Source organism: Corvus hawaiiensis, chromosome 10 (genome assembly GCF_020740725.1).
Source record: "Corvus hawaiiensis isolate bCorHaw1 chromosome 10, bCorHaw1.pri.cur, whole genome shotgun sequence".
Taxonomy (NCBI): Eukaryota; Metazoa; Chordata; class Aves; order Passeriformes; family Corvidae; genus Corvus; species Corvus hawaiiensis.
Genome location: NC_063222.1, coordinates 25,584,345 through 25,728,523, shown reverse-complemented (window position 1 = coordinate 25,728,523; position 144,179 = coordinate 25,584,345). Strand labels below are relative to the sequence as shown.

The following is a 144,179-nucleotide window of genomic DNA, read 5'->3' as shown; positions in this document are numbered from 1 at the left end:
ATCCTCTTAAGAAGGATGGGCTGATAACAGTGTGAGGAGAGTTTTCTGACAAAAATATCCACATCTTAGAACAGGAAGCCCTAATTTTGAAGATCTCTTGCCCTCATTCAGCATAATTTCTTGTCCAGTGAATTGTCTAAACTATGAGTTATCAAATACACTATTTTCAGTGTATAGCTAAAAACAATCAAGATTTGAATCCCATCCAGCCAGGTTGCCTCATACAACCTCACAACCCCCTTCTTTCTAAACCAATATAATCCCTTTATTAGTGGTGAAACAAAATTAGAGAGGAGCAATTCTGTTGCTAAAGAGCTTAAAAGCTAAATAAAATTATTCCTATGGTTCTTATCCCCCTTCAAATAGTTTTGTACCATTTAAAAATGATGTTATTCAAAAGCTGCAGAAATATTTTAGAGTAGAACACTGCCTTGCAAGATGCTGCAGGGTAGTACAAGGTGTAAAGATGTCAAGGAGAGAGGACTTTGAGATCCTAGAAAAAAAAATGTGGGTAGAAAATTTTGGGGTTTGGATGTTTAAGGCTAAGTAGAGCAGAAAAGAACAGAGAAAGTAGAAAATTAAAATGGAAAATTAAAAATAAAAACCAGAATGGAATAAAAATGAAGGGAGAGAAAAGAGATGAAGAGAAGAGAAGAGAAGAGAAGAGAAGAGAAGAGAAGAGAAGAGAAGAGAAGAGAAGAGAAGAGAAGAGAAGAGAAGAGGAGATACAGAAAGTGTAAAATAGCGACAGATTGGACAGACAATTTTAATTCTTGAAACTGTTGTAGAAACTTTTATGGAATATTTTGGCTTTGTTTTCCTGGTCATAAAAGTTTTAAACCCAACCACCATCCAGGACTGGAGGAGGATGCACCTTTCCATTTCACCAGTTTTATTTTTCTCTAATCATCAGGTTTAGTAGCATCCTTCCACTGCCCCCAAAATCTAAAAATCATAAAAATCACTGAGGTCTAAAACAGAACTCTTTGGCTTCTCTGGAGCTGTGCTGGCTGTTCCAGGCTGTTTATTCTAGGATCCAAACCTCCATCCCAGTGAACAATTCATGAATAATCACATCATCCTGCCTATGGATCCATCCCAAAATCCCCACTGCTGGGATCCCATGGGGGCTCAGGGCTCCTCTCTTCTCTCCCACCACTCAAAAGTCACCAAAGCCACCACACATTTCAGGGTAGGGTTGGTGGGTTGATGGGTTTGGGGTTTTTTGGATGCTGATTTATTTTTAATAGAGGAAAACGCTTCATTAGCTGGTTATGTATAAGAAACTTTGCAACAACAACAATTATTTAAACAAGTCAGATTTCTCAAAATCTATTAATCTCCAGCTAGGAAGCAAGAAAGACACATAAAACTTGGTGGATGCATAAAAACTCTCTGCAATGTCTAGTCCACCATTGGATTTTTGCTCATTTTCTAACCTTGGGGCATGCAGCATTAGCTAATGGATTTTAAACTAGATATAGCTCAGTGGAGAAGGCTTTTCAATTTTATATGCAGCAGAAAAAGTGAGTTTTCACACAGAATTTATATTCCTTGCTGAATTGGAGTCCATTTGCCTTTGATCATCATAAAGAAATATAAATCAGCTGTAGCCTTCCTTTTGATTATTTACCCTCTCCCACAGACCCCTTAGGCAGAAGAGACTTGTGTTTGCTCTTGATTAATTTGCTGTTGTATTTTTTAAAGGCGCGTGCCTGTTGTGGATGGTTGTAGCAGGAACACAGGGGGATTTTTGTATGCTGAAAGCAGTGGACAAATCACATTGTTTCCTCTTATTAGTCCCATTCCAGGAGAGGTGCAGACAAGCCATAAAACCACCAGGCTTTAAACAAATGAGGTGGGAAGTGGTGGAGATGAGGGGGGTTTATAGAGCAGCTATTATTTCACATTTCTACTGGAAAAAACCCCACTGTAATTTCTCAGCATTGCTCATAGGCACTGTTAAACCTGGAATTACTTGAAGTTAACCCACTGCACATTAATTAGAGATTGCTTGGGCTAAGCTAGACTTTTCTGGAATCTTTTTAACATATGGGGGGAAAAAAATCTCCTTAAAAAATTCAGCTTCAGAGAAAATGTACAGAAACTGTTGCCTCCTTCCTCGTAATTTACAGAATCCTGTAAATCCTGGGTTTTAGGGGAAACCTTGCAAAATGAGAAAGGTAATGTTGCATTGTGGGATGAGAAAGTCTCTTTTCTGTCTGATGAAAGAAGGTGGGTGAATGCAGATGGAGACAAGGCGTGGGAATGAGTGACTGGGAATATCCAGTTGGATCTCAAACCCTGAGGCTGAAGGACTCGAGGCCACCTAACACAAGAAAAAAGGCCCCAAAACAGCCAGCCCTGCTTGCCTCAAACCATAAAGTCTGAGCAGCAGAGTGAAAGAAGGAATTCTGCATTTTTTCCACCCCAAAGTCCTGGAGCTGGAGCTGGTGTTTGTGTCCCAGCTTGCTGCACACGGAGCTCCTGCTGTTGGTGCCATTACTCGGGAAAATCCATCACTTTTCCTCATTCCAACCATTGTAGGTGACTAAATATTGAGTGGGTTTGGGTTGGTTGGTTTTGTTACTCAGCGTGGGCAGAGACACCCTGGGTTTGGGCAGGAGCAGGGAGCAGGTGCCATGGATGTCTGGGAGCTTGGGGACAAGATCCAGGGCTGCATTTCACTGCTACTTCCAGCCCCAGGCCCCTGGCAGGAGATTGACCAGCAACCAACATTGGCTTTCATTACTATTTTCCCACATTCATTGTTTTATCCCTCGCAGGTCCACATGAATCACCCAACCTGTGCTTTCAGGATCAGCCCTCAGAGTAAACTCTGAAATATTCCAACCCAAGGTTCACATCAGAGCTTTGTTCCCAGTTCAAGGCTTCTACTTTAACCCTCGCTGAAACAAACAAACAAAAAAATTTCATATATTTTTCCTAATTTCAAGCGTAAATACATTCCAAATTGCCTCGTCTGCTGTCTTTTCAACATGAAAAAAGTCACCAGAAGGTAAATGTGTTTCAGATGTGCTGACCACCCTTCCTGAATTGCTTGGCAACACCTGGGAATTTTTTTTTCCCTTAGCCACTGGTAACTGATGTAGAATAGAGAAGAAAATGAGTTAAAAAATGGATGGAGGGATGAATGGATGGATGGATGGAGGAATGGAGGGATGGATGGATGGATGGATGGGGGATAGATGAATGGATGGATGGATGATGGATGGAGAGATGGATGGATGGATGGATGGATGGATGGATGGATGGATGGATGGATGGAGGGATGATGGAGGGATGGATGGATGGATGGATGGATGGATTGATGGATGGATGGATGGATGGACAGCTACAACTTGTTTGAATATGATTATCACGCTTCAGTTTTATATAAATGTCTTACAATCAATGGTAAATATCCATGTTGTTGAAAGAAAGAATATTTTAGGGTGTGCAATTAATTTTGCAAGGTGTTGCCTTGGAATTAGAAAATCCTCTTCTGCCCTCCCCAGGTCTGTAATTAGGATTTTGCAATTTTGGCTTTGAAAAAAGATCAGGAAAGACACTGGTGTTACATAAACACTCCCAAGCTGCATGCAAGGAATAAAAATGTTATTTTTGGCCACATTGTTATCACTAAAGACAATATTAATGCATCCAGTGTTATTAAAATATAACTGTTAGTCAATATATTGATGTTGCTGACTGTCCAAATTTACTCCTGCAGAGTTTAACCTGAGGCTGCATTACTGATGGCAATAAAGATACTTAAAGTGCAGAGAACTTACACATATCCAGAAGCACTTTATGAGGTTCAGCTAGAATATTTAGGTTAAATTAAGTTAAATTTGGGTGTGAAGGTGAAGGAGTAATTGATAAAGGAATGTCCTAAAACAAGCATGAGGCCTTCATCTGGTTCTTGAGACATTAAAATGAGCATATTTCATTTTACAGTGGTACCTATCAGTGTCCTTTTATTCTCACGCAAAGCTCCCAGGTGTAATTTTAAGCAGGTGTTTTGAAGTTCTTCTTAAACATCAATGACCATCAGGAATGTGGGAAAGGCAGGTTGGGTTTTGGAAGTCAGCAGAAACACATGGAAGAACCAGCCTGGTGCTGCTCTCCTCTGGAAAACCCCTCCTTGGTGTTTATCAAAACATTGTTTGAACTATCAGAAACTCAAATCTGCAAAAATAGCCCTGAAGTCTCTTGAGAAATAAAAGGCCTTGTTGCTGACAAAAACAATGGTTGTGCTCCTTGCTTGTGATTATGACAGGAGAAGCTCCAAACCATCAATTCAAAGTAGTGTTGGATTCTCCTTTGGCACCATGGTCCCCTGGGAGATGCCGTGCTGTCACATTGGGAAGTTTCTCCAGGAGTTAAACCACGGCATTTACACCTGAGATACAGTCCCTTGCCCCAAATATTTATCAATCAAACAAAGCAGAATAAAGAAGCTGTTATTATCTCATTTCTTCTTCTTTTTTTTTTTTAATTTGAGAAATTAATTCAGCTATTTCTGTTGTGCAGGCCAATGACTGCCCAACCTGCTGCTCGTTCATTCTCTATGAAAACATTAAATTGTTCAATCAAGCCAAACATAAAAATTGGGAACTGTTACAGGGATTTTAAGGAGGGATTTCTGAACTGGAGGCTGTTGTTTGCCAGCTGATGTGTGCTCTGTGTGTAAGACACCTGCCTCCACCAGCAGCAAGAACAAAATACTGCAGGGTCAGCGTTAATGGTGGCTGCTCCTGCTTTGCAATTCCTTGGTGACAGTGATGGATTTTCAAACAAATTGGTGCTTAGATTCCAGGGGAAAATTCCTCAGCAGATCACAGCACTGTCAGGAGGGGTCAGAGCCAGAGCCTAATCTGTGACACCATCCTGCCACCGCCTTCCTGGCGCTGTCACCCTGCACAGGGAGAGGCTTCCTCCCGCCCCTGCCCCAATGGCATGGACTAAATACTGGAATATTGCCCCAACCCACCCTTAGAAACATTTTAGTGCATATTCAGTGCTTTTCCTGTTTGTGGGGTAGACAGAAAAAGGGAAAAAAGAGGAATCCCATCACACGGGACCCTGTTTGTCCTGTCCCCACCAGCTATTTGTTGTAGCACAGGCCAAGACCAAAAAAAAGGGAAAAAGATAAATTATCTTATCTAAGCAAGATCCAAATTTTCAGAGGGACCATCCTGAAGAAAAACAAATCTGTTGAGGACACCCAGTCTTGCAACAGATCAGAAAATCTTTAACTGGCATAGGGGTCCTACAGACACCAATGAACAATTTGTGACGTACTGAGGGATACAGACGATTATTGGGAAGCCTGATTTTGTGGCACACACATCTGGGGCACTGAGATCTGCTTCCCCCTGCCCCAGGTAGTTTTTGAAATAGTGCCAAGCTGCACAGGACTTTCTGATAACAATGTAAGCTGTGAATTGGCCATCACCAAAAATCTTCCAGTCTTTAATTCAAGAAGCATCAAAGAAGGAAATTCATGGACTAAGTGAAGGTGTTGGCTGCACCTAACACAGAGGTATTCTGTCTCTGCTGAAGAGATAAATCTGCCATCAATGCAAACACAAATTGTGCTATTGCTAAGTTACAACAGCAAAATGAGACTATTTCCTTGTGTTCCTCTGGAGCAGGGCACAGATAGTTGCTATAATCAGCTGTTATCCACAATATTCAGCATCACTGCAGCAAACAGAAACAAAAAGCCCTAAAATTGAATGCTGTAGGACCTGAGATGATCATGAGATCAGGGCTTCTCTGACACTGTCTCATCACTCAACACAGAGAACCTCTGCTTTGGGTAACCTGTGCCCCCAGGGTCCCAAAAAAGCAGTGCTGTGGGACAAGTTGCCCTCAAGGGCAGGAAAACGCATCACTTCTTGCAGGGTTTTGAGTTTATCATTAAAGGAGACAACCCCAGTTTGTAATTTTTAGGCTGATTGTGATGATTCCCATTGGTTTGGGGTGAGATTCTGTAGGCGCATGGCAGAAATTCCACGCTGGTGGCAGACGGGTTTGGCACCATCAGATGGCCCGTGCTGTAAAGTTGTTACAGACTAAAGCAGCCTCTCCCAGCCCCAGCTGCCAGTCTGTTCAATCAGATCCACTGCTATTTGCTGCCTTTTCCACAAGCCCTAAATTAGAGCCTGGATCCCTTCCCCTTGTCACCCAGGAGCTCTGGAAGTGCAGAGGCTGGGGTAGATTGTGATTATTTTGACAAGGGGATCATAGCAAACCTCTGCACTCTCCCAGAACAAATCATACCTGATCGTGGTAATTGAGAGGTGCATTTCTTTCAACTGGTGACTTCTCTCTTTGGAGAACTGCTTTTCAGACTCCTTTCCTTCCCTCACTAACACCAAATGAGCAGGTGTAGAGTTTCATCCTTTGCCAACCCTGTAATCTGCTGTTATTTCCACAAGGTAGCCCTTTGAGTTAGGTATTTCAATGCCAGTGATTCGATTCCTTGAGCAATGTTTACATAAATAAAATATGCCAGAGCAATCCAATTTGGAGCTTACGTGATTGCCTTCTCTCCCTTTGATCCCCAAACACTTGAAATGTGATTCCTCTCCTCAGCACAGATCTTGTCAAACAGAAGCATCTCTGAGCTGCAGTCAGTCCAGACCCATCAGTTTTAACAACCTTCACTTGCAAAAATAAAATAAAATAAAATAAAACCGAAATTAATAACCTTATTCCTGGAAAAGTGATGAGTGGAAGAATTTTTTTTTTGTGGCTTTAAATTATTGATTGCCCTTAAGCATCTCATTTCAAGCCTTTTCAAAGGGGAAGCAAACAAGAATGTAATTTACAAATAAAAATCAGTTTAATGAAAAAAGTCCACCAGACAAATTGATTATGATTCTGGTATGGTTTTGATGAAGAATATTTTTAAATTATTTTGGAAACTAATTTTCGAGTTACATTCCTGAACTCGTTATTGACTGAACTTCCCAATGTACATATGGATGGAAACCAAAAAGAGAAAGCTGATTAGAGAATGACAGAGATTTTCTAAAAGGGAGATTTACTGAAACGGATCCTTACTTGCTAAGGCTGCAGAATGTATTTATATAAGTGATTCACCATACGGATGTGGGAAAATGTTCAAATATTTGTGTATCAAGTTTCAGACTCCCATAAATGTTTGCTACAGCAAGTAACACCGACTATAAAATCTCTCTTTGCTATAGAAAGCAACGCCGCCTATAAAATATCTCTTGGCTTCAAATCATGCATTTAATTTGGGAAACCCTAAATGACAGCATTAACCCAGTGCAGGAGCAAGACTTTGGTACCTGGGTAGTAAATACCCACCATGAGTCCGAATTCCTGACAAGACCCTTCCTGCCATGCCCGTGTTTCCATACCAATTCCTGCATCCAGTGTTTTCCAAATCTTGGAATAATACATCCTGTTAAGCCTCGGCCCAAAAGTCAGCACCAGCACCAGCAGCTTGTGAGGGGCTGTCTGCCACGAGAAATCCCTCTGGTCTTGCTGACAATTCCCCATCCCAGCCTTCCTGGGTGGGGAAGAGGAATCCTGTGGTGCAGGATCAGTTGCTGGTTAGGACCGCTCAGGTTAGGAAAGGTGGAGGAGCTCCTACTTAAAAGATAGATTTAAAAACCTTTATTTGAAGATTATCTACTAAAAAGTATCTGTGAGGCTACATCCTGCAGCCAAAATCTCTCTGGATAATTGGAATAATGTAGAGCTACCACTCTTCTCCAGGACAAAAAGAGCTGCCCAGGTGAAACAGAGCTTGAATGAAGCCAAGACCGACAGAGCATCACCAGAATTGTACTTCCATCCATGAAATCATGGAATTCCTGAATGGTTTGGGTTGGAAAGGAACCTTAAAGATCACCTTGGGTTGGAAAGGAACCTTAAAGCTCCAGCCCTTTCCATGGGCAGGGAACCTTCCACTATCCCAGGTTGCTCCAAGAGCTTGAACGAAGCTAAGGATGACAGAGCATCACCAAAATTCTGCTCACATCCAGGGAATCATGGAATGGTTTGGGTTGGAAGGGACCATAAAGATCACCTTGCTCCAACCCTTTCCATGGGCAGGGAACCTTCCACTATCCCAGGTTGCTCCAAGAGCTTGAACGAAGCTAAGGATGACAGAGCATCACCAAAATTCTGCTCACATCCAGGGAATCATGGAATGGTTTGGGTTGGAAGGGACCATAAAGATCACCTTGCTCCAACCCTTTCCATGGGCAGGGAACCTTCCACTATCCCAGGCTGCTCCAAGCCCCACCCAGCCAGACACTAATGAACAAATCTTAGCCACAACAAAATCTGCATATTCAAATGAAGTTGCTGTTAGATTTTCTCTTCTGTTTTCACTCTGCAATAGGACAGATTGTTTTTTTCAGCACAATGAAGTTGAATAAAACAGAAGAAATTTAATATCTCTTACTATTTTTTTACAGCTTAGAAAACAAGAACTTGAGGAGAAAATGCAGTGTGACATAGCCATTGCTGCAAATGTTATCTGTTAATTTTGATAACTGAAAATCGCAAGACAACGTAATTTTCTGACGGAGTTCATTAAAAAAAAAGTGCTGCTACTGCGTTGTGAACTTAAAAAGTGCTTAAATTTAGTGATACCTCTTTGCTGAGAGGTCAGGGCAGGGTATTACCTGCTGAAATCATTATTCACAGGGCTGCGGTTCAGCTGGGGTAAAATATGACACACTGTCATTTACCCGGCACCAAAAAATCATAAAGATCCCTTTGAATCCTGTAATCACAGGTACCTCCGGGACAGCCTTTGTCCTAAAGAAGAGCTGAGCATATTTTGGAAAGCACATCCACTTTATGTCTTCATCCAAGGAAACAACCACAAATCAATTGGATTAGAGCCGTGCCTGGGTGATCCAGGAGTTAAGGCTGTGCATGTCAGCATTTCTATTAGGCTGATAAGTAACCTGCTGTGAAAAACCTCACCAGCAGCCTGCATGGGCTCTGCAAATAAGTTGTCTTATTATTTCCTCCAAATTTTACATCATTGGTCATTTAGAACTCATGTCAGCTTCATTTTGCTGCTGTGAACCTGCCAACTTCAAGAACATCCTTGGGCAGATATTTATACCTGAAATACCAGGTGTGGATTGAATTTATCTGCTCAGGCTGTGAAAATGAATGCTCAGCTGGTCCCTGTTGGTGGTGATGGAGGAGTTAAGGCTCCCAGCAATTTTGTGGAATGTAAGCTTTAAAAATTTATTAATAAAAAATGATCCAGCAAGTTTAGTCATCCTGAGTTTCTTTAATGAAAAGATGTTTAAATATATAAACACATAGAGTAAATATTCAACGAAAAATGATTCACAGATGCTTTTTTAAAGCTTTTATGACAGGTTTTAATATAAAGTTTAAACAAAATTACCAGAATAAAGCTTGTGGATATTGAATTCCTGGCTTTGTTATTCTTTTAAGAATATATGATCTGTTCAGCAACAGAGATAAAAAAAGTATTGCAAAATAGACAAGATCTTAAATAGGCCAAATTAACCTTGAAGGGAGAAAAAGGCAAAGCTACACAAACTACAAGTGGAAACAGAAGGCTCAGTAAGTCACAGGCTGCAGTTTCATTGCAAATACTGAGTGCAAAGCCATCAGACATGAGGAAAACAAGGGGCACATTTCACACAAAATATTTTTCCAGTCACTCCTGTGAAAATGAGGTCACTCAGGGGTTTCATTTTCTTTGATGCATCAGAGTCCCAGAGGAGTTGATGTTGGAGGCACCTCTGGAGGTTATCCAGCCCAATCCCTGCTGGAGCAAGAGCTGGGCTTTGAAAATCTCCAAGGATGGAGACTCCATCACCTCACTGGGCAAGCTGATCCTGGGCTTGACCCCCTTCTCTTGGGCTGAAACACAACTTCATATTTCACCTTGTGCTTGGTGGCTCTTGGCCATCACTGGGCACCGCTGAGAAGAGCTGATGGACCCCCCCAGCTCACTCAGCCTCTTGCTCCAATCTCTGAATCATCTGCATGGCCCTTTGCTGGAGCTGCTCCAGTGTGTCCTTGTCTTGTACTGGGGAGACCAGCACTGGGCCTTTGATGGACTTCACGAGGTTCCAGTTGGTTTCTCCAGCATTTCCAGGCCCTGCTGGATAGCAGCCACTCCTCCCAGTGCTGTGTCACCTGCAGACCTGCTGAGGTTGCATTTTGCCCCTCCAAAGTCGCTAACAAGGAGGTTAAGCAATGTCTGTAGCAAGGGAAGAACCTGCTGTACCCTCAGATATAATAAATCAGATTTCTACATGAGATAAGTCTTCATTAAATGAAAATGATGCACAGCCTTTCTTCATTTTCCCCCTCACTGGCACTACAGAAGAGAACACAAGTGCACCTTCACAAACAAAATTAATATATTCAAATAAGGGTTTTGCATCTTGAAAACAAGCTCTGAATATCCTTTAAAATACATTCAATCTCTTTGTAAGCTATCAGGAAGGAACATTCAATTTGTTAGCCAACTAACCGAGCAAAAAAGAATTTATATATAAACTTTTAACAATGTGTTTGGGAATTAAATCTGGGTTGTGTTGACCTCTGTGCCTGTGCTAAGCCCAGGAGCCAGATCTAGTTTTCTCTAGCACCACTCAGAAAAAAGGTGCTTCTGGCAAAGTGTCTTTGGAAATGCTTTTCAAAACTGTGCCTAGAAGTTGAAAAATACAATTTTAATTGTTTGGCTTGCAGTTCACCCCGCAGAATATTGATAATAATGTTTTATCTAAGATAGTTATAATTGGTTTCTTTCAGGAAGCCCCATTATAATCACATTAAGACACTTCAGGGCGTCTGCCCTAACAATGGCAGGTCCTGCTGGGTCTTATTACTTAAATGTGCTCACAGTGGCTCTCCCTACTGCCACCTCATTTATCTCTTCTGGGCAGAGATTGATCCCAACTTTCCCCAAGTTGTACTTATTTCACTAAGCAGAGCCTTGATCGATGCCACGTGAGCTGAGACAACCAAACTCATTTTTCTAATGAGAGATTTTCCAAAGAGCCCAGTGAAATTTATTTCTTTGGACCGTGCCTTACAGTTAATTACTCCATGCACACAGCAAGAAAATAACCAAAGGATCAAACAGGGAGAATTGTTTCCCCCCATTTGCCAAGACTCTGCTGGAAATTCCTGGGAGGTTAATGAGGCTCATGGACTGCTCATCCCACAAAGCCAGACACATCCAGTTGAGCTGATGTGAGACTGTTGTAAGACACATTGATCTACTGGGAAAAAAATATTTGGGAATATAGCACTAAATAACATGGATAGAGATCAGCCACTGCTTTCTGTGGCAGCCCACAGGTGAGGAGATGTGAAAGTGCTGATGTGAAAAGGAGCATTAAACACATCTCACTGAAATACAGACACACTCCACTGTAAAAGTGTATGGAAAAGCAACCAGCAGCCTCCAGAGTGCCCCCACCAGGTTTTGGACACCATTTTAGTACTGAAATTGTATTAATTTAACCAGTTTGCTTAAGCTTGTTTCAAGGCAGAAAGCAGCCAAACACAATAAAGGGTGTAGAACTTTAAAGTCGCTTTAATACTTGAATTTAAAGAAATTCCTCAGTAAACCAGGGTCACTCTGGGTCACATTCTCTGTCCCACCATTCCTGAGGGGGAATTCTCCTGGAGCACAGCCCAAGGCCTGCAGCGGTACCCCAGGGGTGCACTCATCTGGATTCTCTGGTCTCCAATAAAAGGTGAACTTATCTTTATTATCACTGCCAGCACTAAAATCCTCCCTCTCCTCTTCTGGCTTTTACAAAAGTGGCAGGAATTTAAGCTCTCCACTATCTCCATCTTTTTGTTAAATTTCATTATAAATACTTCATGCCCTAAAAACCCATTAGTACAGACACCTGAAGAGGTAAAGAGACACAAGTGTGCAATCATATATATATATATATATATATATATACATATATATATATAGTTTATTTCTGTAACTCACACATATCTAAAAATGAATTTCACCTTGGCCACATTACCAATCTTTCCCTACTTCTCCAGCAACATTAGAAAGTAAAATCCTCACTAGCAGCAAGTGCAATTAAAGCTAATTTTGTCTCAGACTCATTCTCCAAATGACAAAGCACAAAGCCTGCATTTTGTACAGGTGAAGCACCAGCAGCTTGGAAATGACGTGTTCAGGTAATGAGTGAATTCCCTCCTGGTTTGTTCCCTCAGCAGGGCCTAAATTAGTTCTGTACCTCCCTTGTACCCCGAGCCAGGAGCATATGCACCAAACACAGAGCAGTGTGGAGGAACCTTTAGAAAAATATGCAGCAAGGGGTAGAAATTAATTCCTGCTGTTCCACCAGGGTGGTACCACTCTTCTGGGGTTGTAATCCAATCCAAACTGCAGGGCTCTCAAAGCTGAAAAGAGGGAAGAACATCCTAATGTGGGTTAAACAATATTGTGGAACGTCCTAATGTGGGATAAACAGAAGCACTCTGAGGATCTTCTACAGAGAAATTAAAATGGAAGCCACACATTAACGCCATTAATGGCACTTTATCTGAGAGTTTTCTTCATATTGCAGCATCCAAGGGCTCGAGTTCCACATTAATATCTGTTTTATGGTTTCTTCTGCCCCAGAACAAGCCATAATTTCAGTATCAATTCCAGACATCCCCATCTGAGATGTATTTTTGTGTTTACAATGCTTTTCAAAACAGAACTAATGAACTGTGTGTTTTAAAGGATTCTGAGGGGTTTGTGGGCAGGCCTGGTATTAGAGACAGAAAGGAAATGGCAGCAGTAAAGTTCAAATGATGCCTGGTGTACAAATAAAAGTTGTGAGCAGCAAGGGCTGTATCTTTGCATAATCGTGACTCATCTGAGTTCTCTGTGAGCAGGGAGGGGAAATCATGAAATGCTGCTTCATGAGAGAAGGGAAGAAGTTCTCTCTGAGAAAGGAAGAAGTTCTCCATGCTGGGATAACGTCTGTCACCAGCTCCTCAGATATATAACCCAGCAGCAGAGGGAAACAGAGCACCTCACTAAGGAAAGGACATGTTCAACATCTCATCCAGAAATTATACCCTCAAGTTCAAAATGCACATTAAAAAATAAAGAAAAATTACAAATATTCACAATTTTCTAATGGTTTTTTTGTCCTAGAAATCCTACTTGAGTCTGATTTGTTCCATCTCTGGTTGTTTCTTGTGTTTATCCTTCCTCCTTGTTTGGCTGAGCCAGCTCCTGCAGCTTCAGCTCTTTGCCTGCTGCTCCTTTGCCCAGACACGTTGCCCGGATTTGATGACAGCTAAGACCAGAAATCCCACTCACATTTCTACTTCTGCTCACTCTCAGGTCTCTCTCTACCTCAGCTTTTCCCATCTCCACAGTCTGTATATCTGTGGAGATATTTGTGATAACTCCGCATGTCTCTGCTATTTCATGCTTGGAATTATTTTGTTCTCTCCTCTCTAGAACATCCAAATATCTTCTTTAACACAAATATTTCGCTGCTAGTTCTTACACCACTTACATCCTTTTGCAGGTCTCACCATTTTTTAACTGCAGAAATACTCTGTACGTCTTCTTCAAAACCTTTTTTTGCGTTTAACATGCACAACAATATTTGGGCAGATTAGACTTTTATGGGAGCAAAATTATCTGTAGCAACCAGATGCAGGCTGTAAATGCACATCAGCGAGGAAAACGTACATTAAAACCAAGGAAATTAGAGAAATTTACAGATATTCTGGGAAAATCCTGACCTTGAGCTGTCTGTGGCTGGTGAGTGTTGTATCAAGGCTGTAAAGCTCTGGCATGTGCTGTATCACAGCATGTTCTGTTATCAGCACCTTTGGAGATGACAGGAAGAAACATATTTTTGCAGGATCAGTTCAGTCAGCCTAAACCAGACACTTAAAATAGGTCAAGGAATTGTAAGTTGCAGCACTTAGTAGTCATTAATTTCAGTGATCAGCTCAAATGCAGATGTCTGCGCTGTCAGTGGAGGAAGTCTGGCAAGATAGCCTTACTCAGTGGGATTTCCCTCCTAGGAGCTTTTCCCTCCCTTCAGCTCATCTGCTAACAAGCATTTGTCCTTGGCTTTATGGCAGAAATCCTTACCAAGACACACAGAAATTGCTATTTGTGCACCCAAACCAGAAGAGAGATGGCAAGGCCAGGGGGATCCCTCACAGATTTGTAGGAAAACCCTCCGTGCACAACCCGTTTTAGATCTTCCAGGTTTTACCCCAGATCTTACCCCTGGCCAGAAGGTTATGTAAAACCTTGTCCCACCACCCTGTGCTTCAGCCAATTTGGTCATCTTCCAAAGCAGGTTCAATTCTGCCTGCACAATCACATCCTTTCCTGGTGGAGATCTGTGTCACACTCTGTTTTAACGTGTGGCAGGCTGATTTTAACTTCACTAGAAACTGTGAACACACCCAGGATTATGTTTGGAAGCACGGTGGGTCTATTTTGCCAGTAATGGATGAGCTGTTTCCAGAGGGAATCATTGTCCAGGTTCGGGTGTTTTCCCTGCTTGCTTAGCTCCATAACTTCTCCCCGGTGGGCAAAGTCTTCAAAGGTCACTGTCTGTGTGTAGATAACCTAAAACTGCTCCAAGGTCTGCCTGCTGCTTGTCTGACATCTCTGCAGTGGGGCATTCTCCTCCAGGTGAGGCGAGGCCTCATTATCCCTATCATTATTCTAAGTAAGGCAATTTAACGATGCTTTCCCGTCTGGAGCTCTCTTTCCCGGCTAAAATGCAAAATCGAGTCTGAGACAGGATCATTTTATCAGACTGGGGAGAATTCTAGGAGAACCTGTGGGATTCTTCTCCTCAGGAAGGATTTAAAGTGAGGAATGGCTCCTCTTGTGTTGTTGGGGTGGATTCTCCAAGGTGAGGAACCTGCAGTTTAATCAATTAATTTTATTTTGTATATGCAGGGATCCAAATTGGAAGTACAGAAGAAGCCATCGAGTCTCCAAGGCAAAGGAAAAGCTGTGTGGGAAGGGCCAATTACCAACATCCAGGCCTGGAATGCTGTGAGAGAGAGGAAGCTGGGAACCCACACTGGGATCACTCCACTACAGAGCATTGATTTGCAGTATTTTAAAGCTGCTATCTCTGTGTATTCTTTAATCCTCTTGCTTCAAAGGAGATTATAATTAAATGTATCCCAATGTTCCCAACCCAACCAGGTGCATCCCAACCCCAGGAGCAGAGGAAGACGCTGGAGTAAGACTCTCTGAGCCTGCACGGGGCACACAGGGGTGAGAGGAGAAACAAAAGGGGAGAAATCAGGATCTGACTCTGTCCAGGCCCTGAATAAATCTGGCATCCAGACACAAACCAGACTAATTAATTGCCCTCCACAGCTCCATTAGTTTCTGTTGGCTTTAAGCACTTCCCTCTTAAAATTCTTGCCCAAAGCCTATTTTGGCATGTTTTTTAATGCTTTCTTTCTCCTTTGGAAAATCTTGGCATCCAATTTGTGTTGGAAACCCTGCATTGAATAAAGCCCCCAGGAGACAAAAAGAAGGAGTGGGTGGCAAAGCAGCCTTTTGTTTTGACAGAACTTGCCCCGGATTTAGCAGAGTTTCTGCTCCCACTTTTCAGAGGTGGTAGGGGCTGGCCTCAGTTTCATGGGAGCCTGGAGAAAGCATTTTCCTTGCAGTGCCTTTAGCTAGGAGAACCCTCCTTGGATATCACCCTGAGCTCAAAACACAAAATGCTCATAACCACTAATTTATAAACTAGAATAAACAAACAGCTTAAAGAAAGACTTTCAACTTATATGTGTTTATATCTCCATACAGTGTAACCATTTCTATCATCGTTTTTAAACAGTCTGAGTGGCTTCAGAAGGAATTTCTGGACTCAGGATATTTTAAGTTCCTCCTGTTTACATGATATTTGGGTAATTTCTTGTGCCAGACTTTCAGGAATATGATTTTTCTAGAGATATTTCATGTATTAAAATCCTCAAAAGGAGGAGTAAATAACTTGCAGCAAAAAAAATAAAAGCCTGAAAACAAAAATATAAACAAAAGATACAGCTGGAACCATAAATACCTGAAGGAAGGGAGAAGTAACAGAAAAACAAAGATGTCCAGTGTGATAAATATCATTCAGTATTACCCATGGTGTTCTCCATGCACACATCACTTCAAGTGCCTTTTGACTTTGATGTTTTATTCCAGATGTTTGCTTGTGATTATTGCCAGTCTCCTGGAACATTCCAGTGCCTGCACACTTGGGTTTTCTGTGATGATGCTGCATTAGGTCATTTACTGTCCCCAGTTGAGAAACCAGTCCCTCAGAGCACTGAAGGGGAGTGCACAGCCCTGAGACAGAAGTCTGGCACAGCTCAGAGACAGCTTGTTCAGGTTTTGTCCAAAATAGACTTGTCTGACTTATTGCAGATTAAAGCAGCCCTAATGCGGGCTGGTCACCGTGTTTACTTGACGAATACGTTTGATAATGCTGTGATTACAAAAACAGACACTTCAGCTTAGCTGACCTGTCCTGATTTAATTATTTACTGTGCAGAGCCTTTGCTGTGCAGCCAGGTGTCCTCAGCAATCAGTGTCAAGGCAGGACAGGTCCCACATTCCTGACGGCTTCCCCTGGCAACAAATGTGCCTCCGGATCTGAGTGACCTCCGTGCCTCCACCCATGGATGTGCAGAGTCTGGGGTGCTCTGCCTGCACTTCTCAAAGCCATCCCCAGGACACAGGATGAGCCAGGGTTGCCTCGGCTCCTGAAAACTGCCTGGAAGTCTGTATAGATGGCAGGATGAGCTAAAGCTTCATTTCTTTACTGGAGGACTGGTTAAGCTTTGGAGGAGTCTCCCCAGGGCAGAGGTGGAGTCACCATTCCTGCAAGTGTTAAAAGATGTGTTGATGCCTTTTCTTGGTCTTAAAATCAAGAGTCATACATGGTTAGAAGGGGAAAAGGGATTTTACCTTGGTATTTATTTTAAGGATCCTTAGGTGCACCACGTCCAGGTCATATGCATCGAGATGCACCTCGCCAAATATGCCCCCAAAGATCGGGTATCACATTAGAGGTGTTACTAATTAGCAGATCTATCAAAGATTCCCCAATGAGAGGCTCAAGTGAGCCCCCTCCCCAAGGAACCTTCCCCTGGATGGTTCTATCTTGGTTTACAGAATGTGTTCTGGAGAGGACCTTGGGGTATGGGGCACACTGATCCCTGGCTACGAAGCTTCTAAAATGTTAATCTCTCAGTTTGACAAACAAGTCCAAGAATGTAGGCAAAAAGCACTAGGAATACAGAAGTTGTAAAAAGGTGTAACAGGGGTATAAAAGAAAAGGCAAAAAATCTTCATGGCATCAGTGTCAGTCACAGATCACGGAATATTCTGAGTTGCAAGGGACCCGCCAGGATCATCAAATCCATCTCTTAAGTGAGTGGCCCATTGAGTTGAGTATTTTGGTGATACATTTAGTGGGCAGGGGGTGATTCAGGCAAAGGTTGGACTTGATGATCTTGGAGGTCTTTTCTGACCTTAGTGATTCCATGATTCTATGGTTGATGCTTTGTGCAACCTTGGGGCATGCCTGGGCTGCAGCTGTGTGGAGCGGAGCTGGAAATGATGGGAGGGATGGACAGGGCTGGATTTGCTGGGTGCTGCCCTTCACGGAGCTCTGTGTTCTCCTGGCTGCGTGAAAGAGAGCCAGAGCCAGCAGGTCCTGGCTACCCAAAATCCCCCCAACACTGGGGCAAAACAGCAGCCGAATCCTGTCCTGCTCCAGGACTCACACGCAGGACATCAGAGAATAATGGAATCATGGAATGGTTTGGGTTGGAAGGGACCTTAAAACTCATCACCTTCTACCCCCTGCCATGGGCAGGGACACCTTCCACAGACCAGGAACTCAGCTTCTCTCTTACCACCTTCAAATGCTTGTTAATTAGGGAATATCGTTATTGGTGGCAAGAAGTTTTTGGCACAAAATTTCTATTTGCAAGGTACAGGTGGCCTTTAAGGAAATGAGACCCATGAGATCTGCAGATTCCTTTTTTTCTGCTCAATTTGAAGTTTATGTTGTTTTGCATGAGGTCCTGGTGGTACCCCAGCACTCTTAATCTACTGACTGCAGGTCCTTTAAAACAGAGGGGCTTAAGTCTCGACATTTCATTTAGTCCAGGTTTAAAAGTTGTTGCAGGATATCCTTTTAATTCATTTTTAATTCCTTTATACATTTTTAATTACATTATTAGAGTGCTTGTGTTGAAATTCACCTGGAGTGCTGCACAGAGATAATTAGTTAAAGTAGAAGGAAAAAGCCTATTGTGTTTGGGGGCTGCTGAGGATTACTGGAATTCAAAATATTCTGGCTTTTTAACTTCAAGATTGTGCACTAATATGGTCCAAATGCAAATCTGCAAGCACAATATTAACCTGGTAAGTGTGAATGGGAAAGAACAAAAAGCTGAGCAAACACCCACTTTCCCTGGGAATCACAGAATGCTCATTACTAGACCTGAAGCAGTAATGACACTCTATCTGAATCTTGATTAAAAAAATAATTGCTGGCTCACTACAAAAACAAAAATAGAAAGAAAAGGGTAAAGCAAACAAGAAAAGAGGTTTTTACAGAGCTGGAATTAATTGAAACACAATGAATCCCCTGCAGTGTAGAACTTATTCTAACAGCCTTAACTGTCATTTCCCACTCCAGCTCCAGAGCACAGGTCAATAAACCCTGGCAACGGCAACAATTCCAGACACATTCCTATTTCAAGCAGTCAGAGCTAATTTGTTCTTTATTTACATTTGAAATTGAAAACAATAATGTTACATTGATGCTGTGGACCTGTAGATGCTAATTTTGCTGGTTTGTGTCTCTGAATTTTAGGGGGTCTCTTACTGAGCAGTGGAAGACAAGTTTGGTTTCTTGTGGTTCACCCAAGACAAAATTGTTGCTTGGGAAAGCTCAATTTGTTTTCAATTCTTTGCTCCCCTGATGACCATGCCTCTTAATTGGTATTAGCTCAGAGTTCAGAACCTCACTGCTCACCAGAGAGGAGTAAAGTATGAATCACACTCTAGAATGACTTCAGAGGAAAGCTGGGAGATCATCTTGCTCAGAGCTGATACTGGGCCCAGTTAGGAATTCCCAGTTAGGAATTTAATACCACTGTGCTTCCCTGGGAAAGCAATGGATTTCTCTGCAGCCTGGAGCACGTGATGCTCCAAACCTGGCAGGATGAAACGCTGCTCAGTTCCTGATGAGTTGGATATATGATAAATATAAGCAGATGTTTGTTAGAAACTCCCTGGCTCACTGATCTCTTAAGAAGGAAACAAAAAAAAAAAAGAAAAATAATAGAATCGTGTTGGCTGTGTTTTATACAAGTCCTCAAATGCTGCAGGGAGGAAATGGGAGCAAAACAATACCTGGAATGGATGATATGAAAATTTTAAAATCCCAAGTGTCTTGTTATTTATTTGTCTCCTAAGGCACTTCCAAAATATTAAAAGTAGGTGAAATTAGGTGAAATAGATGAAATCTAAAGAGCAGCAGAAAAGATTTTTGGAATAGAGGATTTTGAAACTTGGAATTTTCACAAAAATTCAGAAAATTGAATTTTTCTAATCAGACCTAAACACTGAGATTTAAGGATTAGGCAGAGACATTTCTTCCAAATTACAGTTCAGGCATTCGTTGGTCCCTCCATCTTCAGTGAGGCTTCAGCACAGACCTCGTTTGCAGTGCAATATTAGTGATGAGGCTTGTTTGAGGTAACTCAGCAATAGAAGGTCTCAGAATTGACAACAAAGTCCCAATTTTGCAATGGAAAAACCTTTCTCATGAATGGAAAAAACATTTCTCATGAATGGAAAAAATTTTCTCATGAATTTGAGACTGGCAATTGTCTTCCTTCATATATTTCCCTTGACCCTGAATTTTTTCTCTATGGTTTTACCATCTATCGTGATAAAACTGTTCTGGAGGAGAATTTGGGTGAAAGATAATCCCCCTCTGGTGCCGTGCACTGTCCAAGGATAAAGATCCAACCTGGCAGAAGAGGAAATTCCCTTTTCTCCAGAGGATGTGAGTAGGTGTATCCCACACAAGGATCTCAAAACTGAATCTTCCTTTGGGCACCAAGATATCAAGGAATCCTTGGAGACTGCCCATATTCCAAATTAAGTATTTGTTTTATGTAACAGTCAAAAAAAAGGCCAAAGGTCCACTTAGAGATGAGCACCATTCCAAGCCTCCATGATTAAAACCCACCAGTTCCTAAATCAAACAGTAGGAAATTTTGTGCGTAGCATCAAATCTCTTTGTCTTTTGCCCACACCACCCACAGGACTCTTAATCCCACGTAATTTAAATCAAATTAAGATTTTCCAGCCCATGGCTGCAAGGTGGAGCTCACAGAAGGACAATTAAAAGGTACCTTGAAAGTTCCTCCTGTGTGGGGAACTTGATGGATCCTCACATCCCAGGCTTTCTGCTGGACCATCCAGCTGTGACTGACTGCTCTGATGGACTCACACGAGGAAAAGAAAGTTAAATCCTGCTTTCTATCTTCATTTTTCCTTGAGGTAGCTTGCTTCAGCTGTGCAGCAAAATGTCATTTGCAAGGACATTACAGATTCACAGAACAGAGAAAAACCCCTTTGGGGGGATGAAGGAACACATCGGGGATGGGGCGGAATCTCCAGTTCCTGAAGGCCCCATTAGTTTTTAATGGCCTCGTCTTTCTGAAGGGAAGGGATAGACTGTGCTCCTGTGGCAGCTGAGGAATTTCAGGGACATTTTTCAGTCTGTGCATGACAAATGCTGCAAGCCAGTAAACCCAGGCTGTATTTGTCACCGCTGCAGTAACAAGTACCAGTAAATTTGAATTGCTACCATGGGCCCGATTCAGAGCCTTTTAATGCCTTTACAAGACCTGCCCCTACAGACAGCTGGAAAAGAGGTTGCTTTTCCTGGACTTACGTTCTTTTTGAGCATTCTGGGGTTAGTTTTTATATTTGTGGTGAGCGGAAATGTCAGAATTTCAGATCTCCATCAGACAGGTCAGCAATAAATGATGATGATCTAACGCGCTTGGGGCTGTGCTTGTAAAAATTTCTAACCCAAGCAACTCACACTTGTTGAGTGTCTAAAGTACTTTAATCCTTTGGGAGCGAGTGAAAATCATCTGTGCAAAAGTGTGATTAGAGCTGGAATCTCTCACCATCCTTCCTCAAAAGATCTGTGTAAATAAAGTTTCTCTTGGCATTTCTGCATGATCAGCCCATTCTTTTTAATTTACCCGCCTTTATTTAATTTTTAAAATCACTTCCATCACTTTGGGTGACTAGATTCTGCTTTCTTGGGTCATTTTTCTCCTTTTTTTGGCCCTGACCTGCCTTGAGCACTGTTCTGACCCCATGGAGAGCCATGTACATGTAGATCATCTTTGGAGCACTCCCGAGCCTCCACTCCCAACTTCAAACAACAGCTCAAACTTCTAGCTCAGAAGTTTGTAGCTTTGGGTGCTGGCCAAAAATGATGCTGTCAAGCTGATATAAACCATCTGCTATTGTATTTACCATTTTTTTGGCTCTCTATAACTCTCTGGTTTGGAGGCAAGTCCTTCAGCACAGTCCTTGAATGCTAAGTCTTGGATGGAAGGGACAATACCATCACAAGCCATCAATTTAACTGAGCTCAGAGAAAGTAGAAATAACAAAACACCTCCACAGCCACCTGTGAGATCCTGGGCCTGTTACACACAGAGGAGGCTGCACAGGCTTGGTTCCCCCAGACTTGCAAGGAAAATTGGTTTTGTGATGACAACGAAGACACAAGCACAGATTTAGAGCTTTTTTTCCCTTATCAAAATTTATATCAATGTTTCCTTGGCCAGATAAAAACATTTCCAGTGTTTATCAATTTGGTTGAAAGCTGGATCGCAGCTGGAGGATTTCTTCAGAATGCAAACATTTCCACCAAAGAGAACACAGGAAATGCTTTTATCACAGTGTTTTGGCATGGTTTTTCCTCTTTTCAGGTGGGATCAGAAAGGGAAAACACAAATAAAAGCTGATGATGATGCTACTGAGCAACCTGCTGTAGTTAAAGGTGTTCCTTGCAGTGGGATTGGACTTGAGGGATGTGAAGGTCCCTTCCAACCCAAACTGTTCTATGAAAAAAGCACAGTGTGCTCTTGTAAACAGTCCCTCTTCACTACACGTTCTTGAAAAAGGCCAGAACAGCTTCCATGGCCAAAAATCATGACCCAAACTCCTCAGCTTTTCATAAGCATGAGGCTGGAGTGAAATGATACCCTAAGAAGTGGAAAACTTATTTTATTCAGACAAATCACCTGGCTATCAGTTTTTGCCAGAGTTGACAGAAGGGTGAGAACAGCAGACACAAGATGATGACTCTGGAAAATCCAAATAATAATCAAAATCCATGAGAAGTAATAGTGTATTAAGTAATCTACTCCACCAGACTTTGGAGCATGCCACTCTCTAATCTCCACGAAAATAAAACATCAGTATTTATCTGTCAACACTGCTTAATCCATAGTCAGCACCCTCAGAAATGGGCCCACATGAAATAAAACCTAGCACAAGCACAGAGGCTGCTTTCCATCCCACACTCCTCAAAATGTCATGGAGTGACATATGATTGTATTTTGCAGCAGAAACCACTGCTGTCCGAGCACTGAGAGTTAAACAGACATATTTATGTACTATTCCTCATCTGGCCCATCAGCTAATTAATTTTCTTTTTGTTTTTTTATTTTCTATTTTAGAAGAGTGTTATAAAACTTTGGAGAATATTGATGGGTTTGTCATGGTGTTTTTATCCACTGCCTCCACTATGCTTTAAGGAATCTTTTGGCTAAACAATCCAAGAGAATGGAGGCTTTTGGAACTTTCGATCTTCTCCATGTCAGGAGATTATGCACAAAGCACAGAAATTATTTTGAACCCAAATATTGTCTCTAAGTGTAATAATGGCAAAGCCAGAGCCCTTTGGCATCTCTGGCATTCACCAGCATTGGGCTGGAGACTGCGGGTCCTCCCACACGATTCTGACAAACCTGATTACTAAAAAATGGTCAAATCTTTCCACGTCATGTGCAGCACAGCAATCAAATGTGAGCCTACAACAGCTTATCTGGCAAATCCTATTTCTTATCCTTATTATCAAAGGATAAACTGCTAAAACAAAGCCCACCCACTTTATTTTTTTGCTTGCTCTGGGTTTTTAGGATGTGTGGTTTATCGATATGATCTTAATTATACCGTCATTTAGAGAGACAATTTATGAGAGTGTGGAGTGACAGGACAAGGGGAGATGGCATCAAACTGACAGAGAGCAGGTTTAGATTGGATATTAGGAAGAAATTCTTCCCTGTGAGGGTGGGCAGGCCCTGGCACAGGGTGCCCAGAGCAGCTGGGGCTGCCCCTGGATCCCTGGCAGTGCCCAAGGCCAGGCTGGACATTGGGGCTTGGAGCAGCCTGGGACAGTGGGAGGTGTCCCTGCCCATGGCAGAGGGTGGCACTGGATGGGCTTTAATGTCCCTTCCAACCCAAACCATTCCATGATTATCTGAAATAAGCATGACTGCGGAGAAAAAGGGAAAGGAACAATTTTAAACATGAGATTAAATAAAACTACTCAGCAAAACTTAGAACTACCTAAATTAAAGTTCAGCATCTGCTGTTTCCACCTTAAGGCCCTTCCCCCTTCTACAATTCCAGCCCCATCTGTGCCTCCTCTTGAATCTGTGCATTTGATGAAGGACCCGTGTTTAAAGCAAAGCTTCACCACCATTTGCTATCATTAAATCCCACAGGTGGTAATGATGAGTCAGGGCTGTGCCACGGAACCAAGACCCTTGCCAACGGTGTTAAATGGGTGGCAAACGTTCTGTGAAGTGCTGGAGTCACACAGGCTCACTTTGCCTCAGCACTCATTTTTTTAGGACTGGGGCTGGAGGTGTGTGAGCAATGTTTTATTAAGACAAGTGTGCATGGAAACAATTTTTAAATTATCGGTGTTCAGGAAACCTGCTCGGGGATAAAAAGAGGGATTGTCCAGGGACAAGATGTGTTTGTGTACTCGGGCTAATCAGGAAGAAGGATACAACTTCTAGAAAAAGGTGGAGATAAAGGCAAACAAACCCAAACAGTGTTTTTATTCAGGATCTTCCTTATAAACAGTCCTAGGTACATTTTTAAAGTTATTATGAGAAACACTGCATTATTGGACAGTAAAGACACAACACAGCTGGACTTTTTCTTGTTGCTAACCATCCTTTAGTACCAAAACAGCTGAATCTTTGTCTGTTCTTTGTTTTCTGAAAGAAGGTAAAGGAAATGCTGGAAATTTCACCTCAGGAAAACATTTGCCATTCTCTAACCATGTTAGATTTATCCCCAAACACTTTGCTGTACACACAGATTGGTAAATCATATCCATTGCTTATGCAAGGCACAAAATATCCCCCACACTGCAGTCAATAGATCAACATTGCAGTGATTGTTTTATTAACATTAAAATCAAATTATTAATGAACAATATCAGCAGCTTCTCTATGCTAATAATGATTAATTGCACTTCTATTTTGGAAAACAGCCGACCTCCAGCAATGGATGAGAATAACATTTGGTGCTGGCGTCTCTCCTGCAAAGCTTACAAATAATTTGGTACAGCAGCTAATTATCTGACAAAGCCAATCACTCATTAATCTCTTAGGAGATTCCACGAGACCATCCTTTTAGAGAAGTCAATCATTATTAATTTTTTTTTTGCTGTTTTTCACTGGACAGACTCTCTGAAGCCACCACTCAAAATCTGGGCATGCTAAATCAGGAGCTCTCCTCAGTCTGCCTGATTAACTCTGTTGGAGCTGCACCACTTTTATTAAATTTAAACATTCCTAAAGTTCTGAAATTCTTAAAGGGAAGTGTGTGCAGAAATTCATTGCAAAGATAATATATGTTTTATGGAAGTGCTTTTCACAGGACTTTGATGCTTAGTACATAACCAAGTGGGTTTCAGCCCAAATACCAGAAATTCAGTTTGGATTCTGAGATACACAAAGAGAGTAAAAATGAGAATTATTAAACACTCATCATAGAATTGGTCCATAAAGCAGTGGAGAAAACTTCACAAAAACTGTTCCTATTCTCAGAAGAGCACTTCCATATTAATTTTCCTTCCAAAATAGGTCACTCTTTGTTATTAAATAACTATTGCTTGCTTGATTTCTTTTTTTAGAAGAAAACTACAAGGTTGACATGAAACTTGGGAGGTATTTTTGACTGGAATGTACTTTTAAATGAGACCTACTTCTACTCCTTCTGGTTCTTTTCTATTTCTTGCACCAGTTCCTCTTGTTGAACTTTCAAATTCGGGAGGAGATTATGTCCTCATTTATTTCCTCTTGCTCTGGGTTGGTTGCAGATCCTTCTTTTCCCCACTCATCATTCTCATCACTTTTTCAAAAGGACGTGGGATGAAAGGGGTGTATTTATGGAATCCTTTGTGATTTATTATATATTTTTTAAAATGTGTGGAATACTGGATCAGAACCATAGGTGCACACCTGCAGGCAAACTGAGGAGCAGGAGAACAAAAACAAGGCTGGCAAATGGACAACTGCAAGATTTGACAGCATCTCGAGGCCCAGGGTTACTTTTTACCCAATAAAGATGCAAGAAATGATGAAAACACCGAGTTGAATGCAATGAAACATAAAAATTCACCGATTTTATATGTGAATACATCAAAAGAGGCTTGGATGGAGATTGTCCAGGCTGGGGCTGCTCTCCAAGGGACCTGCAGGAGATGCTCAACCTCCAGGCCATATGCAGATCCCAAATTTCAGCTCCTCCAAAGACCATGGGTCCCGTGACCCACTGGGAACCCTGCTTGGTCCCTTTCCCTCCCACCTGGCAACATCCCTTAGTCCCTTTCCCAACAGATGCACTCCACAGATGATGTCCCTGCCCCATCGCAGGTGTTTGGAGATGGGGAATTAATTGCCAGGGGCAGCCTGTCCCTCTCCTGCATCCCAGAGCCCAAGAACATCCCTGCAAAGATGGTACCCATGGAAACCATGGAGCTGCAGAGTTTTATAGCTCACATTTCTGACAAAGTGGTGGCAAAGTGTTTGCCATATCTCTTTTAAAAGTAGCAATTATGGTATCTCCTGCACTTTAGCTTGCAATAAAACACCTGATTGTAGAAGTTTTTGGGAAATGTCTACAAACAGCCGTTGCCACTCGGTGTTTTTGGCCTCATAAACCCTGTTCCTGTTCACTTTGCTTTGCATAACTGCAGGCCAATTAATTTTCCTTTAAATGAACTTACCTGAGCAGGAACACACGATCCCCAGGGGAGTAATCCATTGCTTTCCCTCCTCATCTGCTTCCCCAAATGAGCTGCAGGCACTTAAGGTACCCAGTACAGCTGTAAATCTCCCAAGCTGTTTAGGAGAGGTGAGCTGCAGGTAGGATGCAAACCAGAATTTCTCCTAAATGCACTGGGATTGAGCCATGAGGGAGAATCCTTGCAAATCTGAAAGGGAAACTCAACCACATTCCCTGCCCATGTCAGGATATTGGAACAAGATGATTTTTAAGGTTCCTTCCAACCCAAAACACTCCAAGATTTTTTGATATGCTCTTCACTAAAATCCTCCAAGATCTGTATTAATTCCAAGTGTTGTCAGGTCACCTTTATTAATAGGGGACATATCAAGGTATGAACAAGGCTCTATTTTCTTGTACCTCAGCCATGCAGAGGTGATTGCAGAGCATCCATATGGTTCCTCTTCTGTGCTTGGTACAACTACACCTGGCCCAAAATATTTATTGGATGTAGTATCCCAGGAATTATATGGCCCCTGAGACAGCAGAGCTGGTGTTTCTGCCAGGGTAAGTTATGTTAGAGCTAAATAATGTTACAACCCAAAGTTCATTGTGCTACAGGAAGTGCAGGAAAAGGTTTAAAGGGATCTTTGCTTTCCCAAAGGATCTATGTTTCTTCACCTTCCATCCTCGCAGTCTAAAAATGTTATCTCTATTACCTCAACAATCTTTTTTTAAGGCTTTGCTGGTTATTGCTGTGTGCTTGTGGGTTTTGGTGGCTTTTTTTGCTCTTTGCTGTCTTTTATGTGTGCATGAAAAATGAATAAAAGCTGGGCAATAAAAGATATTTCATTAATAAAAGCTTTTCAGATCTTTATTAAGCACTAGTGCCATTAGTCAGGGAGAGGAGAAAATTCCTCACAGTCGGAATTCCCAAGCTGATTCTCAGAGACAGCAAAAAAGGGTAAAAAATACAGAAAATTCCAAGCTGCTGCCTTCACTGCCTCATGACTGTGTTACTTACATTTATCTGCTGAAAACAAACACTGGCTGTAAATGTAAAACAACAGGATCTGAAGCAGCAGTGCTGGTGCCTGGCCCACAGTGGAACCATTTCCATCACACAGATCCCAGTTATTGCCAACAAACCCCTCATATTTTGTATTTTTGTGACTAACCATGCACTAAAGATCTTCCCACAATACTTCATTATGGAACTTTTGATTAGTCATGAATGCTCCACAGCCACCAAGAGATTTGCTGAATATTAAAAACTCTTGCTTATCCACCTTGAAAAAGATTGACATATTTAATAGGAACAAACAATCACGTCCTTCCTACAGTCATCGTTTTGGAATCTTATATCCAATATCACACTAAGAAATATTTGTCTAAATTTCCTACTCTTGGATAACATTTTTTCATCCTCATTATTTCCATAAACATGATATTTGCTTCTTAAACACAGGAGGACACAAAGCCATCTCTTCACTTGTAATCACCAAACTCTGTTTTTGGGCAATTCCTGAAGCCCTGTTGAGGCTGTGCAGCAAAACATTCCCATAAACACTTTGCAACTGCCCTGCAAAATAATTTGTCTCTTCACAGCTCTACAAGAGCTCTTTAAGTGTGCAGGGGGAATTCCTAACAATATTGTGTTTTTTTAAAGGAAGAGAGATCCCAAAGGTTGGATGGTCCATGAGCTAAAAGATGTGCTTTGTATGAGCTGGTTAAGATAGCAAAGTTAATTCTAGTTAATCAAACACAGGCATGAATGGCCCTGGTTTCTTGGGGATAATATTTCTGAAGAATATTGAGCCCCAAGTTGTCAAGGATTCGGACTTGGACTTCAACCTCTGGCACAGGATTTGGTTTTAGATGGCCTGAGAGTCTTATGATGATTCTTCTTGTGATAGTTGAAGTCTGAAGGGAAGAACCATAGGAAAAACACTGTGAGGAAAATATTCTGATGCTCCAAAAGTGAGGATTATATTGAGCTTCACCAGGATGAAGTGGTTTTGATAAATTATTCTAAACACTTCAAACAACCCTGCTTTGTAAACAACTATTAAATTACAGTAAGGAAATAAACCAAATATTTTATTTCTCTTGGTAGTTTTTCTTAACAGAGGACTTTAGATAACTCTGGTGGTGCTCTCTGACCCTTTGCACCCAACAGGAAGGACAAAACCGATGCTGTGTTGTGCTTCAATGAAGCTGCTGGAGTTGAAGACACACATTGGAGACACATCATTCCTGCAAAAACAGGAGCTGGTTTCCCACTAACCGGAATAATTTCCTTGGGTTCAGTGGAGACACTCCTTATTCACATATTTGAGACAAAGGAAGGCCCACAGTGCTTGCAATAAACTTTGCTTTTTGCCTGAAGATAAAGCAGCCAGTATTACATTTGCAGTAGGAGCAGCCATGGCCTCTATCCTATTGATTTTCCATGCTGCTGCAGATCGGGAATGTTGTCTGCTTCCACCCAGCTGGAGGTGTTCAGTGAATTTCTGAGATTTAAATATTTATTGCTCTTTCAGTAATTTCTCAAAGTTTCCCTGAGTTTTTCAACTTGTCTGATCTCCACCTATGGGGAGGAAAACTTTTAAAGCTGCCAAAAGCCAAAGTATTTTTAGAGAGGGCATCATGTATTGATTATTGCCAAATCTCCATGGACTAAGACACTATGTTATTGTCAGCATTTTTATTGCTGCCACTGCTTTTTCTTTTTTTCCCTTTAATGGTTACAAGTGACTCTAATATATTTTAGACCAAACTCTTCTACCAGCTAGAAGTCACTGAGAACTTTTCATAAGAACCATATCCAGCTTCAAGAGGCAGAAAAATGAATATATTTGCTGTGTTTCTGTTTCTATCACCCATTGCAGAGAAGAAGAAATGCTATTTCTGTTTGCTTTGACAAGCAAAGAGAATAATCTCATTCTTCTCTTGATCTCGCTATCCCTTCACAGATTACAGTTATCTCATATGTAATGTAAACATTTTATAGAAACTGAAATGTGTGAAGGGGAGACAGGAACAGATCTCAGGATGCCTGGAAACAGGAATTTGTGTGGGGAATTGGGCCCAGAAAACACAGGGATAATTTGTGAACCACGAAGATTCTGCCCATCTGGAAAATGTTACCGAAAGTTCAATTTGATGCACATCTGAAAGGCAAAGCCCTTCTTGTTCTGCTCCCCACTCTCTGCAGCTTGTTCAACATTTACCCTCTCAAAACCAACCCTGCACAGAGCACGAGTCCAAAAGAGTCATCAGGTCTTGGGCCCAGACCATCCATGGTCCTACAGGGAGCACCAGGAGAGGCTGAGGGAGCTGGGAAGGGGCTCAGCCTGGAGCAAAGGAGGCTCAGGGGGGACCTTGTGGCTCTGCACAAGTCCCTGACAGGAGGGGGCAGCCGGGGGGGTCGGGCTCTGCTCGCAGGGAACAGGGACAGGAGGAGAGGGAACGGCCTCAGGCTGGGCCAGGGGAGGCTCAGGGTGGAGAGCAGCAGGAATTTCCCCATGGAAAGGGTGCTCAGGCCTTGGCAGGGGCTGCCCAGGGAGTTCCCATCCCTGGAGGTGTCCAAGGAAGGGCTGGAGGTGGCACTCAGTGCTCTGGGCTGGGGACAAGGTGGGGACCAGGCACAACTTGAACTCCATGACCTTGGAGGGCTTTTCCACCCTTAATGACTCTTTTATTCTGTGATCTTCATGGCCAGCAAAATTTCATTTCTGCATTTATCTTCATGAAACAGCTTTTTATCTCTCCTGCTTTAGTTTATTCAAAAAAAGAAAATCATATCAGAAACGTTCTCCTTTTCTCATGCCGTAATTTGGAATAGAACCTGACATTAAGCAGATCCTGATAGCATATTTCTGTTCCCAAACAGACCCAGATAACCATGGCCACTGCTGATGAGAGGCTTATCTGTGGTGCTTCTGTCAGAGAAAGTACAGTATAACACAGGTCGAGTAAGCCAGGGTTTGTGTGAGAAAAAGGGAAAATTAATTGCAAAGCCCAGCTTACAACATTTCCAATAATGAACTCATTCAGCTCACTGCTCTCTGTGATTCAGGAAGCTGGGGCTGAACCTGCTGTGTTCCAGCTGTGTGCACAGCATTCCTCCCTGGCAGGATAAATGGGATTTTTATTCCTCCCGCTGCTCCCTCTGGGTCAGAGCAGGGTGCTGTTGGTGGGGATGGTGGGACGGATCAAACAGGAGCCTCAGCATGCCCAGATTTCCTGCTGCAGTTCCAGACGTGCCATTCCTGTGTCTCAGTGTCCCTTGTGAAACGCCCTGGGATGGAGGGAGGGCACTGAGGGAATCCCCAGGAGAGGAGCAGGAATGCTGCAGCTGCTTCCCAGTGGCACGTGGAGGGAGCAGGAACCTCTCCAGAAATGAGCTGTGAGGAGAACCGAGCTCCACTTGAAAGGACTTTAAGAAAACTTGCAACTGCTCAAGTTACTGCATCAGTGGTGACGGAGAGGAGAGAGGCTCCTCAGCTCCATGCCAAGGCAAATCCTTGGAAAATGGGATGGGAATTACCCAGGTACACACATTACCAGCACTGGAAAATATTTCTTCTCCTCTTCTCTGGTGTTTCCTATTGCTTAAGTAAGGGAAGCATGGGATGAGAGCTGCAGCTGTACAAACTCCAAGGATTTTAAAGCCCATTTGCTGATCTGCTCGGGGGAGCACTTTTCCAACACCTCTGCAAAGTCCAAACCTGACACTGTCATCGTTTTCAGCCCTGAAAATAACCCAGATTATTTCAACCAACTTCTGAGCAAAATCTAAACTCTTCCATAAGTTTCACACCCCCAGAGAGCACTTACAGATCCAATTCCATGGACCACAGTGTGAGTGTCCCCACTAAACTCTGCCTAATGCACAGCACAGGCCAGCAGGACAATTCTGAACTTACTCAGCAGAGTTCTCCTTTCTGCATCTGTTACGTGCAAACTTGGTATAAATAACATTATTTTCCTTTTATTTTTTTTGCCTTTGCTTGTTATTCCCAGTGGCTTTTTTTAGTGCTATTTTGCCGTTTCTAACAAGTTTCTCTGTGCCGTAATTATGCCAGTCTGCTTTCCAAATATACATTATTTTTTTGGTACTGAAATAGAAAGGTTGGGACTGCACGAAGAGAGGGGGAATAATTTTCACAGAATTATTTTGGCGACTTCAGGGACTGCACGCGATGTTTTTACGGCTTCCCATAGATTTTCCTTCTCCCTCCACTTGCACATGTTTGGAAATCACTCAGGCAACATGACATCCTGGATATCCCAGCCTAGGAAAAGGAACTGCTGTGCCTATAGGAGTGGATATTTTACATGAGACAAGTGGTTATTGTCAACGAGACTGGGAATAACTTGCTTGAATATTTCCAAGCTGGCTCCAGCACTGTATATGCAACATGAGCAGTGATGGAGTAGTTACAATATTTCTCCAGCAGCACAGCTCCCTGCAGACGTCAGCAGGTTTTATCAGGCTCACAGGGAATGTTCCCACTGTTTATTGCACTGAGGAAGTTCTGTCTCAAACAGCTCAGGACAGATTAGGCTTTTCAAAAGCCCTGATTCTTTAATTTTACATTTTAATGCATTTTGACTGGTGGGGCTGAAGGGTTTTTTGGCAAATTTTTATCAGAAGCAAACAAAGAGGTGAAATATTTCCCAGAGGCTGCTTGAAAGTCCATAATTTCATATAATTTTGGGGCTGAAATGTGCAAACAGCATGATTAGGCAACATGAGAAATGCCATATAAGATAAAACCCCCAAGAACTAAGTTTCTAATATTCTGAGCAGACTTTGGGGCTGGTGATATTTAAAGCTATGAACTCCAGCTCTCTTGAGATAACCAAGAGAAATCCACTGCAGCTGTCTGCACCGAGGTGGAGATTCAGAGATATCTCCTTTAAAATCTCTGTTCATCAGTATGGGAGGCCAGCTCTCCTGCCTCAGCTCAGAACTCTCCCTCCAGCAAGGTTAAGAGAGTGGCATTGTAATTTCATAACAAGACGTAGTGAGGCATAGGATGAGCACAGCATTCCTGATATGTGCAGGACTGTTTGCAACTGAAGGCACGAGGAGGGGCCTCAGATTAAACGATGGCAAATTGCACAGCCTGGTTAAAACACTGGCTCAGAACTTCAAGCAGCAAAGGCCTTCAGCTCAAGTCCAGTCTTTCTGTGGGTAGCTCTCAGCACCAGCATAAGTCAGTTGAGTTTAAGAGGGCTTTGCTGCTCAGATGTTTGTTGAAACTAAAACCAGGAAAACAGTTTAGCAAAGGCCACCCCAGTTCTCCTGGCAGAGGCATCAGCTCTCACATTCGCTCCCCTCTCTGCACACCCTGGAGCAGAGTTGATGTTCTGCTCCCTGCCAGCACAGCAACTTTGCCTCTCTCTGAGCCCTCAGCTCATTTGCTGGCCAAGGGACAGGCCTGTCACTGTGCCAGCCTGGGGAGGAGACGTTTCTGCCAGAGCAGCTCCCTGTGGTACGTGACCCAGGCATGGCATTTCTGCCATTCCCTCCCATTTCCCGCTCGCCCCCACCCCAGGATAACTCTCTCATCACTCCTCGGAGCACACTGGGGACAGAAATCTGATATCTGACTCCATTTCCTCCCAGGCACCTGCTTGAAGCAGGATTAGAGGGATAACAAGCTAAACCTTCCCCTGCCAGGTCTGCAAGAGGAACTTGCAGGCCAAATATTCTGTCCCACACACGATCCAGGACTGCAGTAACCCTGCCGATGGCAGTTTACTCATGCTCACAAGATAAAAAATGAATAAATGAATAAATAAAAAATCCATGTTTTGAAGTCACAGCCCAGCAGGTGATCCCATGGCACACTGGGCTTGGCAGTGTCACACGTCCCTGTTTGTGAGATGGGGAGAAGTTCGGATTGTCCCACCACGGGGTTTGTTACCATCCAGCACTCCTGACATGGATCCTCAGGAGGAGGGTGGAACTGCTGAGGCTTCTCTGGTTTGTGAGACCCTTCTGCAGCATCTTATAGTGTATTATTGATATCACAGAATGGTTTGGGTTGGAAGGATTGGGTTGGGTTTAAAGCTCATCTCGTTCCACCCCTACCCAGGTTGTTCCAAGTCCCTTCCAGCCTGGCCATGGACACTTCCAGGGATGGGGCACACAGAACTTGATATGTCTTTAAAAGCAGAGGATTCACCCTTTCTAAAAATAAGAAACCGCTCAAAAGTAAATGAAACCAATTAGTAATAAAAGGCAGATCTCAAGGGTGCTAAATCCAGATTATCCACACCAGATGAGGACTGGAGGCAGCTGATGGCAAAAGATTTTGGTCTCTAACTTCTCAGCTGGAATAGCCTGGCTGAGTTGGTGGCTGTATTATAACACCATTTACAGACACTGTATGGAAGCACAGGCATAACAAATCCAGGGAAAGAGCTCCCGAGATCGAGAGGGAAATTTGCACTTCATTGAATTCGGTGTCAGCTTCCATTAAATTCAGAGGGACAGGAGAGTCTTCGCAGGGTGACCGAGCATCTGTAAACACTTCCAAGCATGCCCCAAGTTACAGGTTTATTTTTCAGTTCAAAAAAATTGGCCAGGCAGAGAAACGTTTATTTCCTATTACAGAAATCGGAGAGCAAAGAACGAGCCAAGAGGTTCCGTAAGTGAGCAAAGACATCCAAAATATTGACCTAAATATTATGATATTTGGGGTGCTACGCAGTTTAAGAACTTTATTGGATGCGGGGAACCCAATCTAATATGGCTTCTGCCTCTTTTTTACTGTTCTTGGCAGCACATTTGCATTCCAGGGTAGCCTCAGAGGCACTTGACATCCTCAGATTTCAGGTTTGATGTGCTTCACATTCTGGGCTAATGGACATGTTCACAGAATCTCAAGATGGTTCAGGTTGGAAGGAAACTCCAGAGATCACTTGGTCCAACCTTTCTGCTCAAGCAGGACCACCCAGAGCCTGTTGCCAAGGTCAGCTTGGATGGGACTTTAGGAAACTGGGTCGAGTGAGTGACACACCTGCCTGTGGCAGTGGGGTTGGCGAGATGATCTTTAAGGTCCCTTCCAACCCAAAATATTCCATAATTCTATGACTATGTCCAAACAGCTTTTGAATAACTTCAAGAACGACGACTCCACAACCTCCCTGGGCAGCTGGTTCCAGGGTTTGGTCACCCTCACAGTAAATGTGTGTTCCCACTCTCACAGTAAATGTGTTTCCTGATGTTCCTGTGTTTCAGGTTTCGCTCTCCTCCTGTCCTGGAGCACTGCTGGAACGAGCCTGGCTCTGTCACCTTTGCACCCTCCCTTCAGTGATTTACAAACATTAATAACATCACACCTCAGCTTTCCCTTCTCCAGGCTGAGCAGCCCCAGATCTGTTTGGAGACTGCTTCCTCCTCATCAAAAGGCAAACTGTCAGCTCCTCTGCAGGCAGGGGCAGCAGGATCACTGGGGTTTGTATTAATTAACCACAACTTTGAAATGAGGGAAAAAACCCTCACTATGATGAGGTTAAAGAGCTCTTGTTCAAATAAAGCTTCTAGCTTATATAGCACAGGGAGAAAAGAAGAGCGGAAAGGTAGGTAAATACTTCAGTGATAAACCAGGCTTAAAGGCTGTGCCTCTCCCAGCAGAAATAGGAGAGGCAACTGCTGCAAATGTGAAGTTGGCACCTCACTCCTTTCTAAATCTTCCTGGGGAAGGTTATGGTCAACAAAGCGTTGCAATCCCTGAGCGTGGGTGACTTACTTATACATTCAGCTTCAGTTATAAATAAATGTTTAATTGTTCTGGAGTCTGTGTGTGCCTCAGTCCAAGAACAACCCGTGGATCCACTGTTGAAAGGTTTGGGGCTGGCTCAGCTGGTAAATTAGGGTTCACTTTAAAGCCCACAAACCCCAGCTGAAAGGCTTTCAGACTTCAATCACCTTTAAATGAGGTTTTTAGTGCAAAATATTGAAGCAACTGGCACCAAAAAACATCTTAGTGAATGAAATCAGAAGATGACTGAAAATAAAACCATAAAGTTTTCTTAAATCTTGGGGTTTAATTGCTATTGAGAGCTTAAAGGGAAAATGCAAGAGCTGGGGAGAGGGAAAGCTCTTCTAGGATGAAGCTTTAATAGTTTTAAACTAGGAGTGGTAGGAAAGGCAGAATGAAGAAAGAATTAAGAAATTAATTGCAGCTGAATCCTGTGTGTGGGAACACTCTGGCTGGCAACCTCTACAGACAATCGCCTTGTCTTTTTTTCATCATAAAGCAAAACAAAGAATTGATTTTTCAAAATTATGTAACACTGAATGAGAGTCCAGGCAACGTGGAGAGGAAAAGCAAGAAACAGAAAGGAAAGGGTAAAAAAACACCTGAGTAGCTGAAGCCTACCTGATGTAATTTGCTGTAGAGATTCAAAAGGAAAATAGAGAGATTACTTAGTTGTTAGTGAGAGATATTAATTAATGGCAAAGGAATATTACGTGGTTTTCTTATGTGAATTTGGATTGAAACTGGAGATTAAAAGGCATTACAATCAGCTGAACTCTGGATTCTAATGCTGAAAAAATTGTATGTGTTCATATTGTGTGGCTTGCTAGATAATAATCTAAATATTGATGAGGATAACTGTTATACACACACACACAAAAGAAAGGCTGCTTGATTTGAGAGAATGGTTCTGCTCTCTGAAGATTTTCTCTATAAATGAGTCTTTTCCTATTGCACATTTCAGATTAGTCACAAATGCAGGTCTGGAGCTCAGGAGGTGTTCAGTGTGGTTGTGGGAGATGGTGCAGCTCAGGTTGGAATATTTGATGGGACCACTGAAGGAAGCAGCAAAAAGTTTTCCTCCATAAAGGAGGTGGAAGAGAAGGAAAACTGCGGTGTCAGCAGCTCTGCACCTCTGTGGTTGTGTCTGGCACGTCTGAGCTCTGCCATCAATCAGGTCTGAGCTTCTCCTGTGGCTTTGAATCACTCCAGGTCCCAGAAGCAGCTGAGATACCTGGCTGGGGGGCTATAAAGTGTAGCCAAGCAGACCAGTCCTGATTCCCAAACAGCACCTGAGAAGTTCCATAACTCAGAGAGAAACACCCTTGGAGCAGTGCACGTATTTACTGCCAACCACAATTCATTTCTTTGTGTTTTATTTTACAAATTCTCCATTACTTGCTTCAGTTACACTGAAATGGCCTCCTGTATTTCAAAGTATTTCAGGCTGATCCTGTACTTCGCTTTTCTGTGTCGAGAAATCTTCAGACAATTGAACAATCAGATTACTGAGAAGCTGTTAAGTGCCTCGTGATGCAAGGAAGTGTGAGCTATTTAAGAACTAATGTGAAAAATGGCAAATTATATGTTACCAGCTAGGTCTGAAAGGGAAAAAAGGAGGAATAAGTCAATATGATTAGACAGGACTATATTCAATAAGCACAATTTTGGTTTGAAATTGAGCAAGAAGAATTTTATTCCTTAGCAGATTTTCCTTTGGATTATAGAAGATACCTCTGCTCTGCAAGACACATTTTGCTTTTGCAATCCTCATATTTATAAGAGTAATCTGATTGAAAAGAATTGGATGCACAGAAATGAGAATTTCTTCGTTTTTACAATGTAGATATTAAAATGGATTCTCTATATTAAAAACTGCAAAGATTATTTATGCAAGAAGTGCCCAATCAATCATTTTCCAAGCAGAAAAGCTGTCAAAAAGAAAAATGTTGCATTAATGATCCTTCTTTGGCAGCCTTGCACAGGTTTCTTTGGAATGAGAAGTTGTTGAGTTCATTTGAGTGGACACAGCACAAAGCCATTACTTTAAGCATCTGGTAACTTTGGCCAAGGACTAAGGGAGCATTTGCACAGAAAAACTAAAAAAAATTAACTGCAATGCCTGTGTTTTGCTGGGTTTTATTGATGGGGAATTACCAAGCCCTCAGTTCTGAACTAAATCTGAGGTTAAAAAGGTAAATATTAACAGAAGAATTCCCACAGCACCAGCTGAGGCACAGGAGGTTTAAATGAGAGTGTCCTTCTTTTGCACGAACTCTGCAGAAACCTGACAGTGTCAGAGACTTCCTGGTGGAACAAGAGACTGTTTGGAATTCATATGGGATATCCTGGCCACAATAAATTCATCAAATCCAGCTTTCAAACACCGAGGTTCTGTTCCAGCTGCCAAACTTTCGCTCCCCAGACCCAAAAGTGCCCCTCTTCCACAGCACCATCATTTCTGGATTGTACAACTAAAGAGCTTGAGTTTATCTTCCTAAAATTCTTCCTCTCTAGAACATATTTAGTTCTGAAAGTCTGAGTCTGGCTCAGAAGGGAGTGGAAAACTGGCAATGCAGAGTATTCAGTAATTCATGGGTCACGTGCTCATAAAGTGAGAAAAGCTTTATATAAGAAAATATTTTTATAATACTTACAGAAATTATAGCAGAAACTGTGTTTTTCATAGAGTGTCCAGGATGGAAGTACAATCAATGTTTATTAATACTGGGAAAAAATCTAAGTGTTTATGGTGTTAAAGATGGAGTCAAAAGAATTTACCAGACTGCCCATTTCCATCGAAGTTTAAGTCAATGACAAACTATTAAGACATTATTCATTAAGCCCAAAGGATTGCAAGGAAAATGTAAAAATACTTTTAATTACAGCATTTTGTACCATTATCTATATATTTACAGAAGTAGCTGTACTCTAGAGAAAGATGGCAAGTGTTTGTATGAAGGAAGGTGAAGAAGGTCACAAAAATTGCACATTTTGTGGAAAATGGGGAATATGGGCACTGTAATTAACAGATCAAATTGCCAGGGAGTTGTAGAGAGGATCAGAGGGTAAAAAGATAATTAGCAGATCAAAGGGTAAGAAGGCAAGTGTTGAAATAAAGTGGTGGTAATAGAGACAGCTAAAGAGGAATTATTGACCAATAATTGTATTGCTTTGGGCAATGTCTGCTTTGATGGAGCCCTTATTGAAGAGGCTTTTAATGCACTAATCTGTTTTTATAAAAGTGGAGTTATGAGTGTCAAATGCCATGAATTCACTGGAGAGCTCTGACTGCCACCTGGCTTTTAGGGGTTTGTAACCAGTGCCAATGGGAAAGAAAAGGAATTCAGGCTGCAGGGGTTGGACCCGTGGTAAAAGAGATCTTCTCTTAAGTGGAAAAATAACACTGAGTGGGATTTTCGGGGATTTGGGCATTTTGTTCTTGAATCAACAGAAATTGCAGAGGTTATTCTGCAGTGGGGGAAATCCTGGGCTAAAGCCTCCACTGCTCTGAATTTTATTCCCTTTCCTGCAGGCTGAGTTTTGTCTGAGATCCCTCTTTGCACTCTGGACTAACAAGTCCCAGGCTTGGGACCTCCTGGAGAGGTTTGTTGTCAAGACCCCTCTTTAGAAAGGAATTTTTGGATATGCTGGTCTATAATATTTGAAATAATACCTACTCTGAGTGTGGATAAGGATGGGAAATGCCACAGTGGATCAGATTTATGGGACAGTGACACAAATCTGCTGAGAGCCTTGGTGAGGGAGCAGCTGCTCCTCAGGTGGGCTGAAGACACTGCCAGTTTTACCAGGGATTGGCAGAGGATAATTTTAGTTTCTGCTTCTATTTTTTCAGAGTCCATTTACTCACAAATAACAGAAATGTGGAATATGTAAAGGAAATGCCATTTGTAGCTAGCACCTAATGGATTTTCTTCTGCAAAGAGGAGCAGATAAATACAATTTGTTCACATCTTTGTTCTCCCATTTAGCTCATCATTAAGAGAAATCTGTGGAAAAAAAGTAGGTTCTGAGGTGTGGAATTTTTATTCTTAAATAGTAAATACCTCCCTGATTCTTAAGTGATAGGGAAGATTGAAAATGTCACTCAGAGGAGCTCTTGTGCTTCTGCTGAAGGCAATGACAAAATTTTAATTAACTGAAAGTCACCCAATGATCCAAAAGTGGGAGTGCCGTGTCATTCCCAGAGATAGACAGACATAGAAGTTTTATGGAATGGAGGCAATGGTGAGTGTTTGTATATAAAACTGTGATTTTGGTTTGTAGTAATCGTTTTTGCAACCAGAATTCTACCTGCAGTGAGAGCTCCGGCATCAAACTCTTTCTGAGAGTAGAGAGGGGAAAATTCTAACTGTGCTCATCTCTGTAGCACTGAAAATGAGACATGAAGTGGGATGAAAGTCGAGATAAAAAATATGCTGAAAGATAAAAAAGAAGCATTTTTTCCCCGCAGTTATTATTCTTAATTTAAAAAAATAAAATAATTTAAATATATTTGCTTTAGGTCATGAAAAATGAGGCATGGTTAAGGTTATTTAATGACTGATGTAACTTCTGCTAGCAGTACCTATAAAATTTATATCTCTGCAATTAGTGAGTGAGAAAAGTTTAATATTTCAGAAGTGTCACTTTGGATGTGTAATTTGAGCTGGTTCTCACAGTCCTGAATAAGATCCTTTGAATTACTTTCTAAACAATTCTTGATAAATGATCAGTCACATCTTTTGTTGCATTTTCTGGGTTAAAACCTTAATTTTCTCACATGTGAGATGATAAAATCAGATCAGTGTTAAAATGCAGTTGAAATGTAACTATTTTGTAAGAAATGGTGCTGCACAGGCTGTGCTGGAGAGAGGTTGATGAGGTGATTAAACATCCTGCAAGGAGGAATTTCATTTGGGAGATTGAGAGGTGCGTTGAGAACTCCTCTCTGCCTACACACTTTTGCCACTTCTCACTCTAACTGAGGACTTATAAATACTTTATAAATTAAAGAAATTAACCCCAGCACTCCCAGGCTGTGGACCACTTACACCTTTAATAAATGATTCTATTAATAGGGGATAAAACATTAACTCCTGCAACCAGGACAGATGTTAAAATGGAACCGAGTTGGAAAGATCAGGAGCTGGTGCTCTTTTCTAGGCAAACATATGGATTTGGAAGGAATAGATGGATAATTTGCAATACAACAATGACTTAGGACAATAATAATTTTCTGGCTAGCTCCAGATGCCTGAAAGGAATGCCAGGGTTTTTAAAAAAGTGATACATGTGGTGACAAAATTCAGTAAATCCCAAAAGCGAGCCCACAGCCTTTGGAAGTGTCCTCAAGCTGTCAGAGAGGGAATATTTTCATTGTTCAGTTTTGTGTAGCAGACCCTGTACAGGAATTAAACTTCATTTTTGCTCCTGCTTCTCCCCGAACCCCCCAAGCCCATCACGTGGCTAAACCCTCCCTAGCCCAGCACTGCTTAGAGTGTGCCTGGAAGCCTCAGTTAATCTCACCTGCAATCCAATTAAAAGCCTCTCAAAACTTTGCACCTGCACTAATTGTAGATTCACATCAGTGCTTTGCAGTCATTAAGTCCATGAGTTAAAGTTTTGATGAGTGCAGCTAATCTGGTTTATCAACAAAGTGCTGCAAGGTTCCCGTGCTGAACCAGGATCATCAGCGCTCACGCTTCAGCGTTTCAGCAGGGGTCAGGCAGGAATTATCTTGTCTCACCAAGCATTTCAAAAGGGCTAATTATGTTTGTTCATAAAACTTGGGCCTAAACCAACCGAAATCTGGGGGAAAAGCTTTGGAACTTTTAATGGTGAATAACTCATTTGGCTGAAGTGTTGATTTATATCAGAAAGTTCTGTGAGCGTTTATTCTTCAGCTAAAAGCAAGGTACTGGGGCTGTGTTCTCAAAGTGCAGCAGATAAAATTCTGTCTCCATGCTGCTGACAAAGGCTGGGAGGCAGCTGCTGCTGGACCTATATCTCTCTGGATATCTGTGTGCATGGGTGCATATTCCCTAAGAGACACACGATGTGGTCTCCCACCTCACAAAGTTGTGAAATATCAACCCTGTGCACACAGTTGCCAAATTCCTGTTGTAGATCCCAAAGCTGCAGTATCCAGCCTAAAATTGTATATTTTACTAGAAATTTTGTCTTCAAGTTTCTTTATGCTCATCCAGCAGCAGTGGAAAACTCACCTAGAGCTGCAGATGAGGATAAATAAAAACAGAGCATGGAGAAAGAGAGAAATACTTTTAATTCAGCCAGGAACTTTTTTTTCCTAATGGATTCTTGCTCCCAATCCACCTGGAGTAAATCAGCACACCTGTGGCATGTAGAACAGATGGAGCAGGCATGGCAAACACCTCCAGCTGCACAGATCTGTTACACAGGTGTTGGGTTTAGGCTCTGCCTGGCCAAGGGCACTGGGGCTTTGGCAAATGCCCAGAATTCCAGGGGCTGGAAGAGAAAAGACAGGGAGAAAGGAGTCAGCTGGCAGCAGCACCTTCCAGAGCAGCCCCCAAGCCTGAGCCAAACCTGCCTATCTCATTCCTCACCCTGTGCTCTGAATCACTGTCAAATTCCTAAACTTATTTGGCAGTTCAGGGGGAGGAATTTTTGGCTGGAGTTATTGGAACTGAGACCTTGGGATGTTTAGTGCCTCTGTGGATGGTGTCAAACCCTTCCACTGTTGATTATTCTGGGGCAGATGTGCTTGTGTGGGGTCTTTTTAAAATTCCTTGCACCCTTGTTTGTTTGGGGTTTTTTACACTTTATTTTTTACCACTCCCTCACTTTTCCCCCACATTGGTCCTTCCTTCCTTCCTTCCTTCCTTCCTTCCTTCCTTCCTTCCTTCCTTCCTTCCGAATTCCTTCCAAATTCCTTCCTTCCTTCCGAATTCCTTCTTTCCTTCCAAATTCCTTCCTTCCGAATTCCTTCCTTCCTTCCGAATTCCTTCCTTCCTTCCGAATTCCTTCCTTCCTTCCTTCCTTCCTTCCCTCCCTCCCTCCCTCCCTATTTAGTTTTCTTTCTGCATGTATTTTTTCTTTCCCCCTTGTTTGTTTCTTGCTTTTTAAAATTCTTTTTCTTTTTTTGATTCCCCTCCTTGGTGCTTTTTCCTTCTTTAGGGGGGTATTTTTGTTCATTTTGTTGGTTTTTTGGGGGGCTTTTTTTTTGGTTGATTTGGTGTGGTTCTTGTTCAGTTTTTGAATTTTTATTTTTCCTTTCTTCTTCTTTTTTTTTTTTTTTCCCCTCTTTATTTATTTTCCTCTCCTTGTTTTTTGGGGGGTGCTTATTTCCTCACTTGTGAAATTTTCCCCCCTTTAGCTGAGGAGGACAGTGACAGTGTCAGGGGGCAGTGACAGCCCAGGCTGCTCCCCACTCTCTGGACACACTGCAGGTGTAACTCAAGCATGGTGACATTTGTTATGTCCCTCTAAATAGCTCTGCTGATGGTGCAGAACTGGTGCTGAGCCAGGAGAAATGATAAAACATAATCAACCCCAGAAGACGACGTTATGATGTTGATAGAGACAAATTTCAATCCCTCCTCCCTCCGTGTTACGTTCAGATAAATCTAAGTGGAATCTGTGTGTGATAGAAGCCAAACCACTCGGTGATGATCTGGGACAGGAACATCAGAAGGGCCTATTCTATTTTATAAACTAATTTCCTCTACAAAACTCTAATTCAAATAATATTTTTTCTGTTTTAAAAGCCACTTAGATTCCCTCTGTTGAAAAAACACCTTTCCAGCTCTGAGCTGGTGGGGATGAGCTGCCTCTTCATGAAGATTTAACTGGGTATGTATATCCATGTGTTTATAGAGCAGAAATATCTGCTGTATAAATAGCCTGAGCTTCCAGTGACCAAAGAAGGCCAAAACCCAGGCTTCCACTTCTGAAATTTGCCTTTTTTAGTGTGATAACATTGGAGTGATGGCCAAGGCTTGGGACAGCAAGGCCTGAGCACCCACTCCAAAAATCCAAGCTAAGAGCAGTAAAAAGCTACAAGGGGGGTACAAGTTATGAGGGTAAAATCTGCAGTTGGGAGCAAGCCTGGAAATTCTGGGAGGGTCTAAGTCATAACAGAGACAATTTTGGCTGCCACTGAAAGCCAGAAATCTTCAGCATTGGTTGGGCCATCTTTGCAGACCAGCCCTGGATCAGGTACCATGAACATCCCAACTCCTTCTGAGTTTGATACTGCAGCAGGAGAACAGACTGGACTTCACACAAATAGTGCTTAACTTTACTGAAAGCTTACCTAACAGAAATTTCTTCAGGCAAAACATTTAAAATGCAAAAAAAATGGCGAGTTTAATTGCTGGGAAATATCTGACTTCAGCCCTCCTATGCCAATATCTAAAATAAGTGTGAAATAGCTGTCATTAAACCTGGGAGATTATAAACCCAGTGACAACTGGTTCAATGCCAACATTTTTGTTGGCACTGCAGATCATTTTGTTCTAATCTTTCATGAACTCTGTGACTAAATTCAGAATTCTTGCTTTGGGTGTCAAGAATGGTAAGAAAGAATCAACACATTTTCTCAGGTTTCACAGAGAAACCTGTGTTTCTTGGCTCTCAGGAGTGAAAATAAAACATCAATTAACAACATTCCATCTTCAGGAAGGTCTGGGTGAGATATCCCTCTAATATATAATCATCATTTTCAGCAATCACAGTCTTTTTTTCACTCTCCATTACTGTAACCATTTACACCCAAGTACTTCAGGCTTTCCTTTTTTTTTTTTGCAGACATGAGCCATGAATGACTACATGATTTATTGATTTCATTTGAATGATAAATGGAGATATTATTTCCCAGCAGGTGACTAAATGCAAAGCTAGCAAGTCACACCAAGAAAATCAGTAAAACCACACTTCAAAAGATGGTTTAACCTTTGTTTTATTCAAACAAAAACCACCTTTGCAGCCAAATATTTTATAAACTCCTTCACCACCTCTCCTTTCCAAAGGTTCTTTTACATTCTAATTGGCTCAGATATTTTTCCCCCATTGATTGGGCTGATCAGACAGATGGAAAGGGAAATATTGCTGGGAAGAGGATGGCTAAAGAAACAAATGCTGCTTTGATGGTGCTGTCAAGGCTCACTGTGGCAGAGCAGCACTCAACACACCCATGAAGAACAGCACAGAAATAAAATGGGGAGAGAACTGCTCAGGGATGGGCAGAAAGTTCATCCTTCTGTGTTTATTTTCAGTATCCCATCATCAGCATGGAGAATATTTGATAAATACTATGCTAATGTATGTAGTGAATTAATTAGCTGTGGTATAAACAAGTAGTGCTACATAAAGAGGGATTTTGTATCCCAGATACTTTCAAGTTTTGATCAGCATGTTCAAAAATGATCAGATTTTTTCTCTGTGTGCAGGTTTGACTGCAGCCTTTAAAAATCCTGTGCTAAAAGGTGATTTTCCATAATGTAGTCAGGGAAATAACTATGTTCTCTTAGAAATAACTGAAGAGATGATAAGCCATCCTCTCTTGCAGAATTTGGCCTTCCTGTATAAATAAATCCTTTCAGAGCAGGGATCCTGTGTGGTCAAACTGATTGCCAGGAAGAGAACACTCTCAGTTCATTATCTGGAGTTCTTCAGCTCAATCCAAGGAGGCATTTTGCAATCACTAGCACAGAAAATAGATGCACTGAAATGCTCTTGCATTTACAGAAAGCTACAGGATAATTTATTTATGAGATGGCTTGTTGCTCTTACATACTACTTACATTCATCAAATTCTTGGCGTTTATTCTTCCCAGTTGGGCCAGTGAAAAGCAACCAATTAAGGTGGTGTTCAGGCAGAAAAATTCCAGCTCCATCCAGAAGCAGGGAAGTAGGAAGAATTATCCATGGGTTTCTTTAGAAGCTTTTAATAGCTTCAGCTCAAGCAGGTGGAAAGGAGTGTGGGAGATGCCAGCTCACAGGGCAGGGGGCTCACCTGGCTATGGCAGAGTCCTTTGGGTCCTTCCCACCAAGGTCACAACGTCCCACTGCAGGGATCCCCTTCCCAGCCTTGCTCCCAGATTTCTGGCCAGGCCCCATTCTCCTGGCAGTTTCTGGGGGCTGAGAAGCTGCTGACACAGAGATTGAGGCTCTTCTGCAGGTGTAAAAACCTGCCCCTCATGTTCCAGTAAATGTGGGGGGTCCCTCAACCAGGGGGCAACTCAGTGGGCAAAAAAAAATCATAATTGGAGCTTGTCTCCATAGGAGGGACATTTCCCAGGGTGCCTGAGCTGGAAAGGTGTGAATTCATTAATTGTGAATCTATAATTCTTTACTCCCTGAAAAATGAGGATTGTGGAAAAGGCATCAGGTTTTCCAGCTTGTTTCACTGTAGCACTTGATTTAGGCATTCAAGGCAAAGCTCAAATCCTCTCCTACCATGGCTTTGTCCTACAGATTTGGCCAGAAAGAAGCAGTGATTCACACTTTTATGGCAGTTCTTAAAACTTTTTGGTCTAACAAGCAAATATTGCCTGGTATGCCCAGCAAAGTTATTGTATCTTTGTGTTTATGTCGATGAAATTATGTCTGAAACAAGGTTTGAGTGCGGTGGCGTTGCAGTTAAAGATTAAATCTGATTGAGCTCTGCATGGCAGTGCTGTAAAACTGCCATTTCTGTTTTAAAAGATTCCATTTTCCTCCAACAGTTTGCATTGTTCCTTTGAAGGGTGAATTTCAGCATCAGTATTTATAACAATATGTACATCATTAATCTCCAGCCTTTAATCTCTGTGGTCCTACCTAACCCAGTGAAGCTTCAAAGGCTGTGGGTGCCTTATGTTTTTTTATTGGGAGAGGAGGTGAAATAGAAATGAAAGATCTGGAATCAAAATTGTACCTGTAACAGTTCCTTTTAATCTGCATAACATATTTAATGCTCGACATGTTGGGAAGCTACCTGGATATTTGCCTGATGAACAGTTCTAGGGACAAACTGGAAAGAGTAAACATATTAATTAGAGACTGCACAGCTCCTTCTTGCTGGTATAATCATTAAATTGATTTTTCCAGTCTGACATGTAATTGTTCCAGCGATGGAATCCTGCTTTCCACTCTCGTTCTGCTTCATCAATATTTCCTGTAAAACATGAAATGGGTTACATTAATCTAAATTTGAATCTCTTTGTATGCTAATTGAAAAATAATTTTGATTATCAGTGTCATCTGCTCCAAATACGTTATGGGGTGGTTTTTGCTTCTTTTCTTAAACCTGGGATGACTGAAAATTCAGTGATTAGCATTTTGTCTTTCCATCAGAAAGGAAGGAGTGCAAAGATAGCATTCTGGCAGGGTAATAAATTTACTTTGGATTTTTTAAAATATATATGTATATACTTAATATGTATACATTTAATAATTTTGGATAATTCTTCTGTCCATCAAATCCATCATTTTAAAGCCACTTTTTTTTTTATCCTCAAAATATTCCTTTGGTTCAATATACCCTGCAGTGAAACCTACATACCCTGAAGACTAAATAATGCAAAATGGGAGAGATGCTTGCAAAGATAAGGTGAAATCACAGCTTTGTTCAAGGCAACAACAGGATTGCCATTGCTTTAATGGATTTCAATGGATGCCCAGGATTTCACCCTCCCATGGAATAAATCCCCAAGTTTAAAGCATAAAGGGCACAGGTTTGGAGCAGGATGCTGCCAAATGTGCACTATGTCAACACGAAGCTGTTTTCTCTTTTCTTTTTCATCCCCACCTTTAAAGCGTTTTCCAAGTAATCCTGTGTCCCAAGGAAATATTTATTGCCAAACTTCTTATAAGCATGGGAGCAGAGGGTGAGGATGAGAAGAGTCTTAAAAATACAGCATTTCACAGGGCTCCCAGAGGATTTTATGGACAGGGATCCCCTCCTGCAGCCCCAAAAGGTGGTTAACCCTGTGGGGAAAGGCAGGGGCCTTGCCAGAACATCCCATACACCACCAGAAAGGGGGATAACGCCTGCAGGCTCTATCAGTCACCGAGGCTCACAATTTTGTATCAGCTGTAGACTTTAGGATAAAGTTCAGAAGCCACTGATGGTCTAAGATCTTTATTCATTCTGGTCCTAACTCTCATGGTGTCCCACCCTGGCATAGCTCACTTCCAGAAAAAGTTGGTAATTGTGTTCCTGAGGTAACAGTTCTGTGGTTTCTTTATGCTCCTTTGGCTTTATGTTCTCCTGCTGCAGCAGAGCCTCGGCCCTTTCCCTCCATAAATACACCCCTTCCCCCTTTTTTATGATCTGCCAGCACTGCAAGTATAACTGGTGATGTGAAAATGAAATACTTCTGTGTTTTACACATCACTAGAGAAAATATTCGGGAGAGAGAGTTCACTGATTCTGAGATTTAGCTTGGAGAAGCATCCAGTAATTTGGTCGCTTATCTGCAGTTTAGCTCAACATTTCCAAACCTTTTTGGTCTGGAAATCCAGATGGCAATTTAATGAGACTTTGAAATGAGATTTACTTCTTGGTTCCAGTGAGACCAGAAATAAAACCAAGATACTTTTTCTCCGGGAAGTCCTGTACTTTTACATGCAGTCAAAAGGGAAAGTGTGAAGAACAAATATGAGAAAAAATGTCAATAAATTAACCACATCCTTCTCCCTCAGCTCAAAGTTGTAAATAAGCTTGGTTACAACAGACATCAAAGGAAAGTTCAGATATTTTGAAATTTCTTTTTTCTGCAGGCCACAACCACCGTTAACTCGGAGATGATTTGGAAATGCTGGTAACAATAAAACCTCGTTTTCACTGCTAAGCTATGCAGAGAGAACTCATAACTAAAGGGACAAAACATGCACAACATTCTGCTTCCCTGACTCTAAGAACTCTCCTTTGCACATATTTAATTTAAAGATGTAGTCAGGGTCTCAGGAAAAGCCAAATTTTCCACATTAAGTCAAACAGATTGGTAATTCAGTGTATGAAGCAGCAGCAGCATTATTTGCAGAAAACTGCCTGAACCGTGTTTCTTTTTATTCTTGATTTTGGGTATCCAGTTTTATTTATTCAGGCAAAAGCTCCACTAATGAATTAAAAAGGAAACCTAAAAACATCCCTTCTTTAATTATTCAGGTGTAGAGGTGTTTGAAGTCTGCCCAAAGATGCTGGAATATCTCTATCATAGACACATCCTGAATTAAAAGTCACTGTTCTGGAGTAATATGTATGAATTATGGGGCTTTTCAGTGCTTCTTAAAGATTATGGTGAAGAAATGCACCAGCTAGAGAAAGGAGACATCAAAAAGTTCAGAGGAGCCACCACTATGAATCTAAAAGACAAAAGGGGGACGGAAAACACTGAAATAAGAACTTGAATTCCCATTTGTTTGCTTTTTTTCCCCCAGTGATAAGATCCAAATTGAAGTCACAAGTCAATGCATCCCATTATCACCAACATCATCAATCTCTGGGAAGCAACCACCCATGACTTAGATGAGCTGACAGCTGGGAGGCAGAAAAGAAAAAGATGAGAGAGTCCAAGCTGACCGATAATTACAGCTGAGAGCAGGGGGTGCCTGCAGAGCCACGGAGGCAGCCAACAGTGCTCACAGGGAATTTGCTGTATGCCACTGGGGCAATCCCAAACTTTCCCTTAATTCCCATTAGCCCCGTGCAAAGCCCAGTGAGGTGGACAAGGAGAAAAGGGGAGATTCTGTAGGCAGTGAATCAGTGCTCTGAAAGGTTTAACAGACCAAAAAACCAAAACAAAACAAAACAAAAAAGGGGTTTTTTTAATTCTTCAGCAATGCCAGTGCAATCAGCTGGAATTTCCTATCATTCCATCCATCCCTTTACTTTAATGGTGTTACAGCAAAGTTAAATTTATCACCCTCCCATCCTTTGAACTGCTGGATGTGCCAATAAAGTGCTAATCTTAATGTTAACACACAAAAATACATTTAGGATTGGGATACAGGCCGTATAGCTGTTAATTAATAACGGATGACAAGTTAGAATTAATTTTTCTGTCCTCAACAGCTGATGATTGGAAGTACCTGCAAGTTTCTGGGTTCATTAGTATGATAAAGGCCACAGGTTCATGCTGTAGATTGTCGTGGTGAGAGTTTCTTCACGAAGGTGCAGAAAGAAGAAACAAATAATATCTATATTCAATATTCTTTAATCACACTCTGTGGATATCAAAACTTTGTTAGGCACAGCAGTATATGCATTTTCACATGTTTTCAAGGACTTCAGATTCCTTTCTTTTATTTTTTTGATTCTTCCAGAAGCCAGCAGAGCTCTCTGGGAGATGAATTGTTCTAAGGGCTGTTCTCTTTCCAATGACATATTGGAAATTTTGTAAAGAAATCAGATTGTTTAGGTACAGAAACGTATTGCTCATAGGTGCAATGAGTGAAGTCTCTGTTGGTAGGTGTAGTAGTACTGGTGAGGTTATTTGTGATTAATTCACATTTCTTCATGCATCCAGCTCTGTGGAAGTTTAATTTAATTCTGATGGTGAATTTTCTATTTAGTTAAATTTTTAATATTCTTACCATCCTGAGTATTTATCTCTGTAGAATCCAGACACTGGCTGGAGGATCACAGCAAACACAACAACCTTTGTTACTCATTGGGCAAGAGGTTGAACTTTTCTCTGCCTCCACATAAAAACTCTTTTTAGGGTGATTTTAAAAAGTAATGCATTTGTATTATCTAGTTTGATTTCTTCATAGATGATACATGACGCAGTAATATCAAAAAATATAGGAAAATATGTATTAGGCACACTAAAATAGGAATGGAAGAGTAAATGGAAAGTTTGGCTGCCTGCAGCGTTCTACAATCAAGAGGAAACGGGCACATATAAATAGGAAAGGCTTTAGATGCATTAAAGGCTGTGTTGAGGAGGTAAAGTCTAACATTGATGCTTTCATAATTAACATATGATTGCTCTAAAAGCTACTTAAAAGTCACTTACTGTTTACTGCCCCTCCTGTGTGATTCTTTTAGCAGCAGCCAGCAGAAACCCTTCTGGTTTCAAAGTGAAATCAAAAATGCTGAGTGCTCCCAGCTTGCTTTGGGGTGAGTAGGGTGCAGGGTGTGCTCAGGGCCTTGGAAATTGGGTTAAAATATGGGTAGGAATTGTGTCTGGTTGGAGTTGAGAGCCTGTGTCTACATCCAATTTATATTTTCAGTGATTATTATCAAGCTGGACACAGAACTGCAGGTTCTGACTCATGTCTTCAGTTATGGATTTATGTGTTGAAATTGGAGGAGAAGACACTGAGAAATCTTCCAAAATCATACCAAAATCATTCCAAAATAGTCTAGAGATAACAAGGCTGTATTTTACATATGGCTGTTACTCTTGTGTTACTGTGAGAGCCTTGTTTTCTCCTTATTATTTTCCCACCCCACAATCATAAGAATTTAAAAAAAAAAAAAATCTGATAGGATTACTTGAGGAAAATGTGAATTATCTAACAATAAAGATATTTCTCATCTATTTAACTGCCTCAGGGAACTTGTCTTACCCAGCCTGTGATGGGAACAGGCTGGTTCAGATCCAGGACACATTTGGAGCTGGACTTTAAAGGCTTTAAAATCCCTCAGTGGGTGGCAAGGCTTGGGCTAGGAGTGGGTCAGGAACTGAGCAAGGGGTTACCAAGCACATCCATGGCAAATCCTGATCACTTGAGGCTGAAAATTCATAATTTCTGCAAAACAAGTTGTTTTGATTATCCTCTTTGTGTTCTACCTGATAGAATTCTACTTTGCCTATCTGAACCCCTCTTGAACTTGTAATAATGAGAACATAAAAATTCCTTATTTGTTCCCTGTCATCTTATATCACCTCATGTTAAGGCAACCTTCTTTTTCTAACAATATTTCAATGAAAGGAGTCATAGAAATGGGAGGCCCCTAGAACATGAAGAGATCTCTGTATTAATGGTGTGCACTGTCCTTTGGGCATAAAAGGAGTGAGGAAGTGATTGCAGTGAAGAGAATTATTGCAATATAAGCTATTATATCATGTTTGTACATAGGATTTTAAAGGGTTTTCTGTCAGAATTGTATAATATTGTATAGGGAACATAATGGAAATGCTTTTATATTTGCAATGTTTCAGGGACTGACAGATGATACATGACAAGGCAGTGCCACTTGTTGACAACATTCTTGCCTCAGTTCTATATTAGGATCCAGACACGACGATTCTTCTCTTTTTGCTAAGAATACGCTCGTGAATTTCTTTTAATTAAATTATGTAAATTTATGTTGTGAATTACTGAGTGTGGCACAGTGATGCATTTATGTCTGCTGGCAGATCCTGAGTGTTGCTTCATCATCCCTCACCCCACAGGACCAGGCAGAGCAGCTCTGCTCTCCTCCAAGACGTGTTGAACTCTGGTGATCTGCTCCCTCCTGCTCCACATGGACTTAGTTAAGCTCAGCCCATTTGTAGGATCCACATTTTTCCCTAGGGTTTCCCAGCCAGGTTAAAGGAATATGTAAAAGAGTTCAGTTCTTCTGGCTCAGCACAAACTTGTCGGAATCTTTGAAACCTCCCTGAAATCCATCAGTAATTGGGAACGCTGTGATTTTAAAATCACAGAGTAGGCTTCATAAATTATTCATTTTACCTACTGATTTCGCGTCTCTTGATTTAATTGAAAAACATCTGTTGAATTGAGAGGGGATAAAAGTTGAGCCATAATACAGTCACAGACTCAAATGAGGAAGGAATAAATTATTTCAGAAGGAATCATCTGTGCACCATGACAGTTTACATACTTTTAATGCTTACGTGGTTTTTAAGACGAGCATTCAAACTCGAGTCTTTGAGAAAGATTTTGAATTACTAATTAACATCTTTAAAGTGTATCTCGTTTTTGAAATGAGAATTTCCCCCAGTCAATCTGCAGAATGTGATTCAGAGCTGCAAAACCACTTTATAAAATCAATTCCTTTTGAAATCCAAAGCACAGAGGCTTCATCTGTTCCTGGGCTTTGGGAAAACAGTGCCATCGGTCTTCCAAAAATTTGAGTCTTCTGTGTTCAACTGACCTTAAAGTTCCAAACAATTATACTTTTCTTGGCAGTGAATCTCATAAATCCATTGTATACATGGCACAAATCAGTTTGGTTTTCTATCAGCAAATCCTGCAGCCTCGGGGTTGTCAGCAGTGACACTCCAGAAATAAAACACAGGGCTCTCACGTGAGCTGGAAACCACAATCCCCTCTTGGCAGTGGCAGTGTACTTCATATCCTCGGGGGATTAGTTACATAAAATAGACTCCCATAAATAATAGATAATATAATCCAAATAAAACATCCCATAAGGTCCCACAGTTTGTACAGAACATCTAAAGCCTCCAGAATTCCCAGTGCAAGCGCTCCTTTAGCACTGCTCTCTCCAGCATCCGGGAACCCAGAGCCTGGTGGCACCAAGACTCTTGCGGGGGTACCAAAGAACAGAGGTTTCAGCACTCAGTGTCTCACATTGTGGCTGCATCTGCATTTTGGGAGAGAGAAAATCCATATTGCAAAGTCCTGGCCCTGGGTGTGTGTCCAGGTTTTGTCCTGGTACAAAACAGGGTGGTGTCCCCACAGCCAGAAGCACAGGGCACGTTCTGGGGTCCACCCTTACCACCCCACAGACACTTTTCTCCAACACCAATTCAGTTTTGTCCAACTGAACATCTCAGTCACAAACAGGAACACAAAGATCTGAACTCAAGTATCACATTAATGTCCAGCAAATAATCCTTGCACAAAAAATTTATATTAAAGCATCTTATATTAAAGAGAAGAATTGTTACCTGTCACTTCCACGACTTTGGGGAAGAAGTATTTCCAGAACCGGCACTGCTGAGCTCGTAATTTTGTCAGTACCTCGGAAGTGTTGGTGTTCAGTGTCAAATATTTTTGGTCAGTACTAGTGAAGACTGGCCATTTTATTCCATTAGTCAGAGTCCCATTTGGAGCTCTAAATGAGAAAAGAAACAATTCATTTAGAATGAGAAATCACCTCAGCACACAATAAAGCATGATTTGGGGTTATTTAACAGTTGTTCAGCCTAAATGTGTTAGTTTGGAATGACTGATGTATCCTTTTGTAACAGGGGAAAAACGGCAGATAAATTTCATTTACCCTCATTTGAAGAAAAAAGAAATCCCCTTTCAAGGTGTTCTGGTTTCATCAAAGGGAAAAACTTAATAAATAATCATATTCAATCAACTTTCTGAATCTGGAGCTTCTCACAGACGTTGTGAATTATTAGGGATGACTTAAGAACAAACCAGCCTGCCTGTCTGACAGGTTGAGTGGGTTGTGTTTTAGTTTGAGTGCTTCTGATCCCTTTAGATGGACAAATAGATTGGGATAAACAACAGGGATAATCATGCAAGTAAAGGTAGAAACAATGCCTAAACTTGGATAAGATCTGTATTGAGAGAGAGAACAATTATTCCTCATGACGAAGGAAGCGCCATCCTTGAGGCATGTTGAGTCCTGTTAGTGGAGGGCCAGATGGGAACAGTCTGAAATCTTGTGGAAACTGGGAAGAGGTACAGAGTGCTTGACCCTTTATAAAACCAGCTCTGCATGGGAAATGAGCACAGCTGTTGGTACTACAAGAGTTGGGATAAATATTTATAATACAACAGAATTCATACGGCTCTAAGGACAGGCATCCAGATTTTCACCTCCAAAAATGACAGTATCTGTATGAGGGGAAAAAATGGTTTAAATGTGTAGGAGAACAACAAAATGGGCAGCATCACATTAGGGAACAAACAAAACAGACTATGATTTACAGGAAGAGAAGTAGATTTGTATTTCAGACAGTCAAAGATCACCATTAACTCAGAAGAGGTTAAGGATAGAAATGAAATACTTTATTTCAGTGCAAGCACAGGAGCCATTTTCTTTCCTAGAAGCTGATATCAAGGAATCTGGGATTTAAGGCAGAGCAACAGTAATCGATGATTCTTGGTGGGAGAAGTTAACTCTGAGCTGAGTAAATTTGGTTCTCTCTACTTTTCACCAGGACACTTCCCAGAAGGCAGAAGGCAAAGAGGAGACCAGGGAGTGGAGCCCATTTGGGTTCTGCTTCCCAAAAGTGGGAACAAGGCATGAGGTGTGGGTGGGAGCAGTCAGAGCACAAGATGCTGAAGCAATATCAATATCTCTCAGTTAATTCCGAATTAATCAAGTTTTCAGCCCATGTTTTTTCCATTGTGGGATCTTTGGCATTGGCTGCTGCAAGAACCAGCATTGCAATAAGAGCTTCAGGCTGTCATTTCCTGAACTGCACCCTTCCTCACGGATTTTTCTTGACTAATTCAGCTCTGATTAACCTATGGCACCTTTCTAAAGTGCACATTTATTTGTGGCTCCTGAGAATGATGACTTAAGCAGAGCTGACTTGCACTTGAGCTCAAGATCAGGACGCTAATGGTGCTGTCAGTATTCATTTAACAGCTTTTATGCTATGAAATAAATCATGACATCCCACATTATAATTTACAGGTGTGTGGGGGGATTACACAATGCCTCGATGGCTACAGATGTATTTTACTAAAAAATGATTGAAAGAACTGTCAGGTGAACACAGCACTTTGAAGCCCATGAACCTGCTGATTACGACAATCTCTGCATTTCTAGGAAGTTTACTGCTCAAAGAAATGCCCAGTAATTTCCTTCTTAGCTTCATTATTGAAAATTTCCCAGGTTAAAAAGCAGCTCCCGGTCGGAGCAAAAGGGAGATCACAGGAGTATAATTTGGAACAAGTTATGATTATAACCTTGTTGTTCCCTCACAATTACTGTTCGTTCTTTCTTGCTAATAACTTCATGATGAGAATTGCAGTGCCCAGAATAGGCTGTAAAATTCCCTGTTCTTTGCACCAAATTCAAAGTCAAATAATATTAGAATAGAACAGTGGAAGTATGGTGGGAATACCTTCAGCGAGCAGACAGGAATCCAATACCCTGCACAAACTTGTCTCTGCCCATTTAGGTTTGGATGGACAATCTTTGCTGACAGATTACAGAAACTTGTTTTTACCAAAAAAAAACCGAGTTCAGTTTGCATAGAAACCTCCATTCTATCATCTTTTATCAAGTCCTCAAACCTCTGCTCTTTCATCTCCTGGTACTGCTTAATCACCTCTGCTTCAATAATTACAGTTTTGCCACTTCAGTGCTGTTGCTGGGGTCTGATGGTGTGTCCTGAAAGGCTTTGGGCTGTGCATCTTCAGTCCAGGCCTGAATTTTGTGGTTTTATCTTGTCAAATCACCTTTCTTGGACAAGCTTTATTCAGGGAAGACCTTAATTTTGTTTGAACAAAGTCATCAAATGATACGGCTTGGAAGGGACCTTGGAAGATCCAACTCCCTGCAATGAGCAGGGACATCTTCAAAGAGACCAGGAGTATGAGCTTCACTGAGTATCTTAGAAAGAATCTGGCTCCTTTTCTACCCCTTTTACTGTTTGCAGGAGCACCTCTTAAGGCAGTGAAGAAATACAATTCTTTGAATTGCTCCCAGAAAAGAAACGCAAGAGAGAAAAACAAAACAAAACAAAATAAACTCAAACCACCTGTGTTTAAACTTTGGTGTAAACAGAATTTGTCTCATTCCTTCAGCTACATTTTTTCTTTGCATATGCCCTGAAATTACAGGCTGGATTCTCTCTACTCTGGTAGTGGCACAGCAGCTCATTTATAGCAAATTATTTTGTTAAGATATGTCTTTAAGTGGAAGTTTCTTGATTGCACTTGTTGTTACTCAGATCAGGTTCTTTCCCTTATGGGTTTTTCCATCCACAATTGCCAATAACTTTTAGTTTTCAAGATTAATTTATAGCAAGTGTATGAGATTTGATATGGGTGTGAAGAGGGTTTTGGAAGAGATTATTCACCAATCATTTCTCTGTATTTAATATTCATCTTCAGCAACTTTAGAAAAAGTTAATTTCATTCAAATGGAAAATGCAACATGAAAAGAGTTCTGTTAATCATAATAAACATACATACATTACCGTTCTCATTAATATGATCAATATAGCCTGAGATACAACACCAGCTCACTGCATTTTTATTAATATTCACACAGCATTACCTTTACAAATGCTTTATCATACACAAAAAAATGTCATTCATCATCTGACTGGCTTTGGTAAACATTCAGGATATAAAGTACCAGGAAAATATTCCCTTTATTTTTGTGAGTGAGCTCTGAACAGCAGAGTGAAGACTCAAAGAGTGAATTCCATCATTTAGCACATTCTTTTGTACTGTTCAGTTGTATTTTGAAGAAGGCCAGAATGGAAAATATTCTCTGCTAACTCTCCTGCAAACATTTTTAGGCTGCTTTAGGATTTACCTTTGTAAAACCACTGTCCCACACTCCAGCTTAGGCTGTCCCAAGCTTTCTCCACATTCCTATTTAGCTGCTGTCTTTGTGACTTTTGTTGTGTGTTTCTCCAGAGGACAAGAAAAACAATCCCACATCTCAGTGCCCACTAAGATGAATGAAAATTAATGATAATTCTGCTTCACCCTGTGCAGGAAGAACTGAAATCCAACGGAAACCTGTCCCTCCCAGTGTGACTGCACTGGCTTCACCCTGGTTGGACCTGCTGATGCTCGTTTCCCATTTGGCCCCTTTTCTCTTAAAAGCTGGTTTAAAGGCAGGGGAGAGGGAATGTGAACCCTTTTTATTGGCTTTCGTGATTCCTGGTGGCTGTTGGGCAGCACTGGCAATCAGCTGGTTCCCATGGGATGACGTTTTATGGAATCTTACCATGGGCACAAGACAACCGGGAGGGGGAATGGCCTTGGAGGGAATGCAACAGCAAAAATAACCCCAACTCTTGCAGATTTCCTGCAGCTGCAGTGCAAAACCTCGGAGAATCACGGAACAGTCAGCTCAGCATCAAATAAGAAACACAGTGTAGAAGTTTCACCCCAAGGGTAGCTCTGGGAGTAAAAGGGGTGGTTCTGCACACGTCTGACGTTTGATGATTTTAAGGTCTAAACCACACAGATGATATTTATTTCCCCCCACACACACACACATTCTGGAAGAAAACATTTTGTTGTTTTCCCTCTTTCCCACTTGGCCAGGAGGACACTCCTAATTAGCAGGAATGCTGATGAGGAGCACCAGGCCCCCCTGTGCTGCCCCAGCCCCCCACCCTGGAGGGACGGGAAGTGTTTGTGGCATTAGTCAGGCCAACGCAGCCAGATGTCTCACATGATTTCTAAAGGCCAGGACGTGTGATATTTATACCTATGCTCATTTTCCCATTGCAGCACACTGGCTGCCAGGCTAATCTCAGTTTGGGGTGGTGGTGTGGTCCCCGGGGGGTGATTGGGTAGGGACAGCAGAAGGTTGTGTAAGGTGCTTGGATAGCACCACTGGGAGCTTAACAGACACTTCCCAGTCCAGTGCCATTAAAAAGAAAAGCAGATTTTACTGTTAACTCCTGGCTGAGTCTTCTCAAACCCTCAAACAATTTGGCTCAATCCCAGTTTTTCATACCAGGCCATTCGTTTCAGATGACTCGCTGCTAAGTAGGCACCAGAGAGGTCCATGAGTTTGAAAACCCTAAGTCCTTAACCTGAGGAGCAGCTCCAGCTCTTGGAACAAAGGAAATGAACCTGCTCTGGAAAGTTGCCTTAGAAAAGTTAGAAAGGGAAAGGATGAAGAAATATCTGTAACTGGTAAAAAAAAAAAGGTAACTATAAAATATCCCCTGAAGCTGTAACTAACGCACAAAATTTTCATTCAGAGACTGAAGCCCCTACCAATCAGAAATTCTCTGCATGAATGTGTAGATTGAATCTGATGCAATATCACCACCAATTGGGTCGCTATTTCTGTGATTCGGTACAATGAACTTATCCTTAGATTTTTTTTTTTTAATTCGGGCAGTTACCCAGGATGTTTTCCCAAATCAGCTACTCTTCTACCACCTACAGAAGTGGCTGGATGGGTAAAATCCTTACATTATGCCAAAATATTTTACACTAAATTGTAGACTCTGAGGCTGTTTGCTATGAGAAATTGCAAAAGCAAAAATGGGAGGGGCACTTTTCTGTCCATTATTCAAAGTTTATGAGTTGGCCTATCTGGAATAACAAGCAAGGGGAAGTTACATTCTTTATCCTCCTAGACTAATGGGACAGACAGCAGCTATCCAATCTATAGCTGAAATAAAAGAAATTATTATTATTATTATTATTATTATTATTAGCAGCAGCAGCAGCAGCAGCAGCCAAGCTTTAAAAACTATCACACTGAAAGATAACAGCTCAGGCAGGGGGATTGTCAGCATGTGGAATACTGGGTGATTGGAAAGCATCCATGATTTTCAGTTTCATGAACTTCCTTGGAGTTTTGCTCTTCCCAAAGTATCACTACCTGTAGTACTATGAAGAACTGGGGAACCTGGGAAAAAAAATCATATTTAAAATCATTTTATTTATTAGAATTTAATTATTGTGAGAAAATAGCAACCGGTTTCTGAAATTGTAAGTAATTAAACATTTATCATAGAATTGATTTAAATTCTCATGGAATTGAAATAAAAAATTTCTCATGTAATTCTCCTTAGTGAGGCACAAAAACCCTGATTTTGTGGCATTTGAGCCTTACTGAGATTCCCACAGCAAGGAATAAAAGGGCTCCTCTGATGAGCACTACGAGTCTGAGGGATGTGCAGACTTGAATCCTTCAAACTCCCTTTTTAATCAGCTGGGTGGGGAAGTTCATTATGCCCTGCTGTGCTCAGTTCTCACTCTCAGATCACACACATGAGTCCATAATCCAGTGACTACAGAGTGTCCCTGAGCCAGAGCGAAGGGAAACTGCTTTGCAAGTTCTAGCCTGGGTAAATATTATTCCTTCTGCTGATCCCTGAAGAAAGCAGCAGGATCCAGCTGGCAAAGTCTTTAACCGACAGAAACTGGAGAAGAACCTTTGCAGCTAGGCTTTCTTACACCTTCACAGGCTAAATAAAGCTCAGGATGTTCCTTCCAGATTCCAGCCTGCTGACAGCAGCTGCCTGTTTAAATGCCTTAAACTATAAATTATCGTGGTATGTGCTATTATGACCAATATCAGTTTCAGGAAATGAAGCAACAAGTTGTTACTCCTTTTTTTTGGGGTGTTATGTGTGTTGTCTTGTGCTATTTGTTATGTTTTTTTGTCTTGTTTTGTGCTCCAAAGAGCCTCATGGAGCACCCATTGAGCTGAAATAATTCTTGCTCATGCAGGTCATGAATTCCTGCTATATATAAGGTAGGCCTCAAGACATGGGTCATAAATGATGGAGTATTTGAGACACTTAGATGCAGGAGGTTCTGCCTGAGCTGTTTGCTGTGCATTTAGGAGCTGGGTGCTTCCAACCCCTGGCTCCTGGATGGGAGCCTGCTCTGGTGTCAGGAGAAATAAAGAGCTTGAGCCAGAGCTAACGAGCCCTTCAACCCCTGCCTGCATTTCTGACCCCCTGGGCCATGCTGCACATGGGTCTCCTTCACTCAGAAATGTTCCAGCCAAGTTTGGGGCTGTTTCAGGAACCCCAAACTCCATGCAGAGCATGGATGAGACGGGATTTTATCATACGAGGTCTGGAACTGTCCCGCTGTTCTGTGTAAGGGCCACAGAGATGATTTCACACCTTCTCCAGGACTCAGGTCCTGGTGGTGAAATTCACATGTCATATTTACACCACTTTTAGATAGACATGAGAGAGGCAGCGCTGCACCTTAGTCCTTCTTCGTGCTGGAGGAACAGCTTTGCCTTTTTTTTTTTTTTCTCCAGTATTCCTGTAAAGCCTTTTGTAAGACCCTTTGGCCCTTTTGTGTGGTATCAATTTCCACTTTCAAGGGCCGCTTTTCAAAGCTCCTATTTCTTAACACTCCTGGCTGCAGCAAAAAATCAAATGGAACTCTAGTTTTATTCTTATCTTGTAGAGGTTGAAGAGGGATATTTGGAAATGGAAGAAGGTCCTGAACCCCACTGAGACCTTGGAGGAAGTACCTTCCATAGCAGGTAAGTAAAAGAAAAAGTAGGTAGGAAGGCACCTGGCACTTGCCCTTTTAGTCATTCTCTGAGGCTGTTTTATCTCCTCTGCAACCTCTCTTCCTCTTCATGACCTGGAAAAACACAAACCTACGCAATATCTGAACCAGAATTGCTCCCTGGAACAAACCAGGGCTTCATCAGAAACAACAAAGAGGGCGTGAAGAGAGAGAAAAATGTTTTTATAGCCATAAAGCCATTAATACCGGGTTTTAAATTCCCAGTGCCTTTGGTAAAATTTGTCAGCCCAGCTGGTTCTGAGAAAGACTAAATACTGTGCTCATGGATATTATTGCTTGTTCCCTTCCTTCCTTTCCTTCCCATTAATAAAGTTCATCCCAGGCCCTCAGAAATTGTTGGATAAATGTGTTCAATGCTTTTCTTATCGCTAGAGACTAAATTTGCAATTGAGAGTGTGTAGTTGATACTAAACCAGGATATGATAGTTCAAATTTGTTTTCAATAGAAATTGCCCTAATCATGATTTATTTTCAGGACAGATGCTCCACAGAGCCCTGCACCAACCAAAATCCTCTGGATTCGTTGTGTCCTGATGGATTTCATCACAGTGGCATTTTTCTTTATATTTTCTACTACTGCTGTATTTCTGTGAGTGGGAGGAAGTGCATGAGTCACAAACTTTCACGACCATGTAATCTAGGCCAAATTGAGCAGTCCTAAAAATGAAACTATTGGGTAGCTGTCAGCAGGGCGAATTTGTGTTACTGCTTCATCAGAAACAGAACCACTGCAGCTTCATGCTGGGAAATGTAGACAAGAAGACAGAGTGCTCTCTACACCCCAAAAACTGTTTTAAAATATTAATAACATCAATATTAATATTAATTAAAAATAATAATGATAATCTAATATTTTCTTATGGCATAAATTCATTGTAGGCCTGACATTTATGGGTGGAAGTTAGATGTGACACTTCCTTTGGTAAACAAATTCAAATTATGTCCCATTCTTGTAACATCTTCTAAGTCTGTTTTGAACTGCAGCAAGAGGGAGACCTCCAAATACCAACACATGGACCAGGAGCCATGGAAGGGGTGCTCTTAACTAGAAACAATATGAAAAGAGAGAAGGAACCTGTTTAAAGTTCTTCACTTTCAAAATTGAGGGGGGTTTTGTGGAAATTATGGTACGCAGATTACTTTGTAACTAGGAAAAAAACAGCTGTTAAACCTCTGACCATTTCCAGTTGTACAGAAAATTCACTTGGAGGTTTCACCATGAATAAGATGCATGAGAGGCAGATATTTAAGACTTCATTAAAACAAAAAACTTTGCTAGAATTAAAAAATCACAGTATTTGAACAGCTGTTCCAGCAGGAAAAGGATCTGTCAGGTGTAAATTACAGGTAACGCTCTTCAGGGTTTGTATGTTACGAAGAAGTTCTCTTATGTTCCTGCAAGGAAAGGTAGAGGACACAGATGGTGGCCAGAGGTGTCTGGGAAAGCAGAGAATGGCAGCTTTTAATTTTATGTTCTTATAGAATTGTGCAACATCCCCAACTGTGAGCACAAAATGCCCAATTTCTACCAACACAGCTTCAGATTTCTGGGGACAGACTCTCCCAAATCCCAGCACCGCATTTCTGACTACATTTCCCCACCACTGCCTTCCCCTGCAGCTGATTGAAAACAGAATTAAACACCATATTGAGCTCCCTTAAAAAACGTGGTGTTAGGTAACCTCTGCTGCTCCTCATTTCCTCTCCTCTCCCCTTTGCCACTTCCCTGGAACAGCCAATCTCTGGCGTTGGGGAGTAAATTAAAATGTGCACTGAAAGGTTTCCATTCCTCCCGTGAAACTTCTCAGCATCACCTCAGATTAGTGTTCCAGAACCACCTGGAAAAATGGGGTTTGCAGACCTTTCAAACTTCCATTTCTGCCTTCTGATGGTGGAACAAGGGCTAAGCTGCAGGAAAGCAGCACGGAAGAAGAGTGGCCCTCCAAAAGGGGATTAACTGTGGGTGAACGTTAATTAGAATTTCACAGTGCCTTTTGAAGCCATGTGTTTACGTGCCTGTAAAATACTCTCTGGTATTTTAGTGTCTGGCTTTATATGTGAATCTGCCTTAGACTTACCCCATAAGTTCATGTGGGCCCTTCCTTCATCTCTCTGTTCACAGACTTGTTCTCCCCCCAAAATGGTTTGAAAGTCTTTCAGCCATTTTCTGCTTTCATATTTCAATCTCTTTTTTGTTCTGTCTTCTTTGTGCATTTCTTGGTCGCCCAATGTCTTGCAGCAGTTGCATTTCCCTCTCTCGCTTTTCCATTTTCCTTACTTCCCTTCAAACACTAAATTATTTCCACCCAGGTTTGTTACTCTCACTCCCAAATTTGAGGTGGCAATGACACCATGGTTTTATTTCACTCTTGAAACACTTGTTTCTCTTCATCCCTCTCCTTTGCCCGGAATGTGTCTGTGCAGACTCCGCCAGGCCCTTGGGACAGGAGGGAACGCTGTCCAGTGCAGGCTGTTCAACCTTTCTCAGTTATGAGGCCTTATCCAAGACTTGGATCCATAGAATCACTGAATCAGTTAGGTTGGAAAGGACCTCCAGGATGTGTAAGTCCAACTGTGACCCAGCACTGCCAAGGCCACCACTGTGCCATGTCCCCAAGTGCCACATCCACACAGATTTTCAATCCCTCAAGGGACAGGGATTCCACCATGGTCCTGGGCGGGTTTCACCAGGGCAGAACAGTCCTTTCCATGAGGAATTTTTCCTAATATCCAACTTAAACCTCCCTTGGTGCAACTTGAGGCCGTTCCCTCTCCTCCTGTCCCTGTTCCCTGGCAGCACAGCCCGACCCCCCGGCTGCCCCCTCCTGTCAGGGACTTGTGCAGAGCCACAAGGTCCCCCCTGAGCCTCCTTTGCTCCAGCCTGAGCCCCTTCCCAGCTCCCTCAGCCGCTCCTGGGGCTCCAGCCCCTTCCCAGCTTCATTTCTTTCTCCAGACACCCTCCAGCCCTTCAGATCTCCCTCTCTTCCAGGGCTCAGGAGCTCACCTTGCTCAGCCCCAGGCCTGTGAATCACCACTGATGGTTTTGATCCTGCAGCCTTTGACAATTGAATTTGGGCTTACCCTGCTCCATAAAGCATTGTCGCTGTTCTTTTCCAGGCAAACCTCTGCATTTTAGCTCTAGGTTTAATTTTATTCTCACTCAATGACTCCTACAATATTTGGACAATATTTCCTTAATAGATGTTCTCATCTCCTGTTTGAAAATAATGGTTTGACTCATCTGTTGGAGGGAGGAAAACCCGCGTGGACAGAATTGCATTTGCTGCACATATGGAAAGGAACAAGACAGCTTCTTGTAATTTGCAATATTTGTAATAAAATTAAACCAGTCTCAACAATTTGTATCCCAGACTTATTTTCAAAAGACATCTGAATCAAATAATCCTGTTTTCAGTTTTGAAATTCAATGACAGCTTGTCAGCTTGCAAGCCAGAGAGAGAGAGAGATGCCTGCCAAGGTGAGTCTCTGGTTACTGATATTTTCCATGATCCACTGTTTCCTAACAGTTTGCTAAAAAGGTGTTTCCATTACAGTTTCTGAATATAACAATGGATGTAAACTCTGGTAAAGATGATGAGTCACTTTTAAGAACTCAAAACTGAAGGTGGAACAATAGGAGGAAATTTTCTTAAAAATTAAACTTTTTTTTTTTCCCCTTTTTGTTCAAGGCTATAATATCTGCAATTTTTTTTCATGGCTCAGAAATTACTCACAAGAAAGACAGCAAATGTGAGAATAAATGTGTCCTTTTGAGTCAAAATGAAAGCTTTGATTTTCCCTAACATGGGGAAGAAAGACTTCCCATACACATTTTTGTAATTTTGGGAATCTCTCTCTTGCTTTGTTCATATTCCATTTTTTTTTTTTTTAATCCAGAAATCTTTTCTTCTGGTTTCTTGACCTGGTCAGGAAAAATCACTTGTTAAGATGAAAAATTCATTTTTCTGGATGAGTGTGAGATCTCAGGAGCGGCTGCCTCAGGGAAAGGCTCCTCTTGGTCCCCCCGAGCTGTGGCTTCGCAATGTTTGAAGACCCTGTGAGGATCAGAATGCCTGCAACCCAAAAACTTTCCTCTATCCCTGTGAACACGAGCGAATCTCTGGCAGAAATACAGCCCACAGTAAATTTCTTCCCTTGAAATGGCTCAGTGGGACATAAAACTTCCAACTTCCTGAAGTATAGGGAAATTAAAAGTGCTTGGAGTTTTTTATTTTTATTTTTTCCCAGTATATTCAGTCCTTCCCACAGCCAGAGTATATAGGTCCCCAGTTCAAGTGCTGCCTGGACTCTATATGAGGCTGTTGGTTTTGTTCTCACTGCTCTGAAACTGCTCTCTATAAACAGGGTGGGAGAAGTTGGTAACAAAAGCACTGAAATTTATTATGTGCCTACCAGTGGAACATCAGGGAAAGGCAATAATAACCAGACAAAGTGCTTCAAAGCTTTAGTGGGACAATCAAAGCCTCACAAATTCCCCTAAAACATAAGAGGAAATATTTCAAAGGCTTCACTTTATAGAAAAAGCTGCAAAGATTTGTTTCAGCAGTTGTAAAACTGGCAGGGAGACAAGTTTTGCCCGTTTCCTTTTATCCGAAACATTTTTCACAAAGCCTTAAAAAATATTATCTTTGTGAGCTCCGTTATAGTCTTGCTTGAGTTTTCAGCTCATCTGATTTGTCTGGCTCTTGTCACTTTGCATCTCTCATGACTAAAGAGTTACCAAATCGAATGGATAAAGGAACAGAAAAGGCATCCATAGGTTTGGGATGTCCTCCAGTTTTTCAGGATAAATAAAATTTCCTCTTCCCAGAGCTGGCAGAGCATCCTGCTGCTTGGGATTGGTAGGACCTGGTAGTGTCCCCTGCCTGCTTTCAAAAGCTTTCTGAAGAATAACAAAAGCACGGCAGAAAAATGAACTTTAAAAATGTTTAAAAAGAGGAATTTAAATTCTTTCACCGTGGGTGTAGCTTAAAATCAAGTGTGCTGGAAAGAATTCAGGAGAAGGCCACTGAAAATTAACAGTGTTGTTAAAATAAAGGTTATTTCCACACAAACAGAATCATACTGGGCCTGATCCATCACTTTTCATATGACACCACACTATGGTTTCCTGCTGGATCCAATCTGCCCAATCCAATTTGTCTAACTGTGATGATATCTGGTGTTCTAGCAAATGATTTTGAGGCTATGAATTGATATTCAACTGCCAATACTCTTAAATGCAGGAACAGGCTGAGGAGACCCCAGGTCAAGGTGAAGGGAGGAATTTAACCTCAAAGTGTAAACGAAGAACTTCGATTTTGGAATCTGTTCTTTCTTGTAACCCAAATATTTCCTTAGGCTTGATTTATTCAGACAGCAGGAGTAATAAGTCTCTTTGTTCTCTTGCTGATAAAGAGGCATTTTTCAGGGTATGATGAAAATGTTGCTCTTTCAAGGCTCAAATTTATGAAAAATAGGTTTTATGAAATACCTTAATAGCACTAGGAATGGCTGGGATACTTGGTCAGACTTATTTGATGCCCAAACTCAGCCATGAAAAAGACTTTTTAAGCAGGATCTTCACAGATCCACATGTGTAAATACATGGCAGATTCCTGAAAATGACACTATTCCTTGGGATCCAGAAGAGAGAGATTGGAGTCCAGCACCAGCTCCAAGGCTCACAGGAGAAATATCTGTTCCTGTCTCCTGCTGAATCCTCTACATCTCCATTCCCTGCTTAAATTCAAAGATAGAAATTCTTTGTGCCTGTAATTTTTCAGGAAAAATGGTCAGTAATCACTGATGGTTATTCTTAGCCAGGATGTGAAATAGGAAGTACCCAGAGATCTGGAAAATTGCATCCAGTACTGCTGGGGATGGTGGTGGACTGGGAAACCCCTGGGCTGGCTAACAGTGTCCTTTTAGTTACAGAGAAATGCAGAAATGGAGGATTTCACCCTCTTGGGATGCTTTGAAGGAGTCACTTTCTGTCCCTAGCATTTTTTCTTTTGTCCTTACATGACATTTGGGATTTCTCACAAGTTTTCTTGCTTTGACCCTTCTGATTCTCTCTCCCACCCCACAGAGGGGGGAGAGGGCAGCAGTTTTGTGGGGTTTAGCTTCTGGCTGGGGTTAAACCATGACAGAAACAGAAAATGCTCCTAAATGCACATTTTAAACTTTCCCTATCAGCATTTTTATTCCTCACATGAGAATAAAACCCAGAGATCACTAAGGTCAAAGTCTGGGCTTGAAGACCCCTCATGAGAAGCAGCTCTGGCACCTTTCAGTCCCTCCCAGCCAGAAAACACCAGGAAAAACATGATTTCTTCCAGTTTTGTTGACTCTCCTTCATCTCCTTTCCTCTGCAGGCTGCTCTCCCCTCCCTTGTGCTTTTGTACTCCGCACATTAGAATATTAGGTCAAACACCCTCACTAAAAAATGTGCTGTTCAATACTCCTCATTTTTGCTTGATTTTCTCTTCCTCTGCTGGAGACACCAGTGGTAATTTTCCCCTCAGAGGTTTGCCCTTTGATCATGCCAGAATTTCCTATAAACATTATGTCAAAACAGGGCTTCCCCAGTTCCTTATAAATGTTTGCTGTGCTCAAATGTGCCAGGAAAAAAAGGATGGCCTATTAATCTTGGAATTATCAGGAATTATTATGACTTCCCCACTCCTTGCACACTCTGAATAGAGGGATACAGAGCTTTAGGGGTCCGTGTTCTGGATAATGAGTAAAGGGTCACACCGAGGGTTAATCCTGACCAGATCTTTTACTAATACACAAATTGCAGGACTGTACTGTTTTTCCCAATAGTGATGGTTTGGATCCTCGTGGTGGAAGGAGAGGGAGGGATTATTTGCTGTTTGCTGTGGAAACCACTTGCAATTCAATCTGTGGGGTAATCTAATTATAGTGTGAATGATGATCAGAGTAGGTGACAGGACTGCCTTCCACAAACTTAAAGCTGAATGTACCTTATGTTGTCTAATTTTAGGAGCTGCAGTGACAGGAACAGTGTTTTGCAGAGCAGGTTATTGAGATTTATCTAAATATATACATAAAAGTTATATACATGAAAATTAAATCTATACACAATCCAGTGGAAACCAGTAGTTCAAAGAAATGTAACTATCACCCTGCAAAATCAGATGTAGACCTGAATTTCTCTTTTTCCACTAAGAAATAATTCTATTTAATGGCAGGATGTGCTGTGTCTGGTGGAAGATCCTGGCTGCAAGCTCCTGTAGGGCACGATGGGAAGCTGCAGGATGGGATAAGGAACTTCCACTCAGTTTGCTCTCCACCAAGGCCCTAATGACACCAGTGCCAAAGGAATGGTGTCACTGCACATCTTCACAATGCAGGAAGTGTTCCCAAGCCTTTCCCAGCCTCAGACTTCATCTTGCGAATCTATCAGATGCATTTTTGGCATTGATAGATCAACCTCACAGCTCAGTTCCAGAGTGTGCACCATGGAAAGCTTTGCTCTGCATCACAGCCTTCCCTGCCAAACTCACATGGAGGTGTGTGCTCAGGCTCTGAGCAGAGAGGGAGGCAGGAAGAGCTCGTGGATTACATTTTAGATTAAATTTTACCATAATTAAACCTAGATTAAAGCATTAGTCAGTGATGAGTAAAGCTATTGGTACAGCTACTTTCTGAGTTTTAATATGCTCATCTCTTCCGGTAAGAGAAATATTACAAGCTCCAGAACATACAGGGGACAGGAGTTGTTAAGGCAATTAATCCTCCTGCAAATCAATCAATTAATCAATCAATCAAACCTACTGGTAAGTAAATCTGTTAAAAAAGGGATGCACATAAAAATAAACTGTGAGTTCACTGTGGAGGGTGAGGTGAAGGGACAACACAGGGCTGGGGGTTGGCAGCCACCAAGTTTGGGGTGTCCTGGAGCTGGAGAGAACCCACACAGCAGAGGAACATGGATTTGGGGTGGATGGTGGAGCCCTTGGCACCTGGCAGCTCCCTGGATAACACCACAAAGCACAAACAGCACTTTCCTTGGATGGACAAACAGAGAATATCAGCTTGAACAGGAAGGGAGAGATGACACCTGGAATTACAACTCCGTGGGGATGACAGTGTTTAATTCTGGCAGGGAAAGTTCCAACAAGGTGTGGATGAATCACAGGTTTAAAGGTGGAGAGTTGTTACTTGAGAAACAACATGTTAGTGAATGTCTCAAGGGTATGACCTGGCTTGTTTAATGAACAATTAAAAAAAAAAAAAGAAAAAGGAACCAAAAGTCATAAAATAAATCTTACACATTGTCAAACAAAATATAATGCCTGGAAAATGTAGTACAATAGGCAAATTCAGTCTAGAAACAACGCTTTTATAATTGTAACCATTTTAAGTGGAATTAAGATTTAAACAACCTAACCATGTTTGTTCTGGAATTTTAATCAATGGAAACATTTTCAATCAGTGGAAACATTTCAGTCCTACCTGTGTTTTGTGTTATGTACGAGGTTAGGTGGACTAAATGAGCACAGTGGTCTCCTCTGGTTTCTAATCTATTAAAAAAATTAATTAGATCCTGTTCCAATGTTGATTACAGCCTTTACAAATCTATATATCCTTGACAACTCAAAGAAAGGGTCCACCTTAGGAAGAGAATTAATACAGGATTTTAACATTTCAGGTAAAGAAATGTTTTTAGAGTGTGAATTAACCATTTGGTTGTGTGTTCTCAGAGGCACAGACTTTTGTATATATAATTTTCTCAGGAGAGACCACAAACCAAACTTCTGGATAAAGATACCTCCCCTTCCCACCAGGCTTGGGACTAACCCTACAGGACTGGGGTGGGGGCTGGTTTTGTTACTGCTCTGAAACGTTTTCATTTCAAACTGAGCATCACATGGAGAGCCCCCAGCCCTGCCAAGAGGAGCAAGGGCTGCCTCACTTCTCCTGGACTCCAGCTGGAGAGGGGATTTAACCCATTCCAAACACCCACACGAAATATTCTTATTTGCTCCTTGTGCAGGCTGGGCCATATTTCACTTCAAGATGAGTGACCTGGAACTGGAGAGTGATTTGTCACGGGCTTGCACTCACAGCACGCAGGGGAGGAGAGGCTTTCTGAAATCCCAATCTCTTCATCATGTGAACATAACACACCTCCCTGTTAAACACCTGAATGTTCTGAGCAAATTACATCCTCAAGGGAATTGGGCTTTTTGCCACTACTTGTACTGCTGGAAGCATTTTCTAGCATTTGAAATATTTTGTTTCTAACACTTGAAGCCATTACCTGCCTTTGCAACAACCGCTGCCACAGCAAAGAAATGTTTTGCATTTGCTTTTATGGGTGGATAAACATTGTTTCCTTAAGCTTGTCCAATACAGGCAGCAACACATCCACAGTTTATTTTATTATAACAGTGCTTTTGTCAGAACTAAAATAGGAATTCTGGATAACTGAACAATTAATCTGCTCCCATTGTTCCAGTCAGGCTCCAAAGCAGCACTGAAACCATTAAGCTTTTTCCCCTGGTGAAACAACAAACATCGGACCAACCAACCAAACTTCCAGAGTAAACTTACCCAGTTTTGGCAAAAGTTGCCCAGTATCTCATCATGGAGCGGCTCAGGAGCTCCTCAGCTTTGGTGTAATTCACTCTCCTCTCCAGGGGCAGCCCGAACACAAACTCAATCTCGTAGCCATGCATGACCCCCATCCACTCTGGCCAGGGCAGCTTGGAGGAGCGATGCTCAAAGAAATAAAAGAACACATGGTGCCCCAGCTGGGCGAAGCTGGTGGTGAATTCCATCACGGGACAGATGATGTTGTAGTCCCCGATCACGTCATCGATGGCATCCCGGTAGTGCTCCGGCTTTTCCACGTTTTCCCAGTCCGTGTAGTGAAAGATGATCGATTCTATCGCAAGTTTGCTCACTCCTGGGAAGGTCAGATTTAAAGCTGCTTCAAACTGGGTTTTGTTGATCAAGCCATCGCTATCCTTGTCGAGGCCAGGGACTCCGTATGCCAGAAATGATGACCCTTCATCTTTATTAACACCCACCAAGATCTGGGTCTGTTTGAAAAGACCATTCTTGATCAACACTTCTGGCATGTCCACGAGAAAATCCCCATCCACACTTGGGCAGAAATATACTTGTAAAAGAGAGCCATATGGAACCACAAAAATTTCATTTTCCAGTATTTCCTTCGGGTCCTTGTCTTGGAGGCAGAGGATGAGCTCGGACTCGTTGCTAGTGGGACACTGGAGCTGTTTGGCCAAAGCCACTGTTCTGTTCCTGGCCTCAGAAGCTGTGACTGCAGCCCAGGGGGCGTTTGCAGACCCACTCTGCAGGATAGCCCTGGTGAATAAAGGGTGGCTTTTAGGAGAGAGGAGGTGATAGGTGACAGAGGCCGAGCCAGCGCTCTCTCCAAACAGAGTCACGCTTTTGGGATTGCCTCCAAAGGCTGCTATGTTCTCCTGGACCCACTGAAGTGCCAACCTTTGATCAAATAAACCTGCATTTCCAGGAGCTTTCTGGTTCCCTGGCAAGGACAGAAATCCCAAAGCACCAGTCCTGTAGTTCATGGAAACCACGACCACTCTTTCCACCCTGGCCAGAAACTTCCCATCGTAGACAGGCAGGGAAGTGGACCCAGACTCAAAGCCACCACCATAAATCCACACCATGACAGTGGCGTTCTTGGGCTTGGGAGAAGGAATCCATACATTCAGGTATAAGCAGTCCTCACTCAGGTTGGTTTTTGGGTTCCACATCTCTGACCCAGCAAACCCTGGGTAAGTTGTGTCTATGGGCTGGTAACAGGAGTTTGCGTGCTTGGTGGCATCCCAAACATCTGCCCACTTCTCCCGAGGTTCTGGCTTTTGGAATCGCAGCCTCCCGATGGGGGGCTGTCCATAAGGGATCCCAAGGAAAGCTGTCACAGTTCCCCCCAGCACCTGCAGGCTGGTACCTCTGACTCTGCCCTTCTTGGTTGCAATGATGTTCTCCTCAGGTGCCACCTTCCTGACGAACACACACAGGAGAAGAAACCCCATCAGAAATCTGGTAGAGAGGCTTAAACCATTTGTCCAAATCATGATGCCTGAAAAACAGGACAAAAAATAAATTCAGAATTAGTGTTGCAATATCAGTATCACAATGGTTTGTTAAATAAGGGCACGGCTCATCCCAGGGGCAGTGAAAATGAGAAGGTGCTGCTGCACACGGCACAGAAGTCTTTAACTGTAAGTTCTTGTTGGTTATTTGTGTTGCAAAGACTCTGTCCATTTGTTTAGTATTTGGCCAGTACTTCAGAAAAATTTTATTGCTAAAAACTACAGAACTGAGGAAGACAAACCAGGAGAGATGAAGTCATACAAGCAGGCTCTGACCGTTGCAGATGATCGACCCACCAACCAAAACCTACAGGAATAATTTCTTCTAAGATCTTGTTTTTCTAGAGCACCTTAACCAAGCTTACAACCAGCAGAGTCATATGAAGCATGAATGTCATATTTGGAATGAATACTAAAATGCTAAAACATCAAGGATTTTTGAATATATGACAATGGTGCCTAATAATTTGGGTATGGTTTGCTCTTTCTTTCCTGAGAACTTTTCCAAGTGCTAATCAGTATTACCTTAAAGCTAAGGCTATAAATGTTGATTATACATCAAATTTAAGCACACTAATAATCTTATTTACCCCACCTTTCCAAATAACGCCTCAGCACCATCCCCTTGAATCTAAAAATTCAGGAAAATCTTATTTGCATAAATCCATTTCTGTGGTTTACATATGTGAAAATGCTCAACAAAGCTCCTTTCTATTTTTTTTTTGCTCGTTGCCCTGTCACATATCGCGTGCTCTGTCCTGTCCCTTTAAACAGGCCACTCTTTGTTAATGAGGAGCACTCATGTCCTTAAAAGGAACGAGGATAATTTCTCTGGAAAATACAGCTGTGGCCTAATTTGAGCTGCTCCTGCTTGTTTGCCTGTTCTTGGAAAGAAAATGCAGTGGAGGGGGGAACTGGAAGGTTTTGTGCAAAGGGGTTCTTAGCTTTGAGACAGCATCAAAGGAGCAGGGAGGAATCCTCAGGAACAACATTCTTAGCATTCATCTAGACAGAAAATAGATAAATTTTAGAAAACATAAACGCTTATGCTCTGGTTGTTTTGTTAAAGTAAAATAGATGAGGCGGTGAATGAGGGCAATAGACTTGAGAGTTGGTCTCACACTCCACCCCGTCTTCAGCTTGACTGACAGAAACCTGCAATTGCCCCCCTTTTTTGTTAAATATTAGAGATGTGAGTTGTCAGCTCATGGGGTCCAGCAGCTCCCAAGGAGTTTGGGTCAGCACAGGCAGGAGGCTCACTCACAGCATTCAGTGGCTTTTGTCTCCCCCTCCCTATGTGCCAGGCATAGAAAAATAGAATATCCTGAGTTGGAAGGGATCCACAGGGATCATCCAGTCCAAGCCCTGGCCCTGCACAGACACCCCAACAATCCCACCCTGTGCATCCCTGGGAGCGGTGCCCAAACGCTCCTGGAGCTCTGGCAGCCTCGGGGCCGTGCTCATTCCCTGGGGAGCCTGGGCAGTGCCCAGCACCCTCTGGGGGAAGAACCTTTTCTGGTACTCAACCCAAATCTCCCCGGAGACCAAAACAAGAGCCTGTACTTGCAGTTACCTCAGGTTTGCTAAAACACTGAAGCCTAAATCCCACTGTCTTTGAGAGAATTGGCCATAACTCACCCAGTTTGCTGAATATTTCCAGCCTGCTAAACCAACACAGACTTGGGATTATTTTTTTAACTCAGAACGTTTCATTGTAAAACTTTCTCGAGAAGATTTAAGAGCAGCCATGGAAGCAGAGGTGAGAAGAGTAATTTGCTTTGCTCTGTAAATCTGCACTTAAAAATTCATTAGTGTTGAACATCCCAGGGCTTCTCTCAGCCCCTCTGCAAAACCAAACCCAAAATCCTGAACAGCCACCTGAGCTGGGAGGATGATAATGGAGGTGAGATGGAGGAGGGATCCAGCTGGGTTTTGGAGCAGCCAGTACCATGAGATGGGAGAAGTAATTTCTCTAAGTCTGTTGTTGTGACACTGTTACTTCACTGAATTTGTGAAGAAAGATCATGACCAAACCACAACAAGCTGGAAATAATAAGATATTTCAAATATTGTCATTATGAAGAGAAAATGGAGCTAAGAAAAGCAAGAGACTTTAAAGTTCTTCAAGATTAATCCATCTAAATGGTAATTAAAATTAATTCTCCCCCGGTCTTTCCTGTTAATTAAAAAGGGATGGGAGGAAAACAATGTAACATTGCAAAACATAGAGGCAGAAGTTTTAGAAAATAAATTAGTGAGAAAAGAATAAAAAAAATTCAGTTCTGTACCGTTTAAATTAGCTCTGGCATTTCAAAGAAAAAGTTGGATCAAGCTCGAAAAACACAGAAGTTTTGTGCTGCTGAATGAGAGGACTCATCTACTCTCAGGTCACTCTGCTAATATTAAAAAAAGTAGCAAGTGACAGGGGATTATTATTACACCTTGAATGCCTGGCAAATATTACATTTAATAAGGATTTTAATGCTGCTTTAAACCAAACTCAGCAATGTGAAGCACAGCGAGCAAAACATTACCTGATTATTACAATGAGAGCAAAAGGGTCAGAAGATTGCTTTAGCTCATCAGCACCAACCCAGCAGAGTTCTACCGTGCAATGAATCTGCATATTTTAGAAAGCTGCTGCTGTAGTAGTTTCCCCCAGCAAAAGTTAAACAGACTCCACTGTTGCATTCTTATTCAGCGAGGGAACACTATTTATTTCAATGCCTATTTCCTCCCCCTTGCAAATCTTTACCCAGCCAAAAAATCTATACACCCGACTACATAATCGCTATTTAAATAGGAAAGATAGTTGAATTAATAAGTGATTTCTAGCTCAGCTTAATTTACTTAGCCCAGGATCCCTTGAATAATGCCAAGGTCTGCTACACACGCTGCTCACTCGTTCCATGTGCAGAGCAGAGGCAGCTTCCCCCGGAGAGCAACAAATGGGCAGAGCAGAGCGTTTTCAAAGATCCCAATCCCCGTGCAAATCAAGCTGAACCGTAAATTATCCTGGCAGGCAGAGACGTGCAAACGGAGAATCACTTACCCCACTCCTATTACAAGAAGCACAAAGTTTTTAAGAGTCGGGATCTTGGGATCCCTCGGGGGAGATGCAGCGGTGCAGCTGCTGCTCTAAGCCCGTAAATTGGCCAGTGCTGACATTATAATCAACTCTTTCTGACATGGAGCTCGCGAGAGTTGGCAGCAGCCACTCGGTCTGCAGGCAGCCTCTGCCTCCCATCCCACATCTGCTCCAGGGACAAACCCAGGCTGGGCAAAACCAGGCACAGGGCTGGGGGAACACAGGGATTTGTTCCTCGCGTGGGGCATCTGGTTTAGAAGAATAAATAGAAATGCAAATGTAATAAATCTAGCCTCTCATCTTCCTTAGCGCGCTCTCTCACCTGTATTATTTTTTTGGTTTTTTTGCTGTACTCAAACCTCAGATTTTCACTGTAAATAAGTATTTGTTTTGGGTTTTAGCAACTGTGGCAGATAAAGCAGGAATGTGCCCTGCCTGGACATGTCAGCAACTGGCAAGCACCAGCTGCATCACTTGGCTCCTGCCCACCCAGGCCCCGGCACAGATCTGAGTTGTCCCCTTCTGATGGTAGGGTTAAAAAATGGGACCCATGTGCTGTCACATGCTGGCTGCTCTCTTTTCTTAGGCTGCAAGCAGGAAATCACCCATGGTGCTGAGCACACCTGATATCCTCCTTTTTCCTGAGCCTCCTGAGCATTGCTCCCACCAGAATTCCTCCACACTGCAGCTGCAAAGCCAGCCTGAATCCCTGCTCAAGGCTGCAGCACGGCTGGGGACATGTCCTGCCACACAACACTGAAATGCAAATATTCTGCAAGGTACAGATGAAAACAGAGGGGTGGAGAAAAGAAAAAAATTCCATACAGCACCCTTACAAACTTTCTTGTCAAATCCCCTTCCTGAGCCACCCCACAGGACCAGAAGGCCACCCCATGGTGCTGGGACTGCTGTCCTCCAGCAGCATCTGCTCTCTAGCTCTGCCCTGAAAAAACAGCAATTTTTCCACAATTTAAGTTTTTTTCCTGCTGTCCACATTTGCTTCCCCCTTTAGAGCTGAACACAATTACTTTGCCTGTTTAATAATCAAATTACAGCTCTGTTTCAATTACACAAAAGCAATATTTGTCAACGCGTAGAACAGGAATAAAGCCGAAATAAAAAGTTAAGGATGAAGTTTGTAGACCTTAATATGGAGATTACAAGTGGAGTTTTTAAAGCCAGCATGGGAATTATGGTTTTAACAGAGGAAAGTTCAAGAAAGTAGGGTCATTTCATTCCTCCTGGTAATTTTACAGCATCCTTTAGGCTCAGACACTCCAGAGGTATTTTGTGCGGATACATTCACTGGAGAGAATATGTCCCACTCTAAACCTAAACCACCATGGCAGGGGTTTCAGCTGGCTGATTTTTAAGCTCCCTTCAACCCAGGCCTTTCAAGGATTCCACGATTCTATGATAAATCCCTAAACTTTCAGCAGAGAACTGTCCAATCCAGCGGGATTTTGGAATCCTTAGCCAAGATTGTTAACTCAGCAGCGTAATGGAAATACTTAATAATAAAACAGGGTTCATTCAGAATTATTTCTGGTGACAACTCTTGCTGATCAAAACCTTTCAAGTGCAGGAAGCACTAAATGGTGCTATTCAAACTGAGGCAGTTCTCAATGTTTCAGCATTTGCTGCCTTTCTCTGCTGCCTCCTCACCCCGTTTGGGGACGTGGCCAGGTGACACACACTTCCTTCATTTCTGTGACATCAGAGGGATGAATCATAAACCCCAAATCTTGTTAGAGGCCACTTTAAAGCAAATTTCAGATGCTTATGATGACGCTTGTGTTCTCAAACCTCTTTGCCTTGAGCAGTAGAGAAGCAGGAGACTCAAACACTAAAAATGCTGCTTCTGGCTTCATCTATTTTCAAACATTGTCCGTTTTTTCCTTCATTTGCTGTCAGGGCTGTGCCTTCCCCTCCTGCTCCCCTTCACAGAGCCCAAGGCACCCAGAGCAGCCTCCTGCTCCGAGGCACTGCTTTCCTAAGTGCAAAATGTGGAGCCTTTCTGACAAGGTGACCGTGGGATGAGTGAATCCCCTGTCTCAGGCTGTTTCCAAGGCACCAGGAAACTGTGAGTTCAGCCTTGGGGTTACCTGGATGTCTTCAGGGAAGAGTGGTTACAGCTTCAGACCTCTCCATTATTATCCTGCAGCCTAATGTTAGACCATTTTGCTGTACTTTTAAAGAAAACTAAGCCCATTTCTATAATTTTTCCCCTTTAATTAAAAAAATTAACATATAAATTAAAGTCCCACAACTGTGTGCTGTGAGAGGAAACACTTCTTTTAGTTATCACTTAGCTTGCTAAAAATACCTGTGCGAAAATTGGAGATTAAATACATTTAATGCTCTCAGTGATTGTGTGGGGAGTGGTCATTTTCTCAGTGATCCTTTGGGACAGTGGCAGAAAAGGAGGTGCAAACCAGTGGGTGAAATATTTTATATATATATATATATATATATATATATATGCAGGTAGATACATATGAGTGCTGTACACCTACATACATTTATATATTTCTACTGTTATTTTAACTTTTTCTTTTTTTTTTAATAACTCTATCCATCTGTCTAAGGAGGTTTTATGAGGTTATGTCAATTTTTTAAATTTAGGGCAATGTTTTTAAAAATCACCTCAAAATATGAAAGTGCCTTTTTGTTACTTCACGTGTGCATGTGAAATTATTGTCACATTGACATAGGAACTTTGATCAAAGAAATGTCCAAGAGCCTTAAGAAATGAAAGCCAAGTTCAGCTCAAGGGATGGCTGATATTTAGTAGTCTAAGAAGCTTAGAGAACAATAGGTATCATATATAAATACATAAATATTTATGGAAATACATTAAAAAATGTGTTACAAACATATAATATTTTGTTAGGATTTAGTTCATTACCTGCCCTTCAGGATGGTACCTAAGTATTATTAACATCCTAAGTCACACACATTCCATGTTATCATAGAATCATGGAATCCCAGGATGGTTTGGGATGGAAGGGACCTCAAAGCCCATCCAGTGCCACCCCTGCCATGGGCAGGGACACCTTCCACTGTCCCAGGTTGCTCCAAGCCCCGTCCAACCTGGCCTTGAACACTTCCAGGGATCCAGGGGCAGCCACAGCTTCTCTGGGAATTCTATTCCAGGGCCTCCCCACCCTCACAGGGAGGAATTCCTTCCCAATATCCCATCTAAACCTCCTCTCTCTCAATTTGATGCCATCTCCCCTTGTCCTGTCACTCCATGCTCTTGTAAATTCTCTCTTTCCATTCATCTTCAGGACTTAGTAGAGCTGAGAAATCTTTGAGAGAGAAAATGTTTGGAAAAATACATATCTCAGATGTTTCTAGTGGAAAGCATGAGCCTCTCTCCCAAGGTGTTCCCTGAGCCTGCACATAAAGAGTCCCATCCACCAGATTTGGTCCTGCCCTTCCAAGCCATCCACAGCTCAAAAAGAGTACCTGGGCTCCTGCCAGGATAACTGGGCTGAAAATCTTGGCAAGCGTCACCTCAAAGTAAAGGATGTCACTCACCAAATGTGGGCATGCCTGAGGAAATATTTACATGCTCACAGTATGTAAAAGTAGGAAACATCCTGAGTTTTTTAATGGCTGGGAGGGAAATCAAAAGGCTGATTGTAGCTAAATATTTGCTGTCATTTCTCTGAAGATGTGGGGAGGCTGTTTTAAACTTCAGCCTTGGTAAACTCCCCTGGGAGGGCTCAGGTCTGGCTCTGATCCCTGGCTGGATTTTCACACCGAGCATCTGCGTGACCTTGGCTGGAACCTCTGAGCAAACCACCAGGTTGTGAGAAAAAGCTGTGAGGGAAACAAGTAAACTCGGGCTGTATGAGCTCCGAAAGGGCAGACTGCAGACAGGGGGAAGATTGCTGAGAAGGGGACAGTTAGCAGCTCAAGGACTGGCAGGCAAACACATCAAAGCTGCAAGCTGTGAAATTTTCAGGTAAAAAAACCCATCGAAGGTGGGAGCTCAGCAGCAGCAGCAAGGAATTACTGATGCTCAGCTCTGGGGCTTGCAGCCACGTTATTCTACTGTGAATATTAGGAAATAAATCATTGCCTTGTCCTTCGAGCATATCCTGCTTGCAGAGCATATTTGGATGCCCAAACACAGTGACCCCGAATGTTTACACCTCACAAGCATTTCCGTATTTCTTTTTCCAAATCTCACCCTTGTTATGAGACTCCCCACCTGTTTATCCATGGATTTAAATCAGGGACACCCCAAATAAACCTGGACAGAGCTGAAGGTGATTGTAGCTAATGGTCAAACCATCTAAACTTCTGCTCTTTTTCTACTTATTCCAAGAGGCCTTGCCCCAGAGAGGCTTCCAGGACCAGCAGAAGTTCCCAACAACAGATCTGAAGAGTAATTTGATAATATCAGGAAAGGTGTCTCAGATGCACACCATGAAAATGGGTGCCAATTTATTAAGTATACAGAAGATGCTAACACTCATGTAAGCCATTAAACACGATTATATTTTCCCCTTATTGGCTCAATTATGATCTGCTGTACCTTTCTCCTTATTACTCTAATTATAGATCGGCATAATTTCCTCTTTATTAGCACAGTTATGGTCTGTACTTGTATAAATGTCTCGGAGAAATCAGAGCCACTGAGAAAATAAAGCCAGTGAAAACAGAAAGGTATTATTATTATTATTATTATTATTAATGTCTTTTGAATCTTCACATATTCTAAATTCCTAGTGGTATTACATAATTCTGAATTTTGTCTCGTATAGGGATCAGGTTCAATGAAGATAATAAAAAATGATTAATGTGTACTCAATATGACTTGCACGCCATTATTACAGCCTGGTGTTTAGCTTGTAAGAAAAAAACTAATTAAATTATAAGTTAGGTTTCACAGATTTCTGCAGACAATTAATTCATTGACTGTGTAATGTTTTCCATTTCTGCTTCCTGTTTCTTTCCAGTGGGTAGTAAAACTCTAATTGTTTAAAATAAAGATATTTGAATTCCCATGATCACCTAACAACAGCAGCTTGAAATTCACTATTTTATGTCCTCCCATACCCAAACTCTGCAAATAACTAAGAAGTTTGGTGGATCAATGAACTCATTTGAACCTCTTAAGCAGATTTTGTATCTGAAAAGTGGGAATTCTTCCCAGTCCCCCTAATTCTCACTATTTTAGGCTTTTTCTACTATGATCCTCTGCCTTTGAGTTTCTGCACCCCCAAAAGAGACGTTGTCTCTGATGGAAATGCCATAAGGATGTTCAAAGGTTCAGCCTGAGCCACTGCAGTTTTCAGACTCCAATATAATCCAGCATGGTGAACATAGGAGTTAAAAAATTGAGCCTGACCTCAGGACCAGCTGGGACCTGCGGGTGGGAAGTTACAGAGGGAACAAGTTCAGTGTGTCCCAGTCTGAGATCCCATTAAAGGGTCACAGCTCCTGAATATGTCACAACCATGGATTTGAGTGGGAATAATTGGGTGTTTGTCATGAGACAAAACCTCAGGTCCACTGGTGCCCTGTTGTAGGTCTGAGGTTTGTGGAGAGGAGGTTTGAGAGTCAAGTGCAGCCCCCGTGCAGCTGGGTTGCACCTTCCCAAATGCTGTGCTCCAGCAGGAGGAAAATAGTGGGGATGGAGGGATTTAAAAAACATGTGGATGTGGCATTTAGGGATGGTTTAGTGGTGGGCTTTGCGGTGCAATGAGTAGTTGGACTCAATGATCTTAAAGGGCTTTTCCAACCTAAATGATTCTGTGATGTGTTGGTCAACATCAGGACACTTTTTCCTTATTATTCCTTATTATTACTGCATCATGGCAAAACTAAAAAATATTCCAGAGCCGTTTTTCCTTTATGTTCTCTAATTCCTAGCAGATTTGATCTCTTTGGCTTTTTTGTTTCACGAAAAAAAATATAACTTTGTGTATAACAGATGACCTGGACTAGGTTGTGCTTATTCTGTTACTCCTGGGGCGCCACACGCCGACCTCTTTCGAAGGGTCATGACCAGATCCCTTTGGGAAACAGGCTCGGGAAAGCTCCTTCCCAGCGGAGAAACAAACTTCTCAGGCTGGGTGACTTCTCAACAGAAGGTCCCTTTGTCCTGTGGGTGTGCAAGTGTTGTATGAGAACCAAAATCTCATTATGAACATCTGTGCAAATTCTTCGGGAAGACACCGCGATGGGTGAGGAGCAGATAATCCATCACGGGGCCATCTGCTTGGACAACAGCCCTGCCAGAACAGGTGGCCTCCTGCTGAAATACAGGACACTCCCTCAGGTCTTGCTATGTGTTTATATATTAAGTACATAACACTAAGTGAAAGAAGATGACGCGCAAAATGTGATGCTCAGTACGGATTTTGAGGGTACAAGTGAAAATGATGAGGCCGTATTGATTCCAAACCTTATCCATGCAGAACTATTAGGAAATATTTTATTATAGAGGAGTTAGAATTCTCTTTCATTAGTTTAATAACAGTACTTCCTGCTCATGATCATCCTGCCCTATGCAGATCCCTGATGGTTCATGCACCCCATAAACTTCTCTTTCTTTCCTCCCGCTTTTGTTTGCATGACGAAAACCATACAAGCCTAAAAACCAACTTTTCCAATCCCTTGCCCTCCATCATGTCGGAGCATTTTAACTCCAAAAGTGATCCTTAAGTGTATTTTCCCTTAGCAGGAGTTGCAAGAGGTTAAAACAGGAAAGGAAATCTTCAGTGCAGTGCTGGAGAGCCTGGCAGAGCTCGCGGACCTCGGCTAGGGACAGGAGTTTTAGTGGCTGCAGGAATTTTCTGATTCTCTGCTCATTTTCTCCCTTCTGCCTGGAGGCAGGTTCAGGACAAAATGCATGAAGAGAGTCCAGGGCCTGAAAGACTTTCTGTTTAAGTTGTCAGACCATGGAGCCCGGGCAATTGAAAGATGCGCCCAAGATCGTAAGAAAGACTGGATTGCATTCAGACACTCAGCATTTCAGGACACCACCATCCTTTTTGGTTTGTTTTCAACAGCCCACTTTTATAGCTGCAGTTTTATATGTTTTCTCTCAATATATCACTAAAAAATAAGGACTTGTTGATGGTAATTTTGAATAAAAGCAGCATTTCCATCCATTTTCCACAGTAAGCAGAAGTCAGCCCTTGGGATTCAGAGGTTACATTTTCTAGGAGTCACCACAGGCAGCAACCATAAGATGTTATGCAGAATATTCCTGGGCTCCTGAGCTGGCAGCCAGCCCCTGGGGAAGGAAAACTACTTGGGATCAGCCCACCCAGGAACTGCCAGTGCTTCTAGTTGGAGCCACCAGCACAGCTGTGAATCTTGTGTGCACAATAATCAATCCCAATGAAGGCTGTAGTGATGACTCGGCCTGGAAATGGATTCAGGAGGCACAGATGGAACCTCGTGGCACAAACTGCATTTTTGCTTTCATTTTTGCCAAAGCAACAACCTGCTCACGCTGGAGAAAGCCCACAGGTGGGTGGGTGGGTGCTGCTGAGTTGCCCAGGGATTGCCTTCCCTTGCCTCTCCTGCGGGAGCACAGCTTCCATAAAACAGAATCACAGCATCAATAAGGTTGGCAAAGACTGTCAGTCTATTTCCCAGTGCCCCTGGAGGATCAAAGCTCGACGGTGAGGTCTTGCTCGGTGAAAGCCTTCAAGTGATTTTAATTCTCGTGTTCACGCAAAAGAAAAGAGAAAAAAGAGTAAATCCCATCACCAGCTGCTGAAAACGTCGGAAGTTTTGAATGTCACATGAAGAAATGGAAGTGCCTGTGGGGTTGCCTTTCTGATTGAGCCCATTTGTACCCATATCACAGCTGCCCTCCCCACTGAAAGGGCACTTACCAGTGGTTAGGATTTAACCACTGAAAAGGGAAAAGCAATTTGCTCACCCTCCTATGCTGCTTTTCCTCTCCTCCTCCTCCTCCTTTTATTCCACACCCTCCCATCCCAAATTTTAGTTGCTATTCTTGTTGCCAAAAAATCTGCTGTGATATCCTTACATAGAATAATTCCTCCAGCAAATGTTAACAGCAGCCGTAAAACAGAAAAAAAAAAAAAAAAAAAAAAAATTAACACAAGAAACAATCAATAAAAACCTGTAGAAAAATTAAGTATTGGTGCATGAAATAGGAAAAGGGCCTGAATCTGAGGGTTTTATAGAGAAACCTGGAAGCTATTCCAGAGAAGATGGGCAAGGAGTAAAATTTATCAAATGTTGCTGGGATAATTATACCAGAACAGACAGGAACCAAGATGTTTGACCCAAGGGAATGTAAGTGAATGGATCAGGTGTTGCCGTGATGGGTGCCTGGGGACGGGGAATTTGGTTTGTGCTGGTGCATGGGCAATGGGAATTCAGTCTTTGGGATCAGCACAGAGGTTCTCCAGAGTGGGAGAAAAAATACAAATAAAAACAATATAAATAAATAAAGAGGAAGCAGAAGGCCTGCAGTGCTTCCACCAGCAGAACCTTTTGCTTGGAAAGCTGTACTGGGTCACTCCATGGCCGGATTCATGCAAAGAAGATCAGCTATGAGCAGCCTCAGTGGAAAAAACCTTTCCATTTATGGTACATGGCATCTGGTGGGAGCAGAAAGATGGAACCCACCCAGAGAAACCCACAAAGCATCGTTTGTCAGCACATCCAGGGTACCCCCACAGGAATGTCAGGCAATAGGAGCTGAGACTGCGGTGTGGAAATGTTTATGGGAAGCACTGAGGGACAGAGAGGTGTTTGCCTGGGACAGAGCCAGCCAGAAATGGGGTCTGGAGTTTTTGGCAGGAGCTGGAATCTCACCAGCAATGAAAACAAGAAGTAGGATGAGCGCAGGCCCTGAGGATGAGTCTTTCCGAAGGCACGGGAAGGGCTCTGGCACCATCAGGGTGCCATAAACCCACCCTAACTCAGTTATTAGCATTGTGTCCCTTTGACACGATGCCTGGAGAGTTTCTGCACGGGGCAGCTGCTGGATTGCATCATGTCAGAGCACAGGATGCAGCTATTAATGGCTTTTAATGTGATCCCCTGGATCCTGACAATACCTGCCCTCAGGCAGGCCTTAATCACAGGATCACAGATATTGATATGCTTAAACCATTAAGCAAAGACTGAAAATGCTCTTAATTCACAGGAAAATTATGAAACTTCAAACCAGAGCATCCACAGATCCAGTGCATGCTGAAAGAAATCTGAATTTTCATTCTCCACTTATTCTTGGGTCAATGACTGAGAGTTACAACCAGCTTTTCAAAAATATAACCAAAAATATTGCCGCTCATTTCCCTGGCAGACTGCTTGCATCACTTTAATTTAGGAAGCAAACTGTGTTACAACAACCACAGACATGTAAATGAGGCAAAAAAATGGTGCTTGTTTTGTTGCTTTCCAAATTTAAGCTGACCTAAATAATTTAATACAAAATTTACAGCAACGAGAACACAATTTGGTGGACAAATATGGGAACACAGTGAATTTTTACTACAGAATTTGTCCTCCTCTGGGTAGAAGATGATTCACCATCTGTGTGTACTGCAAGTGCTGGTGCAGCTTTCACTTTGGGGACAAACACAGTGCAGACCCTCTCCATGATCCCTCAATTTAGCATGGAAAAAAGGCAAATTTTCTTTTATCCTAGCATGAAAACTGGGATTTTTGTCTGAGTGGCTGTTTGACACCCATTTGTCAAGATTTTGTTCTCTACAAGTCCCTGAAAGGGGCTCACACCGCGGTGGGTCTCTTCTCCCAGGTGAGAAGTGACAGGAGCAGAGGAAAGGTCTCAAGTGACCCCAGGGCAGGTTTGATGAGATAACAGGGAAGATTTCTCCACTGAAAGGGTGAAAGGCAATGGAAGCATCCCTGGAAATGTGTGGATGAGGCCCCTGGGACACGGTTTAGTGGTGGCCTTGGCAGTGCTGGGGGAATGGTTGGACTCGAGGATCTTGGAGGGCTTTTCCAACCTAATAATTCCATGATAGGAAGAAGTCCCCAGTAGTGCATTAAATTTTTGCTGACAAATCCTTCCTGCTAGCATGAAAATATGGAATAACTTTGGGAAGCCAGGGGAAGCAGAGTAGAGAATTAACCCTGTCAGTGCTGCCACAGACCACCCAGCACCCATGGCAGGAGGGGCAGGTGGCAATGTCAGCTCAACCCAGCTGATCTGAGCTTCTCCATCCAGGCAGCAACACTGCCTGCTGCACCTGAGCAAAGCACAGATCAGTGTCTGAACTGATGGGTGATCAAAGCACATCAGGCAGGGAGACCTGACATCCCTGTGCTCACCAAAGGTTTTTAGAGAGCTGAAAAATACTCCTGTTCCTCCAGCCTGAAGCAGGATGTGTGGGAAGCTGGCACAGCGTTCATTCAGGGCTTTGGTTTCTGTCCGTGGTTATGGCTAGCTGTGGCACAGCTCAACACCCTTCCCATGCCTGCTCCAGAGGGATTCAGGAACTGCATCGCCTCCCTGTGCTTCAGTGGGATCCAGGGAAAGGTTGTGAATGGCAGCATTTGGTCTTTGATCATTTTCTCCTCCAATTCAGCACTCAAGGAAAGGAAGACAATTCTTTCTTTTTTTTTTTTTTCCTCTTCTCCCTATCTACACTTTTACAAAGCTCTTTGTACAATTTTTCAGGAATATCCTCACTGATCCTCAGAGTATTTTGTCCTATTTATGTAACAATGTGTTTCCTCTCTAATAAACCAAAGCAGAATAATGAGTATTTTCACAAATTTCAGCAGAATTCATACACATTGGATCACAATAACACAACTGAAACTTAAGAGAACACTTAATCAGTTTAAATGCATGGGTCACACCTCCACATGGACTCCAGTGCTTTCTTGGGAATGACTGTGAGTCATTCCTCAGCCATGGACTGGGCTAAAGGACAAAGAGGAAGCTATGAGACACCTCAGCATTTCCATGTGGAGACAATCCTATAGGAACAGTCACTGCATAAAAATAATGAGCCTTTTGCCCCAAAGCACTGGAGTCCTTCAGTGCTTTGAGAGGAACCTTTGAAAATCCCTTTGTTCATGGCTCCAAAGCCACACAGGTGAAATCAAAGGTTCTTTGTATCAAGTCAAGCAGGACTGAGCAGTCTGTGGTTTAGGTGAATCACCCACACAGGTTGCAGACTCCCAGTCCCTGGAAGTGTCCAAGGCCAGGCTGGATGGGGTTTGGAGCAACCTGGGATGGTGGAAGGTGTCCCTGCTCATGGCAGGCACGAAATTAAAGGTGCCTTCAAACCCAAACCATTTTATAATTTGAATATTCCATGAAAAAGCCTTGCTCAGTGTCAGGAGCAGCGCCAGCACTGCACTGGAAACACTCTCTAGTCACAGTCAGTGGCTGTTGTCCCATCCTATGTGACCAGAAAATGAACTGAATATGGAGTTTGGAAGCTATTTTGTTCAGCACCCACATCTGCCTTGCTGGCAATCGCACAGCCCCTGCTTCACAAGCGAGCAAAAGAGCAAATGTAATTAATTAGATTTGAAAATTCGGTCTGAGCACATTTGCCGCCTGTTTCATTTCACTGCCACCTCAGAAGTTAAACTCTGACCAACGTCACTTACCCTGAAGACACACAAGAAAGAGAATAAATATTATTATTGGTGTCTGAATATTCAGTCTATGTAAATGCATTATATACTTTTCTTGGCTTTGGCATAACAGAAAAAGCAAGGCAAAATTCCATTTTTTTTTCTGCTCACACTTTCCTTTTGTCCTTTTTCTCTTTTTTCTCAGGATTTTGCATCGTACATATTGCAAGATTTTTTTTTTCTCAGTTATATCCCTCTAGTTATTATCTCGAAAGCAAAATTCAGACATATCCAGCACCTTGAGGTTTCAGAATCAGGGATGTTGGGAAGGACTTGTTACTTTATCTTTTTTGCTTATGCCCTTGCAGTCTGCTCTTTTCCACTTATTCTGAAAACCTCGGGTAAAATGGAATCTTACAAATGAATTCATGAACACAGGCTTCAGTTCTGTGCAGGCAACGAGCCGGGTTCTGGGGAAGGGAAATTCCTGAGCAGATCCTGATGCATTGGAATAACCATAAACCACCAGGTTGTGCTGTTGCCCCTAAGCAATGCACATCACCACAGAGCTGTGCTCAGCTCCTGGCTGCAGTTTGTCTGGGAAGACCCTGAAATCCTTGAAAACCAGTTGCCTCTGACTCATTTCTAGCTTGTGATTCTACAGATCAATATTTTTCCCTGGATTCTGGCTCACTTTGAAAGCCACCAGCTGTGTTTGCTGGCCGTGAAATTCAGGTAGGAAAAAGAATAAAAATAAACGGTAAAATTAAATGTATTTTAAAAATAAAACTAAAATAATAAAGATAAAATAATTAAAAATAAATCAGCCATCAGCACAGCCTGAGGATGCAAACACTGCACAGCTCACCCAAAAATTAGTGGGTTTTTTAATAGTTTGTACCCACCCTATTTATTTTTCTTGCAAACTTCTAAACAAATTCAATCTTTTCAGGTTTCCCATTGCACATTTTCTAAGGAAATCACAGCTAAACTGAGCTGATTTGTTTCTACAGGACCGAGCACCTCAGACAGTGGAGTGACTCAAAATTACTTTCCCACGACGTCTGACTAAAGAGATGTGTTAATTGCAGAGGCTTAATAACAGTTTTCATTAAATAAAGAATGTTCAAGAATGGCCATGCAAAGCCTGAGCAAAGGTAAATCAACAAATAATAGAATCATGGAATGTCAGGATGGTTTGGGATGGAAGGGAACTTAAAGCCCATCCAGTGCCACCCCTGCCATGGCAGGGACACCTCCCACTGTCCCAGGCTGCTCCAAGCCCCAATGTCCAGCCTGGCCTTGGGCACTGCCAGGGATCCAGGGGCAGCCACAGCTGCTCTGGGCACCCTGTGCCAGGGCCTGCCCACCCTCACAGGGGACAATTCCTTCCCAATACCCCGTCTAAACCTCCCCTCTCTTGGTTTAAAGCCATTCACCCTTGGCCTGTCACTCCACGTCCTTACAAAAATTCGCTTTCCACCCTTATTTTAGGCCCTTCTTCAGATACTGAAAGGCCACACAAAGCCTCCCCGGAGCCTTCTCTTCTCCAGGCTGAACAATCCCAACTCTCCCAGCAGAGCTGCTCCACCCCTCTGATCATCCTGGTGCCTCCTCTGGGCTCGCTCCAAATGTTGGGGATGTTTGCAGAAGTAAAGCAGAAGAGCAGGCCAAGCACAGAATTATACAAGTAAAACTTTCCAGCCAACAAAAACCTGCATCCCAGTAAGAGATGATGTTTTTTGTCTCCTATTGCCACCCAGAGGTTTTTCTTCCTTGAATTCACCCGAGCACTTTTTGCAGCCTTGTAAACATTCGGTGTTCCGAACATCTGGCGCCAGATCCATTGCATTAGTGAAAAATTCCATGAGCTGTGAAGAACTGTTCCTTTCGGTTTGCTTTTGAACCCACCACCTTCCAGCCTCCCATGTGATAAAGGAAAAAGCAAATCTGGCAAAGATTCAAGGCTGGATCCTGATCGTTCCCCTCAGAAAAGCAGGTAATTGGATAAAACCCGTTTTATGGGTTTGTGGCATGAGAGATGAGGCCATCCCACCACACAAACTCAAACCAGGGCCCCAAATCTTTAGATTTAGATCAAATCACCCAGAGTCACACCTGGGGAGGATTGAGTTGAATTTACATCACTAAGCATCTGACTGTTTATTCTCCTCTCAATATTCCCGAGGATTTTAGGGTTCTTCCCCAAGTACCCTGGAACTTTTTCCCTGGTGCTGAGTGGCTTCCTCACGTTGTGTGCTCTCCTCACTGATGCCACACACGCTGTCTCCTACCTTCCCTCAAAGCACTCCAAGGAAAAAAGCTTTTAGCTCAGCTTGAAAAGAAGAAGGGGGAAGAATCCTTTTCTTTCATGCACCTCGGTGGGAATGCACCAGATCAGGAGTTGTTAGAACATGAGGAACACGACTCAGGTTATTCAGCTCCCTGCTGGGAGCTGGGGCTGTCCTGGCTTGTGGAGCACACTTTGGTGGTAGATTATCTGCTGCACAGTGGTTTTCTCTCCCAAAATAGTCTCCTGAAGGATACAACCAGATTTTTAGCTACTGGAAATCACAGCAGCACTTCAGAGCCTGCTCCTGTCCATCTATTTCACTGAGATGTGAATCTGTCCTTTCAGAAAGAGGGTAATTATGTGTTGGACGTTCTCAGATTTCCTCCTGTCTAAATTATCGACAAGCAGCTCCTGCTGTGTCGAGTTTAGAGTCTGAGATGAGCTGATTAATGTGAATATTAAACTCCAGAACACTGACAAAGTGGGGAAAGAGGGGGAAATCCTCACCCTCCCTTTGGAATGGTTCAAAATCTTGCCCCACAGATCTGTTGAGTGCTGCCAGGAAGATCCACAGAATAAAAGCAAACCTAAAGAGATCATCCAGTGGTGGGTTTTAGAAGGTTTTTTGACCCAATCCATCCTCAAAGCCTGTTAGGGAAATTTGAAAACTGCAGGGTAAAAAGGTAAATTTCTGCCATGGATTAAAACGTACTCGTGAGATAGGGAAAACAAAGGAGAAGAAAAAAGATCTAATTCTTGCCATACAGAGAGGTTAATGTGGAGTGCCCCAAGATTTGCTGCTGAGACAGATTTTTTGTCCCTTTAAATCCCTGGCATAATGCAAGAAGTCCTGGCTTACTCAGCAAATATCCTGCACTTCCCTACTGCAATAAATCCTTGTGCTTGCTTTAGCTCAGGCTCCCGAGCTGCTGTGCCTCAGCTTGTAACAGCACCCACCAGACAATCAGGGCACACGAGGAGGGAGCTCAGCCTCGATGTGGTTCCACTTCATTAGAGATATCCCAAGGGGGGAATCTGTATCCCTTGTGATTTCTCATAAATCAGAACAAAGACTTTTTTTTTCTTTTAAACATCCTGTGAGTCTGAAGCTCTGCAAGGTAGATAAAACATATTTTTCCCTTGTATAGGTATTAAAAAAAAAAAAAAATTGGGAACTATGTTGCTGCTGTGGAAAATGTTGCTGTTATGTCTGAATGAATGGCATCAGCATCAAAAAGATCCTTTAAATCCAAAATAAACTTTGTCTTGAAGGTTTGAGTGATACCACCCATGTGTGCAGATGTTCAGCATGGAAATAAGCCAGCAAATGGAGCCAACTGGAAAACAGTGGAGGAACTTTCATCCAGATGAAGATTTATGAGTCTACCAATAGAGATATTAATGGATTCAGAGGTGGAATTGATTGTTTGATTGTTCAAAAAAAATTAAACAATGCAGTAAAAGTGTCTGCTTATTCTTCAAAACCACCCCAAAATGGTTAATGTGTTTCATGGCAAAAAGTAATAAACCCCAAATAAAAGTTTGGTGTTATTGAACATTCTCTTGATTTCAAATGCAGTCACAAGACAGAAAATACGGAAAACATTCCGAAGAAGAAGACAGGAACGTCTTCAGGGCAGCGAGAGCTCTGAAAAGTGTAAAAGCGGTTTTATACGAGGTTCTGCTCCTTTTTGACCAGGAAAAGGCTTTCAGCTGTGCAGTGTCCCGAAAGCTGCCAGGCTGCCACGGGCACAGTGGTCAGAGAAACGTGACCCAAATATCCTGAGCACATAAAGCAAGATAAAAATCTTGAATACGATGAATGCTCAGCCAAAAAGTTCCCTCGTAGGTGTTATTTCACAGGCACCACGGCAGCAGCAACTGGCAGAAAACAAAGCGTTTAATTTCCATTGTCAGTTGATGCAGTTGTGATCCCAGAAAATCAGCTGCCTTGAGGCAGCCTGCATTGATATGTGAGACTCTGGAATATTTTCCTTTGCATTATAAATAATACTGCCTGGTGGAGGACACCTAAAACACCCCATGTTCCTAAAAACGCGTTTGGGAGCTTTCCCAGCTTGCACAGTACTTTTGCCCTTTTGGGAATAATGGAGAACTGAAGTCAATATTTGTATTTTACTTCAGGTTTTGCATAGCACATGCAAAGAATTCACCTTCTGTTCAAGACTAGCAGTTGGGAAGTTTTGATGAGCATTTGACAGTCACTCATGATTAGAAACTTTATTCCCCTTTCCAGATAAATCTATACAAAATTCTTTTTATTCTAAATTTTACAGTTTCTTCCCTTTCTTTATGTTAAACTTCTATGAAGCAAACACATTTCTAAGCCATTCCAACCTATTTTCATCTTTTTGGGGGATAAAAAACATTTACTTTCCTCCCATCATCCAAGTAAACTTTTCCCGCCCTGTCTCCATTTGAAAGCATCACTCTTGATGTGGATGGATCAAAAATATTACATCATTATTTTCATTTTTTATCTCTTTAAGATCAGGCTGGTGGAGCAGAGGTCATCAAAAATGATAGGGCCACCAAGACATAGAAAAAGAAATAATTTGTGTAAAATACAGACACACTCAGTGGAAACATCTCCAGATATAATTTCTCTTCAAAAAGCTACTTTATGTAATTCCGTATTGACTGAAAGGATTTGCAGGGGAAAATACATCCAAATTAAAATCAGCCACTTTAAAAACATGGAAAGAAAATTGCTGTGTAACAGACATACTTCTGCTAGGGGAAACCGAGTGTAGGAAAGGGAAGAGAAGCCTTTCTGAGGCTTTTACAGCTGGGAAAGCCTGGGAACTTTATTTTTCAGAATTCTTAGAAATGCGACGATTTGCTGCTATTTCTCAGTAAAACAAGAGTGCTGCTTATGGAAAAGTGTTTTTGCAAAGAGCGAGAAGATGAGGAGCTCTGGAGCAGCCTGGCTTCTCCAGGATCCGAAGACCTAAGCACAAATCCGCAAAGTGGGATTAATCCCAGGGGGAAGAATGCAAAGATTTGAGGAACCAGCACTGCAGGATCACAAGTGTTAATCAGCTGAGTTACCTGGAGCATCGACCCCACAGCTGCAGCAGGTAATGATTAACTTAATTGTGCCAGCCCTGCCGGCTGCAGGTGCCCTTGGGGTCACTGGCAGAGAAAAGGGAAATGAGAAAAGCTGAGCGCAGTTTTTGTGCCCTGAGGAAGCTGGAGAAGAAGGAAGAGACGTTCCTTGGGGCTATCAGGCAGGTTACATTACTAACTGGAATTTTTAACTGTGAAAGAAAGCTCTGGGTTATCAGCAGGGCCTTGCTGAGCTGTGACCAAGGATTATCTGCAAAGAGCCTCCGAGGAGCTTCCCCAGCCCTGCAATCTCAGAGCCTCCCCAGCAGAAGCAGCGAGCAGGTTGGAACAGCACCATGGAGTGATGGCAAATCTCAGTACCCGAGCTTTGGTGATCTCATGGCACGACTGTGGCACAAAGGAAAACACTTTTGAAGAATCAACTCTCTGGCCACCACTCTGTGCCCTGGAGGAGCAGCAGGTGAGCTCAGAAGGGCGAGCTCCGTTTCTGGTGTTTGTAACACACCTTGCAGGGACACCTGAGAGGGGGACCAGCAGAGAGAAGGAGCTGCAGACTGCAGCACAGGTGTGAGTGCATTGATTGTGGCTGGATTTGTGGTGATTGGGAAACTTCCAGTGGGACCAAGCAACTGACATTCAAAATATTTCAATTCCACCTCGATGTCCTGCTAAAACTTCAAAGAGAGAAGAATATGTGCAGTTCCATCATCTTGTTACTTTACACCACCTAATGCTAATTGTCCCTCCAATATTCCTCTGCAGTTTTAAGGCTGCCATTGGGGTTTTTGACCACAATAGATTTAGATGATGTCTTTTCCTCCCCTGCAGCCCTGCTTGTTCCTACTCCAGTCCCCTTTGCACAGCGGTGACCCCACATAAGCCAGGTGCAAACCATCCCCTTGCCTTTCCCTGTGCCTGTACATTTTGTAGAGTCTTCCATTGTCCCCTAATATTTATATGTCCTTTCTGTGTCTAAGGTGAGATTTCTCAGCAGTAAAACAGAACTGTAGAGTATTGCAATACATTTAAGTGCTTATCCATTCTCCAGAGCATTCCCTGAGCAACCTGACCCAGGTGGTGTCACCCCTGCCCACAGCAGAGATGATCTTCAAGGTCCTTTCCAACCCAAACCTTTCTAGGACTCCTTTCTTTATTTTGCATATGGAAAGGACCAACACCACGACATTTCTCCCCATCAGCAATCAGTTAATTGTCCTTTGGGGTTCCCACAGAGGAGGAACTCCCAGCTTCCTGCTTGACACCTTTAATCCCTGCCCTGTGTGCAGCCCAAACCCAGGGCCAGACTTGTGCAGCACCTGCTCCAGGCTCTGGGTGCAATTCCATGGTTTTCCCAGATTCCTGTGGCTGGCTGCAGCTCTGAACACCCTCCAGCTGCTCTGGTCAGGTGCCAGCCACAATGCCTGTGGGACCAACGAGGGGACAGTCCAGAGTTCAGGACTAAAGGACACCACGGAGGCACCGGAGCCCCTCCAGCTGTGCTGCTCTCATCCTGTGCCCACTGAAATGTCAGAGCCGTGGCATCAAATTAACCCAGAAATCTGGGGTGGGGGGGGGGACAGTGGGGCTTTGTTTATTTACTGTAACCTGCCTGTCTGATCACATCAGCACTTCCACCTCTCCCACTTTCAGCACTCTCAGATTTGAAAAGGAAGCAGAAAAAGACCAACCTTGACAGCTGATTTTCCCGTCTGGCTGCTTCTTTCTTTGGATAAAAGAGTTTTCCTGGGCCAAGAGCTGACTACCAAAGTGGCCAAATTATTTATGCCCAGAATTGCTGGTTACCCTGTCAGATAAGTGGGAGGCTAAGGAGCCAGCAGCACCACATGACTGCAAGGATATGCTATTTTTTATCTGTAAATAATGTACTGAAGTAATGACACTTTGGCAAACAAGTGAATGAACCACACACACATTTCTGCTCAGCTGTGTTTACACATCTGTGCTTTTCCCACTTTGCTGAGACCTTTCCCTGTTATTGCAGATTTTTTGTAGTTACTGATAGAGTTCTTTATTAGTTTTGAAATCCTTTCCAAGGTCCCAACAAAGTACATACATGTTGATTTAATTGTTTTATAAAACTGTTTGGAGTCTTAGTTCACGGGGTTGACGTGTCAGTCGAATGGAATTTAGATTCTACGTTGCTTTTATTAGAGACAAAGAAGCCTTAACATCTAGGATAACTCAGTTATTCAGTTTTCATGTCTGGTGTTGCTTGGCTGTCCAAGTGTGGGACATCAGCTCAGTTAGAAAGGCCTGGCTCTGCTCAGGGAGCTGCTGGAGCATTGAACTACTTTATTTTCTACTTTCCATTTTCTCACTAAAAAGAAAAAAAAGAAAGTAGTTGTTTGGGGTTTTTTAGTAATACTGTTTTCTGTGAGCAAAATAATTGAATAAAAAACCTCCAGAAAGAAAATGTCTGAAAAAGAATTCCAGCTGAAGGAACTCCACTGCTCAGTTCTCAGCAGACCTGCAGTGTTGTCACTCTCATGTTGTCACTCGACTGAATTCTCAGTCCTGTGTGTATTTACAAAATCTGGAGTCTGAGCCATTTATTTAGTCCTGGATTTTGGCCATCTAGAACAACCCAAGGAAGCTCAGCAGGACGTAACCCTTGGCTGGTTCCAGCTGCTTACGTGACCATTCCCAGCCTAAGGAGTGTGCTGTTATTATGCCCTTAATTCCATGAAATGAAACTTTAAGTGTCTTAAAAGGTTCAAAGGTGACCATGGCCAAAGCTGAAGAGAGGGGTTACACTCAGGAAATGTCCAAGTCCGGGTTGGACAGGGCTTGGAGCAGCCTGGGACAGTGGAAGGTGTCCCTGCCCATGGCGGGGGTGGAATGGGAGAGAATTCAAGGTCCTTTCCCACCCAAACCATTCTGGGATTTTGTGATTTGTTCAGTGGTAAACCACAAACTGGTGTTGGCAGCAGCAGCAGCAAAGGGCAGAGCCACTCCAACACCATAATTAGCTCGTTAGGGGATTGCTAATGATTAACTGGTAACAGCAGGAGCTGTGCTGATAATGGTGTGGAAGACTATGAGGGGGTGCTGGCACCTCGGTGGATTTCCCAGTTGCTACCAGCTGCTTTTCCAGTTTGAAATCTGTGCTGCCCGACCCTCATTGCCACCTGTTGTTCTGGGAGCTCCCACCCCACCCAGTTACAGCGGAAAAGTCTTTCCCCTGTTGCATCTGAGCCAGGTTTCTCTGCTCAGTGTCTGCTGTGTCCCACATTCCATGCTCTGCTCACAGCACCCTGCTCAGGTGTAAAACACCCAGGCAGGTTTTTTTCAGTGAAAGGTGTCTGTTTAAAATGTAAAGTTACAGCTGCACATTCAGTTTTTAGTGGGGTGATGCTGCAAAGAGATAAAGGGACCCCAAAGAAATCTCCCCTGTGGGAATCCTGGGGGAAGGTGATGAGAGCAGTGTCTGAGCAGGCCCTGGGAGGAAAGCTGAACCAGGGAAATGGGGTTTAGGTTGAGAAACTCATCAGGAAACCAGACTGGAGTCTTGCAGATGGAGTTTCTGTTTGTTTCTACAGTACATAAGAAAATGTGGCTTGGATTATGTAATTTTTCAGTGAATATTATTGCACCTAATAAATACTTGACTAATGGCAACAGTGCATTATTTTATATAAGTAACTACTGGCATTTTAATTTTGATTATTAGTGTGTGAAAAATGTTCCCTGAGACCACAATATTTCACCTCTGGATATCAGACCTTTTCTGTGCACATTAAGACAGCTCTGGCTTTCAGTATTGTAATTTGGAAATACAATCTACACACACTTCACAAGAATTTACTGTCTCTCTTGATCCTTGACCTGTTTATATAGTAATAATTAACCAGCTTAATTCTGAGAATTCTGCTCGTGTTATGTTTTTACACAAGAAATCTTGGCAGGATAAAATGATGCCTAATACAAGTCAAGGTTGTTTTTGCTCAACCAGAACAGCAACATTAATTCTGAATTCTGTGTAAACAAGAAGCAGAATAAATGTTTTCCAAGCAGAGGAACAAACCTGGCAAGGAATAAAACACATTCATGCTTTTAAGTTCATGATACATGTGTGCAGAAATACAGAATCTCGATTTTCAAGAATGTCAGGGCATTTTACAGTCTATGGTTTATGTATTGTTTTCCCTTTAATTTTGAGTTAATTCTTTATTTAACCAGCCTTAATCCTTAATCAGTTTCTTTCCAGGTATTTATAATTTGTGCATATATCCAAGACCGAATTTAACTTGGGTCTGAATTGGGACTGATCCTGAGTGTCTTTTCAGGCAAGTGCAAATCAGAGCAGGGATTGAATTTACTGAGGATAAGCCCCCACTATGAACTCTGACTCCCAGAACTGTGGGGCTCCATCGATGCCAGTGCTGCTCTCAGAGCTTGTGTAAGGATCAGAAGAGTTACTGCTTTTAATAACTTATTATTACATGATATCTCTCATCAGTGCTTCCCTGGCTTCAAGAGAGTCATCCCAAACCGCACTCATATAAACCAAATTCATTCAGCTTCATAACTTTCTCTCCATAAAATATCTTTTCCAGGCATCCCACCTTCCTTTTTCAGAATATTTTCTATTTTCAGTATCAGCCTGAAAATGAGGCTGCAGAATTAAACAGACTGTTCCAGTGAAGGTCTCAGCAATGCTCTGTGGACAGATGCCACCTCTTCCCTGCTTTTGCTCCTTCCTGTCCTGCTTTTGCCTTCAGGTGTTGTGTCCTTGCCTTCCCTGCAGCATTGTACTGACACTGAATATTCAGCTTCCCATCTCTCATTTCTGCAGTGCAGGACATGTTGATTTTCCAGGCATAAATTTATGGCATTGCAGATGTACAAAACGTGTTTTGCTGTGGTAAAATACATTGATTTACACTTAGACATGGAAAACCTTCCCTAGTCTCTCCTTAATCCACAATTCATTGTGCATTAGTATCAACTCAAGACAGAAATGGCCAAAAAGTATTTTTCAATGTGTTCTACCATAGACTGTAGCAGTGTCTAAAGCCTAACAACTGATTTAATGTTGCCTAAGCTCAGTACTGATCATTAAAACTGGTACTAAAGTGAGTGAAGTCCTGTAATTTAACACACACTGCAAAATCCCGGGGTATGGACCCTCCACCAGTGTAAACAGCCATGCTGGAATCAAAATGAACCAATTTGGGATCATTTACACCAAGTAAGAGCTGGCATTTCCCATGTTTACAAATATTAGCTCTATTTAAAATTGCCTTTTGCACACTGAAAGGGAAGAAAAAACCTTCCTTATTGCTCATCTGAAATTTGTCTTTGCTTCCTACGTTTGGTGGAGAGCTGGGAACCAAAAGGCAGGGGGTGGAAAAAGGCAGGAATTGCTGGATAGAAATAGCTCTCTCCCCTATCATGGACTGCGTGATGGAATAAAAGTCAGATTTTTATATATTTCTCTTTGATTCATATTTTTAGTCAAACTCTTTGCTATGTGAATGAGTGGGCACATGCGAATAGGCAAATTTACTAATGGTCTTTAGCGTTGTCAGTAATTTTAGGATCTAAAGATCTAAGAAAAAAATGAAGGCCAGAGAAGAAAAACTCCAGAAAAGAAGCCTTACACCACCTCTAGACAGTATTTCTAGCAGAAGAAAAGAGTAGTCCGGGACAAATTAAGATAAAAAATGTCCTCTCCTAATAAATCTTTGGGTTACTGCTACAAATATCCCCATTTCCCACCCCAGTAAAGGGGGTTTTTTTTGCCTGAGTAGACCAAAGCAGTTTGAAGATATTGATTTGGGTACCACCTTTGAGAAAAGGCTGTGATCTCAGTCAGACACGGGTGGGAGCAGAGGGGAGATCACACAATCTGAAGGTCTGAGGAGTGTTTATTCCCTATTAAGAACAATTTATCCTCTGATATTTCTGCATCTCCTGGTGTGGGCTTTAAAACATATGGAGTTTGCACAGGAAGAGGCCAGGAGAAGATCCTAATCTTTTTGAGGCAGATGTATTTCCTGGTGTCCTGGGGAATTGAAAAGATTCCTCTCTGCATTTCAATAGCTGGCATTCAGTCGGAGTTTCAGAAATCCCAGACCACAAGACTTCCATCTCCTCTATCCTTCAACAGTTTAACATGCAGCATTTCCTGGTATTCACATCAAATGTCTTTCTTCCCTCATAATGTATTCCCTTCACCTGTTAAAATCGTTCTGCCATGTAACAGAGTGAATAATCATTATCCTTTACACAGGCTTATGTCCTCAGACATTTGAAGGCTGTTGTTGTGTTCCTGCTTATTCTGTATTTGGCCAAATTATAACCCCTTAATTCTCTTCATTTTTCTTCCCACTTCAATTCTCACAAAACCCCTTCATTTTTCATTGTCTCCTCTCTAATTTGCTGCCAATTTCACATCTTGCTGGGAGAGCATCTCTTAGAGTTGCAAGCAGTGGCCAGAACAAGGTTGCAGATAATCCCTGCTTTGGGACTGCCAGCCATGCCCAAAACCCTTTGAAGTCCATGGCTGAACTTCCATTGGATGCAGAGGACACTGGATCCTGAACTTTCATTTTACTTTTTGTAATTCCTGTAGCATCCTCCAGCCCTTTTATCCATTGCCACTGTTCCATTCCCTAAAAGATAAACCATTGTTCATCTTTTGAGTTGCTCTGGTTTATGCTGGTTTTGTGTTTGCAGTAAAATAATTTTATTCCCTTGACAAATCTATTTTAGCCATGTTTTATCCATCTGTCCTATCAATCCTTTTTTATCTCCCTCTCCTTTTTGACATTCCAAACTTTCTAGGATGAGCATAATCTGTGTATTTAATTAAGATCTTGATTATGTCTTTTTTCTAAGCCATTAATGAAGATATAAACTCAGATTAACAATCAGTGTGTGTTACCCCACTGGACATTTCCACCCATCTTGTTACCAGGTGTTTATCAGCATTTTTTAAATTTGTGCTTTAGCCCATATCCAACCCACACACCATTGTCTGAAGCCAAGATGACTTGCATTAATTTTTCAATTAATATTTCATGAGGCACTGTCAAATAATTTACTAAAATCCAAATTCTGTCAGCTCCCATACTGAGATTTTTTTCTGATTTTATCTTCTTTTCCTTTTTATTCCCTCGCTCCCTCTGTTTAAAGCTAATTCCACACAAAGACATCAACAACTCTTCCATGTCTGGATCACTTTGAAATTGTGCTTGTCAAAGGTAGACTCGAAGTGCCTGTTTGCCCAAAGCCCACCCAGCTCAGGGCTTGCAGACCATGAAGAGACATCTCTCTCCTTCACTCTGCGGTGACTGAGGTGAGCTCAACCAGGAGTTTCTGATAAATCCACTCTCAGACACCCAATTCTCTCCATTATTTTAATTTACATAGCTTGAGAACACCTCCTGTCCATTCCTTATCATACAAAAAGCAGCAGATGAAGCTGTAATTCCACTCACTGATTTTTATTCCAGTGAGAGAAATCTCTCTCCACCTCCAGCCATCACCTGGTGACCAGGTGTGCCCAAACCACCAAACCCAGGCTTCTGAAATCCAGGGGGCTCTTCCTCAAAGGGTCTGAGGACCTGAATTTTGACCATCTCATTGCTGGACATTAATCCTCCATTTCTGTAGCTTTCAGAGGGACTAATCATGCAGTGAAGTGCTGTTTATAGTGAATTTAAATAATCCAGCCTGGCTGTTTTAGAGCTACTCTGTGTTGTATTTAGATATTATTTAACATTTAGTTAATTCCTTTCATTCACTGAAAACATGAAACTATGAAAATAATTATTCTTGTCTATATTAACTCACTGTATCCTCACTCTTTTTATTTTACGTGGTTAAACAAACAGCAACTTTCTATGAAGTTTCTTTCATATCCAAATTAATTTCCAGCCACCAGGATGAATTTCAAATTAACTCATAGTAACCAATTATAAGGTGTTCCTTCATTTCTTCTAGAAGGGTATTACCAGAAAAGCATTTTCTAATATATTCAAATGCCTGCCAATAGAAAGGAACCAATAAGCAAGTTTTGAAGAATTAAAATGCTTTCTCCCTCCATGAGAAAAATACAGAAGGACCATCAATGCCCAATTTTTTAGTATCCAGACACTTAGATTAATTACTGAAGGATTGTGTATTTCTTCTTAAAATACTAGATTTGATTCTATGAAAGATTTAAAGAGGCTTTTGAATAATGAAGAAACCCATTGAAATTAAGGAAAGCCAAAGGCTTCTATTTTATTGCAAACATATTTTAAGGCTTGACAACTGTTGCAGTGTTCCCCTAATTTTTGCTGTAAAAGGGAAGTAAAACAACAGTTTATTGTGGCCATACTTCATAGTGCCCTACTTCTGTAAATTGTCTTTAAGCTCTAGGGTAAGGACAGAACATTCATGTTTTTAAATTGGATACAAAAACTGTTCCTATGCAATGGCTGCTGGAGCGTAAATTGCTGTACAGACTCCCAGATTTATCTAAGCACACTGATGTTGGGAGGTTTTTCTGCCTTGCTTTACCTGCAACTCTTGTAGTGCATGCTCCTTTTAGATCTTGAAAACGTTGTAGGAAATTCTCCTTGAAACAGCCCCAAAACTCTCAGAGCCATCCTGTTGGGGAGGATGAAAGTTTGGTAAGAAAGTTTCACAGGTATGTAGGCTTGGCAGAAAGATCTCTGAATGTAGAAGCTGAGGATGAGGTAGAAATGAAAGCAAGTTTTGATATAGAATAAAAGATGTTTTGCTGAAACACTGACCACTGAATAACTGAGAAGGCAAAGGTTGGAGATGAGTTGGAAGGAGACTTTTAGGAGTAGGACAAAGGTATGTGACTACAAACAAAGATATGTTTTTCATCAAGTAAATAAGTCTCAAAAAGAGCATAAGTAAATAGAAAACATATCTTTACCAAAAAGAGAGATATCGCAGGCAAACAAGAAATGTTGATGTAGCAAGAAGAAGAGAGGTCTGAGAATTTTCCACTTAAATTGTAACTTACTTTTGTGATTGGATAATAATGACTGTAATATGGTGATGGTAGTAGCTATGATAGGCTATAGGCAAATGTAAAGGTATTGGGTATGGTGCTGATTGGTTGTTATGTATTAAGATACTCTGCAAAGAAAAGTATCTAATGCTTTGTAACTTGAACAGAAAGCGGCTCCAGGTATGCCCACAGCTGGAGCTGGCAGCTGTAGGGCTGGCTCTGGATACCCACTCCCTGAGCTGCTGTAACTTCGCCTATGCAATAAACAGCTTTCAAGAGAGCCGCCTGAAGTCCAGACATCCTTCGTGAAACTTTCTCCTATACCATCCCAAAGTTTTGCAGTGTTTTAGCGGGGCTAATTTATAAAATAAATTGGCTGACCAGCCTGAACCTGGGCGTCGCGCTGCAATTCTTTTCGAGCACAAGAGCGCTTATTGATCCTTCATGGGAGAGCAGCAGCGGGTCAGGGGCGGTGACACGGAGGTGCCACCCAGGAGGGACCCAGGGTGGCTTTTCCTCATGGACAGGTGACAACAGGTGACAACGGGTGACAAGAGGTGACAAGAGGTGACCTATTTGCCTTGTGGGTTTGGAGCTGTGGGGCTGGGAAGGTGCCGGGGCTGCTGGGGAAGCAGCTGAACGCTCTGCAGGTGGCGGGAGGCTGCTCCTGCCTGCTCCATGCTCCAGCTGGCACCTGGAATCGGTACAGGGATGCTGCGGGGGGAAGGGAGCTGGGCCAGTGAGGGGCCCCGTCTGAAGTGAGGTGGCAGGCGGGGACAGAACGGGATGCTGAGCAATTAGCCACTGAATTAGCAATTAGCCACTGAATTAGCAATTAGCCACTGAATCGAGGAGATCGCCGCTGCAGATACCGACCGGCTCTGGAAACTCCTGCCTTGCTTGCGCTTCCATTACACTTCCTTTGTTATTCATTACAGGAGAGACTTTTAACGTTCCGTCGGAAGGGAAACACATTTTAAGGCTATTAAGCGCTAATGATCAGATTGTAAGGACCTATTGCTTTATTTACTTATTTATTTTAAGGTCCCATCGCTCCATTTATTTATTTATTTATGAGCAGAAGGAGCAGCACAATTCCCACCTTTGAGAAGTTTAGGGCTGCTTGCAAGAAGAATTTTGCATTCCCCGAAAGGAGGGAGGCCGCTTGTCAACTGCAAGATTAGCAATGCAGCCACCCGGTATTTTAAATAATCGGAGAGATTCTGGAACATGAAAGCAAATTAAGCCTTGCCATGGATGAGCAAACGTTACCTGAAAATGTGTTGTGTGTTTAGAGCTTAGCAACAGATGCTGAGCCCGGAAAAAAGGGTATTTGCAGAGATGTACAGAGCTGCCTCTGCACCCTGCCCCCCAAACTGCTCCAAAACTCACAATAATTGCAAATTAACTTCTAACAGAAGGAATGTGTACAAGCACCAATAAGCAGTGGGAAATAACTTTTCCTTGTTTCTGAAATTAACACACATAGTGAGGTTTAAGTGGCATTGAATTGTAATGAGAACAGTTTTGAAAATAGCAGAGCACTTTCTTATTTGGTTTTAGTGCTTGGGTACGAGATTTTTTTATTTATTTATTTCAAACTGATGTCTTGAAACCTTGAATTTGTTACAATAGGAAAAGTAGCTGTTTTCTTTATTGCTGCTTTCTGCTTGAAGAAATAAAACTGAAAGACATCTCTATCAACCTGTTTACACCAGAAGAGACAGCAAAATCTCTTTTTTTTTTTTTTTTTTGACAGTTTTAAAATCCTATTTTTTTTTTTAAATCCAATTTTTCTTCATAGGAAACTTGGTTGTCCCTGGTGTTAACACCATTCAAAAATTATTTCCAACAAAACTGGAAGCCTTCAGATATTAGTACACAGCCATATACTGTTGATAATTGGATTATCTCTTGGACTCTCTTTTAGCAAAGAGAGAGGTAAAACCCTTTTTATGAACTAGGCCTACAATGTATTAAACCTCAAGGCTGGGCTTAAAGAGGATGGAGCTGTGGCAGGTGCAGCTTTTATCATCCTCACAAAAGATAAGGGCACACAGGAAAGAGAGGCTGAGGAGGTGAGATACCCACAAGTCAGGCTCTAAATACACCACCTTTAAAAAAATTGCATTTCTTACAGCAAGGAAGGAAACAGATCTCATCAAGCAATTTTTGTCTATATTTAAAAATCTCATTATGTTTTTTATAAAATAACTTTCCTAAGGCTGACAATGCCATATTTTGCTACGGCCTAAAACTCTTTGCAGAGGCCATTTATTTCTAATGCCATCCAAAAAAAGTGAATTGTGGGCAGCATGCTCAGTTTATTAATCTTTCCCACAGGAGTCAGAGTAGAACTGCAAACATTGGTACCTGAGGCTTTCTCTGTGGTCAGTTTGGTCCAAAATATTTCTAAATGCAGCAGGTTTTGGTGCTGGTTTTTTGGAGTTGTGGAATGATTTCCCCTCGATATTGGGTGTATGGCAGAAAGAAGTGTTCACACAGAGCAAACTGCATTTTCCACTCATTTTTCACCATAAGATGATAACAGCAGGTTGGAATTGCAGCAATCCTTTATCTTTGGTGGGGCTTTCCCCAGATAAATGCCCTCATATCTCTGTGATGATCAGGTATCAAATCTGTGCTGCTGTCTCATCTTGGCTGCTTTGGGTGGATAAAATGGACAGAAAGCAAAGAAGGTTCCATTTGCAGTGAAAAACCTGGCCAGGCAATGTTCTATTAACCTACACTCAGCACAAGACAGGCATTTTTTGCAAAGCTCCTTGTGCACAGGTATTTATTTATACGTTTTATTCAGCTAAAAATTCCATGAGAGATTAGGTGAATATTACAAACATAGGAATTTCTATTCATAAAATCATGGTTCTTATCTATTTGTCCCTATCACAGTAAGAATTCCCAGAGATTCAGATAATCTATGAAAGCTCACATTCAAGCTATCAAGTGCTGGTTTCCAAGTTCTTCCTTGTGAGGTGTCCCAGGAAACCACAGCAAAGTCAGAGTTGTCCCTCTTTCCAGACTTCAGCTGCTCCCTCTGCAGAGTGGGAAGCGAATCCTGAAGCAGATTTGTCCTCTGTTGTCCAAGGAAGAGGAATTCTGCATTTCCCTGACAGCAGCAGCACACAGGTGATGCTCAGACATGGTTGTTCACCAAATGTGAGTGCAGAGATCCCATCTCTGTGAAATCTGTCTCCTCCATTCCTGCATTGTAAGCAGCTCCAAAACAGCTCTGCTATTTTATTATGTGCTTTCTAAATAATATCTAAGAAGCAGATAGGCCATAAAGAGGTAATTTTATGTTTTGCTTTAAGTGTGCATCATTTTCCCTTTCTGTTGTGACACTGATTTATGTATTATGCCAGAAATAGAAGATGTGCATGGAAAGAGCAGCAGCATCCCACACAAAACCACTCAACTCAGGCATTCCTTAGCCTGGAAAGTCACTCACAGGATTTTAAATTGCATCACAGGGGTTTTTGCTCTTAGTCACCACCTTTCATTACAATAGAAGGTTCTGTTTTTCCCACTGTATCCTGCCACCTTCGATTGATCCAGTTCTCACTGCTCTGTAACACACTCATTAAATACTGTCTCTAACCCTTGATTTTTAGTGTATTAATTGCCATTGATTGCAGATTTTTTAAAACCAGGTGGTTATTCCTAAGAAGATGAGGAAAAGAAAACCTTTTATGACTTGAGCTAATTCTAGGTGCTGCCCTTGAGGTGTCCTGGCTGTGGCACATCTGTTTAATGATCCACAGCACAAGTTTGGGATTGTCCCTCCAGCAAAAAAGAAACAATTTTGAGAGGTTTTTTTGTCAACAAAAAATCCATGTTCTTCTTCCCACACACAGAGAACAATTTCCTAACCTGGGGCTCCTTAGCAGAGCTGCCCAAACACAGCCAGCTTGGGGTGGCTGGACACACAAGGAACAACAAATTGGATGTTTGTGTCTCTCAGCAAAATCTGCTGATGAGCAGCCACGAGGCTGCACTGGAAAAGGCTCTGAGCACAACATGGGCATGGAATGAGGGACTCCAATCTCTACAAGTTAAAGGAGCGCCAGGATATGGGAAAAAAATTTTAATCCCTCCCTTTATCTTGTTTATAACGAGATCCCTCCTCCCCATTTAATGCTGCAGCTCCTAGCCTTGAAGAAGGAACAGGGAAGAACAAAGTGTGCCTAGACAGGAGGCTGGGAAGAGGGAAGGATGTGGTTTTGCTGACAATTTAGCATCAGGAAGCCTAAGTGGGAAGCTGCTAGCTCATCTGGGAAGCTGCCGTGAGGGGTGATGTGGATTGGCAGCCAGATCACAGCTATTTGCTAAACAAACACTAAAACTCGGGAAGGAGTTGCCTGGTTCTTGTAGGTGCTGCAGGGGGTAAAATCTGTTACTTCTCCAGTTGCCTCTAATTGGCCTTTTCTGTAGTTTTGGGAAGGTTTGTTTTACAGATAGCTGTCTCTATAGATATTTTTCCTGGTTTTTTTGAAGGTATCTTTGTTTGCAGTTGTAGCCCTGCAGAGCACAGTGTGGCTCCCTCCCTTCTGCCTCTCTCCTTTCTCTCTGCACTTCCTTTCACCAGCCCCAAATTTCCACTTCTGCTCTTCTCAGCTTTTGTCACTCTTTGCTCCTGATCACTGTTGTGGTTCTTGATGCCTCCCAGGTTCACCAGTCCTGCATGTCCCTTTTGTTACCATCGGACATTTCCACGCTTTTCAGAGGAGCAGGAGGGCCAGGATGAGCTCCTTGTTTTCTTTTTGCCTCTCATTGCAGTAGGTCTGGTTGGCAAAATCTATTTAGGGACCTGGACAAGGGCATGGAGTGACAGGAAAAGGGGGGGTGGGTTAACACTGCCAGGGGGCAGGGTTAGATGGGATTTGGGGAAGGAATTGTTCCCTGAGAGGGTGGGCAGGCCCTGGAATAGAATTCCCAGAGAAGCTGTGGCTGCCCCTGGATCCCTGGCAGTGCCCAAGGCCAGGCTGGACACTGGGGCTGGGAGCAGCCTGGGACAGTGGGAGGTGTCCCTGCCCATGGCAGGGGTGGCACTGGATGATCCTTAACGTCCCCTCCATCCCAAACCATTCTGTGACTCTGACCATGAGTAATTAGTCAATAAGATATGAGAGAGGGAGCAGCACAGAGAGGGGACAGCACAGAAGTGGCAATAAACTCTCAGGTGTGTTGTCCCATTGTCTGGATTTCTAACGAGCGTCTCTGTGCATGCTGGGGGTTGAAAAGTTACAGAGCCAAATTTGTATTTGGGAGCTATTTTGTGAGGGTTTCCCTGCATTAAAAAGAGCTGTGTTACATTAAAGGATCCCATGTTATGCTCAGAAATGCTGAACTTGAAAGGTCCTGGATGTAGCAATTAGCACCATTCCTGACTAATGTCGTGGTAATGCAACATGAATAATTCCATTCCCTGGGCCGTGGTGCCGCTCAGCTCCTGGTCAGGGACAGTTCAGCACAGTAGTTCAGAAGTAGTTCAGCAGAAATTGGTTTTAGGAAATATTGACTCGTGCAGTGCAGGTATTTTTTATCTCTGTATTTATATCTGTATCTTTATCTCTGTTTACAACTCGTTCCAACACATAGGCGTAGTGTTTCTCCATAAAACAGCACTGAAAGCAGTTTCCCTTCGCCTCACAAATGTCTGAGGTATTTTAGAAAGCAGATGTTTCTAAAGCGCTCCCGAGTTTCAGCCTCATGGGGAATATACCCCGTAATAATTTGGGTTGCAACAATAAAACCAGATGAAAGTGAGCCCTTCCCATAAAAAATTCCAGACAACCACAAGTGCAACCCATAAGAGGAAATGCTGAAGTGCTTTTGAACCCTGTGCTACCACCTGGTGTTTTTTACTACATGTCATCCCGGATATTTCCCCTCTACTTAGTGCTGCAATTAATAAAAATCCTCCTCTAAAGGTAACAAGGTATCAGCCTCACTTCCAGTTGAGACTGTCTGTTGATTAAAAACTACTTCACAATGACATTAAGCTGCAAAGAACCACTCAAAAAAAAAAAAAAACCATAAGCCCTAGCCACGCACTGCCAGTCCCCACAGATTTAAATTTAATTAAATGAGAAAACTGCAGGACTCTTTTTGTTCACACTGAAGATTCCCAGAGCTATCCCAGGAGCAGTGCTCAGTTACTGCAAGGCACGGGCTCAGCTTGGAATATTGTTTCATCATTAAGGCTGCCAGTAATTCCCCATTAGGTCTGGCACCCAAAATGCCAGGGTGCTACGACGAAAATAAAAGGCCTTGGCCCTGCACTGGAAGTGTCCTGAGGATGCAGGGGTGGGATCACATCAGTTCATCCATTTCCCAACAGCCAGCCAGTTGTTTGGGATGTGAAATCCAGCACTGGGGTGCTGCTATTTTGGGAGGTGTTGACCACCTGCTCCTGGATGCAACAGAGCCTTTCCTTTCGTAGCCCCAAACCCGTGGGGTTATGAAATGATGGATATGGAAATGGTGCTGTGTTATCTTCCATGAAAACCAGGCTTCCACGCCATGTCCTGGATCCATGGGAAGTTGTACCCATCCTCCCCCTGTCCTCGTTCCCCAAACATGGGAAAATGCTTCCTGTACTCCCAGTAAATCTGTATATAAGAAAGAACCTGACATTGCTTCCTAACCCCTGCGAATAATTTGCTGTCCTTTGAAGTATGGAATTATTCATCTGACATTTCATCTTGTCCATCTACCAGCACCCTCAAGAAAAATATAACATCTTTAAGCCCAGTTTTCTATTTTTTTTTTAATTCTAGCTTTAATATTTGTAGGTTTTTCCATTCTCAAAGACAAATTAGGAAATAAATGAGCCTGCAGGCAAAGCTGAGAATATTCAGTGTGATAGCAGTAATGCACAAAGATGAACGTGGAAATGCCATCAGCATCATTGCCACACATATTCTTGACAGTTTCTTTTTAATTCAGAAAACCTGGTTTATAGTTCTGGGGAGAGAAAGGAAAAAGAGGCTGAGGAGAAGAGGCGACAAAAGGAAGGAAAGAGTTGGACAAACAGACCTCCCCCCCTGGGTCTCCTACTTGCTCCAAAAAAGGTCATTCTTGTCTTTGTAGCTGCTGAATTTTTTAAACTGGCCTGGTCTGTCTGTGACGAACTGTCCTTTTGAGCAAACATGGTGACTTTTAGAGAGTAAAGCCCAGACCACGTGTTCATGAATTTTAATGTAAGCAAAATCAGCTCTTTTTTTTTTATTATTATTTTCCCCAGTTTTTAAGATCTTCCTTGGCTTTGTTGTGTGGGGCGAAGGGCAGAGGAGCAGAATGGCCAAAGGGTAGAGCTGCAGCTTGCTGGAACATGTGTTTTCATCTCCTGCTGAATCTTATCCTCCATGCTCTAAAGAGATCACATTTACAACAAAGAGACCTGAGAGACTCAGACCAAATCAGCACCTGGAGCAGAGCTTTCCCCAACCTCCACGAATAGAAAAGGAATAGGAAATAAGATTAGCCCTGCTGCTCCTCACAGGTTTCCCTGAATCTGCTGAAGTTTGTGCTTCTGCTGCAGTGATGATCATTAATAACACTCATTTTCAGACCATTTTTAACTCAGTTCCAGGGAAGCAGTTAAACATGTCTGACTGTTTGGTCGCTGGGGAAGAGGCAGAGGGAGGCAGAGCTGCCTCCCTGCTCTCAGAGATGCACTGGCAGAGCTCTGGTGAGGGTGTGGTGAGGCGAGCTCCATCCCAATCAACCTCAGCCAACATCCAGGCCAGGGTGACCTGTCACAGGAGCTCAGAGAGGGCTCGTGCACAGCAGCAGCTGCAGAGGAACCGGAGTTTCCCCACTTTTCTGTCCTGTGGGTTCCTCGGACACGGAACGTGTTCCCAGCGTGGGGTTTTTTGAAGCAGAGCTGATTTTGCAGCGTGATTCCCCTCCCCAGATTTTCACTTTCAAAGCTCTTCTGCTCACTAACAATGCTGACACACCAGGAGTGCCATCTGTCACTTCAGGAGCTGCCACCTGCCCCGCACATCACTGTGAGCTGCTCGTGTGGTAATGCCAGAGACATTCAGGTTTAATCCCCTCCATCCACCTCTCCCAATCCTCCTCACACACCTCTCCTACTTAGATATTCCTGTTCGTGCATCTCCAGAGCTACAGCAGCATCAGAGAGATGCTCTGGGAATTAGAAATGCAGCTTCTATGAATATTTTTGGAAAAGAGCACAACTGCTATTACTTCACCACTTCACTTTGAAATCTGCCAGACAAGAAGTACCTTCAATTTATTTTATTGCTGCATTTTAAGGGTACATATATATATGTATATATATTTTTTTTTCTTATTGAAAACCAGGAGTCTGGATGAATAATTAAATTTTAAAGTGCATTTGCTCTGAAATAAAAGGAATTGTGCAACTGGTTTTGACACCTGCAGTATAAAGGTACTGAAACTCCGAAATTGTAAAAACCACTATAATTTCTTGTAATATATTGAAATAATTTTTGCAGTATGCAGAATTGTGGTCAAGTCACCAAAATGCAGCTGAATTAATTTTTGACTCATTTGAGCTGAAAATGCTCATTCCAGCCTGAATTTCTTCAGCAAGTCATAGGATCATGGAATGGTTTGGGATGGAAGGAACATTAAAGCCCATCCAGTGCCACCCCTGCCATGAGCAGGGACACCTCCCACTGTCCCAGGCTGCTCCCAGCCCCAATGTCCAGCCTGGCCTTGGGCACTGCCAGGGATCCAGGGGCAGCCCCAGCTTCTCTGGGAATTCTATTCCAGAGTCTGCCCACCCTCTCAGGGAACAATTCCTTCCCAATCTCCCATCCAGCCCTGCCCTCTGGCAGTGAGAAGCCATTCCCTGTGTCCTGGCACTCCAGCCCTTGTCCCAAGTCCCTCTCCAGCTCCCTTGGTACCACTTTGGGTGCTGGAAGCCAGCTGCAAGTTGCAGATGACAGTCCTGTGACAACAGCTTTAAATCCTTGTCCCAGTCTTCCACCTCCATCTCTTCAGATATTCTTATTTTGGTCCAAATTTCCCTTAACACCAACAGAAATCTGCCCAGCCCCAGCAGACCTCAGCCCTGGCTGAGCATCCCCCTGAAGAGGAGCTTTTGTCTACAGCCATGAGTTGCCTCATTCACCTCTTGAAATTTCTGTGCTGTGTCTTAATAGCTGAAAGTTAAATTAATTCACACTCTCTCCTGACTTCTGTTCATCATCATCACTTCAACACAGCATTACCTTGCGTGGTTTTGTTACCAAATCTAGTACAGGCAAAATCAATCTTGTTTCTCCATTCTGCACTGGCTTTTGTGCAAGTTCAGCCAGGTTTGCTCAAAGGGAAATGCCAGGAACACACAAAGGAGTTGGTAAATTCCCAAATGTTCAGGCCTTACGGGGACACCGGGGGTGAGGATGCACAGGAGCCCTGGTGCAGCTGCCATGCAGCAGCTGCATCCTGCAGCTCCCACTGAGGAATGCAATTATTGATCTGATTGGTACAAAATCAATTCAGTGACACAAATCATTGAGGGATCATCCATTCAAAACTGATTCAATGACACAAATCATCGGGAAGTAATCAATTCAAAACTGATTCAATGACACAAATCATTCAGGGATGGTCGATTCAAAACTGATTCAGTGATACAAATAATTGAGAAATATTCAATTCAGGATTGATTCAATGACACAAATCATTGAGGGATGATCCATTCAAAATTGATTCAGTGATACAAGACACTGAGGAATTATTCACATCTTGTGGCTGCTCAGGTGTGAAAGCTCAGCATGGGAGGAGCACAATTTTGGGGCATTATTTTAGAGCTTGTTAAGTATTTTTAGTTTCAGACCTGAGATATTAAAGTGATTTTAATTTGGGTTTTTTTTTCCTAAAAAGGCTAAAAAGAGGGAATATCAATCCCCACCCCATCCCCTTCCGTGGAGGGAGCTGTTTTGGTTGTGTGAAGCTGATAAGGTTAAAGCTCTGTGTGTGTTATCTCTTGTATTGCACTCTTACATTCTGTTCATCAGAAAGGTTAGCCAGAATATAAATAATTTTAATGAGAAAAAGACATTGTGAAACAAAGCAGTGCAGAGCACCTGTTTTTAAATTACTTTTGCTCCTTGTTTCTGACACAAATAATGGCCAAGACATGATACTCTTGCACAAATCATTTCCATTTGAATGAATCAGCACTTACCAGCAGGACAATATTTACATCTTTGCTTGTTCTATCAGCTCCTAGATTGCAAATATCACCTCGAAACAGCAGCTAAGCAAAAATCTTTTGGGAAGCTACAAAATGAAACAGATTTTCTTGGCTGAGAGAGAGAAAACTGGAGGAGGGTTGAACTCTAACATCTCTCAGTGTGGAAGGATGGCAGCAGGATTGTGCTGAATGGACAAAAATTGCCTCCATTCAGTTCAGCCACCCAAACTATTTTGGTTCCAATTAAGCAGAGGAGAAAATGCTGAAAATTGGACAAAAAAACATGGACAAAAAGTACTGATTAGCTCAACTCAAAAAGCCAGGATGGAACAGCCCAGCTCCTCAAGGGCAGAAGAGAAAGCTGAACCTTAATTTGGAAATGGCAAGAACTACAGACTGAAAGAAGAGGGTGGTTATATTTACTTGGGTTTTCACAGTTCTACCTTAAAATATTTTGAGGGCAAGGCACAGGAAGGATTGCCAGCAAGAGGTTCCATTTTACTGGTCAATGGTTTAGTTCCTTTACAGGAAAAAAAAAACCAGCAAAAAACTTAAAAATAAAATAATTGTGGCCTTTGATCTTTCATTTTCCCTGTTGAGAAACCATATATTCATTTTATAAAACAGAGCAACTGTTCTTCTATCCTTTCATTAGATCAGTTTATTCACTGTGCCAAGAGGGTGGTGGAACCACAAGTTGAAAAGTGGTGGGAATTAGGAAATTGGTCTGTGTTACAAATTCCTCTGAGTCCGTTGCTGAAGCAGTCTGGCATCAGCCACCAGGATATTCTGTCGTACAAAAATGAGGGAATCCCCAGCTGGATCTATCAATCTATCTGCAGCACACCTTAACAAAAGCACATTTTGTTAAGAATTAGCTGTTTTTTGATGTTTCAATGTATTCCTTATCCAGCTGCCATTAATATCACATTCCTATCATCTGCTATATAAATTCAATTTAATGCAAATATTCTGCTTGAAAATAAGCCTGAGGAGTTAAAGCAGGCAGCCATTGATAATGCAGATCCCTCTCTGCAGCTGCTTTTTGCCACGTTTTTGTGTGGAGTTTTTGTTTCCCTCTGGGTGTTTTGGGAATATGGGATAGTGCTCAGGCACAGTGTTGTGTCACAACGTGGACCATGAATAAAATCCAGGCATAAAAATCAGAGTTATGAGCAGATCAGAGACTGCCAGAACAGCAATACCCACCTCCTTCCTGGCACTGCTCACCCATCAAGCAAAATGTTCTTTATGGAGAAACCTGTCATTATTTTCAGTTTCACTCTACCTTGAACAAATCTTCATCTTAATTTTATACTCCTGAATAAAATTAGGCCTTCCTGAGTACCAAAATCAGGCCAGATTAATTGAAAAATGAATACTGCACATAGAAATTCAAATGATGGTGAGGACATTTCTCTATTAAGTTTAGTAGAGTCCAGTGAGGAAAGTATTTAATAGGACTAGTTAGGAAATTGTTCTGGTTTTAATTAACATCTCAAAAGAGTAGTCTCACATTGAGTTTTCATTCAAGAAATACTGGGTTTTATACTAAAATACCTCAACTAATTGTGTTAATCAGTTGTGTTGATTGCTAATTCTTTGTTCCCCTTGCAAATGCTTCACAGCAGACCGTGTAGCCTGGGCTTCTGGAGCAGTTACAGGAACAAAGAAGTGCATGCTTATTCTTGCTTCATTCTTATTTCATCCTTTTTTTATTTAAATTTCACTTCCCCACATTATTTTCCTGCATGTCACTGGTTTTGTTTGATGCCATAATCTTAATTTCTGCAGCGTTTTTGGTTGATGTGATGCAGAGACTTTTTGTTCCTCTGCCTTGCAAGTTTTTGCTGCTGCTTGCACTGCAGGTGGAAGTCTGAGCTGGTGGCTGTGGCAGGAGGAGCATTTTTATCAGTTTATTTAATCTTCCAAAGAAATAGGTGCACTCTGCTCGCTCCATTCTGCCTCCTGTGCTCCCTGAGCACTTTCCATGGAGGTGATGTACAGCAGGGGATCAATCACCACACACCCCTGGACTTTCCTCTTTGAATCATTGTTCAAAAGCTGGATTTTGACCAAAATTGTGACAATTTGACACCTGTTTGGTCACTTAAACAAACAAAATTAGTGGCCTCCATCCAGCTGCTGGTGGAAGTAGGCACCTGCATCCAAATATTTAGATGAAATTAGCACCTTTATCTGGGAATCTGGGCAGAGCTGTCAGGAGTCAATGTTATGGAGATTTGTCTCAGCAACCATGCTGCTGCTTACCCAGGTCTGGCCTTCATGGATAACTTCCCAACTATTTCCAGGATGTGGGCAGCACATCTTCCTGTATTCTTTCCATCTGTCCTTGCTGGAGAAAAGGGTGATAATGATCAGAGCCATGACACTGGACCAGGTGCCACAATATCAGCTTCTTACTTTACAACTCATTTAGCCAGGGTTTTTTTGCCTTAATCCCCCAGTTCCTAAGACTGAGAGGCGACAGCAGCACTGAGGATAACGTCAGTATCCCCCTGCTCTGACATTATCTGTGAATTTTCTCATTTCAGTGTCTTTTGCACCTCAGAAATCCCCTCAGATTCCCAGGCAGGTGTGGAGCAGAGCTCATTCCACAGCGGGTTCCTCGAAAGGGGTGACCCCACCAAGATCTCCACTGGCACCTCCTCATCCTCAAACCACAGAGTTATTTTCCATCTCATTTGCAGCAATGCACACCCAATTTTTATTTAATTAAACACTGCTAGCAGGCTGATGTAATGGTGCTGTTGGAGCAAGGCTCCTGGCAGGGCTCCAGTTCCCTCGCTGGAGTGAGTTTATTCTGTGGTTTATTCACTCAGGACTGTATTAGTGCCTCATAAAACAGGCAGATAGCACTTTTATCTCTTAATTATGCTGCAAGACTTCAGTGTCTGCCATCCCACATCAGCCCCAGCACATTTCTCTGAACCCCAGAATGTGTAGGAAATATAAATTGGTCTGTTGGAGCACAGAGGAATAAATGCCGGGAAGCTGTTTTGTCAGAGCTGGGAGATTTTTCATGTATTATATTCAAATGTGAAAAATTGCTGCTTTAGAACAAACCAACGACTGTATTCCTAATAGAATTAATTTTAACAGATAATTCTGACTCATCACCTGTAATACCTTACAGAAAAAAAATCCCAGCAACCGCGATGGGCTACTTATCTAGGGAGTGAGGATTCACTGAGGAAAGGAAAGATAAAGGGAGAAAGAAATGCTGAAATTTAAACTGCATAATCATTATCTCTAACTGTTGGGATCTGCAACAGGTACTTTTGGAGGTAATTTCAATAATAAAAATATGTATATGTCACACATAACCATAATTTATTCAAAGAAATCAAGGTTCCCAGTATTTTTTTTTCTGTTTGATGACCAACAGACTTTTTTTCTGTGTTGAGGCACTTGTTAAAATAAGGAAATATTGGTAAAAAAGAAGCAAATACAAAAGCTAAATCAAAACAATATCAATATCTCCTAAATCCTGATTATTTTAGGTAAAGTTAAGACATAGTGACACACTAATTAAAGTAAAGCATAGAATGACTAATTTTATTCCTTATTTTTATAGTAGCTGTTATTCACTAAAGATGACAATTTTTTAATTCATTTTTTTTAAATTCATGCTGACTGAATCAATGCCTAGAATGGAGTTTGAGCCAGGTTTATATTGAAATGGAAGGTTTTTACAATATAAGGATATCAAGTAATCCATATCTGCCTCCAGATTGTCAAAATTGTTAGGAACGCTGAATGTTTCATTTCCCTTGAAACAGGCTTGGAAATGGGAAGATTTAGCTTAAATGATTAAACAAAGGTTCACACACTTGAGTTTAAACGTTTTAAATGAATTGAGTCGTTCAATTATCTCAGTTTCGTGACCTTATTGGATCCACCAGGTCTTTCAGGTCCCTCCTGTTTTGGTGTGGGATGCAGGGGAGATGAGTCCAGGTGGGAGAGCAGAAGGATTAAAATAAATAAAATGCTGCCAGGCAGTAAATTCTGGCCCAGGGAAGAGCTGCAGGCACTCAGGAACATGGAGCACAGCGTGTCAAGCATGGGATGCACCAAAATCTCCCTCACTGGTGGCATCAGCAGGGAAAAGACCCATCTGTACCCTGCTAGCAAATCCAGGACAGGAGGCTCTGAGGGTGACTGCTGATCCTGTGGCCAGCTGCTTTTTCTCAATGGGAGATGTAAAAAAATAAATAGAAATAGAAATAGAAATAAAAAATAGAAATAAAAAATAGAAATAGAAATAGAAATAGAAATATGCTGAGCCACAAACCTGAGTAAAGTTCAGCTGCTGCATATTCATAGCCCTGAATCAGCCCTTCCTGCACCACACAGACCCTCCCTGCATACTGAATGCTAATGCTCATTTGCATATTCATAAACCACACCCAGCACTCCAGCATCCACCATTATTTATGATGTAGTCGAAATTCACGTGGCCTCTGACTTCCCCCGCTGTAAATTCATCTTTATTACACCCCGTGCACCCACAGAGCCATCGGGTGTTTCACTGCTGAGGATTTTATCCTCAATTATTCCTCATTTTGCAGTTCTTGCACCACTGTGCAGCACACAGCCAAATTTATCTCCAGGTACACATTACCTAATTTTAGATGCCTGTAAGCATAAATGATTAAAGCCTATCATGAGCTAATTCTGGTATTACAATTCAGGCAGGGAAAGCAGCTCAAAAGATGTTGGGTTTTGTTTTAAACAGTTCTGGTTGGTTGAGTCTCTCTGAAGAACTTGGAAGGTGATGTCCTGGGCTTCAGACAAGCCAGTGGCAAGAGCAAGCTGGGCAAAAATTGTGGAATATCTCCTAAATTAATCTCTCCACGACAACGTCCATTTAATTGGGAGTGAAGCTGCCCACAGCTCGCTGCCACGATCGTGTTTTCTTTCTTTCCCTTTTACCCTTTCCAGCACCAAATATAGAAACAGCAATGCATGAAAAGCCAATTTTTATCCTTTATTTAAAGAAATCAGGAGGTATAAAATTAACTGGGAATGACTAAAAGTTATTCTCTGGTGCATTCCTGACAATCAAGTTCTCACTGCTCATCACTCACAGGAAAGGGGTAACTTTGAAAAGGGAAGCTGCAGAAATGGGCTTCCTTCTGTTCTTTGAACATTAACCTGCAAGTCTGTATCTATGTCTACCAAAGTAACTTAAATAAAAATAGCTTTTTTCAGCACTGGGATGAATATGCCTCACTTCCTAATTTGAATTAATGTCCCAGGAAAACTCTAATTTGGTTATTTGTTCTCACAATGGAAAAATTCAAGGGATCCGTTGCCCTCTACTACAAGAGGATTTTGTCTTCTGTGGCTGAGAATTGATTTGAAAAGAAAATTCAGGCTGCAAACCAAGACACCCAGTGACAAAGTAGGAAATCGAAGCATTCCAGGTTGCAGATAAGCCTGGCAGTGGTGGTGGTGTCCTGCAGAGAGGCACTTGTTTCCTTTTAGAGGGACACACACGTTTCTGATGACAAAATTCAGCAATTACTTTTAGCCAAAAGTCACGGAGGGGAACAAAAAAAAAAAAAGCAGCTCAATAGGAAAATATGTAGATAAACACTGAGCTGGAGGAAGTTAATCTCAACAGGATCATTTCTGAAGAAATCCAGGCTGTTAAGGCTGGATACTCCACGTCCTTCTTCCTGCTGAAGAGAAGACATTAAAGAGATGGGTGGGAGATACATCCATACCCAGATACATCTGAACACGTCTTCCCCCCAGATTAAAGGGAAAAATACAGATACACCCCATGGTACTGGCTGAAGCTTTGTCACAAATGCAGGACTGGGAAAAAAGGGAATGTTAAATTGCACTTTTCCAGGTTGAATATATAATCTTCAATTCTCATCATCAAAATAACTCCCTGCTATTAATCCTTCCCAGACAACAGCCAAGTCCGCATCCTGTGAGCAGTCATGAGATGCTTGTGTTATTTATTTCTCAGTTCTAGATCAGATTTAATATTCAATTCCTCCAGGTAAAAAACCATTTGTTTATTAAAAGCATTGGGAACCCTTTGCTGTGGAGATTTGAAGGGATTCATGGCTTCCCTTTCATCTGTAATTGGAATACCTGTGTGCCTTATGCTTTAGCTGGGAAATATTTAATTTAATGCTGTCTGTAAGGACCAGAATCCATGCTTAATGATGTTGTTATTTGGTACTAATTGTTCAGCTCTTATCACCTAGGAATTATTTGTCACTGTAGTGGTATCTTGGCAGGACTCTTTATTCATGAGTTAGCGTTACCTTGTCAGGCAGCAAATGACAGTGTACATTAGTAATAAATGTAATAATGCTTAAATCATGATTTTAGCACCTGAATCACATAAAATCTGTATTACAAAAGTGTTACAATGCATGCCAGGAAAATAGTCTATCTCCCAAAAACAGCATTTAAAAGCAAACTTTGCTGAAGGAAAGCAGTTTGTGACCTCAGGCTCTGTCTAAAGTATTCACATTATGGTCTGTTTATATAAAGACCTCACTCATGCACTCAGCTCAAACATCAACAGCCTCTTTTCCTACCCAATTTTCTGTAATCCCAGAGTTTTCCCTGCCCAGTGTCAAGTCTTTCAGCTGCTGTTTGTGTTCTTTGAGCAAAGCCTGCTCCAAACGAGGACAGTTGGGTGTCCACCAACTGTCAACGAGACAGTTGATATCTACAAAAGCAAATTGAAGCCCAACTGCTGCTCCAAATGTGAGCTGAAGGAAGTGGAGCTCCTTTCATTGGCACCACACAAGGACCTGGTGTTTTTTTGTTCTGGCAAGGCATCAGAAGATTTCTTTGCAGTGAATCATCTACAACCTGCAAGAGAAATGTCTCAGAAATACGTGAAGCCTCCCAAATATTCACATCTCATTCTAATTTAAATAAATAATTGTCTCGGTTTTGAAAGACAGGTGTCTGCTAAGGAAGGCAGAGGCCCCCCTTGAAGTGGCAGATATAACCCCTTTTCCCTCCAAGTTATTATATTTTGAAATCAAGGGCCTTTAGGCAAAGATGTGGGAAGTAGGAATAACAGTTCTTTACTCTATATATATATGTATATAACCAGTCAAACAAAACAACAACAACTCTGGCAGTAACAGCAATCACAAACCCAGTGCCAGCCTTCTCGGCTGTCAGGCCCTTTCCCCTCGGGTGCAGTTCCGCTCGCAGCCGGCAGGGGCGCTGGCGGCTCCCGGTGAGCAGGGCAGGTGCGATGGTTCCCCCGCGGCTGCAGGGGGCGCTCCGGAGCGAGCTCGGGGAGCACGCGGCACCGGTGCCCTGGGATCCCGGGAAGGGATGGAACAAAGGCTTCACAAACCCCTGGGCAGCTGATCCCGGGCTCTCAGGAACAGCAGGCTGGAATGGCAGGGACGAACGCAAATCCCGGGTGGCAGACGAGATGTATCCAGATGGGAGAACCCCACGGAGGCCCAGGCAGGCAGGGCGAGCAGGGCTACAGCGTAGCGAAAGCTCGAAGCAGCAGCGGGGCAGGACAGCCACAGCTCGGTCTCCAGCAGGGCAGGGAAAAGCGGCTTTTGGGGTCCCGGCGTTGCTTCCAGCAGGAAGAAAGAACGGCCAAAAAGAAAGCAGCAGCAGCTCCTTTCTCTGCAGCTTCTCTCTCCGGATGCTCAGAGCGAACTGTCCCCACACCCAGGTGTAGACAAAGGCGTAGCCAGGCCCGCCCCACTCCCCTTTTTGTCTTTCTTAAGTACAGCTATTTGTCCCCTAGCAACATGCATATGGGAGAAAATTCCTTTAACAGGAAAACCTAAGACTAAACTAAAACCCCAACATTAATTTAAATAAAACTTCCAGCGAAGGAAAAGTCATCTCTTGGGGAGTAGAGCGTATTCAAAGTAAATCTGTCTCTGGGTATTGCTTTGGAAAAGTAAAACCAGACAAACAACCACTTTATAATTCGTTGCAAAAGTTAACCTTTTATTTAGGATTATGGACTTAGACCTGCTGCCTTTCCTCACATGAATAACTTCTTAAATAAGAAGTACAACAGCATTTCAAGGGGTTTTCACTAAGTAAAAAAAGCAGTTGGGCTGAAACCTCACTGTAAGAAACATGTTCTTTTAAATTAAAATTTGTTCGTGTAGGGGAAGTATGGCCAATAAATTCCAGTTAAAGTCAATTCTGTTAAAACCTTAAATGTTGGCTCTAATAAAGACTTCAGTGAAAATAAATAGTACCAAACACTTTATAGGAGGGTTCAAGTGCAAGGTATATTTCCAGATAACGAGGCCATCCATACCAAGATTTGTTTGAAGCAAAATGTGTTTTTTTCTAATCTTTCCAGAAGTCCCTTCCGAAATGGGTAAGAGACTCGAATCCAAGCGGGTTTGCCAGGCATCCAAGAGGATTATCCCGGGCTCAAGATGCAGATTTTCCTGGACTTCAAGCAAATTTTTATTCTTGTAAAAACAAGTTGCCTATTATATCATGTTTCAGCCTTGACTACCGATTTCATAGGAGTTAAGAAAGGCAAAGGCCAGGGGAACTTATTTGCGTGCCATCACCTGATGTTTGATTTGAGTTTGGTTTGAGAACTTGCCCAATTTGTTGAAGGTTTCTGGAGAGGTGGGGGCGGACTTTTTCCTTCAAAAAACCTTGTTTTAGAGGAATTTCATCCTCTAAAATAGAATAGTTTAATAGATTTTGGTAATCCCCAGGTTAGGTTAGTGCATGGGGTGTGATCGAGGATGAGGGGGCTCAGTCCTTGCTGGGAATTTGCTCACCCTACACATGGAAAAGCAGAGAGGGAGGCCTGGCCAGAGGGAAACTAAAGCTGAGTGAGGCAGACAGAGGGAAAAAACAGGGCAATCTCATCTCCACTGGCTTTTAATGTGGGGTTGGAGGATTTGTGATTCTATGGTTAAGTAATTAGTGCAGGAGGGGAGTGTATGGAATGCAAAACTCAACATAAAACTTTACATTTAAATTCCTTCTTTCCATCTTTTGTTTTCCTGTTCTCCAAGAACAGACTGAAGCAATAACTGTAACCATTACAGAGAACAAGAAATCCATGAAATCCAGGCAATATCCTTGTTTTCTCAAGGAGAGAGGGCACAGCTTTTCCAGAGGAGGCTTTGGTCTCAGGAAATCCTGTGGCTGTAGAATTATTTGGATTTAAAAACCAGCAGGGCAGCCCATAACTTATATCCATGTGGGGAATATTTAACTAAAATTCCTCGGTGCTGAAGAATAATTTAATGCCAGTGGAGTGGACTTGACTAAAATAGTTCCATGCCTCAAAACTTGCTAAAATTGTTGCACTTTATCTTGATTTTTCAGTTCCCCTGACAAGACTTTGTTTGTCTGCTACTGATAAGCTGGAATTGATTCTGGGTTTGTGTGACGCAAGGCGAAGTCAAGGGGAAGATTTTGGTCTGTGGTGTAGGAGAAATCAAAATATGGCAAAACACAAGATCCAGGGTCTGATTTTGAGACGTTTAGAGAGAAAATAATTAAATAAACCATCTTCTCCTTCAATTAGTAAAGAAGGAGTGAAAATAGCAAGTGTGTTTTCTGCTCTGTTCTTTCAGGGCTGGTTTAGGTTAGAAGCCCATTTATTAACAACCACGAGAGCGGTTCTATGTCTTTTCTCTACGAAATTTAGATTTACAAGTGTTCTCCTCAATCCAGGTCAGTAGAGAAGTATTTAGGACTGAAAGTTATTCTTTTAAATCTTGATTTCCTTTATTTTTACTCTATGGGGAAAAAAAAAAAAAAAAAAAAGAAATTTTACTCTGGATTAGGTTATTTTGGATTTCTGCCCAAACTTCTTTCTTGGAGACTCCAAAAGCACAAGTCACGATTTTTAAAGGCAGCTTCTCATTTGCATTCACAATTAACTACAGACACAAATATTCGGCTGCCTGCCTGCCTTGAACAATCAGGCCCAGCAAAAAGATAAACTAACCCCTGCTTTCCTCTGCTAGTGTTTTATACAGGAGAACAAAAGAAGGTATAAATAGAATATTATATGAAACCCACCTATAGACATGCAAATCAGATTGTGCTGCATTTAAATGGTCAGTAACAGGTTTTTGGGACTTTTTTTTGGGGTAGTTAATGGGACCAGCTGCTAAAGAGAGTGCTAATACTGGTAGGGGAGTAAGATTCAAGAAGGCAACCCTGTGTGAATAATAACCTAAGTACCCATTTAACTTTAAGCACTTCTTTATGGGCCTGGAGTTAATGGCTTTACACATTTGGTCAAAGCTAAGCATATGTTTAATGCTTCCCTGAATCAGAAATTAGATCTTTGAACTTCAGTTTTGCTTACACTCTGGATTATTCTGTCAGTGGGTTCATTTGGGGAAGACAGGGAAATAGCAGTCATTCGAAATGATATCTTTTTGTAATTAAGTGTTGCCCATACAGTATTTTCAGCACGTCAGCAATTAACATTTTTCTTCTTAATGCATATTTGACTGTAAAACAGCCATTAAGTGGAAGTAACTGTACAATTGTTTCATTAAGGTTTCCTCATTCTCCAATCCAAGTAAAACTGCTTAAAGTTAACAGAATAAAATAACACTGACTCCAGTTTTCTATTAAATATCTCAGTGTTCATGGCTTAGGCTTAGTTTTTGCTTTGTAAAGCAACCCATCATAATGAACTCATATAAACTGCCATTTATTAGAACTGTGGAAAAACCCTCTTTTACCCCACATACAGATTTATTTATCGTTTAAATACCCTCATCTGCACCATACTTATTGGGAATTAAGGAAATCAATGCCCTTTTCAACATTTAAAGACCATTCCACTTGCTCACAGTCTGTTTCAGAGCCAGCTATGCCAGTCTTCAACATACTCATATTTCTAAACATCTCCTGCTTTATATCTGCTGTTAGTTCTTAGACCCCAAATCCCCCCATAAATCCAGGTTTAGACTCATCAAACAAACCAGAAAGTCATGTGTTGTTAGACAGAAAACTTTAGATCTCTGAAATTGTACAGGGTCATCAGAAGCCTTCAACAAATAATTTGTAGGGCATTTTCTGCTTTAAAACCTGGGAAATCAGGATTTTGTCCACAAAAATCCGAATCTATCTTCACAAGCCAAACCTGAATATTAGCAGAAAGTCCAGCTCCAATTATCCTTACTAGACCCTTCCAATTTTACTTTCTTCTTCTGTCCCTATAACAACATTTGTGTTATCTCATATGAATATTAGACATGCATTGTTATTCTAATAACTAATTACCGGACTCCCAATGCTAATGATGGCAATTCAGTTTGTAATCCCATCTGTTCACTTTACAGTTGTTTATTTTCTTGCCTGCTTTCAAAATACTCTTGGTTTGTAATTAATCAGGCATTTTGACTTTTTTAATTAGAGATCTGCAGGTTTGCTTCAAAATAAATTATCAGGAGGAATAAACAAGGGGTGACATAGCACTGCAAAGAGAAAACATTTCTGTGGTTTTGGTGACCGAGTGATTGAAACAAATGTGGCTGTAAATGAGTGAGGGAACAGCTGAGTAACTTGTAAAGAAAATGTAGATCCTTTGCTGCTATAAAATATTCCTGGAGAGGACTGAACAAATATTCCTGCTCTTTACAAACTCAGTCCTAAGGTGGCTTTTGTGGAAGGCATATGTTGGATTTTTATTTCAGAGAAATTGGGATTGTGCTTATTCCCACTTGGTCCTTTCCTTTGGAGAATGGGACTGTCCTGCTGAGAATGAGAATGTCCTGTTGGGACACAGGAGTTCTCTAGGAAATGAAAATCTGGTGTAGTGAAGATCCTAAAATGCTGTAATGTCCTCAAAGAAACACGTACATATTTTCTTTTCCATATTGTTTATGTTGTTTGCCAAAACTCTGCACAGTGTGACTCACATTCCTACAGATCAGAAACTTTTTGTTCTTGGAAATTTATTTCTTAATCTTCTGGGACAGCTGGATGTGAGACTCTGAAGACAACATAGATATAAAAATAATTATAATTATTTTAATAGACAATTTGAGCCCAAGATTCTCCCACTCTTTTTGCATCCTTTTGATGAATGTTGAGAGAGGGAAGAGCAGTCCAGAAAGCTGAAGGTGAAAAAGGGTAAAAAAGGAGAAGGAAAGACAAAAGATCAGATATTAGGGAGAAATTCCTGGCTGTGAGGGTGGGCAGGCCCTGGCACAGGGTGCCCAGAGCAGCTGGGGCTGCCCCTGGATCCCTGGCAGTGCCCAAGGCCAGGCTGGACATGGGGGCTTGGAGCTCCCTGGGACAGTGGGAGGTGTCCCTGCCCATGGCAGGGGTGGCACTGGATGAGATTTAAGTTCCCTTCCAACCCAAACCATCCTGGGATTCTGTGAAGAGCTCCCCAAGCCCTGAGTGAACTGAAGGTTTTTCTCATTTTCGCCAAATTTGCCGCCAGAGCCCCAGACCTTCCCGAAGAGAATTCAGCCTTTGGTTCAGCTTTCTGTGGTGCTCACATAAACACTTTGCTCTGCCATCAGTCTTGACATAAACTGTTGAATAACTGTAATTTTCATGTGTATGATACATTCATGATGATGATAATTTATCCTAATAGCTAAAATGTCAGATTTTCACGTGCATAAAGAGCCCAGCCAAGAAAAATCATTATTATTTCACCATATTGATACTTCCTGCTTCTTCAGGTAATATGAAGGATGAAATGTAATTTCTTAGGAATGGAGAGTGAAGAAGAGAAGTTAAAACAGGATAAATTGAAACCTTGGAAAAATGTGATGACACACCTCCACCTGAGTCACCTTTCCAGCATTTAGTCTCCTTTGAACTAAAGGATTGATACAAAATATGTTGTTAATTTCTTTTAACACTTCCTCCCTTTCCCTGGGGATCCTTAAATCCAAAAACATCTACTTTGCTGATCTGTTTCTTGTGTTTAATTTGACCATCCTGAAGGCTAAAACAATTAGCTTTCAAATGGAAGAAGTTTCCATTGATCTCCCAGAGTCATTACGTTACTCTATTTTGGATGTATTTTAGAAACTTATACTGAAATTAGTTGAAGGTTACAAAAGCATTCATTCTCTAATTGCTTTATACCTTTAACTTAGGTATTGTTTCTGAATCTGTAAGGTGGTCTAGCAGTCTTGTTCTGATACCTTTTTGCTCTTTATCAAGTTTAGCCACTTCTCAATAACTGTAAATTTACGTCCTCTCAAGCCTAATCTCATTTTCATTAAAAAAAATAAAAGTAATAGGATTTGGAGTATGTTTGGACTTTTTTTTTCTATCTGTGCTCTTCCAATTTGCTACAGTTTCTACACTTTCCATAAACTGATTTTCCTCACGCTCTCTGCTTTCAAAGGTGTGCAGCTATTGCTGTGACAATCAGAAATTCCCTCCAAATGGTTAATAAAGCCTTGATCTGGATTTTTGTTCTGTTGAATTTGAAATGTGTCAGTGTTTGGCTGATTAAATGCAGTCCACCCTGTGCAACAGAGAATAAGAGAAGGGAGATTTTCTTTCTCTCTAGAAGTAGCAGCCCCTGTGTTTGAGGTTTGTGAGGTTGTTTTTATCTCTGAATCTGCACTGCTGACCACGATGCAAGAAAGTAATTACTGAAGACAAGAAAAAATAGATTCTTCTCACTTCTTTTTTATTAATTAAAACCCCCAAGATACAAACCCTTCCTTCAGCCAGTGCTATGATCAGAAAAGTTTCCTCGAGCCTGAGAATTGGATTTAGACCTTAATCTACATTCCTGTGTTTCAACACAGGATCAAAGCAATAGGTTTGCTATTTGCTACAGATCTTTTATCCGTGGTGCAGTGTGAAACATCAAACAAATCTCATTTGTTTGCAGCTAACACATGCACAGAGAGGCCAAGCCATTGTAATTACATGCGTGTAATCCAACCTGAATTAATTTGGAGTTTTGTCTGCACAACTGAAGCGTATTCACACCTTCAATATTCAATAATGCCCAGTCCTGCCTACTGGTGAATTGGCTGTGAGACATTAACCACCTTTAGGACAGATATTTGTATTTTAGTGGTGGTTTTCAGTCCCAAACCCCCAGCCCAAATGGGTGAAGGCAGCGTGGTTTATTTATGTAGCTCTGTTCCCTACAAGCAGCTTTCCCAAGCCTGGCCTGTTGTTTGGATCTGCCCCTCCAAGTGTCTGTGTGGCTAATCAGGATTTCTGTGTGTTAACACAGAAAGCTTAGAGTTGAGAAATTCTGACTGTCATCACCAGGGGATTAAGCAGAGATTTATTCAGGTAACTCGAAACAAATATTACTCTGAGAGGTTTAAAACAAGCCATGCATTTAAATTTTCCAACTTGCCCTGCATAACTCAATCCCCTCCCTGCCTGTGTGCTGCCATGGGCAAAGGACTTGGTTAGAGCACAGACTTAATTTTTTCATACTTTTAAACACGCATGGAAATGGCATTTGTGACAAATTAAAAATAAAATTTTAGTAAATTACCTAAAAATGCAACAATCACAGGGAACCATTGGGAATTCTCCCCACATCAGCCTTGGCTGTGGGCTCTGCTCAATGATGGACTGGCAATGGGAAGTAGGAGCAAGGAGAAAAGTAATAAATTGATATTTATAAACCTGATACTGATAAATTTGAGGTTCCCACAAGGAGCTCTGGGTGAGAACAGCCCCAGTGTGTGACATGGGAATGACTGATGAGCAGCAGAACTGCCTGGACACATATTCACCCAAAAATGGGGACTTCTGGCTTCCAAGAAAATGAGGGGGGGAGGTAAAAAAATCATAGGAACCCTTCAGTCCGTATTCGTCCCACTCAGTCTGTGATGACCTTCCTAATTCTGAGGCCTCAGAGCCAGAGGTCAGTGAACATTGAATTGCCTGTAAGAGGTGATCAGCTCCTGGCACAATTCCTAACGAAGGTAACCAGTTCAGAAATTATGGCTCATTTTATTTTAAAAAGAGGGTCTCATTTAATTATTTATGCTGTATAAATAATGAGATTCCAGCAGGCTGAGAAGTCACTGAAACATTATGACATTAAATCTTTGCAAAGAGGCAGGAGGTGAAGAGAGAGGTTCTTGTGTGTTATAAAGAGTGAGGATTAGCAAAATGTGAGTTAGTAAAGGTCTGCTGCATTCCCTCCAGAATGTAGGGATAACTATTTACTATTAGTATTACTTGATTTCAGCTTATTAAAATTAACTCTGTGGGTTGGTAAATAATAAAAATTGCACTTGGTGAAAGAAATGCTAATATTTTTACTAAGAATGTTATTTGAAGTTATTTTAAAAATTCCATTTGCTATTATCCCTTAATAAACAGGAGGAAACACTCAATACCTCATGTTCAAACCTTGAAGCATTTGAAGCAGGTGGATGGCTCTTTGGGTTCCATCACTATTTCTTTTTCTACCTCTGTTCAGATTTGTTTGAAATTAAACTCATGCAAGATGAAGGGTGTGGGACAGAAGAAATACTTTTGGTCCTGGGCTCCCGAACTGGGAAGGCAGCAATTGGGTGGCTGTGTTGGTTGCACTAAAATAAACCAGAGAGAGCTCTCCTAAAATAATGTGGGATCTACTGAACTGAAAATTAGGCTGGAGTCTGAAAAGATGTGTCTGATCCTAGAGAAAGCCCTGCTGGAGGTGAAGCTGCTGTGGGGATGGAGAGGGGGTTTTTTTAGGATAAGCACTGCTAAGGTCCCTCACAACTCCCAGGGAGCTCTAAACCTCTGTGTGATGTGACACAGTGAGGGGGGAAATGTGGGGGAAATGGGAATGGGCTGCTTTGTCTGCCAGAAAACACAAACCTGGCACCAGAGACGAGCAGCCACTGCAGTTATCACACCTGAACTCCTCCAGCAGAATCGCCGAGCCAACTCTTGTTCCTATTTCCACAGGTCCTGCCCCACGTTTCCTCACCCTGATCCTTTATTACTTCCATTTAATTACAGGGTAATCACCTCTGTAGTTTATGTTCCTGTCACTTGCTTTCCTTCTGAAGGAAGAGCACAGAGACCTCAGACACTCCACCCGTCAGCTCACACCTATTTTTCATTTTGATGTGGTTTATAGCAAATGTCATTGCAGGACTGCACTGGAGCTGCTGCTGACAGCGAGGCATTGTTCAATTAAAATTTTAGACACCTCTCCTAATTGTGTCTTTCAGCACTTCGTATTCCTATGGACAGGCTGGTTCTCACCTTCCCCTGCTGTTTAAAAGGCAGGAAAACCTCTCTCCTTTCCTCCGAAGGTGTTGAAGATTGTGTTGAATTTATTTTGCAAATGTGACAGAACTGCACTCAAGACTTGTGGGTTGACACAGGGCAAGCCTTCCTCGTGAATCTGAGGGATGGGGGAATTCACCCGCTGCTGGAAAACTGTGGAAATTTCTTGAAATTTCCCCCCAAAATGCTGTTTTGGGAAAGCTAATGTGGGTAAGAGCAGATTTCAAACAGTGCTATAATAATGTCCTTGGCTGCTCTGCTGAAGTACTTAAATAAAAATCATCCCAATTTTGAGGCTCTTTTCCTTTTTCCCCCAAATAGATGTCATTTCTAAATATTGCTAAATGGATAAGTAAAATAGATGCAAAATCCAAAAATCTGATTGAATTACCTTGCTGAACAGAGGGAGCTGACCTCTTACAATATATAAATACAAAGGAAACTTTTTTTTCTTTTTGCTAAAAGTGTGTTTGGGTTTTTTGTGTCTGTGTGTGGCCTTGCAGTTGGATTTTTTTGTTGTTGTTTCTTTAGGTAAAAGCTCAGATTTCCACAAAGTCTTTTTTAGAATGCACCAGAACAAAACGTTGCAGAGTCCTGGAGGAGGAAATCTTTTGCTGCTGAACCTTCATGGAACGACTGCCTTTGAATTACAGTGACTGCGAATCAGCTGGAAAACCACACAAACACTTTAATGACACAAAGTTCATTTCTGGATGTCCTTGAAGGGCCTTTAACTCTGAAACCTTTTTTCTTGGCTGGGCAGCCAGACTCAGGTACTATTCTGGGGAAAAGGATGAATATACTGATTTTCCCTTTGAATTTTTTGCTGGATAAATGCAATCAGTTGGACTCTTGCTTAGAACTGAAACAGGTTGTGCTTCCTTGAATAAGAAACATAAACCCAGCTGTATGTAAGCAATGCAATGCCATTATAATTATAAATGCATATTTTTCCACAGCCATCATGGAGAGGCTTTTCAAGCAAATGGAAAAATTCTATTTGTTTTTTTTTCCCTAAGCCAGACCTCCGTTTAAGACAGCAGGTGTGGGCGGGATACCTCACTGGGGAATAGGCTTTGAATCTTGGATCTGTGTTTAGGACAACTTCATCTGTAAGCAGAAGCATGAATTCCCTCTCTAAAGCTGATCTGTAATACTCAGCAGTTTGATTTTCCTCACTTCCATCAGGGACAGAGACTTTGCAGTAGCACTTTACAACATCAGGCTGTTTCTCCATGCGGTGTGAAAATACATTTTCATGACACACTGTTTATTTTATGGGAGGAAAAAACCACCTGCTCAGCACCTTTGTGAGAAACCTGAATTAATGCTGCAGGGGAAGCACTGGGGAAGCTTAGATAATGTGCAGCTTCAAGGCATCCTGAGAGCTCTGGAGGCTGCGAGGTAAATTCAGAGGTGCAGCGAAGCTGATACCAGACAGATCAAATCCCTCTTTCACCTGATGGATCCACACAAAAACTTCACAGAAACTCTCAGAGAAAGTCCCTGCCACTGCTGCCAGTCCTCACCAGCACCCTCAAACCCAACCATGGAGTCATTAAGGCTGGAAAAGACCTTTAACACCAAGTCCAACCATCAACCACCACCACCGTGTTCACCACTAAACCAAGTCCTCAAGTGCCACATCCACACGTTTTCAAACAAATCCAGGGATGTGACTCCAAATCCAGGGATGTGACTCCAAATCCAGGGATGTGACTCACCTTCCCTGGGCACCCCAATGCTTTGCAACCCTTTCCATGAGGAAATTTTTCCTAATATTTAATCTAAACCTCCCCTGGCACAACTTGAAGCCATTTCCTCACTGCAAACACCAAGGATTTCAAGAAATACTTCATTGCCTGGCTTGATCTTTGATTGAGTGAAACAGGACCAGGAATCTCTTGAAAAAATCATTAAATATTAAATATCTTATGACAGAAAGCCTGTTTGCAAAAATACTGCAAACTGATTTCATTGCATGTGCAAACCAATATCTTTTTAAAAGTTACCATTTTAATTGAAGATTTTTCTTTCTCTAATGGACGAGGTAAGGACACACCATAAACCTTTGCACACTTGTGCAGAACACAGCTGGATATTTATTTTCATGTTTTCTCATCTTTTCCTTTAACCATTTTCTCTTTGTTCTTCCAGCTGCCATCTCTCCTAATTGTACTCATAACTTCTCCTTGTACTGGATAAATTTTATTTCTTTTAAAAGTATCATCTATTCTAACAATATGAAGTCCATATCTCCTTCCTTTTTTTTTTTTTTTGATGTTCCATTAATCTATTTCTCATCATGTAAAAAGTTGTTATATTTTCAGAGCTTTTGTTGTCTCTGACTCATATATGCCAAGATAAGAGCTGAGATATTTCTGGGGATTTTTCTTTTACTGGTTGCTTTTTTTATTGTGGTCTTTGGGTTAGAAAAAGAAATCTTCCTGTGTGGTGGAAAAGATCTGACTCATGTTCCTCAATAGATAATAATAATAATAATAATAATAATAATAATAATAATATTGCCTGCGGCCAGGATTTTCAGGACTGGTAAATTACACCCCCGGCTCCCATCAGCTTTCCTTGGATTCTTCCTGACCTTTGAAGAAACTTGAGCATGAATTCATTTTTATTTTCTTGCTTTGAGAGCATTACTCTCACAATAACCATCACAGCCACCAATGCAAGAGGAAGTGGAAAGCAAATGTTTATTTAAAGAAAGGCGAGTGATCAAGAGAGCAACAGGGCAGAGAACGTTTCCTCTGAGCAACAGAAAAGATTAAGAAGAGCAGCAGCAGAAATTCTCAGAGCAGTAGGAATTATTACAGGGTGAGGTCTAGAAAGAGAAGAAATGTTCACCTTAATATAAATTTGGTGGGAAAATCTAACAAAAATATCTCTGCAAAACTCTCCAAGAAGCTGAAAATATTTTGGACTGAAGGGAATTTCAAGGTTTTCAGTCTCAACAGCAGCATTTGTTGGTTGTTAATTTGTTTGGGGGTCTTAAAGATATTTCATTCCTTGAATTCTCTGAGTTAACACCAGGCATTTTCATGAATGATCAGGTTCAGCTCTGCAGTGTTGAGCCAAAAGTGTTGGTTGTGCTATTTAGAGGTCAAACTGGAAGATCTGAAAGAACCATAAAAAATGAAATGAAATGAAATGAAATGAAATGAAATGAAATGAAACGAAATAAAATAAAATAAAATAAAATAAAATAAAATAAAATAAAATACAGTAATTTTATCCAATCATTATAACATCACATGCATATTTTAAAAAAATCATTTTATTTAAAAAAAATAATAATAGAGAGATTTACACTTCCTTTGGCCAGACAAAACTCAAGACAACTCTACCAGGCAGCTTAAGGAAATTGAAATGAAAGTGAGAAACCTTCTGCACTCTCTTCACGTTTATCATGCTCCTCAAGGCAAGACAGAGGAAGAAATAAATAAGGTGACAGCTCGGGGGGAAGTGTCTCTGGGAAAGATGTCATTGTCATTGGGACAATAAATGAGGAGGGCTGACGTGCAGGAGCAGAATTAGCAAAACAGCTCTTGACATTTATTAGGGAGAAAAGAGCTCCCGGCAGCTGCAGACGATGCAATACCTCAGCACACCAGAGGAACTGAGGATCTGGTAACCCCCACTGGCAAAAAAAAAGGTGAGGATTTAAAAAAAAAAGGAAAAGTTTTTGTTGCATTGAAGAAATAAATTTCAAATTTTGCCCGGTTATGTTTTGCCATTTGTTGTTACTTATAAAATGTGTCTCAGGGAGAAACAAAGGAAAGTCTCCAGCTGTAAAGTAGAACAAGTTGAATGTGGCTTAGAGGCATCGTAGGTGACAAATTGCAGCATCAGCTCTGCAATACAACTTAATTTAGAGCCTCCAGAGCCTTTTCCTGACAGAAAATGCTGTTCCTGTGGCCCTCAGAATTCATGTTTGCCTTTGAGGGCTGCAGAGGGCTGGAGAAGTTCAGGGCTGGGATTGGTTTTCCTGCTGCTCTTGGAGACCTTTGGTTCTACTCATGTGTTTCTGGGTTTTACTGGGCAGCCAGAGCTTGAGAAGAACATCCCGTGAATGAGCAGAGCTAGAGGAAAATGATGGGAAGAAACCCCCCAGAATTTGACAGATTCAGGTGTGAGTCCTGGCAAGCCACTGGTCTAAATATTCACAGGAAAAATGAGTATTTGATTACTTTTAAATTGAATCCTTAATCTCTGTGAACCTCTTATGTTCTGACAGAAAGGGGCTTAGGAAGTATAAAATTACATATTCCTTTAAGCACTTAAAACTATTCAGAGAAAACATTTTCACTTAGGCACAGGAGGGAGAAAAAAAAAAAGTTTAGAAATAAGTACCGGTTTAATTTAAAGCAAAAAGAGAGAACTTTGGAGACTGCAATTCATTTTATTCATGGAGGACTCGTTGAGATTTATATGTCAGCTCATAAAAGCCAGAACCAGTGTTCCAGCTTTTCCAACAGCCGGGGAGAAGCAGCGACTTCTCAGTTTGGGATTTACTTTAAGTGCCTAAAGTCTCACAAAGGAAATTAAGTGCAGTGGAGCAGACAGTGCTGCTTTGGTCACCACTTCTGCACTTGTATTTCAGCTGCATTTGCCTCCTGACCAGCTTTCCTTGGCAAATAGGAAAGTTTATGACTACAGAATTCCTTGGAGAAGTTCCATTTGTGCTCAACAATGGCAGAGATGGAAATTCAAGTCTCCCAACTCATTTGTGCAGGTCGTTGTTTCCACAAATCAAACAGTTGGGTGTGAAATGCCATCACCAGAAGCTTGGTGAATATTTGTGAGTAGCAGTTGTGACACCCAGATAAATATTTGGCCTTTATTTTACCAAAATCTACGACAATGAGAGGTATCACCTCCTCCTACTTATGAAACTAAGGACATTTCCAGAATTCCAGGGAAAAAGCCCTTGTATCTTTATCACTTTGTGTTTCCTAGGAAGCCAATATGTGTTCTACATCCTCATAAGTTGCTATTTGGGCTGGATTTTAGAGGAGGGAAGAAAAAAATCCCGATTTTCACATTTCTTTTTCAGGTCTGTGTTTACTCCGGGCTTAAGGACATATTTTCCTGGAGGTTTTTCTCTGTGAAAAGAAGAATGTTAGCTACACTGGGAAGTGGAATACATGGGAAAGGGATGCTTGGAAGCAGAAAATTCCAGTAATCAGTTCAGGTCAAGCCCCAGTGTCCCACCAGGGCTGTGGTGGGGAGCAGAAGGTCCTGGACAGCACAAGTGGTCCTGGCAACAGGTCCCTCCCAGCTGCCCAATTTCCCAGGCAAACCTATGGGAACCAAGTGGACCTCGTAAATATTTGTTTCCAAAATCAGTTAATGACAGGCTACAGAGCAGCTAATGAAATTTTAATTTGATGGGATGTTATTCTGAGCTCTCCAGAAAGCACAGACACGAGGAGCCAGATGAAGTGGAGTCCAGTACAGATGAACTTTGCCCCTCAGGGAGAAAACAAACAAACAAATGAACAAATAAAAACTGAAACAAACAAAAAAAAGCCCCTCAAAACCCAAACAAAACCCCAGATGTGGAGGATGAGCTGTAGATATTAGGCAAGGTTTCTAATTTATGGGAAATAGCACATGCAGTAAAAACCTTTGCTTTGATGATATTACCAGAGCACCAGAGTGCAAATAGACTCTAATCCATTATATTTTAAACTCATAAAATTTATTAGCCCCGAACTGTAATCTTTATTCATACCAAGCTCTCTTCTGAATTCATGGCACTTGTGCAATCATTACTCAGCCTGTATGGAATCATATATTTCTATGAATTAAACTGAGAAGCAGTTTGCTAATTAGCATTACAAGTGTTAATGAAATGAAAGATCACATGAGTTGCAGGGAACAGAGAGACTTGATACCATCAGGCATTTGAGTCAGACAGCTAAAACATCCTCTTCCTATTTTCTGAAAATCCCACTCCCAGAAGTCTCCAGAGTTTAGCAAGATCATAAAGCTGGAGCATCATTTCATGGAGTCCCTTTTAGTTAATGTCACTGTATTAAATAAGATCTCTCCTGCAAAGGAAAGAAAATGATTGTTCTCTCTCCTAAGCCGACTGTGTAAAATGTTCTTCAGTAAAATCCAAGAAATTAATATTCAATGATTTACAGTAAATCTCTTGAGCACAGGAGCTTTGCTCGAGACAGGAAAAGCAAACACTTATGGGATACATTATTATGATGGCTTATGCTAATTAAATTGAAGCAGAAATCCTTAATTTATGCTTTACCATCAAGAGCAAAGGGGAAAATTCTTTCTTGGTTCAAGCTTTATCTTGTTAAGAAGATTTACCTCCTTATTTCCTAGAATAAAGAGCTATTTTTGAGACTCTACTGAGAAAGCAGAGGCCTGCAGAGCTTTTCTCCATGTTGCCATGACACTTTGGATCTCAACCTACAGTTCAATACAACAGCTGCAATTAGGTTAATTAGAACATTATCTCAAAGTACACAGCTATTGTACAGAAGAAGAAACATTCTCACTGAATCTGCTGCTTAGTCACCAAAAAAAAGGGGTTTTTTTATAAATTGCATTTTTCTAATTATAATGAATAATTTATTTCTCCTGTGGACGCTCGATATTTAAATATTGTAACTCAAAAAATAAACCATCCAACATCAGCTTAGGACATGCGAAATTTTTCTGACCTTTTAGTTATTTTCTGTCCGTAAAATAATGAGAGAAAAAGAACTCCTATAATAGGGATTATATTATTTTGCCTCATTAGTTACTTCTGAATTCAAAGGCCCTAATGAAAAAACCCCATGTAGATGTGGTGCTCAGGAACAGGGTTTAGTGGTGGACCTGCAGGGCTGAGTCAGTGGGTGGGCTTGTTGATCTCAGAGGTCTTCTCCAACCGTAGGGACTCTGATTCAAATAAACAAAGCTTTTAGTCTGCACAAAAAATGGCAGCCAGGTGTAGACTAAAAATTACAAGAAATTAGGAATAAAAATGATTAACCTGATGAGATGGGACATGAGGCCACCAGGAGCCAGCTTCTTATTGGTGTTATGATAATTAAGAAAATCTTTAAGGAGAAAACTGAAATATTGATCCATTTTCTAGAACTCAGCTCAAGCAGAGAAGGAAAAGGTACCAGGAGGGTGTGGATGAAGCGCAGCTCTGTGAGAATCCATGGGAATTTGGTCACTGATGTCAAGAAAGGCAGATCCAGGTCAATTGTTAACTTTAAACCATTAAAGCTCTGAGATAAACACTCAGGCCCCTCAAACTGCTTTGTCTGGCTGTTCCCAAGTGACACCAGTGGCACTCAGACCACGTGGGTGACAAACCAGGACCCTGTGCCCCAGGATGTGACCAGCCAAGGCTCCAGCCTGCCCCAGGAAGCAGAAAATTCCTGTTCTGCAGCCTCCAGAACAGATTTGAGCTCAGTTGCCGTTCCTGGAGAGCTGGACAAACCTGCTGTGGGCAGTGACTTCCCAACATACATCTCGTGAATGTCACCGCTGTCGCTGGGAAATACCAAATGCCAACACTCTCGTGATTGATTTCCTCCTATTTGACAGGCAGGGACTTTTTGAGGGCAGAACTCTAAATCTGAACATTTGTTTTGGCTGTTTTGCGCCTCACATTTGTTCCCATTCCCCGCCCTGTTTATCAATCATTTTCAGTAATCAGTACTGCCTATATTTATCTTCCATGATCACCAACCCTCTTCTCGCCACGTCTCAAAGATAAGAAAGTTGCTGTCAGACGTTATGCAAACTAGGAACAGCTCTGGGGTGAAAAGATGGAATACCAGTCCCTAGGAAATGACTGCAAAACTCCCTCAACTGCAGGAAAATGATGTTTTCACTGATAAGAAAAGTTATCAACCATGTGCTCAGCTGAGCACATGAGGATAACTCACCCAAGAGTCAACTTTGGTACTTTTAGCTTCCAGGATGTTTCCCAAAATCAAGGAGCACAGTTCACATTTTAAAGGAATTTGATTGGATATTTATACCAGTTCAAATCTCTAAAGTCCATCCTTTTTTTTTTTGTTATTTCTTCATCTCTATGCAAAGGATGATGTTTTTTATTACCCAATTCCTTGTTCCTGGGAGTCAATTATAAGTTTGCTGACCTGGTACTTCAGGGATATCTGGCACACGTTAGAAACCAACTCGAATATAAATACAAATGCACACAAATTTCACCTAACACAAAATTCTCTTTTTGTACAGAACAAGTGCACCACTAAATTCCAGCTGGAGCCCCAAGAAATTATTTTACACTGTGAAGAGCCTTGAGGACTAACAGAGGAAATTATTTCAGACCACAGGGTGAAGCACTTTTACTGAAATGAGGACTTCAGGTTTCTTCATTTAAAGAAGGAGAGAAAATTAAATGAAATATTTTTTGAGATTTGTCTAGGATGCCTGCATTTAAAAGAGATCTTCAGTGGCCTTGTACTTCATGGCTGTGCCATGCAACTCCTCCTAGCACCAAACATGATTCAAATTCCTCATTTCCTGTGTGTGTTTCTTCAGTTATCCTTTTCCACCTTTTCCCTGTTCAACAGTGCCTGTCCCACGTGTTTCCAGGATATGTGTGAAAGTGTATCCTACATAATACACCACATGGTGTTATTTGAGTGAATCACAGAAGAAAAATTAAAGTTAAAATCTCCTTCCTGCACTTAATCAAGCAACAGAGCCATAATTGGAAAGCTGCCATGGCAGGCACTTCCCATCTCAACCTGAAGCATTTTGTCCTCTCAGCAACTTTCATCTCCCCACCCTGAGAGCCAAAACCATCACAGTCACCTCAAGTTTGAACTCAAAGTAGCATTGGTCTTACAGCTGAAACTCTTTAAAACAAATAAACGAGAAAAAAAATCTTATATTGTGCTTGCTAAGGCAGTGAAATTAGCAGGGGAGACAAGGATATGATGATAAAATATGGCTGTGGGGAGATTCGCAAAGATCAGAGAGAGCAAAATGTTGATTGTCCAACATTGCTGTTTTGTTCTCTTCTGCTTTCACTACATTTCAACAGAATCTACCTCCTCTTCTTCCAGGCAGCTGTGGCTGCTGCTGCCCACCCAGATTGCCATCACTGGGATGGGAAGAGCTTACATGGAAATCTCTCACCTTTCCCTATTTCTGCTCATACTCATTTTCAAAGCCGCCCTATCAGAGGTGAGAAAGAACATCCTCGCCTCATCCAACGCCTTGTTTCCCTCTTCTCTCCCTCTGCCACTCTCCCTGGGCCCTTTCTCACCTTTTTCCTTCTCTCCAGCCAAACCCTGCTCATTCCCCTGAAGAACCTGACAAACTGCAACCCCTCAGCCCACGGCAGGAGTATCTTCTGCCACTTGAGATCTGGAAACCATCAGACATTATCTTGTCTGTTAATATTGCAGATTCTTCACTGGGGAAATCATCCACTTCTACCATGCCTGGTGCAAATGGAAACCTGCTCCCCAGGGGTCTTCTGGCAAGAATGGAAAGACGAAAATCCACCTGTGTGTCCCTGAGAGTTGGTGACATCCTTGCAAGATGTAAAACGTTTTATTTAGATTCATTTTTCTCAACCTTCAGCTGATTTCTCCTGCAATATCTGTTCATAATGTCACCGATCACTCTCGAACAGGAGTTCTCCCTGCAGGTCTTTTGCTGGTAATAATCCAGCACCTCCTTCCTCCACAGAGCTGCCTCCTCCCCCAGAGACACTTCCCTCATCCTGCTGCTCTTTGGAGAATTAATTGGGAGCAGAGGATGGAATGGTTCCCAGGACAGGGGAGATACAAAGGACAGGGGCAGATGAAAAGACCCCACCAACTCTGAATCAGCAGCAGCAGCAACAGCAGCAGAAATCTAGATATGGAAATGGAAATCTGGCAATGCATCTCTCCAGCCCAGTCCCTGGTTTTACACCATTTTAGATACTCAGACTACCAAAATACAGCAAATTTCAAAGCTATTTATAGCAAACACTTCATTAAGAAACAGGAATATTTAACCCTGCCAAGGTGATAGTGTGGCTTTTTACCAGAATACCAAAACCAATTTCCATTTTCTTCTGGGAAACAACAATTTCCTCTGTGTTTTATAGCCATTAGTTGATATCACCTTCAAAATTAATATTTCTGTCCATCAACTCTCCATAAATCTGTGTTTCCCACAAAACTGTGTGGAGGAAGTAACAGGATCCTCCCAACTGGAGTCATCTACAACACCTTGGAACAACGTTCTTGGGCAGGTTTTTTGATCCCTGGTCCTAAGCCCCACTTATTTGTGTTAAAAACCTTTGTATTATATTGTATTATATTTGTATTATTGTGTCTTGTTTATATGTATTAAATCAATATAATGCCACATATTGATACTTACAGGAGCACTTCATATTTTTTCTCGAGTACTCTTTAATTCACTGATGCAATGCAGCAATCATTGATTCTTTTTTCCCCCCCTAAATTTAATAGCAGCAAATGTTACTTCATTCAGGTAGCCACCTAGGGCTTTCTTCACAGTAAATTCTGCATAAAGGCTGCAGCCAGGATACACAAAGTAGTTTTATTTGTACCAGGGTTCCACCCAGAGGCAATAAAAAACACCAGGGTCTTCTGAGGATTGCCTGGATTTTGTTCCCCATTTTTTCCTTGGGTTTGTTCACCCCCAGTCCAAGCTCACTTAGAGGTTAAAATGAAGTGCAGCCTTTAGAGGGAGGCATGAAAATGGTTAAAACTGGAATTAGAGAGGGAGAAATCCAAGCAAGGAATAAAATTCTCACCATCAGTTCATTGCTTCCTGACCTATCATTTGTTCCTTGTGAGTTTTATGTGGGGACTGATTTATGGGGCAAATCAATCACTGTGGCAGAAAGAAACCTGTCCTTAAAGCTGGGTGACAGCCTCTGTCTGGGGCAGCAATGTGCAGCAGGAATAAAGATTGAGTACAGAGCTCTTGGCTTTAAAGGTTTATATTAAAAAAAGAAAAGTAGAAACAAAACCAAAAGTCTAAACCCACTCCAAACACAAACAAGAAGAACAAACCTTGAAACATTTGGCAAAATCTTTAAAAATAATAAATAATAAATATTTACTCATTAAAAGTGGCCTCTGCCCTGTGAACACAGTTTGTTACATGTCGGTACTGGAAAAAGGGAAATTAGTTAATCTTTGTGTGTACTAGAGTAAAAATAGATATTTTAAGAGGTATTTTGCTCCTTATGGGAAGAATAGAAATACTTAGAGGGCAAATTTGGGGGAAAAGCTTTAACTGCACACCAAGAGGCAGCACAGGTTCCAACAGCAAAGCTGTCTCCAAGACACAAAGCGTTAAATTGAAACAAAATAATCTATAATTTAGGGGTTTTTCACCCAGGATTATTTTATTTCATTTAAAACAGGAAATTGAGATTATATTATTCCTATATAAATTTTAAACTACCTTTTCACCAGAGACTTGAGGAGATTTGGGTGCCCATGAGGAATACCTGGAGATGCAGAGGGATACGAGCACCCAGGTGTGGTCAGCTGGTACAGAAACCCAGACAATAAATCACTAAACTGAGACTTTTTTCCTCTGCTAAGAGAACAGGATGGATTTCATTATCCAAGGCCTGCTCAGGGTAAGAGCCTTAATGGCTTCACTGAGCTCAGTAGGAAGGGACAGTGTCTGAAAGCAAAGGAAACCTCTGATGGCTTTAAGCACTTTAATTTTTATCCCATAAACAATTCAAATGAGACGAGCTGTGTAATAGCTTTTTTATGATAATTATGTCTATTTGTTTGGTCTTTTACCAGATCATTGAAGCTACTGAGGTTGCTGGAGAGCCATTTTTTTTCTTTCTCGAGCTGTTTTAACTGTTCTTATTTGATTACTGGAGTTTAGTGATGATAAAGATTTATAAGCAGCCAAGAAAAGCTATTTTTAAAAAGCTTTTCTTCTGAATATAAACAGTCCCTTCCTCTAGAAATAGTTTCAGTGACAGTTTTTGCTTTATTAAAAAGAAGAAAACAATAGAAGAGAAAATAGAAAATATTTATCTAGGAAATATTATCTAGAAAATATCACAAAGAAAAATAAGGTTTTTTCCCCCACAATGTTACAGGGAACTGGGGAAGGCAACAAGAAAGAAAAACATTTTAGCAGCGAGGTCTGGCACAAATTCAAGCATAAATTTGTTTCATGCATTGGGAATGCAGGATAAGGTCACAGGGATGAAATTAAGAATAACTTTGTTCTGCCCTAAAATTGAACTCTCTTGGCATGGGACTGGTGTTGGGATGGGGTGGGTGGAGAAGGGGAAGGGATGGAAAGATACAGACACATAAAAGTTCTTCCACCAGAACTCTGAACTCAAGGTTTAAACCCCATCTCCAACAGAATGCAGTCCAAGGGCTGGTTCAAAGAAATCAAGCTCTGAGGCACCTTCTAGAGCAAGAATTTCACCATTTGACAGCCTGAGGAATCAAAATACGACAGAAAAATACCAATTTATTGACACATGAACTGATTTAAACACACAGTTCTAGGTTTTTCTAGTTGTTTTCTGAGTCAGAGCAGTTTTCTGCAGCTCACTGAGCCCAACAAGAGCACATGCATTGAGATTCTCAGGAATTTCACTGTAATCCCATGCACACATCCCTGAAGTTTTGGCATCAATTACCCCACGATCACCTTGATGTCATTTACTGGACCTGCTTAAACTTTTTATTTCCTAACAGGTTTTTAAAGTGGTTTTACAGGCACTGCTTGGTGCTCTTTCTATCCCATGTATTTCAGACCCAGCAGTGGCAGATTTAACAGATATTTACATAATTCTTCAAGGTGTAAACTGAGCTTCCATGAGCTTCCATGAGATGATTAAATATCATCTACCTGCACATGACTCTCTTATTTTCCAAAGTCTCAATCACATCTATCTGCAATTTGATTTTCAGGTAGCAGAAGCTCCTGTAATTTATTCCCTTGCATTAAAACTTTTATTTGCATTTTTTAGTATCACATATTTTTCAGAAATTAAGGCATTTAAAATATAGCATGTTTTAGATCATGATTGTTAAAAGAGGAACATGTGGTTTTGGGGTTTTTTTGTGAGGTTTTTTGTACAGAATTATTGAATATGACCAGTTATTTCTTAACTGAGGTGAGTTTTCAGGGTCTGCACTGCCAGAACCACGGGGCTCTGGTTTGGTTAGACACAACTCTGGATCAAACACTGGAAATTTGTCCTCTGCTCAAACACAAACCATGCCATGAAAGGCAGTCCCACACAAAATGTTCACCTGAAAAACTGCTGTTGATATTTTTCTCTACTGCCTTCATAAAAAACCCCACCAAGTATCAGTCAATAAAAGCAGCAAGGGGTTTTTTTTCTGGTTCTTTTAATAAAAACAGCAGCTCTTGAGGACTAGAGGAACACCAATGTTTATCCCTACTGTGATTCAAAAAGAAAAACACTCAACTTCACGGAATTAATTGTCCTTAGAAAATAAAAAGGTTTTTGTACAGAAAACGAGCTACTGTACAAACCAGGATTAAATTATAATTATTATTATTGTTATTATTGTTATTATTATTATTATTATTATTACTACTACGTTGCAATTTGAGTTTAGCATGGCTGCACCACCCTGCTGACACTGCTCCTCTTTGTGGTGCCACCAAGGGAAATTCCTGGATGATCCAGACAATCATGAACTCCTTCAACTGGAGTTTGGGGTGGTTTAAGCCAGCAGGGTCCAAGGAAATTTGTTCGACAGGGCCATTTGAGCTCTTTAATCCAGATCCTCTGGGGAAGTTTACACACAACTCCACCACACACTCTTCCTACAGTCTGGTTTAAAAATCCACAATTCTTCCCAAAGCCCCACACTTAAAAAAGAAAATAAAATTATACCTGCTACTGTTTTAACAGATCTGCCTTAACCCCCATGGCTTTCCAACCAAGTTTTCCAACTGCTTTTACAGAGAATTTGAAAAAATTTGGGAAGTGTGTGAAAAGCACAGAAATTAAATGTAACTGAGTATCGGCCCAATACTTTAATGAAATCAAATTTTAAAAAACAAACAAAAAACAAACAAATAAACCTAAAAAAAATAACCCAAAACAAACAAACCAAAAGCCTCCAAAAAACACATACCCCCCCCCCCCCCCCCAAAAAAAAAAAAAGCAAATAAAAAACCCCAAAATGTAAGTTCTGGTGCACGGCATCCATAAACTTCCACCAATACATTTTGATTCATTTTATTTTACTTTTTTTTCAGAATTTGGCTGAAAAAACATATCCTGAATATCTTAGAGAAAGATCTGGAATGTCATATAACAGTCTATATCCGGGCATTAGCTTTAGACTTTCTAAACTAGCTCTCTCTACAGGAATTTTATTAGGTAAGAAATAATTACTGACAAAAATCCACGCTCATGATCAAGATCCAGGACTATGGAACTCGTTTCAATCTCCAGGCAAGTGTGCAGAATTTCCAAGAGATGCTCATATCCTTTCACTGACCCAGGAAACCGCCCATGGATAAAGGTCCAGGGCTGCTTTCTGTTCAAAATTGTGTGAAGGGGGAGAAATTAGGAATTAATTTAAACAGAATAGAAGGGAGATAAACAAGCAGGGTGCGCTCCAACCTGCAGCACTTCTACTTGGACACCAAAACCAGCTCATGGATGCCTCATCTCACACACCTGAGCAAAGCAAACCAGCCCATCAGATCTGCTCCTCCTGGGGATTATAAAGGTGTTTCATCTGATACAGCAGCTGCTGAATCTCCTTTGGCCTGGCAGGCACTGGATCCAAGAGGCTGCAGCGGCAACATTTGATTTCTGCAGGAAGTGCTGAGAGGAGTGGTGAGGAAAAGGTGCTTGAACTGCACAGGAAGGGAGCTGATTTGGCATATTTGGGACTCATCCCTAGCACAGACACAAGATCTGGCTTCCACCAGATGTGCCAGGCCAGAATCCAACCCCTTTTAGCTGCCCTGAGGGAACAAACATCTGGATTTTTCCTGCCCTCCTCCAAACTAACAATTTGCACCACTTTTAGGTTTTTCACGCATAAGAACAAGAGCTGCAGTGCCCCAGAACTGGCTGAACTCAGAGCACTTGCCCTCAATGCCGCTTTGACAGCAAAGGGACGATGAACACAACTTGTGCTGACAAAGGGGCTGCTAACGATGAGTGCAAAAAGAAATGACATTGTTGGTTCTGCAGGATTCTTCACTGGAAAACTGCCTGTGCCAGTGCTGGCACATATTTCACATCTTTAATGTTCACCCTTGTTTGCCGTTATAAAGCAAATATTTGTCAAACCCCTGGACGCTGAAGTTTCCCAGGGCTTCGGGCAGAGATTTCTCTGCTGCCTCACTGATGTGTCAGAGGAGGCTGCAGGAATTCGGAGCACAGAATGGGAGGTCAGGCCTAGGTGGAAAAGGAAAAGGATCTGAAGAGTTTAAATCTAACCTGAGGCAAGGACTGGCTCAGTCAGCAGGTCCGTGGCATCATCTGGAGTGGTCAAAGGGGGGACAGAGAGATTTGGAGGCAATTCCCAGGCTGGAGAAGGATCAGTTCCCTTGGGAGGTCAATCAAAAGGGGATTGAAAGTGCAGATTTTTGTCTAATTTTATAAATCTCAGAATGGTTTGGGTTGAATGGACCAGAGATCACCAATTCCAACACCCCCACCATGGGCAGGGACGCTTTTTTCTGTTTGGGCATTTCCATCTGGCCCCAGACCATCAAACACCACAATGTGCCTTCTCCTACCACCTCTCTGGAGCTCCCCCAAAACCCAATTTCTCAATAAATCACCGGTACAACACCATCACAAATGACTCCCCTGTCACCAGAGGGTCACTTATGATTCTAAAATATCAACCCACATTTATTTTATGTTTGCTTATGGCAGAGATTCAGAAGTGAAACAAAGAAACTCAAAGCCAAATCAAAAATTTGGAAACTACCCAGTCCTTTTGTTATTAAAAATATCCAATTGGTTTTCAAACATATATTATTGACTTCAGCAAGTTCTTCTCTGGGCACTGATGTGGCTTAAAACACCTCTGGAAGTCAGAGATGTTTCCATTTACTATTTTGCTTCCATTTACATAAAAGTGTTTTGTCATTTTCAGAGTCTCCTCACTTAGTTACAGGGAAGGAAGGGGATGGGAGCTGGAGCAGCCAACAGATTTAAAAAATAAAGAAAAGATCAAGGAAAGGGAAAATGTAAAAAAGTAAAAATTTTTAGTGTCCATGTGCCAAAGTTTTCAAAAATGTAGATTACACTACGTTGAAAGGAAAACATTTAAATTTATAATTACAAAAAAGAGAATTAGAAAGTAAATTAATTACCAAGATGGCTCCAATTGGGTTTGCCAGTATTTCCTGCTTTGTTCCAATCAGCCATAACTTTCTAATTTGACTTTTCTCTTTGCACCACTCATTCCAAGACAATGTCAGCGTTGAGTCCATAAGCATTTTGAGAATTAATTAAAATGTCATGAAATAGTTCTTTCATTAGCATATATATGGTCATAAAAATAATTATAATTACTTCTTAGAGGTGGAGGAGAGTTAAGTTTGATTGATGGAATTAATGAAAACGGGGACAGCTCCACCATACTAAATAGCAGAAACTTGGAGTATTAACTATCTACTATGTGAAGTTCTAATAATTACAGCAAGAGCTAAAAAGATTAGCATTCAAAAAGAATAATGTACCTTAGAGCCTGAAATATCCATTGCAAATTATGAATGTATTTTCAACTGTTTATAATGTTCTCAGAAGAAAAATATCATTTTGATGAACTTCCAAAGGCTCCTAGATTAATAGGTATTTGCAGTTTTACGGAGGGTACAATCAATCCCTCTAATCTTGTTATCAGATGCTAAACAGCTGGGTGACCTGATTTAAGTGCTATGATTTTAAGGAAGTAATAATGGATAATAGTTTCCAAATGCCTGCTAAGAATTTGCAAGCTGTATAATACACCCAAAGATATGCAAATAAACGGCATTAAAAGAAACATTATAATTAGCAGCCAAATGCACAGAAACTGCTGCTGCAGCCATGAGCGACCTGATCTTATTTCAGTTGTGCTGCTTTTAATTCAGTCTCCCTTAAAGACCTGCAGCACTGGTGTGATGGTCTGGGAAGCTCAGGTGAACATCCAAAACACCCAAAACCAGAACTAAGTGGCATTCAACTCTCCCTCTGCAGGGTCCAGGCTTTGAGCAGT

The 144,179-nt window shown here is 41.8% G+C and overlaps 1 protein-coding gene across 3 annotated transcripts; it reads right to left on the bottom strand.

The window, feature by feature from the left end:
• Window positions 1-46,075: 46,075 nt before the first annotated feature.
• Window positions 46,076-93,269, bottom strand: BCHE (butyrylcholinesterase). 3 transcript variants are annotated; one of them, XM_048314821.1, is made up of 4 exons: window positions 93,160-93,269; window positions 69,895-71,416; window positions 53,016-53,182; window positions 46,076-46,321 (listed from the first exon to the last, which is right to left on the bottom strand). In XM_048314821.1, the coding sequence occupies exons 2-4, from the start codon at window positions 71,409-71,411 to the stop codon at window positions 46,200-46,202; spliced, it is 1,806 nt and encodes a 601-aa protein (XP_048170778.1). In that variant the 5' UTR covers window positions 71,412-71,416; window positions 93,160-93,269; the 3' UTR covers window positions 46,076-46,199. The 3 variants fall into 3 exon arrangements, with proteins under 3 accessions (XP_048170778.1, XP_048170777.1, XP_048170776.1); XM_048314820.1 differs by lacking the exon at window positions 93,160-93,269 and adding an exon at window positions 74,482-74,647; XM_048314819.1 differs by lacking the exon at window positions 93,160-93,269 and adding an exon at window positions 74,280-74,359.
• Between the last annotated feature and the right edge of the window lie 50,910 nt (window positions 93,270-144,179).

Bases quoted from the DNA above. Each gene is read 5' to 3' on its own strand.
- BCHE (XM_048314819.1), bottom strand. From the start codon at position 74,340: ATGGAACGAGTGAGCAGCGTGTGTAGCAGACCTTGGCATTATTCAAGG. The intron at 71,417-74,279 runs GTAAATTAAGCT...CCTGTTTTTCAG, and splicing joins TTCAAGGGATCCTGGGCTAA to GCATCATGATTTGGACAAAT. The intron at 53,183-69,894 runs GTAAGTTTACTC...TTTCTCATTTAG, and splicing joins GCAACTTTTGCCAAAACTGG to AGCTCCAAATGGGACTCTGA.